The sequence below is a fragment of the Haemorhous mexicanus genome, chromosome 1 (genome assembly GCF_027477595.1).
Source record: "Haemorhous mexicanus isolate bHaeMex1 chromosome 1, bHaeMex1.pri, whole genome shotgun sequence".
NCBI lineage: Eukaryota > Metazoa > Chordata > Aves > Passeriformes > Fringillidae > Haemorhous > Haemorhous mexicanus.
This window is the reverse complement of record NC_082341.1, coordinates 2000707-2142874: the sequence shown is the minus strand read 5'-3', so window position 1 is coordinate 2142874 and position 142168 is coordinate 2000707. Positions and strand designations below refer to the sequence as shown.

Genomic DNA, 142168 nt, shown 5'->3' with positions numbered 1-142168 from the left:
CCATCATGAAATCCAGGCACTAACCCAGCCCCACTGTGTTCAGCTACAACCCATGTCTGTAGTATTGTCCACAAGGGTCCCAGGATGAGGGAAGAGACAAGAAAGTTCACTCCATGTATCAGAAGGCTTGATTTATTATTTTATGATATATAATATATTAAAACTATACTAAAAGAATAGAGAGAAAGGATTTCATCAGAAGGCTAAGATAAGAATAGAAAAGGAATGAATAACAAAGGCTTGTCTCTGACCGAGACAGTCTGCACAGGTGATCTGTGATTGGCCCTTAATTCCAAACAACCAGATGAGACCAATCCCAGATCCACCTGGTGCATTCCACAGCAGCAGATAAGAATTGTTTACAGTTTGTTCCTGAGGCCTCTCAGCTTCTCAGGAGGGAAAAATCCTAAGGAAAGGATTTTTCATAAAACACCATGTCCCCACATGGCTTGGAACACTTCCAGGGATGGTGACTCCACCAGTTCCTTGAGAAGTTTGTTCTGGTAGTTGACAACACTTTTGGTGAGGAAATTTTCCCTAATCTCCAATCCAAACCTGCCCTGGCCCAGCCTGAGCTGTTCCCTCTCCTCCTGTCCCTGTTCCCTGGAGCACAGCCCGACCCCTCCGGCTGTCCCCTCCTGCCAGGAGCTGTGCAGAGCCACAAGGACCCCCTGAGCCTCCTTTGCTCCAGGCTGAGCCCCTCCCCAGCTCCCTCAGCCCCTCCTGGGGCTCCAGACCTTTCCCCATCTCCATTCCCTTCCCTGGACACACTCCAGCCCCTCAATGTCCTTCTACTCATGGCAGGCCCAAGCTGACCCTGGGATTTGAGGTGTGGCTGAGAACAGGGGGAAAATAAGACCTGAACAGCTCCTGACTCTGGGCACTCCAATGACCTGCCCAAATTCCCAGGAAAAGCTGTCCTGTCATGGAAAAGGTGGTCTGGGGGATGGGATTTCTCCATCTCTATCTGTTTCAGCTGCTCTGGTCCTCCCTGTGGCTCCAGCTGGAGCTGAACCACCCAGCTGCAACAGTTTCAGTTATCAGAGCATTAATTAATTGATTAAATTGATTAAATTAAGTGATTAGAGTGATTAAATTAAAGATTGCCATCTGGGAGGAACCCACATCTCAAAGGAGGGAATTTCAGGGCTCTGCTTGCCAGCTAATCATCCTCACCTTCCCATGAGCTGAGTTACCTCAGGATGGCCCCAAGCCATGTCTCAGATCCCAGAATTTAGCCTCGCTCTCAGTGGATTGGGAATATGGGACTGGAATTAGAATGAGTCCTGTGTTGGAGCCCTGGCTGCTGAGAGTTTCAGATTTCTGTGCTGCCAGGCACTGACCCCCAAGAGAACACTGCACTGACCTGAGGCCCTGGAGAAGCTTCCAGAATGGAATGAGAGAACTGGGATTGTGGGTGTGGAGTTGGGATAGAAGTGTGTGATATCACAGGGTGGGAAACTCAGAGTTTGAGGGTTTAGAATACAGTGATGGATATAGAGCAAGATGGAGGTTTTAGGGTGGAGGCTGCTCCTTCTTCTCCTCCTCCTCCTCCTCCTCCTCCTTCTTCTTCTTCTCCTTCTCCTTCTCCATGGGTGTGGGTGGTGCCATTCATGCTGGGGGTTGAAGTGAGCCAATGTCACTGAGCTCCATCTTCCTCTGAGAAGCCCAAACTGAGCTTGCAGAACGTTTTACAATCACCCAATCCTGCCTGGACATGGAAAAGAGGTGGATTTCCAGCTCTCCCAGGGACATTATTTCATCCTCCACCTGCACACAGCCTTGAAAAACACAGCTGAGGGCTGAGTGTGAGGTAACACAACATCAGGGCATCCTTGGAAGAAATCCCTGTCCCAAAACGACCCTAAAACCTGGAGCTGTGCTGGGACAGGTCTCGTTTGCCAGAAGATGGCACTGGTTCTCCATGGAGCCGTCTGTGGAGCAGGTGCATCCCAACCCATCCCAGCTGCTTCTGCTCCTCTGCTTGCCTTAAAGCCCTTCCCAGGGATCCCACAGAGTTTGGGTTCCTCAGGAGCGCCAGGGCAGCTCTATCTGCACCCAGAATATCCTGGCATTCACAGCTCCTCCTGAACAACGAGCACAGAGCAGGCAGAGGGGAATTCCTCACTTGTAAATGTACAGAAAAGCCACTCTTTTTGAATTTATTTGTTTGCTTGTTTTGGTTATTTTTGTTTCCTGCAGTGTTTCACTCCCTCGACTCAAAGCCTTCTTTCCAAAGGAGAAAAAGCACCTGAAATAAAAGTCTTCAGCTTGGCAAGGATTATTTATTTAATTGCTGGTTATCTCTACGCTGGAGATGCTCATCTGCCCATTGCAGTTCCCAGAAGCCCAGGGAAACCACGGGAGAAGTGGGAAATGATGGGTTTTTATTCTGACATAGATGAACAATTGTGATTTTGAGGTGATTTGGAGCTCCCTGTGCTCCGGGCCAGGTTTGTGTCGGGTCCCTGTTGCTGATTCCCAGATTTCTGGGCCTCGGGCTGGGCCCTCCCAGGGGGGTTTCCTGTCAGGGGAGACCCTCCTGGAGTGGTTCTGTGTCAGGAAAGAGAGACCAACTGGATCTTTTGGGTCTTCAGGTTCTTGTTTATTGTTATCTTATCTAGAGTTTTGCAGGCTGTCTACACCAGGCTCATTGCACTGGAAAAGCACCACAAAATGGCCACAATCTCTTGTTCCAAGGGCTTTTAAGACTGAACTATCCAATGAAGAGCTGACACCTGGATTATTTTCCCTTTTACCCCAATAACTGATCCCACAGAGCCCCCAGTGCAGACTTGTCTGCCCAACTACAAAATGCCACCCAAACCCATGGAGAAGGAGGAAGAAGAAGGATGAAGAAGAAACCCAGGATGACACCCTGTGCCCTCCATCTTGCTTCCATCCACAACATTCTAAAAACCCCAAACCCTCAATTTCTCACCCAGTGACACACCTGCACTGCTCTCTATAATCTATTTCACACTTGTGTGGGTTCCAGTCTATCTTGGAGTCTGGGAAACTTTCTCCATGAGTGAGGGTCAGAGTCAGTGCTGCCCTGGGGGTCAGGGCACCCCAGAGCAGACACAGAAATATTCCCGGTGCCCTGGGTTTGCACAGGTTTGTGGCCAACAGATGGGGCCATTTCCACACGCTCCAGCTGCAGATCCCTCAGAGCAGCTTCTCCCAGTGCCCACAGCAAGGTGGCTCCGGAGTCCCTGGGATGAAGCTTCCACGGGATGTGCTGAGGAAAAGCTTTCAGGTCAGTGGGAAAGGTCTTGGAAAAGACCAGCAGGCAGGCAGGAGCAAGTCTCCAACAAATCCTGTTTCCCTACTTCTTTCCCGTGCTAAAAGCTGCCAGTTCTGCCAATAAAACCTGGAAAAACTCCCCGAGGGCAGTGGTGGTTCCTCAGAGGAGCAGCAGGGCTTTGCCAGCCTGGAGAGCAGCACAGATTTTCCCAACCTTTTCCACGGCCACCAGGAGCATCATCTCTGTTCCTGAGCTTTCCACGTGCAGGGATGCAGGATTTCTCTCTGCCCTGGGAAAATCCAGTTATTCATCATTTCCTGAGCCATGGCAGTTCAAGGAGGTCAGACACACACCAGGGAATCACAGGATTCCCAGGCTGGGGATCAGGGACCAGCAAAGAATCCATCAAAAAGGCAGAAAAAACATTTTTTTTTCCCAGCCCCACATCTGGAAAAGCAAAGAAACACTTGCTGCAGAAGCAAATAAGAGCCCCTCTTTTATTCCATTTTCAACACTTTTAATCCCTTGTGCGTTAAGACCTGTAAAAAAGCAAAATAAAGGCATTCAGCTTCTTATAGCAGGGATCTTCCTGCTGATTAAAAATATAAATAATAACAGATATTAATGAATAAAATAGAAATAATAATAACAAACAAAAATATAATTAAAATTATATTAAATAATAAATAAATAATAATAAATATTATTCAATTGCCAAGTGGAAGAGAGCAGTGCTGGGACTTGCTTTGGCCTGCCAGGTTCCATCCCGTGTGTGGATTTAATTGCCTGAACCACTGAGTTCTTACTCACAACCTGTGGGAAGGAAAGAAAGGCCCCAAACCAAAGAGAAAAACCCCAAACAGCAAAGGAAAGCCCAGCAAGGTGCAGTTTGGGCCCAGGAGAAGGCTGAGTCACCCAGGCATTATCCAGCAGCACAGGTAAGTGCTAGTCCTGGACTTTTACAAGGCTCCTGCCAATCACACTTGGATTCATGGAATATCCTGAGCCAGGAGGGATGCAGGAGCATCAACAGGTCCAAATCCTGGCCCTGCCCAGGATTTTGGTCTCACTGTGGTTTAACAAGGGGGAAAATGCAAACCCCAGCTTTGCACCTGAGAGAAGGCTGTGTTAGCCACTCCTCACATCCTTCACCTCCTCCCAAGGCCAACGGGCTCACCCAAAACCCTCTTCCTAAATTTTAGGCTCCTCCTGTTATAGGAATGTGTTTTTTGTTGACAGAGTGATAAAACTATTTTTTGGGTTTTTTTAAAAGTAAAGAAGTTTAGAAGTTGTTTTTTTTTTTTAATTAGGTGAAAAAGGCATTTTATAGGCTTAGAGGACTTCAAACTTAAGGGTAGCTAACTGGACAGGAGCTAAAAAGTTTCACTTGGGCAATTTACTAGAAAAAGAAGAGACCAAAGAAACTAATGGGTTTTGTGAGGTGTTTTACCAAGAGCAAGAACCTCTTGCACCTGGATTGGTTTTTCTCTGTAAAGAGTTTATTATTTTGCCTTTTATTAAACCTTTTTATTTCCAGCACTGCAACAGAAGCCATCCTGCTGATTTTATGTCTCCAAAAGGAGCTGAGCTATCTTGGGTGAAAAACAGACCTCCAAGAGCTGATGGGACCTGGCTGGAGGAGGCTCCTACTGCTTCAGGACAAGACTAGAAGCACTGACTTCCAGTAGCAAGGCCACCTTCAGCACCTAAACCTTCACTCACCACATAAAGCTGCTGCTGGAGATTTATCCCAGCCTTTTCCAGCTCGGCCTGCCAGTCCCAGGCTTTGCTGCAACTTGCAGGAGCCCTTAAACCTTCAGGGTGGCTTTGCTTCAAGACAGGACCTGAAGGAAGGGTGGACGAGGTCCAGCCTGTGCTGGAAGTGCCAACAAGCCTTGGCCCCCTCACACATACTTGGGAGGATTTAAAGTTAAATGGGATGGGAATTGCTTTTATCTGCCCAGCAGCCCAGGCCAGCAGGAACTCGTTCTTGGAAGCTGCACATCTTTTTTTTTGGTGTTCAAAAGCCTTTTTGGCTTTTCCAGTGGAGGAACCCAGGGCACAGGGGATCCTCCCTGCAGCAAACATGAGTGCTAGAGCCTTTCCTCCACGTGGAGCTGTCCCCATGGTATTTGATGAAAAATCCCTTTGCCAGGATTTTTCTCCTGAGAAGCCTCAGAAAAGAAATGTAAACAATAATTATCTGATTGCTTGGGACGTGGTCTGGAGGTTGCTCACCAACAGGTGCATCTTGGATTGGTTCCATGTGAACTGTTTTTAATTAGTGACCAATCCCAGTCCAGCTGTGTCCAGACTCTGGTCAGTCATGGGTTTTTATTGTTCATTCCTTTCTAGCCTTCTGTCTGTATCCTTTCTCTATACTTTAATATAGTTTTAATATACCATTTCTATGATGAGACATGAGATAATAATAGAATAGAATAGAATAGAATAGAATATATAATATAATATAACATAGTATTACATAATATAATATAATATAATATAATATAATATAATATAATATAATATAATATAATATAAAATATCATGTAATATAATATGATGTAATATAATGTAATATACCGTAATATACTATAATATAATATAACATAATATCATATCATATCATATCATATCATATCATATCATATATCATATTATAATATAATATAATATAATATAATATAATATAATATAATGTAATATAATATAATATAATATAATATAATATAATATAATGTAATGTAATGTAATATAATATAATATAATGTAATGTAATGTAATATAATATAATATAATGTAATGTAATGTAATATAATATAATGTAATATAATGTAATGTAATAGAATATAATGTAATATAATATAATGTAATATAATATAATATCATATCATATCAGCCTTTGGAGAACTTGGAGTCAAATCTCATCTCTCACCTCGTCCTGGGGACCCTCACAATTGGTGACAACTTGGGCTCACACAGAGCTGGGGACAGCCAGGGCAGCCCCTCCTGCCACCACCGTGGTGCTTGGAGGCCCTGCCTAGCCCTGGACTAACTAGGATGGGCTGGGGCTGAGATCAGTGTTAATTAATTCCATAATCATGGATTATCCTGAGTGGGACACGCAGGGATCATTGATCCAGATCCTGCTCCTGCACATCAATCCCACCCTGGGCATCCCTGGGAGTGTTGCACAAACCCTCCTGGAGCTCTGGCAGCCTCAAGGCTGTGCCCATTCCCTGGGGAGCCTGGGCACCCTCTGGGGAAGAGCCTTTCCCTGATTTCCACCCTAAAGCTCCCCTGGCACAGCCCCAGCCCTTCCCTGAGTCCTGCCAGGGTCACAGAGAGAAGAGATCCACACCTGCTCTCCCCTTCCCCTCGGGGGGAAGCTGCACCTGAACCGTTCAGGTTGGTGGGGACCTCAGGAGGGGTCTGGTTTGGGGGGTGGAGGTGAGACACTCCTTTGGCCCGGAGGTGGGTGCAGAAAAAATGTGGGAATGGGGGAAAGAAAGGACCTGGGTGATGAGAAGGTTCAGAAGGGCATTAAGAGCTGCAAGGAGATGGTGATGATTTTTGTGTTTTCCACCCTCGCTGCTGTTTGCCTGGCTCAGGCTCACATCAACAAGCAGCACTGTGCTGAAGAAGCACAAAATCTCCCAGCAGATCACCCAAAGGAGACCCCAGCACATGCTCTGGGGGTCCTGTACCCTGGCCATGCCTCACCCACACCCCTCACAGGACTGAGAGGTGCTCCTGCAGCAGCTGAATGGTCCAGGGGCTGCTCTGCAGGAGATCTGTGTCCTTTCCATCACTTCTTTCCATCACTTCTTTCCATCACTTCTTTCCATCACTTCTTTCCAGCACTTCCCACGTCTGAGGCATCTCAGCATGGCAAAGCTGCACCTCCTGCACCCACAGAAGCCCCTGAAAACGCCCTGAGCTCCCCAGAGCCTGGCACCCTGCTGCACTTGGGTGAGGAACCATCTCAGGAGGGCTGGGGCTGCTCGTAAATCAGGGCATGGTGGCAGGGGATGCTTCAGTGCTCAGCCCCCGACCTGTGGCCTGCTGTGTGTGAGTGCTGACAATGATTTACAGGCCAGGAGAGCTCTGCATGTCCACACACACTCCCAGGGGCCAAAACACCCTTGCAAAGTGCAGCTACAGCCTGCACTCCATCCCCTGGGAATAGGGCAGGGGATGGATTCTGCTTCTCAGCCCAGAGCCAGCAGAGAGAGGAGAGCAGATTGCTTCCCTCGTGCTCCTCGTGGAGGTTTAGGAACCACTAAAAACAAGAGAGAGGAGGGAAGGGTGATACCTCAGGTTTCAGCTTTTATATTTTCAGGTTCTGTGCTGCTTTAGTGTGTGGGGCTGGGTTCATATTATGGGATGGTGAGCTCTGTGCACAGAGCAGGGAGACAAAACAATTCCTGCTCCAGCTGGGCACCAAGGACAAATGAGCCAAATCTCAGCCCAGGAGCACAAACCCCGTGGGCTGGAGAGAGAAAAACAAGCAGGGTGGGAGTGCCTGGGCTAAAGCTGGGCTGGGACAATGAACTGCAAGGTGCAAATGGAGCAGAGCTGATCCCAGGGAGAGACCCCGGGAGCGCTCGTGCATTTTGGGGCCATTTTGGGTCATCTTGGGTGCAGCCCTGGCTGGGCTCTGGTGCTGCCCAAGGTCCATCCATGGATGAAATCCTTGGAATAAATCCCTGCTTTATTCTTTAGCTCTGTCCAGTCTCTGCTCTAGGGCAGCCTGCACAAGGCATCAAGGTCAATAATTCTGAGGGGTAAAAATGTGATCAAAACACTCCTGATCCTTTCAGCTGGAATGCTGAGAGCCAGGCTGAGATCATCCCTGCTCCCCCAGGGCTCTGGATCATGTAAAGCACTGGAATCAGGAGTAGCATGGCCCTGGTCCCCACTCCTGCCCCTTCCCAATTTGTAAGTGAAGAAAAGGCCATGGGCCAGTTGCAGGGTTATGGAAAACAAAATCACAGCAGTTTTCCCACTCTTTCCCTGCAGAGCAGAGCTGGATGGAGGGAAATGGGGGCATTGTAAGGCTGAGTGTGTCCCCTGCTGCAGAAGGTGTGGAGCCACCAGCTTTGCCCTCTGGGATCCGTCTGGGATCCCTCTGAGATCCATGGACTCAAAGCTGTGCTTATTGGGCTGCACATGTTCAACTTTCCCTCTGTAAATCCACCCCAAATGAGGCAATCTTGTGGGAAAAGAGTCAGCCAGGCCACCAAGGTGGTCCAAATGCAGCAGAGCCCCTCAAATCTCAACAAGGTGGAGGTTTCCCCACACCTCCCTCCCCTCAGATATCCCCTCCCTCACCTGATTACAGGACACACAATACAACACTTTGAAAGTGTCTCATGCAAGAAGAGAAAGGGAGGATTTTTCAGGATTTTTTTCCCCCTTTTCTTCTAATTTAGGAAGCTGTTGCTTCCAAGTTAAACAGAAGCAAGCACCAACTCTTCACCTCTTTAAATCTCTTCACCGAGTGACCTTGAGGTGCCTGCACAGACCTTCAGAGAATCATGGAAGTGTAAAAAGTTTGGAAGGGGCTTAAAGCTCATCCAGTGCCACCCCTGCCATGGCAGGGACACCTCCCACTATCCCAGGATGCTCCAAGCCCCATCCAACCTGTCCTTGGACACTCCCAGGATCCAGGGGCAGCCACAGCTGCTCTGGGAATTCCATCCCAGCCCCTCCCCACCCTCACAGCCAGGAATTCCCAATTCCCAACATCCCACCCATCCCAGCCCTCTGGCAGTGGGAGCCATTCCCTGGGTCCTGTCCCTCCATCCCTTGTCCCCAGTCCCTCTCCAGCTCTCCTGGAGCCCCTTCAGGCCCTGGCAGGGGCTCTGAGCTCTCCCTGGAGCCTTCTCCTCTCCAGGGGAACATTCCCAGCCTGGCTCCAGCCCCTCATGTCCCTCCTTCTGTTAATGTCCAATCCTTTTGTTCTGGCAGCAAAGCACATTTCCTTTCACTGATGCTTCCAAAAGCTGGCAAATTATTTTTTAAGTACCTAAAAACGGAATATTTTTTTCTTTTGCCTCCTGCTTCCATGCACATCCTTCCCAAGCTGTGCTCTGCTCTTGCAAAGCTTTTCCTTCCTTACATCCATGCCATCAAAACACCCCCTCTGAGCAAAGCCAGGCAGGAATTCCTCACATGGAAATCACCTTTTTGCTGATAATTTCGTGGAGAATGATGGACTTTATAGTCTGGACCAGAACACTTTTTAGTTCAGTTAATCCCAGTGCAAAATCAGGTCCCTTTTGTCTTTCTGGCATCAGGAATGAAGGGATTTTGTGAGGCAGAGCTGCAGGAGGGATTTTTGAGCTTGGAAAGAGCAGTGCCAAGGAAGCAGGGACTCTTCTCACCTGTGCTGTAAAACACAAGCATTCACCAGCCATTCTTTCAGTGATTGTGAGGACAACTGGAAAATTGTCATTTCCTTATGGAAGCCAGGGGTAAAAGGCAGACCTGGATTTGTGCACGGGCAGGGAGAAACCCCAGTGTGAGCTCAGCACCTCCTCTGAGCTGATTAATTCTGTTCTAGAATGGAATTCCTACTGAAACCCTGAGATATTGCTGAGCTGTGCCACTCCTGGGCTCACTGAGGGAGCAGCTGGGAGGGGAAATGAAGAAACTGAGGTTGTGGGGCAGGAATTGGGGGAGAAGAGGGAGAATCAAGGGTTACAGGGAGGGTAAATAGCCCAGTGCAGACCCTGCTCCTCCAGGACCTCTTGTTTACCTCACCCTGAGGGTGACAGGTGCCCTGGTGACCTGTCCCTCTGTCTTTAGGGTCACCCACCTCTGTCCCTCAGGGGCTGGTGGCAGTGGCCAGGGAGATGCCCCAGTCAAGGCTCTTGGACCTTGAACATACATTAAACCATTTAATGCAGGGTTCCTGAGAGGGGAGAGGAGAGATGAGACAGGGTGGGAGAAAAAGGAAAGGAAAAAAGGGGGGGAAAGAGGGAAAAAAGGAGAAAAAAAGGAGAAAAAAGGGAAAGGAAAAAAGGGGGGAAAAGAGGGAAAAAAGGAGAAAAAAAGGAAAAAAGGGAAAGGAAAAAAGGGGGGAAAAGAGGGAAAAAAGGAGAAAAAAAGGAAAAAAGGGAAAAAAAGAGTAGCAAGTGGGGAGTAGAAGCTGGAGTTCAGCTGTCCCTGGCTGTGGTCACTGCTGTCACCTTGGAGGGAGGTAACAGAAATCTCTTTAAATCTTTACAAATTCATTTCTGGTTGAAGTTTTGTAACAGTTTCCAACATCTCCATTGTCTGTGGGTGCTGCATTCCACCATGGGATTTTGGAAATTCTTCTAATTGATTACTGCTCTGATAAAATAATTCCAGTTAACAAATCCTCTCTCCATTGGATTCACTAGGAAGGGACATGGGATGTTTGATGAGCTTTTAACACAGCAAAGAACAAAAAAAATCATAAAAATAGAGGATGAGGAGCAGGTCTGGGCAGTTCTTTTTCTCTCTCTCTCTTTCTTTCTTTTTTATTTTTTTGTTTGTTTGGTTGGTTTTGGTTGGTTTGTTTGTTTGGTTGGTTTTTGGTTTTGTTTTGTTTTTTAAATGAATTTTCTGGGAATGGAGATTGTCAGGGATGAGAAGATAACTGAAAAATCCACGTTGAGGTTGTGTGGGTGGCACAAAAGGGGGGAGAAAATTTCTATGGGGAAGAAATGAAAGTATTCCCAAGGCAGGTCCAAAACATCAACAGATTTATTTGGATATTCCAAAATTTGACCTTTTTGCCTGCAAATTACAGGTGGCTTTAAAAAAAAATCCCAGTGTGCAAAGGAAAGGCTGGAAAGGGAGGAGTGAAATACCCTAGAAGGGAACAAAACTGAGCCCCACGGATGTCCTGGGCTGGGCTAAAAGGACATTTGCTGTTCTCTGGTTTCATTTTTTGCTGGAAAGCCTTGGAAAAAAAAAAAAAGGACTAAACTCCTTTGGTGTTTCCAAAGGACCTGAACATCCTCCTGAACCCAGGCTGGCTTTGGGTTCTGGGAGACCCATGTTGTCCACAGCCACTCCCCAGCAGCTCCTGGGTGGCAGGAGTGTCCCCAGGGACACAGTGTCCTCCTGGGCTTCTCCATCCTCTGGGCACCACACTTCCTCAACAAAAATGGGAAAACTGCTGCCCCTCAGTCCTGCTATTCTCCTGCTATTCCCAGCCTGAAATTCTGGAGAAAAATTACATTTTTGGGCCTTTTAAAATGAGTTTCTCTGAAGTTGTTGACAGTTGCTGTGGCTCAGAATGTTGGGATATTTCTAGGATATTTACCAGGGGAGTTATTCCCCGTGTCCACCATCCCTCCAAGCCTTTTTGGGATGAGCAATCCCATCTTCCCTGAAGGAAGAGGGATCCAGCCAAGAGATCTGGCAACCCTTCAGCTGCAGAACAGCCAGAACAAACTGAGCAGAAATATTTTTGTAGCCCCAACATCAAGCCCACCCATTGAAAGCGTGTCAGGGATTTTCCAGCCCTGCTGAAAATTCTCTCTCTTGGCTTTTATTTTTGGAGGACGGGTGATGCTGGTGGTGTCATTTCACTTTTTTGGATGCTCCCTGCTGATAAAAGTGTTTTATTTCACAGTGCTTTGCTTTCTTTGAAACTGGGCTTATGATTTCCTGCTGGAACTGAAATGTCATTGTCTTGAAGGCTGTCATCTGTCTGGTCCCCAGCCAGAGTCTCTGGGAGCTGGGTGTTGTCACCTGGCTTGGTTTGTGAGCACTGCCAGCTTTTGGCCAAGGTAGGAGCAGGTTCCTGGGAGTGAGTAAAATGAGCCTTTTGAAAGAAAACTCTAGTTCAAAATTCCTTTTAAAAAGGGTCTGGAGTGACAAGACAAGGGGGAATGGGTCCAAACTTACAGAGAGGAGATTTAGATGGGATATTGGGAAGGAATTCCTCCCTGGCTCAGGCTCCCAGAGCAGCTGTGGCTGCCCCTGGGTCCCTGGAAGTGTCCAAGGCCAGGTTGGACAGGGCTTGGAGCCCCCTGGGACAGTGGCAGGTGTCCCTGGTAGAACTGGATGATCTTTAAGGTCCCTTCCAACCCAAAATGTTCTGTAATTCTGGAGTTTCTGAGCACAGAGTATTTTTCTTGCTGCTCCACCTGTCTGCTGCCAGTGGTTTTGCCTCCCTGCCCAGCCAAAATACAGAAATAATTATTTTACAAGTTCCAGTTCCTGCTCAAGTTCTTGCAAACCTCATCCCAGCCTGCTACATCGCTGAAATCCTTTCCCAGGATTGTTCCCAGCACTGAACAGGTAACTCCCAGCTGGGGAGAATCTGAATATCACTGGGGCTTCTGGTTTTGCTGTCATCCATTTTTTTTTTCTGTCCAAATCTTTGATCAAATACAGTTTGGGAGACAACCAGAAGTCCTGGAATTTTGTAGCATCCCAATTTCTGTGCCCACAGGGCTGGGTGAGCTCAGAGTCCAGGGCTGTGTTGTCTGGTGGGTGTTTGGGATGTGACATCACCATGGCGGGGTGGGGATAGTTGGGAAGCAGGGCCATGGGGAGCAGGGCCCATTCCCAGTGGAAAGCTGGGATGGGTGTGCAGACTCCAGGGCAGGATATTCATCCTAAAGGGACTGGGTCACTCCAGATCTGGCCCAAAATCTCTCTTCTATCATATATTTGGTTCATCTGACCAGGAATTTGTCAAGGAATTTGGAGGGGGGAGCAGAGATGAAGCTCAATATGTAGGAAAGTTCATCCTTATTTGTTTCAAATAAATTGTTTTTTCACAGTTTCAATTTGGGAAATCACAGAGTCATCAAGGCTGGAAGGGACCTTCAGGATCATCCACTCTAACCATGAACCTAACACCAGTATAATGACCCCAAAACTGGATCTCCAAGTGCCACAAAAGCAGGATTTTCACCCGTTTTTTGCTCTTCTCCCAGCCCCAAAAGAAACCTTTTGTGTTCTGTTTGCATATGCACTGTACTAAAGAACCTTGGAAATCTGAGTCAAACAGACTCCAAGGATCTCTGCCTTTGGGGCACTTCCTGTTTCAGTATTCCTGGGAAGCCTGAGGTGCATTGAGGAATATTCCATGTGCCAAATGCACACATTGCAGAACATCCCCCCAGTCTGTGTCCATGTACTAACCTGGGAAGGGGCAAAAAAGGTGGGAATCTTCCCATCAGAGGATCCAGTTTTTGTGTCACATCCTCATTTTGATGACATCCAGATAGAAGAGTTCCCTCCTTGGTTTTATCACATCACCAGCTTTCCTTCTCTTTTGAAATCAAAGCATTGGGAAATTCTTTTCCCAGATTTTCCAGTGGCACCCACCAAGGAGAATGTCAGGGGATAAGTATGGGACAGCTGAGCAGCAATAGAGCCAAAATAAATCATGGAACTGGATGGTCTTTAAAACACAGGCATGATGGAATTAGATGGTCATTAAAACACATTAGATGGTCTTTAAAACACAAAAAGAGGAACTCTGAAACACACATCCAGGTGGAACTGGGAGGATTTTAAAACACAGGAGTGGTGGAACTGGGTGGTGTTCAAGGACCCTTCCAACCCAAGCTCTTCAGTGATTCTGGGATGGTTTGATTGAGGGTGAATGTGACAGACACAGCCAAGATGGGATGGAGCAACATAATTCCCAAAAAAAGATTTAATTAGTAGTTATTAGCTAGAGAAAAATGATTAATTCTGTCTCATGTGTTCAGCCAATGCCTCCAGATGAGTAAATCTGGCTGACTTAGTGATGCCTCAGGTTTCAGCTTTTATATATTTCAGACTCTGTGCTGCTTTAGTGTGTGGGGCTGAGCTTCACACCAGGGCATGGTGAGCTCTGTGCACAGAGCAGGGAGACAAAACAATTCCTGCTCCAGCTGGGCACCAAGGACAAATGAGCCAAATCTCAGCCCAGGAGCACAAACCCCGTGGGCTGGAGAGAGAAAAACAAGCAGGGTGGGAGTGCCTGGGCTAAAGCTGGGCTGGGACAATGAACTGCAAGGTGCAAATGGAGCAGAGCTGATCCCAGGGAGAGACCCCGGGAGCGCTCGTGCATTTTGGGGCCATTTTGGGTCATCTTGGGTGCAGCCCTGGCTGGGCTCTAGTGCTGCCCAAGGTGCATCCATGGAGGAGATCCTTGGAATCAATCCCTGCTTTATTCTTTAGCTCTGTCCAGCCTCTGCTCTAGGTCAGCCTAGTAGGATCTCCTCAATTCCCACTCAGCATTCCTGCAGCATGCAAAAGGGAGGCTGGAAAACCAGTGCCAGCTCCTAAACCTCCCAAAGTTTGATCCAAAGCCTAGATTTGGGCAAGATCATCTTCCAAGGTCAGCACAGGGCAGATGGAAAGGTGGGGAGCACGGGGCTGGGTGTGTGAGAGCCCAACCTGAGCCATTCCAAGGCAAAATTCACCTGGCTCTGTCAGAGAGGCACTTCCAGGATGGACAGGCTGGGCTGGTTTCTGTGTGGAGCCCATTGTTCAGCCCAGCACAGGCCTTCCTCTCTGGTTAATGGCTCAGCAAAGTGTGTTGCTTTAATGGTTAATCATCTACTCACAGTGTTCAGGAGGAAAGGCAGGCAGATAATGCCCCTGGCCTGCTGTTCATGTGACAGGCTGACTTCCCAGGCAGAGCAGGGAAAGGATTTCACACTGGGGCAAGGAGGGAGAGGGAAAATGCCAGGCTGGGAGGCTCTGGTGGTTACAAAATGAGCAAAAACACACAGAAATCCATATCTGGCTGTAGATACACACATTGTGTTCACAAACAAAAATGTGTGTAGAGCAGAAACACCCACAGATCCATGAAATAAAATTATGAAATTATTATTTCTACCTTTCACTTGCAAGGTTGGATATTTGGTCAGGGCAGTGAGATAATGATTGATGATTATGATGTGATGACTATGATAATAATGATGATGATATGATGACTATGATGATGATGATGATTTTATACTTTATTATTATCTATAGTTGTAGTTATTGGTATGACTCTTACAGTTCTGTATTTTATTATATATTATTCTCATTATTGGTGTGATTATGATTATTGATGATGATGATTATTGAAGATGATGATGATGATGATACCAGATTGTCATCACCATCTGCAGTACCTGTGCTGTGGGCACTGCCCCATAAGCTCCTCCAGGAATGCAGAACCTCTGGCACAAGGGCACATGGAGGAGTTCCTGTCTGGTCATTAAATTATTATTTCCACCCCAGATGATTTTCCAACAGTGAAATGAGCTGATGGTCAGATATCACAGAATCATAGAGGGGTTTGGTCAGAAGGGATCCTACAAATCATCTGTCCATGGGCAGGACACCTTCCCCTAGAGCAGGTGGAATTTCACACGAATAGTTGTGAGCTCACAGGCAAAATTCACTCCAAATTCTTTCAGCAGCAAGTCAGACTGAGAGCCATCACCATCCAGGGTTTCAGGGTCCCAGGAGTGTCTCCTCTTACTCTGAATGCAAGTCCTGAGCTTGCACATCCCACCCTGCACCCTTTGCTGTCTGAATAGACCCATCAGAGATGTCATGGAGCAGTCAGGGGGCTCAGTTCTACTCCCTGCTATCATTTTGGAGGTGTCTCTTGTTTGGACATATCTCACACCAATATTTCAATTCCTGGGAGAGCTTGGAATTGCTGAGGTTGGAAAGCCAAGATCATCATCATTAGCCTGGAGAAAAGGAGACTCAGGGGTGCCCCCATCACTCTCACAGCTCCTGAAAGGTGCCTGTGCTCAGCTGGGGCTGGGCTCTGTCTCCAGCAGCACTGACACAACCAGAGCTCACAGCCTCCAGCTGCACCCAGGGAAATACAGGTTGGATAGCAGGGAAAAGTTTTTCCAGAAAGAGTGATAAAGTTCTGGAATGGCTGCCCAGGGAGGTGGTGGAGTCCCCATCCCTGGGTGTGTTTGACAAAGCCTGGATGTGGCACTGGGTGCCAGGGGTGAGTTGAGGTGTTGGGGCTGGGTTGGACTCAATGACCTTGAAGGTCTCTTCCAACCTGGTCATTCTGGGAATTCTGGGAATCAAGTCCAACCATTCATCCTGCACTGCCAAATCCCCCTGAACCATGTCCCCAAGCACCTTCTTCTGTGCCCCTGGGGACATCTACCTGACCACCTGGACTCATCCACATGAGAAATCAGAGTTTGTCAGTGTCAAGGAAGGAGCCTCTGGGTCAAATTTTCTCCCTCAGTGTATTCAGCAAATATCAAACTTCGTGATTGCATCCTGACCTAAACATCTCTGTGTGACAGTGACAAATGTGCATTTTCACCCCAAGGTGAGGGGCAGGCACTGAGTTTTTCTCTCTGTGACAGTGACAGGACCCAGGGAATGGCATGGAGCTGTGCCAGGGGAGGATCAGGCTGGATATCAGGGAAAAGTTCTTCCTGCAGAGGGTGCTGGCACTGCCCAGGATCCCCAGGCAATGGGCACAGCCCCAAAGCTGCCAGAGCTCCAGGAGGGTTTGGACAGCACTGCCAGGGGTGCCCAGGGTGTTGGGGTGTCTCTGCAGGGTCAGGAGTTGGACTGGATGATCCTTGTGGATCTCTTCCAGCTCAGGATATTCCATGATTCTGTGATTCACCTTAATTTGACAGGAGTCTGATTCCACACAAAATCAAAATTAAGCATCCAATACCACTCCCTTGAGCTGGTCACTTCCAGAGCATCTGTCCCTTCCCACAGGGAACTGATAGGAGGAAATATCACCCCAATACACTGGGAACATGTCCTTTATTTATTTATTATTATTTATTTGTTATTTATGTCCTTTTTATTTTTAACTTAATAACTAATCACTCATGTTTCGTAATGTGGATTTTTTTTGTCTAATTACAAAATACTCCTGAAACCCTTAAATAAGAAGGTGAAGAAGAAGGACTAGTTACTGCTCCAAAACCTTTATATACCCATTACTGTATTCTAAACCCTTAAACTCTGAGTTTCCCACCCTGTGATATCACACACTTCTATCCCAACTCCACACCCACAATCCCAGTTCTGCCATTCCATTCTGGAAGCTTCTCCACGGCCTCAGGTCACTGCAGTGTTCTCTGGGGGGTCAGTGCCTGGCAGCACAGAAATCTGAAACTCTCAGCAGCCAGGGCTCCAACACTTAATAACTCCCTTGATCCATTCCCATCACCCTGAGCAGGATATAACCACTTCCCTATCTCCTAAAACACACAGCCCAGCCCCCCAACACCAGGAAACAACTCCCAGGAGGGGGAAAAAGAGACATCTGAGCCACTCAGGGCTGGCAGACCAGACACAGGACTACCCTCAGCAGCCTTGGGACCTGTGTGACTCAGCAAGGTCAACACACTCCAAGTCCACTCCAGGAACAGCAGCGTTGACTTTTTGTCATCATCCCAGGAGGAAAGAGGCAAGAGGGGAATGGTCTGCAAACACTTGGAGTGTTTGTTCCTCCCCAGAGGACACTTGGCACTTGGGAAGTACTTGCAGCCTTCCAGGGCAGGGATGAGTAACCTTTGAAGTGCAGGTTCCCTTCCCACCTGGAGAGCTCCACAGCCTGGCTGGATTCCTGGGTCATGAAGCTGATTTTGGTGTTGTTAAGCAGTGATGTCTCCCAGGATGATGGGGAGGGGTTGTGGCCAGCAGGCTGGAGAAGAGTGTTGGCAATAGGAATTAGTCCCTGTCTCCAGGGGGGAAATGTGCTGAGGGTTCTGAAATCAGGGGGAGTGGGACAGGCTTCTCCTCAAGGAAATTTAGGGTGAGGTAAACACAGCCAGCCTGAGCTGGCAGGGATTTTTTGGCTGGGTCCAGACAGGAACTCCTCCATGTACCCTTGTGCCAGAGGTTCTGCATTCCTGGAGGAGCTTATGGGGCAGTGCCCACAGCACAGGTACTGCAGATGGTGATAATCTGGTATCATCATCATCAATAATCATCAATCATAATCACAGCAATAATGAGACTAATATATGTGGCATTCACATTCTCTGAAAAATCCCTTTGCCCAGGAGTCTTCTCCTGGGAAGCTGAGGAGCCTCAGAGAAAAGGAAAACAATTCTTATCTCATTTGCTTCTCCTGTGTTGTGCTCATCTGGAATGTGCTTGGAGATTGTTCACCCACAGGTGATTGTTCCATTGCATTCTGCTGTGAGCTGTTTTCACTCTTTGGCCAATCAGGGCCAAGCTCTCTCTGGAGAGAGTCAGGAGTTTTCATTATTATCTTTTTAGCCTTCTGTCTGTATCCTTTCTGTATTCTTCAGTATAGTTTAGTATTGCAAAATTAATATAATATAATATAATATAATATAATATAATATAATATAATATAATATAATATAATATAATATAATATAATATAATATAATATAATATAATATCTTTCTGAGCACATGGAGTCAGATTCATCATTCCTCCCTTCATCAGGGGACCCGGCAAATACAATAAATATATAATAAAACCATAACCATAACAGTCATCCTAATAACTACAACTATAGATAATAATAAAACATAAAACCATCATAGTCATCACATCATAATCATCAGTGATAATCTCACTGCCCTGACCAAATATCCAACCTTGCAAGGGAAAGATAGCAATGCAAATCTGACATCAAAGGATCCCAGAGCTGGCTTTTCTTCTGCTCAGGGCCAAGGAGTCAGAGCCCTCACAGTCCTGGATCTGACCTGTCTCAGGACCCCATCCTCATGCCAGCACAGGAATCCACCTGTTCTTCCCAACAACAATCCTTTCTGCTGCTCCAGGGAAGGATGTGCCCCCCTGGAGAGGGTCAGAGCTGGAGAGCTGAGATGAAAAGAGCTCTCAGGAGATGCCCTGTGAAGGGCAGTGGAGGGACAGCCAGCCTTGTTTGGAGCAGGGGACACCGGGAGGGGGTCACTGCATCCACTGGGAATAAACTTGTGCAGAGGGGAGGGGAAAACACCCTCTGAATGCAGTGACACAGGCTGGAGTTAAACATTAGTGTGACCTGTCTGCAGGCCTGGCTGGCAGCAGCAGGGACAGGGCTGGGGGTGGAGGGGTCACTTGGAAATCACCAGCTTGGCTTCCAATCCCAGGAACCTCAGCACACCCAGGAAATTCACTCAGCAGCTAAAATTCACCCAGGCACACGGAGAGTAACAAAGAGTATCTTACTCAAAGGAGCAAAGAGAAAATATCTCCTCTTCCTCGAGGTGGAAATGCAAAGTAACTCACAGAAAAACCTCCCCTGCACAGAAAATGAAGCTGTTTAAAATAAACACAGCTCACCCCTGCCTGTTTGTCCCCTCTGTTTTGGCCCAGCTCCTCTCCATCCAATTCCAACAGACCCTCCAGCCTTTGGGATCTCATCCCTCTGGAAGACAGCTGTGCTCTGATTGCTTTGATTTTGAGCCTTTGCTACCAGGCTGATTTTTTTATTTTTTTACTGGGAACCGGGAAAAACCTGTCTGAGAAGGAGCGTAAAGGCACGTTCATGCCTGGTACAAAATCCCAGGATGGTCTGGGTTGGAAGAAGTCTTGCAGATCAGCCAGTTCCAACTCCCTGCCGTGGGCAGGGACACCTTCCACTACCCCAGGTTGCTCCAACCTGGCCTTGGACACTTCCAGGGATGGGGCAGCAGATGAAAATCGCAGGAACTGTCTCCAGTCTGATCAGTTACATCTTTTTGAGGCTGCTTTTCCCTTTCCTAAGGGCCATGAAATTCAGTTTCAATTCAGATCCCAACTCATTTTCTGCAGATGGCATCTACAAGCTACAGAAAATCAGTGTTTCAGCCATCCATCAGTCATTTCTACATCATCCCTCCCTGCAGATCACCCTCCTGCTTCCTGCAGCCACTCTCCCCTTTCCCCATCTCACTCTTTTAAAGCTTTTTTTTTGTCTCCTTTTGCACTCTGATAAGAAAGAAACTGAAATTCCTGGTTGTGCCAGGGAAGAGAAAGGCTGATAAATCCCCAAAAAAAGCCCAACACAGACCATTGCAAACCAATAAAAGCTCAACCAGAAGCTCTGTCCCCAGCCAAGTTTCTCTCTCCAGCAGGTCTGAATTGTTTGCCATGCTAATTTTCTGCTAAATAAAAACTTCAGGGTTTAAATTTCCAGTCCTTTATGAAGCCATGGCTCTTGGCCACGTGATCCCTGCAAAAACAGCTCGGGTAAAACTCTTGACATTGATCCTCGGGGATTCCCCTTCTGAATGTTCCTGCAGCAAATGGTTTTATTTTATCACTTCCCAACAACACCTGAGCTCTGGGGCTCTCAGCTCTATGGCCAAAGGAAAATCTGGCAGCAGCCCAGGGCAACTCGTGACTGTTTAGGAGACTCTTGGTGCCAGAGTTCATGCCCAAGAAAAGGATGCAGAGGGTGGAAAAGCACCCCCAGGTGCCAGTGACCAGAAATTCACCACTTTGGCTGCTTTCTTCTCCTTCCCCACTGCCCTTAAAGCTCTGCTGGCCATAGCAAGCCTTTGGATCAACCTCCAGACCTTGAAGAAGTGGGATTTGGATGCACATTGAAACATCTAAACCTTGGTGTCTGCACCTCGATGGGGCTTGACCACAGGCACTTCCTGCCACCTAAAATCCCCCATGGGCTGCCCCACCTGCGTGCAGACATCCAAAAGGTTTGATGTCCTGCAGGTGGATGTCCCAGGTGCCCCACAGTGTCTCAGACAACATTAAACACCTACATTGTGTCACATTCACATTTTCTGAAAAATCCCTTCACCCAGGGTTTTTCTCCTGGGAAGCTGAGAGGCCTCAGAGAAAAAGGAAAAAAATAATTATCTGATTTGCTTCTCCTGTGTTGTGCTCCTTTGGAATGTGTTTGGAGATTGTTCACCCACAGGTGATTGTTCCATTGCATTCTGCTGGGAGTTGTTTTCACTCTTTGGCCAATCAGGGCCAAGCTGTGTAAGGACTCTGGAGAGAGTCACAAGTTTCATTATTATCTTTTTAGCCTTCTGTAAGTATCCTTTCTGTATTCTATAGTTTAGTTTAGTATTCTTTAATATAATATAGAATCATAAAATAATAAATTAGCCTTCTGAGAATATGGAGTCAGATTCATCATTCCTGCCTTTGTTGGGGATCCCAGCAAATCCAATAGCAGGGTGTGATCCCAGTGGGACAAACACTGTCCCGTGGGCAGGGGGTGTTCCCAGTATTGTATTTGTGGGGTGCCCTGTGGCAGGAAGGAATGATGGATCTGACCCCATGTGCTCAGGAGGCTAATTTATTATTTTATGATACTAGATTATATTAAAGAATGCAATACTAAACTCTACTAAAGAATACAGAAAGGATACAGACAGAAGGCTAAAAAGGTAATAATAAAAACTCCTGACTCTCTCCAGAGGCCTGACACAGCTTGGCCCCGATTGGCCAAAGAGTGAAAACAACTCCCAGCAGAATGCAATGGAACAATCACCTGTGGGTGAACAATCTCCACACACATTCCACATGTGAACACAACACAGGAGAAGCAATGAGATAAGAATTGTTTTCCTTTTCTCTGAGGCTCCTCAGCTTCCCAGGAGAAAAACCTTGAGCAAAGGGATTTTTCAGAAAATGTGATTGTGCCACATTCCCGGCTCCTGCCTGTTATTTCAGCCTCCCTCCGGAGGGCACAGAAATGCCAGGCCCACTTCTAATTCAGGAACTGAGGAGGGGAAATGTGAGTGGCTCCTCTCGGGGGAAACACCACCAAAGGCTTCTCAGCTATCCTGGGCACGGCCTCGGCCACCCGGCCCAGCCCCAGCCCGGTGAGGTCCCCGCCCCTCCTGCCCTGCTTGGGTTACTCCAACCTGGGAGTGGCTGCCAAATATTTGGTGGGGAATCCATGCAGGGCTGGCAGTGAGGGATGAGCGAGATGAGCTCACGGGTATTTTCCTTGCCTCTCACCCTCCTGTGAGTCAGTCGCCCCACTGAGCTGGAGTGGCTGCCCTGGAGAGGTTGGGTTCCTCCAGAGGGACCTCCACGGGCAAAATCCCCTGCTCTCCAAAGGAAATGTTGGATGGTGTGTGGAACCTGCTGTTGCATTGCAGAGAAAAACACCTGGAGCAAAGCTTTAGGGAGGGAAGGGAAGCCCTGAAGAAATGATGAGCTGGGATTCCGGCAAAAAACACACGGATGGGAGTGAGGGCTCCTCTGGGATGAGGAAGCCTCAGGCAGGCTCTGCTCCAGAGCTGAGTCATGGAGCAGGAAAACTTGAAATCACCCTCCAGATCCCCCTGGAAAGAGCCTGCTGGGGTGGACACAGCAGTGCTGGCTGAGATCCTGGCACCGGAGCTGCCGTGGGATGGTGTCACCCACAGGACTGGGACACAGGGAATGGGGTATCAGAACCCTTTGTGGGATGCCAGGCTTGGATCCTCACAGGTCACTCCCACAGCTGCTCTGCCTGCAGGAGCACATTCCAGAAGCACAACGGTGGGATCGGGGTCATTTAAAAAATTCTCACCAATCCATTTCCCACAGGCTTGGGGTCAGGGTGAGGACACAGAGTTTGTGTTGCTGCCACACCAGAGGTGACAACAACTCTGGGGCTCCTTGTCCAGCATTATCCTTGCACCTGGCATCTTTTCCTCCCAAAGAAAACCATTATGACCCTTTGGAATTGCCACTTAACACCACCAAACTCCTTGGGTGCTTGGCTGCTTCCCCCTGGCTCTGCTGTGTCCGTTCCCTCCCGGACAGAAAAATTCCCTTTTCCAGAGCCGTGGCACTGCGCCGATGTGGCACTGCCCTCTGCTGTCGGTGGCTGCGGGGACAGAGCCCGAGGCCACTGCTCTGAGCAGAAACACCGAGATTTATGTCACCTGAAGGACCTGGAAGCCACAAAGCTGCCCCAGGAAGATGCTGCATGCATGGTCCCGGGCATGACAAGCAGCGAAGCCCCGGAGGAGCCCCTGCTTGCTTGAGCTTCCCTTTTTTTCCTGGCTGGAAGCAGAAGTGGGGACTATTTTTGGTGCTGCCTCGCTTTGGAAAGAGTCACACACACCCAGGGCATCACCCCGGATCTGGCACCTCGCGGTGGGCAGAGAAAATGAGTAACAGCAAGGGGCTCTCTGCCTTTCCATGACCCACAGCTCAGCCAGGGGCTGCCTGGAGGAACTGGAGTTTCCTTCCACGTGCTGGGATCACCAGCTTCTTGGGGATGTGCGTGGAAAATGACTCTTAAGCTGCTTTTTCCACCAGAGAAACGCTCAGGAAAAGCCTCCCAGTGATAACATTGCTTGTCCTGGCCTCCACCTACAACCCTGCCTTGCCTTTTCCCAAGCTGGAAGAGCTCGGGTGGCAGGATAAGGACACTCAGCATGACCCTGGCACTGGTCCTATCTCCCACATTCTCCTCCAGGAAAGGCCTCTAGATGGGGCTTTAATGAAATATTGCTCTGCCCTCTGCCAGACCGTGGTGGCCCATGGGGTTTCTGTCCCCCACACCTCTGGTGTGGGGGCTGACTCGGTGCTACTTCACTGGGAGAAGGAAGCTGAGATATTCCAAGATAATGGTGAATCACAGGGATTTGAGGAAGGTGGAGTGGATGTGACACCCACCCCAAGCCAGTTTCAGCCCCCACCCCAAGGGGTGCTGATGCAGAGCCACAGTGGGAGCCCCACATCCCATGCTCGGGTGGATGTGGGGAGCTTTGAACGGTGCTTTTCCACAAGGACAGTTTGTTTTGGCAAAAATGTGGTCAGGGACTGGGCTGAGATGTTTCAAACATTAAAAAAAAAAATCATTCTCCTTCTCACCCCAAAAATAAGCAGAATCCACAGTTTGCACAAGGCTGGGAAGGCTGGAAATGCTCAAGGGTTACAGTCAGAGGTGAAAATAAATTTACTGAGCTCCCAGTGTCACTCCAGGAGCTGTTCCAGGACAAAAGGTTCATCCCCATGAACTCTCCCCCTGTGTGGCTCCTGAACTGCTCTGTCCACAGATTCTGGGGGTCAGAAACACCAATGACCCCATTCTGAGCACCTTGCTGCTCATCGTGCACCAAAGCACCTGCTGGGCACAGCTCTGTGGGGCTGAGCTTAAACCCCCAGGGACAGTGGCTTTTGAGATGAGAGCCCAGTGCCAAGTGTCCTCCTGCCTCTGTCCCCACGGGGACACGGGCTGGCTCAGCAGTGTGACACACACATGTTCAGGAGGGGAACCTTTCCGTTCTCGGGGGCTGGAATTACCTCCAGGATGACGATGACAGTGACATCGACGGACCTGGAAAAACGCTGCCGGCCAAAAGGGTGACATTTAGGGCATTAACCGCTTCCTCCCCGGGCTGCTCGGTGTCCCTGCATTGCTCCCAGCGCTGTGGGTGTGCACACGAGTGTGCAACGCCTGTGTCTTCCCACATCCAACCCCTGCACGGCTGCCCAGATGTGCCAAACCTCCCCCTTGCCCAGCTGCCCACCCCTGGCACATCCAGCCCTTTCAGGACTGCTCCATTCTTGCACAGCTGCCCAGATGTGGCACACCTACCCCTTGCACACCTGCCCTGATCCTTGCACGACCACCCAGCCCGGGCACCTGCGACACCCACGCCTTGCACACCTGTCCCTGCTGCCCATGCCATACTCAGATGCCAATCCCTTGCACACCCACCCCTGGCACACTCACCCCTCTCCCGCCTGCCCATCTCGCTCACCCCCTGCCCTCTCCCCTTCCCCACCGCGTCCCACCACCCCGCGCTCCCCTCTCCCCGCTCCGCTCCCGTTCCCCCGCGCTCTCCCCGCCCCGCCGCTCCGTCCCTCCTCCCGGGGCGTGTCCCCCTGTCCCACCCCGCCTCTCCTCCGTGTCCCTCCCCCCCCGGCAGCCCCTCCCCGGCCCGCCCCGCCGCCGCTCGGGCTCTCGCCGCCGGCCGCGCTATAAGAAGCGGGGCGGGCGGCGGGGCCGCAGCGGGCGCGGCGGGGGAACGAGATGAGCAGCGCCGGCGCCGCTGCAAGATGCTGGATGGACACGTCCTGCTGGGATGGCTCTCCTCCTGCGCTCTCCTAGGGCTGCTCGCCTGCGCCCCGCGGCCCTCCGCCGCCTACTTCGGGTAGGTGCCCCGTGCCCTCCGCTCCTGCTCTTGAACTTTTGCCCGAGTTTGTTTTTTGATGCTGAAGGGGTTTTGCGCCTGGCGAGTCCCGCCCGAGGTGGGGATGCTGCCGTGTGCCTCGGGGGTGCGGGCATCCCCTCCCGCGGGCGCTGTCAGCCGGCCCGGGACAGGGGCAGCGACAGCGCCGTGCCCGCGGCTGTCCCGCGTCCCAGGGCTCGGAGCCGGAATCCCCTTGGATTTGCCAGTCGGGACCGGGAGCTGTGGGTGCTGCGGGTCGCAGTCCCCCGGGAGCTGGCGGGCAGGAGCTGCCGGGGGCGAGCGAGCGCTTCGTTCCCCCGTTCCCCGCGGGGGTTCCCCGCCCGGAGCGGACCTGCAGCGCACCAGCCGCGGGCTGTAACCCCTCCCAGCACGGGACAGCGCGGAGAAAACTCCTTTTTCCCCTCAATTAAAGCGCGGGTTTCAACACCGGGTACCGGCAGAGGGCTGCTGCCCGTTGTTTTTTCGGGGGGATCCGCGGGCGCTGCGCGGCCGCCGCATCCCCGGCGCTCACCTGTGCGCGGGGCGGGGCGCGGCCGGCAGGGGGCGCTCCCGGCCCGGCGCGCGCCGCGCAGGTGGATCCCGCTCCCTTCCCGACCCCCGATCCCGGGGATTTATCCCCATTATCCCGGGGGTTTATCCCCCTTATCCCCGGTAATTTATCCCCCCATTTTTATCCTCCTTATCCCGCTGTCCCGGCTCCGTGCGGTGAGCTGGACCAGCCAATTTAACCCGCTCCCCCGATCCTGTCCAACGCCCCCCGCAGCCGCGTCGCGGAGCCTCAGCTCCAGGCGGGTTTTCCTTGTGTGCTTTTTGGGGTGTCGCTGCCTCTCATCCTTAATTTTAAACCATTTGTCGCAAAATGTTGTCGGTTTGAGAGAGGAGTTTGACGCGAGCACCTGTGTAAGAGGTTTTGATGTAAGTTTACATAACAGCGGGGATTCTTGCTTCTTTTTTTTTTTTTTCCCCTTTTTTCGGGGGATGTTGTGTTGTGACCACTGGTAGGAGCCACTGGACCAGCCCTGGAGAATGTTTTAGCAGACTTGAGGTTTTTTCCCCCCTTCTTTCCAGTAAAACAAATCCTGGTGTTGAGGCTTGTCCATTGCTTGTGGTCTGGCAAAGTTTTCCAAACAGTGCTACTTACATCTTCTGTTTCCAACTCCAGAACAGCTTCACTTCCTGCTGCTGGGGCTGGTTTTCTAAGGAAACAGCCTGTCCTGTGTGTGCAGGTTTTTAGGAAAAGCCCTTTTCTCCCTCGGCAGTGTGCAGAGGGCTGTTCCCAGCCCGTTGGCTCGTGTGTCTGCCGAGGACCACCGGCACTGTGCAGCTGAATTGTGCCTTGGGGACTGACAGGCTTTGCAAGGAGCTTGGCTGTAACTCTCCTATTAATCCCTGCTGTGCTGCTATCTGCTCTAGAGCAGCAGGTAACTCATTCCAGTTCCTTCTGGGATTTCTCTCTTGGCTTGTAGAGGTTTTCACTTTAGAAGGGGCATTCTGAGCCAAGGGCAGTGTCCGCTGTCTGTCCTGACCGCTTTGGGTTTTTCTCTGTCTTGGGGCAGCTGATGTTTCTGGTTTGAGACTCCCTCCCTGGCAGAGAGGGGATGCTGCCAGATGTGCCCCCAGCCAGATGTGCACTCCACAGGGCTGCTGTGTGGTGTGCAGTGGAGTTTGCTTATGCGAAACCTCCTTGTCTCTGGTTAAAGTCTTAGCAAAGGAGCTGCTGATCCCCTCTTTGTTCTTCCAAGAGCAGAGGTTGCACTTGCAGAGCTGCTGGGGACACTGGGAATAGTCAGTGCTGAGATCCCAGCTCCTGGTAATCCACAAGTGTGTGTGGAAGAGCTGAGCCCTCCCTGCTGTGGGCTTCTGTCTGTTGGTAAGGAAAGAAATCCCACCTGGTAAAAGCTGGATGTTCCTGCACAACTCCCCAGTTCTCTCTGCAAGTGCCCTGGGAAGGCTGCTCTTGATCTTTTTCCTTCTGCCACGTGCATGAAGGAGCTGCTCCAGGTAAGGCAGCACATCTGTTCATTCTGATAAATCCTTGCTAACAGCTTGGCTGAATGACCTGAGCTGAAACACACCCTCCAGGCAGGGAGAGATGCTTCTTTTGAGTCCCAAACCACCTTTTGGTGGCCTGCTGGCCCCTCTGGGTGCTGGCATCCCTGTGCAGGAGGTGGTGGGGCACAGAGCAAGGCAGTGCTCAGCAGATGTCACGCTGTGGCTGCAGCTTGGCTGCTCCCTTCCTCAGTCTGGAGGGGGATAGAGACAGCTGTGGATGATCCCTCCCCCCCCAGCCCCAATGTCTTATTTCAGGGAAAGAATTCCATGTCTCCAAATGTGTGGCCTGGTGGGGAATGAGTGCCCAGGGACAGAAATGGGGCATGGTTACAGGATAATGAGATTGTGTCAGCATGGAGTTATGTCTGTGCCTGTCCTGGGGGGTGGCAGGAAGGGATGCTGGGCTGGGGGCTGCTGTGCTTCCCTGGAACTCTGGCTCTGGTGTTCCTGGAGGGATGCACAAGCAGCCAAGTAGGATAAATGCCCTCTGCAAGCAGAGTTTGGAGTGTGTGGGAGTTAAAGCTGTGGTGCAGGTGGGGCTCTTGCTGCTGTTTTGCCCCATTCCCAGGCTGTCTGACTGGGAGATGTGCTGAAAGTGATGGTCTGTGGAGGGAGAGACAGATTTTCCCTTTTTCTGAGGGGAATTCTGGCAGCTGGGTGTTGCTGCCCTCCTCCCTGGAGCAGGTGCCAGCAGGAGCAGCACCTGCAGTGATGCTGAGCAGAGCTGGGAGCCTGCAGGCACCTGCTCAGGAGGGGTTTTGAGGGCTTTGGCTCAGCCCTAACTCCTGGGAAGTAGCTGGAGGGCCTGGCTGCAGGGATCAGGGATGTGGTGATGCTACAGCTCCTACACCTTGGCTGATAAACTTTTGACAGAGAGAAAAAAGCATGCCTGCAAAACTGAGCACAGCCCTGCTGGCTCTTTGTGCATTTAGAGCTGTCCCTCAGGAGGAGGATGATGATGGGGGTGGCTGAATTTTTGGGGGAGCAGAGGGGGAGGCATTGCCTGGGGCTCAGTGTCAGCCTGCTGGGATGCACTGGCTGCCCCAGGAGTGAGGCTGCTTTTATGTCCAGCCACGGCCTCTGCAGCTGGGCTGTCTGAGCACTAATTTGCACCATATTCCAGCAGGCTGCTGGGGGGAGTTTGGAGCAGCCCCAGGCTGCCAGGATCCCTGAGAAAGCATTGCATTTCAGTTTTCCTCCCTGCTCTGTTTCCCGGTGCCTGACACGCTCTGGGTGTGGGTACCTCCCCTCCCTCCCTCCCTTTCCTCTCTCCAGTGTGGCTGGGGGTGGTGGAAATGCCAGAGCAGCATCTGGGAATTGTGTTGGGACTTGCACTTCTGGGCTTTGGAAGTGGCAGGTGACAAGATTAGCCATGCTGGGGTGACAGGGTGGCTGAGGAACTCCAATCCTGCTGTGCCCTGGGCTGGTGGGAAGGGAAACCAGCCCGTGGGAGCTTCTGCTTTCCTGATCTGTGGGTCTGAGGTGACCCAGGCCATAAATCAACTCCTCTATTTTCTGCTCTGATTTAGTGTCTGATTCAGTTTTGATGCACCTCTTAAAAAAAAAAAAAAATTTAAATTCTTGCTGGAAGAAGTGTTTTTCCTGCCTGGTGGGATTTGCTCTGCTCTCCCTCTGGGAGCAGAAGGATCCCAGCAGCTCTGCCCCCTCTGCAAACACTTGTCAAGACAGTAGTAATGTTACAAGTGGCTCATGCTTACATAGTGTTTATATTGACAGATTGCAATGTTCTGCATAAATGTAACTGATCTGTCCCCTGCACGCAGGCAACAGGAACCCTCAAATGCTCACGGGGGGAGAGTGAGGGAGGGAGGGGAAGCATAGCTTGCCCTAATTTACCAACACACCACTCTCTGCGGGCTTTGCAGTGTGGGAAGTGCTGTGTATTTTTATTCCCTTTGGCAGGTGCAGGATAGGTGCCCTGCTCTGCTGTGGGATAGAAACCTCGCTGCTCAGGGTGTGATTTTGTTAGGAGAGACTTGGAAAAGAGCAGGGTGTTGGGCTTGAAGGGGCTGTTCAGGGTGTGATTTTGTTAGGAGAGACTTGGAAAAGAGCAAAACATTGGACTTGAAGGGCTGTTCATGTGCTGTGAGTGTTCTGGGGCAGGTTCCTGAGCGGGGCACAAAGTCACCGTGAGTTCCAGCATCAGCTGTAAGATAGAAACCTCATCCTTCAGGGTGTGATTTTGTTAGGAGAGACTTGGAAAAGAGCAGGATGTTGGATTGAAGGGGCTGTACTCGTGCCTTCAGGGTTCCTGAGCGGGGCGTGAAGTCACTGCAAGTTCCAGAGTCAGCTGTAGGATAAAACCCTTGTCCTTCATGGTGTGATTTTGTTAGGAATGACTTAGAAAAGAGCAGGATGTTGGTTTGAGGAGGTTGTTCAGGCACCATGAGCACTCTGCGGCGGGTTCCTGAGCAGGGCGTGAAGTCACTGTGAGCTCCAGCATCAGCTGTAGGATGGAAACCTCACTGTTCAGGGTGTTTTGTTAGGAGAGACTTAGAAAAAAGGAGGATGTTGGGCTTGAAGGGGCTGTTCATGTGCTGTGAGCGCTCTGGGGTAGGTTCCTAAGTGGGGCACAAAGTCACCTTGAGCTCCAGCATCAGCTGGAGGATAGAAACCTTGTTCTTCAGCGTGTGATTTTGTTAGGAGAGACTTAGAGAAGAGCAGGATGTTGGGTTGAAGGGGCTGTTCTGGTGCCTTCAGGGCTCCTGAGCTGGGCACGAAGTCACCACGAGCTCCAGTGTCAGCTGTAGGATGGAAACCTCGCTGTTCAGGGTGTTTTGTTAGGAGAGACTTAGAAAAATGGAGGATGTTGGGCTTGAAGGGGCTGTTCAGGGTGTGATTTTGTTCTGAGAGACTTGGAAAAGAGTGGGGTGTTGGATTGAAGAGGCTGTTCATGTGCTGTGAGCGCTCTGGGGTGGGTTCCTGAGTGGGACGCAAGGTCACCATGAGTGTCAGCTGGAATGTCCCCTCCAGCAGAAGCAATCCCACAGGCTCTGTCAGCTGGAGTGTCCCCTCCAGCAGAAGCAATCCCACAGGTTCTGTTATCTGGAATGTCCCTTCCAGCAGAAGCAATCCCATGGGCTCTGTCAGCTGGAGTGTCCCCTCCAGCAGAAGCAATCCCACAGGCTCTGTCAGCTGGAGTGTCCCTTCCAGCAGAAGCAATCCCACAGGCTCTGTCAGTTGGAGTGTCCCTTCCAGCAGAAGCAATCCCACAGGCTCTGTCAGCTGGAGTGTCCCCTCCAGCAGAAGCAATCCCACAGGCTCTGTCAGCTGGGGTGTCCCCTCCAGCAGAAGCAATCCCACAGGCTCTGCCAGCTGGAGTGTCCCTTCCAGCAGAAGCAATCCCACGGGCTCTGTCAGCTGGAGTGTCCCCTCCAGCAGAAGCAATCCCACAGGTTCTGTCAGCTGGAGTGTCCCCTCCAGCAGGAGCAATCCCACAGGTTCTGTCAGCTGGGATGTCCCTTCCAGCAGAAGCAATCCCACAGGCTCTGTCAGCTGGGATGTCCCCTCCAGCAGAAGCAATCCCACAGGCTCTGTCAGCTGGAGTGTCCCCTCCAGCAGAAGCAATCCCACAGGCTCTGTCAGCTGGAGTGTCCCCTCCAGCAGAAGCAATCCCATGGGCTCTGTCAGCTGGAGTGTCCCTTCCAGCAGAAGCAATCCCACGGGCTCTGTCAGCTGGAGTGTCCCCTCCAGCAGAAGCAATCCCACGGGCTCTGTCAGCTGGAGTGTCCCTTCCAGCAGAAGCAATCCCACGGGCTCTGTCAGCTGGGATGTCCCCTCCAGCAGAAGCAATCCCACGGTCCCTGGCCCTGTTTTCCCAGCCTGTGGGCTGCTCTGGGCGATGGCAGAGCCCGTGTGTGTGTGGCTGTCACTGGAGGGTGGTGTGGGGCCACGCGCAGGCCGCTCCAGGCCGCGGTGCCTTCACGGGCCCGCCCGCCGGGCTCTGGCGTGTGTGAGATGGAGCAGCTGCTTCCCAGCACGACCCAAAAACACAAATCCCGGCCTGGGCTGGCGAGGCAGGAATGCAGCAGGCAGGCAAACACAGCTGGAGTGCCCGGAAAGGACGGCTCGGCCATCCCGCCCTGAGCCGCGCGCTCCGCCGCTCCCACGCGGCTCTGCGGGGTTTCAGCTGCTGCCTTTGGGGTTTTCCTTGGAAAACTGGAAGGGTTTGCCTGGTTTGGGTGGGTGGGTTGTTTTTATTTCCCCCCCCCCCCCCCTTTCTTTTTTGGAGCTGGGTGAGTTGTCAGTGCAGTGAGTGCTGCCTGGCTTGGCTCCCAAAGTTGGCCTCTCTGTCAACTCGAAGCAGTGTTTAACCTCCATTCCACTGGAGAGGGAACCCCGTGCCCAGAAGCAGCATTTGCTTTGGAGGTGCCTGGAAGTGCCACGAGTGAGGCGACAAAGCCAGAAATATTTGGAAAAATAACTGTACCAGACCTGCATCTTCATCCCTGGGGAGCAGGATTTGCCCCAGATTGGGCTGGGAAGTGCCTGGAAGCTCCTTCTGGATTGAGCAGCATTAACTCAGACAAGAATTAATAATTTTTTGGCTTAGGTAGTGGATTGATCACATTGCTTGACATTTTGGACCCCACCGCTTTGTGCCTCAGTTTCCTTCGCCTGGGGCTGCTCCTCTCTGAACTCAGGTTAATGATGAGCACTGCTGCAGCCTCCATGTCCAAATATTACATTTTTCTTTTTCCCAGTGCTGTAAATGACACCTTGGGGGGGTAAGATGGGTTGTTAGGAGAACATTGAGTGGATACCTGGCAAAGCAGGAGGCTGGTGACTTCCTTTAGCCTGACTGGTGATGCAGAACCAGAGACCAGGAATCCACAGGACTCTGGTCTCCTGCTGAAAGGCCTGGTCAATGATTAACTTGATTTCTGCAAGCTGCTGACAACAATAAAAGGGAGTCCAGCCCCACAACCCCAACACAAAGAACCCCAGAGTGTTTAATAATTAAAGGCCTTGTGCTTTATCGGGGTAATGAGAATGGCTTTAAGGCTTATTTGGTGGCAGGTAATTGAATTAGGCTGTGGGATTGGGAAGGGGGAGCAGGTTAAGTGGAAAGTCTGCAAGACTGCATGGAGAAGCCTCTGTGATGCAGCTGAGTCTGAATCTTTCTGACCAGAGCAAGTTTTGTCAGTTTTTGCTGCTTTCTTCATGTTTCTGTCGATTAATTCATTGTGCTGGCAGACTTGGTGTCGTTGCCTCTTGGAGAATCACAGAATGATTTGGGTTGGGAAAGATTTTCTAGTTCCACCTCCTGCCATGGGCAGGGACAACTTCCACTGTCCCAGGGTGCTCCAAGCCGTGTCCAGCCTGGCCTTGGACACTTCCAGGGATCCAGGGGCACCCTGTGCCAGGGCCTCCCCACTGTCACAGGGAAGGATTTTCTCCTATTACCTCAGCTAAACCTGTGTTCTTGCACTTTAAAACATTCCCACTCATCCTGTCACTGTCTGCCTCTGTATAAAGCTCTCCCCAGCTCTCTTGTGGATATTCCTGGCCCAGGGATGCTCCATTCCATTCCCCTCATTTAAGGACATGCTGACAGTGTTGTTATTTCTAATAAATGTTGGTATTTAAACATTCTTTAAGGTTTTTTTAGTGGAAAATCAGAGTCAGAAGAAACTGTGGAGGTGAAGCTATTGTGGGGGTGGCTGGGCAGCCAGAGGAGGTGCTGGAGCAGTGAACATCACTGGTGTTCCCACAGTGTGAGGCATTTGTGCTCCAGAGCTGCACGGGGTGGTGGCACATGGAAATCTTGGCTCAGGAGAGCTCAAGACTGGGTTTGCCTTCCCTGTCTCCTGTTTCATCCCTGTGCCTTGATGCCTTCTAAGAGGGAGTGAGGCTGGGAGGGGGTTTTGGAGATGTTGAATCAGAATACCCCCACTGTGGGGACCACCAGAGGTGGGAGGACTTCTGATGCCAGAAGCTCCACGTTGATCCCCTCTGCTCCAGTTCCATGGAATAATAAAATAATGTGGCCCTTTCAGGGCTTGGCTTCTGTGGCCACCTGAGTTCTGTAGAGGAGAAAGGGGTCAAAGCTTCCCCTGATGGTTGAGGAGAGGGCTTGATGAATTCAAAGTGTCTTTATCTGCTCCCCCTCATTTTCTGACCCTGTGGTTCCAGCTGCCTCCTGAGAGACCCCTCTGGGGTGGGATGGTGCTGAGTTCACACTGAAACCTTCTGTTAAACACAAACTTCCCAACTCCCAGGGCTGTGTTGGAGCATTCCAAGAGCTCTCCTGGACCTGTTTTTCCAACCTGAAACCTTCTGAGCTTCTGGCTTCCCTCCATGCTGGAGCAGCCCCTTCTCCCTGCAGCCAGAACAGCTCTCTGGTGGCTTCTGCTGTATTCCTACAATTGGTTCCTTGACCTGAGGAGCCCTGGAGCCCAGGAATTGGTGTTTTGGTCATGGGGGGCCACTGCTCCTCCTGCAGAACGTGGCTGCAGGTCCTGGACCAACATGAGCCAGCTAGGATTTGCTTTCCTGGCTTTTTTCAGAGCTCAGGAACCAGCTCAGGTCAAGTTGAGAGGGCCCAGAAATTATTAGGATTTTTATTATGGAAAGGGTTAACCCTTTAGAAGCTTTTTTTTTGACGTCAGGATGCAAATTTTTCTTCCTCTTCTCCTGTTTGTAACTGTGCTTTTTAAGGTTCCTTCAGATGGTGGCTGTAAGTGCTAATGAGCCTTATCTCTCCAGATACTGTCATAAAACACACTTATGAAGTTTATCAGCTCTGCAAGCTTTACATTTTATTGTAAAGAGTGTTTGCACTTCCCCAAGTGGAACAGGGAGTATTTTGATTCTGTGGATCAACAGAGCAGTTACAGGATTTGCTGGAGCTGATAGAAAAATCTATCCTGATTTTTTTTTTCTTTTTATTCCCTCAGCTCTTACCAAGAACTCTTGTTTCAAATGAACCAAGCAGCTCCTGATTGTGTACTGTAGCATTCCAGTCTGTTATTAGAAACCATTCTCTAAGGTGTGGGGAGCATTTTGTTAATTCAATTGCTGGAGGATTTTGGGGGAAGGGGAAATAACAGGTTAAAAAAAATACACTCCTTTTTTGGGGAAGGACACAGAGGAAAACCTCTTTTCTCTCTATCCACCACAGAAAATGCAAACTCAACAGTGTCTGACAGAAATGCTGAGTCTGGGATACAGCATGGAACACCCAATTCCTCTTGATTCCCAACAGCCTGGATGGCAGCTGGCAGGAATTTAATCAGCAGGTCCATTTGGCCTGGCTGATTAAAACAGCATTAATTGCTCATGGAGTTTGGGGCACACTTGCTCTGATTTCTGCATTTGCCACGCACTGGATGGAGGAATTTCCCAACTGGAGCAAATCTTTCCTTCCTTGGAAAAACTTCTTGGGGTCTTCCAGAGAGTGCAGCAGCAAAATTGGCCATGGAGCAGAGCTGGAGGTGCCTTTTGTGGTGTGCAGCAGCAGATGATTTCCCCTAGACATGAGTGAAGCACTGAAAGAGACCCACAGGGACATCTGGGCTTGGCTGAAAACCCTCCCTGCTTATTGAATTTGTGGGGTGCCCCTGGCAGGGAGGGATGATGAATCTGACTCCATGTGCTCAGAAGGCTAATTTATTATTTTATGACACTATATTATATTAAAGAATGCTATACTAAACTATACTAAAGAATACAGAAAGAATACAGACAGAAGGGTAAAAAAATAATAATGAAAAATCCTGACTCTTTCCAGAGGCCTGACACAGCTTGGCCCTGATTGGCCATTAAAGAAAAACAATTCACATGAATCCAATGGAACAATCACCTGTGGGTAAACAATCTCCAAACACATTCCATATGAACACAACACAGGAGAAGCAAATGAGATAAGAATAGTTTTCTTTTGTCTCTGAGGCTTCTCAGCTTCCCAGGAGAAGAAGCCTGGGCCAAGGGATTTTTCCAGAGAATGGGATTGCCACACCTGCTGGCTGGCTGAGGCAGTCCTGGCAGGAATGGGCAGAAGTTTCACCAGCATCTTGGTGTGCTCTTAAAATCTCTGAATTTCTGTGGAGCAGCCTCCCAGCACAAAGAGGGTCAAGCCACTGCTGTTTCCCAGGCCAAATCCTTTTGGGTGCCTCAGGAGGCACGATGGACTGCTTTTCCAGAGAAATCAGCACACACTGAGCCCAAAGCAAAATCTGGGGGAAGCAAAATTGTTTCCCCCTGCAGGAATCTGTCAGAGCTCCTGCAAACAAGACAGGGACCCATCCAGCAGGCAGTGAGGAGCTCAGCAGGGTAAACCCAGCCCAAAAACCTCACCCCAAGGGCAGCCAGCAGCCAAGGAGCTCCCAAGTGTGGCACTGCAAGGTCACCAGGGCAAGTTGAAGCCACCCCAATGCCAGCTTCAGCCACAGGCAAGGAGAATTAGCCAACATCCAGAAAATTTAACTTCACTCCTTGGAGAGTGAGGTGTTTGCTGACAGTGAGCCTAAAACATTTGGAAAACCCCAAAGGGTGCTCTGGACAGAGCCACCTTCACCTGAAAGCTTCAGCTGCCCTCACTAAAAAAAAGTACAGTTACACCACCAGGGCTGCCTGGCTTTGTTTTGGTGGAATACCAAACATCTGGTCACAAATCTTAAAAAAAAAAAAAAATTATTAATCTGAAGATATGATCATGAGAAATTATATTAATTTAATTATATTAATTATATTATTATTTATATTTTCTATGTTTTAATATTTATTATGTCTATATTATTGTATTTATATTGTTTTATTGATATTGGTTATATTAATAATTGTATTTAATTATATTAAGATTGATAGTAATTATATAATTATGTAAATAGTTATAGTAAAATAGTGAAGCAACAATGCCCCAGCTCAGCAGGGGTTAACAACAGGGGTTCCCAGTGAGGTCGACATTGGGAATTAGCTGTAGGAAAGCCATGAGGAGCAGGGCACAATCCCTCTGTGCTGTTCCTTTTAGCATCAGGTAAGGGAAGGCGACAAAAATCCCAGTGAGTCATGAGAAGAACCTGCCATGGGACACCTCCCACTGTCCCAGGGTGCTCCAACCCCATCCAGCCTGGCCTTGGACACTGCCAGGGATCCAGGGCCTGCCCACCCCCACAGGGAGCAATTCCCTCCCAATATCCAATTTTTTCCGGCCCTCTGGCAGTGGGAGCCATTCCCTGTGTCCTGTCCCTCCACCCCTTGTCCAAGTCCCTCTCCAGCTCTCCTGTTGCCCCTTTAAGCACTGAAGGAGCTCTGAGGTCTCTCCATGGCCGGAGTTAAAAGCTGCTGAAGATCCAGAAGCAGAAATCCCTGTGCCAAGCTGTGGGCTCTGAGGCAGAACAATTCATCTCTGCCACCTGTGTCCCCTCCTGGGGGTCACACTCAACACACTCCCCTGGGTACTACAAATTAAGCTGGTAATTTTTGATATTATTTCTTTAGCTCGTCCCTTGACCTCTTCCAAAGGGATTTGGTCTTGGAAACAGCAGTGGCTTGACCCTCTTTGTGCTGGGATGCTGCTCCACAGAAATCCAGAGAATTTCAACAGCACACCAAGGTTCTGGTGAAACTTCTGCCCGTTCCTGCCAGGACTGCCTCAGCCAGCCAGCAGGTGTGGCAATCCCATTTTCTGGAAAAATCCATTTGCCCAGGATTCTTCTCCTGGGAAGCTGTGAAGTCTCAGAGAAAAAGGAAAACAATTCTTATCTCATTTGCTTCTCCTGTGCTGTGCTGATGTGGAATGTGTTTGGAGATTGTTCACCCACAGGTGATTGTTCCATTGCATTCTGCTGGGAGTTGTTTTCACTCTTTGGCCAATCAGGGCCAAGCTGTGTCAGGGCTCTGGAGAGAGTCAGGAGTTTTCATTATTATCTTTTTAGCCTTCTGTCTGTATCCTTTCTGTATTCTTTAGTATAGTTTAGTATTCTTTAATATAATATAGTGTCATAAAATAATAAATCAGCCTTCTGAGAACATGGAGTCAGATTCATCATTCCTCCCTGCACAATAAGCAGGGAAGGTTTTCAGCCAAGCCCAGATGTCCCTGTGGGTCTCTTTCAGTGCTTCACTCATGTCTAGGGGAAATCATCTGCTGCTGCACACCACAAAAGGCACCTCCTCCTCTGCTCCATGGCCAGTTTTGCTGCTGCACTCTCTGGAAGACCCCAAGAAGTTTTTCCAAGGAAGGAAAGATTTGCTCCAGTTGGGAAATTCCTCCATCCAGTGCGTGGCAAATGCAGAAATCAGAGCAAGTGTGCCCCAAACTCCATGAGCAATTAATGCTGTTTTAATCAGCCAGGCCAAATGGACCTGCTGATTAAATTCCTGCCAGCTGCCATCCAGGCTGTTGGGAATCAAGAGGAATTGGGTGTTCCATGCTGTATCCCAGACTCAGCATTTCTGTCAGCCTCTCCTGGGGCAGTGGGGAATGCTGGCTGAGGGTTCATCAGACAAGGCTTTGAAAATCACCCAGATAATCAAAGAAAATGTGTTTCCACTTGAGTTGAACATGGAAAGGCTGCTGGATTTTGGTGTTTCTCAGCTCTTTTACATCCTGGATTGGGAAGCTGGGAGCCAGCTCAGTGACTGCACTGGGGATGAGTGTCCACCTTGGACTGGATCCACTGGTGTTGGCTGCAGAGCCTCTCCCAGGACAATCCATGATTTCAGGGGACCTTTCCCAGCTCAGGAACATGGAGTTCAGCTGCTCCCCAGTGCTGCCCATCTCTGACAAGAAACCCAATCCTGCAGCCCAAACCCCTCTGGGGACAGCTCACCAGAACTGATACTTGGTTTAAAAGAACTGACTTGTTTGGCTTAATCTTGACAAAATTCTTTTCTAGCCCTAATCCTCTCCCAGTGTAAGGTGAGATCTTGAAATACCTGGCAAACCTGGAGCTCAGCTCTCTCTGCATCTCTGGGCCTCTCTGCAATCCCAGGTGAGGGGGGTAGGGGTGTTTTCAGCCCCTGCCAAAGATCAGTCTCCTGCTGGGATCAAGCAGGGAGCTCTTTCCCAGTCTGTGGTTAACAAGTTGATCTGAGAGGCCAGAGGTGAAGCAGCCACTTGAGCTGAATTACAGGGTCTGACCAAAGATCCAACACTTCCTCTGGCTCGTTAGCACAGCTGTGCTGCATCCCTGGGGACTGTTTCTATCTTCTGGCTTGTCCCATGTTGACTCTGGAAATCCAGAGGCTTAGCATGAGTTTGGAGAGAGGACTGGAGCTGAAGAGCTGCCCTTGGGAGGGTGTGAGCTGGGCTGAGGAAGGCTTTGAGCAGTCCCTGTGGTCAGTGTTACGAGCTGTAGTGTCCAGACTGGTTTGTGGAGCTGAGGAAAACGTGTTCTCAGGCAGATCTGCCTCTCTGCAAGGTGCAGGGCAGGCACTGGGCTGAAGGGATGGTGCTTGCAGAGCAGTGGGACCAGGCATAATCCTGCACTTGCAGGATCAGCTGAGCTTGCAGAGGGATCCCCAACCATGAAGAAACAAATCTGGTGTTGTGGAGATGCCTTAAGGAGTAGCTGCAGTGCCTGTGGGATTTTGTGTCCCCAGAGCACAGGCTGGGTTCGGCAGGGCTGTCCCAGCCAGGGCAGGGTGGGAGGTACCAGGGCAGGAGAAGGTCATCCTCCCTCAGCCCTGCATCCCTGGGGCTACTCCAGGCTCATGGAAAATCTGAGAGCTGGTGCTGGGAGGTGGCAGCTGAGCTGACAGCCTGGCCTGGGCTGACTCACAGTGACAAAAATGCCTCAGTTTGGGGCTGACCCTGTGACACCATGGCTCTGGGGGTGTTTCTGCCCAGGGCTGGATGTGCCCCCTCACAGGCATATGATGAGCAGTGGGGGGTGACTCCTCTGCTCCCAGAGCCTGCAGAGAGCCAGGACTGAGCTGAGCTGGTCCCAGGGATGCTCTGCTGCTCCTGGCCACATCAGGGGCAGGTCAGTGGCCTTGTCCAAATAGCTGCTCCTCCCTGCCTGGAGGCTCCTGCCAAGTGCTTGGGATTGAAGTGGCTCTGGAGCAGCTGTCTGACCTGTCTGGATGTTCAGTCTTACCCCATTGTGGGTGAAGGGAGCAGAGATTGCTCAGGGTCTGCGTGGCTTTGGGTGCTTCAGCGTCACAATCACATTTCCTGAAAAATCCCTTTGCCCAGGATTTTTCTCCTGGGAAGCTGAGGAGCCTCAGAGAAAAGGAAAACAATTCTGATCTCATTTGCTTCTCCTGTGTTGTGCTCCTGTGGAATGTGTGTGGAGATTGTTCACCCACATGTGATTGTTCCATTGGATTCTGCTGGGAGTTGTTTTCACTCTTTGGCCAATCAGGGCTAAGCTGTGTCAGGACTCCGGAGAGAGTCAGGAGTTTTCATTATTATCTTTTTAGCCTTCTGTCTGTATTCTTTCTGTATCCTTTAGTATAGTTTAGTTTAGTATTCTTTAATATATTACAGAATCATAAAATGATAAATCAGCCTCCTGAGCACATGGAGTCAGATCCATCATCCCTCCCTGCCACGAGGGTCCCAGCAAATAGAATAGCTTCAGCTGTGGCACAGGACTTCTCACAGGGAGCAGCTCTGAGCTGAGTCAGGGATTTGGTGCACATCCTTTAAAGCCCCAAACTGCTGTTGGGCTATGAATTTTATTGGAAAATGCCTTCAGTGTGTGCCTGACAAAGCAGAACCCGCTGGGTTGGAGTTTCTCCTCCTATTGCAGCAATAGAGGGAGTCCAAAGACAAATTTGTAGGGGATCCAGTCTTCCTGCTGAATTGGTGAGGTCTGAAGTGTTCAAAAGCAGAAAACACCAAGGTTCAGCCCACGAGGCCTGGCTGCAGAACAAGATGAGTGGTGCAGGCTTCATTTTGGGGGCGCAGCGCTGCACCTGCTCTCCTTTCCCAGAGCCTGGCTGGGAGATGTGTGGCTGGATTTCCAGGGCAGCTGCTGCCCTTGCTTCAAGCAGCAGCCACACGTTGCTCCTGCTCCTGTCAGCTGCCTGAGCTCCTCTGTTTGTGTGTCTAAAACTTGAAGGCTGGGAGAAGGAGGAAACCTGACCAGTGCAATGGAAACCTTCAATTCCCCGCGGTCCCGGGAGGAGCAGAGCAGCTCCAGGCTGGAGCTAGCAATGAACTCCGTTTGTACACTGCCTCGCCTCTCCAGGAGGAGCAGCAGCCAGGAAAAATATCAACAGTTCCATTAAAAAGTCTGCTGCTTTGCTAAAGTAGTGGAATAAACATACCTGGAGGTAAAGCAGCCCGAACCGCACAGGAAACATTAACGGCAGCGAACACACGCAGCCTCTCCCTGTGGATGTCCCCGAGAAAAAACACTGCATCCATGGCGATGGGGACATCAAACAGCAGCTGGGGGGAGTATTCTTAGCTGGGGAAGAAGTGGCTTGCGTGAAACAGGGGCTCTGTGGTTTCCTAGAAAGGCAAAACCTGGGCTGAGCCTGCCCTGTGCTGCTGGCGGCTCTTGGGAGGGGGTCCTGGAGTAGAAATCGAGGCAGGATGTGGTTTGGGGTGGCTGGTAGCCCTTTGTTTGGTTTTATTGCCCTTCTTAGCCTTCTGATTGCTGTTTCTGTGGGAATTGTGTGGGGCTGACCTGCTTTTGCTCTAAGCAGTGGAAAAGCTGGGATGAAAACCAGTGGGAAGTAGGGAATCCCCTGGGAGCTCGCAGAAGAGCGAGGTGGGTGTGGTAGCACTAAACGGGGGATCCAGCCACTCCCAGCCATCAGTGTGGGGTGGAGTTGGCCCCTTCCCACCTGCACAGACCCCCAGATCCATCCTCTGACCCCTTTGGGATGGGGAGAATGGAGGGAGAACTGTATTTGACATTTCAGTGAGGGGATGTGAGCCTTGAGCATGGCTCAAGTGGGAGATGCTGCCAGTGCTTGTTGGACCAGGGAGCTGCCCATAAAACCCAACTTCCCCTTGGCCATGGCCAGCAAATATGGTCTGCCCAGAAAATCCATGTGGAAAATGCCTTTGGTTGCAACCAGGTGGCACCTGTCAGGCACAAGGAGACATTTCTATCAGTGCTCTTATTGGAGTGGTTTGGATCCCTCCCAGGCTCTAGCTGTCCTCCCTGGGGCAGATTGATGGGATTATTGCATGCTAGAGACAGTCCCTGTGCTCCCAGGCCTCATCTGCACAGCCACTTAGCACAACTAATCTGAAGTGACTTTTAAAGGGGATTAGTTCAATTACTCTTAACTAGCCCTGGTGGAAACACTCTCCTTGGGGATTAAAGGTCCTTAATTCACTTTAACAGACTTGATTTCAATGCAAAGCAGGCTACACTGAATTAAGGGCACTTTAGAGCCTTGTTTGGAGGAGGCACTCCAAAACTGATGTGGTTTAACCACCCCACTTTGCATTCCTGGGCTCCGTTCCTTCCAGTTGAGCATTGCTGGAGTGTCCCCTTACCGGTGACTAATGCAGGCAGCCTCTCACACAGAGAGCTGCACACTTCACCTCAGCTCCTGTGTGAACCAGCTCCTCTGAGCACCTCCTGCATCTGCTGAGCCACTGCTTAAAATTGCTGTTTTACAGGTGTTTACTCTCCTTAATTTTTTTTAACTTTTGTTTTCTTTTCCAAATCTTGCTTCATTTTATTTTTTTTCTCCCCTTTAACTCTTCAACCCAAGCTCTTTGCTTTTTCACTTAAAAATGCAGGGCAGTGAGTCACACATCAGCTTTCCCCTGCTGTCCTGAAGTCTCTGGGTGAACTGGGAATTCTTGACCAACAGCACACTCCTCCTTTAGCTGGGGAGTTTCTCTCCAGTTGAGGGTGAGCTGTGGTTGTGAAAGACTTTTTGGCCTCAGTTTTCCTGAAGTTTTTGTGAAAAACAGTCATTCCATGTGGTGCCCTGGATAATTTGGAGGGAGCTGGGTGGGACAGGGCTTTTCCTCTGCATTTGAAGTGTTGGCTGATGTGGGTGTGGAGGAGAAGAGGGCAATCCTGCCAGTGCCAGGGAAGATCCCTGAGGGGAAAAATATAATGACTTTTTATTTCCTTCATGCTGATCCTAAACATTTTGACTCTGAAGGGAAGAAGAGGTAGCACTGACCCTTCTGCAGATGGGGCTCTCCACCCTTTGTCCTCATCCTACACCCCATTCTCTGACCTGATACCATCCTGCCCCCTGTCAGATCCCTGCTTTGCATCCAAATTTAATCCCTGGGGAGCAGCTTCCAGCAGATTGTGGAGGGCATGGCTGCTTGGCACAGCTCTGCCACCTTTCCTTTCCAAGGGAAGGAAGGGTTAAACCCAGTGGCTGCAGTGAGTGCCAGCATTGCTCTGGGTAAGGCTTCTCCAGCGTGCCAGAGCAAGGTTTATTTTACTAATAGCCCTGTGTAACTTCACCCTCCCCTCCTGCTCCTCCTGCTCAGGATATTTCAGCTCCTCTCCTTAGTTCAGCATCACTTCAGAACTGGGGGAGCAGTTTGGGTGGCCACAGCAGCAGCTGGCAGCCGTGTAAGGATTTTTTTTTTTTTTTTTTTGGGGGGGTGGTGAACAAACCCTAAGTTTCTTTAGGTTGGGTTGTTCATGGCTCTCCTGAAGGGTCCCTGCAGGCTGTGGAGAAGGGAACAGACGCTGCACACAGGCAGGACATGGACGCTGCTGCTGCCCTGATGTGCTGGGGCTGTGAGACCTCTCTGTGCTGCAGCTCAGAAATCCCTCAAAGGCCCCTCTGTGCTGCCCTGCAAAGGCTGTGTCTCGCTTACAGCTCTGCCTGAGCCCTAAGCTGATTTAATCTCATTTTCTTGCCACCAAGGAGCTCCTCCTTCCCTGGCCACAGCAGCTGAAGGACATCACCAATCTGCTCCTCAGGCCCTGGTGGCCTTCAGGCTTGGCTGGAGCTTGGCACAGAGAGTGACAGTGTGGCTGCTGTGGTTCTGCTCCAAGCCCAGTTTCTCTGGTGAAGTTTTCTGGAGCGGTGATGGAAATCAATGGCCAGATTTGGGGAACTTATTCTCTATTCTTTATTCTTTATTCCTTATTCTTGTTGTCATGGAATGGGTTGGCTTGGGTTGGCAGGAGCCTTGAAGATCATCCAGTTCCACTCTCTGCCATGGGCAGGGACACCTTCCACTGTCCCAGGGTGCTCCAAGCCCAGCCTGGCCCTGGACACTTCCAGGGATCCAGGGGCAGCCACAGCTTCTCTGGGCACCCTGTGCCAGGGCCTCCCCACCTCACAGGGAACAGTTTCTAACATCTAATCTAAATCTCTATTCTTGCTCAAAAAGTACCCTCAAGAATAAATATTTTTTTTTAAATTTAAATTTTTAGTTATATGACGTTGTTTTTAATTACCTGGGCCAAGAGCTCTTTCTCCCTCCATTTTGGTGGCAGTGCCTGGTGAGTTTAGCCCCATGAGGTGCTGTTCTTTTCTTCTTTATGACACAAAGCCATTAACTTCATCTTTAGCATCTCTTATGACTTTTGGGGACAGTTGCTCTGGGAAATACTGAAAGACTACTGAGTACTCATCAATTCTGTGTAAGTGTCCAACTGAGAAACTCCTGAAAGACACCAAGGTGTTGCTGAGGACTCTTTCACCTCAGGACACCTTTGTATTTGGGAATGATGTTGGTTTTAAACCTCAGGGTCTAGAAAGAGGTGCATTAATACATCCTTCAAAACCTTCTCTTTTCTTAGGGATACCTGGCATACCCCCATGCCTGGAAGTGTCCACGGCCAGGCTGGACAGGGCTTGGAGCACCCTGGGATAGGGGGAGGTGTCCCTGCCATGGCAGAGGGTGGAGCTGGATGATCTTTACGGTCTTTTCCAACTCAAACAATTCCATGATTCTCTGTCTGTTCTAGGATAGCTTTTTGAAGGCCTCTCTGAGGTCAGACTCATGAAGTTTGAGTTTGTGACCATCATCCAAAGAGGGAGTCCAACAAGCTGCCTTGGAGGTGGGACTGCTCACATCCAAGAGCAGCCCAGTGTTGTTTTCCATCCCTTGTGGCTTCCTGGGGGCATTGCAGAGCTCCAGAGCTGCTCTTGTAAGTAGTCAGGAGTGCTGGAAACCTAAATGCAAGACCTGCTGAGTCCTGGGAGGTTTTCATTTTAGACCCAAATTAAATTATTTCTCTTGCGGCGCCACTTCTTTCATTGTATGTTGCTGTGACCATTGGGTTGGGGGGATAAAGGATCTGCTGGAGTGGCCCTAAAAAGGGGCTTTCAGTAGGTAGAAGATACCTGGCAACACCTAAACTGAGTTTTGCCTCCTGTAAAATTTCATTCTGAGTGATGTTGACCTGTGGCTTTCGTGGGGTTGGTGAGATTTTCTGTGTGAGTTGCCCCCTGATTTCTACTCCTGCAGCTTTTCCACAGGGATGGAAACTCTGTTTGAGGAGATCCTCAGCTTCCATCTACCAAAATGAACTAATCAGTGTCAAAATTGGGAGTAATTGAGTGAAATGTTAGTTGTATGGATTTTATGGCTTTTTGTGGTTTCATTTTGGGAAGAACAAACCTAGGAAGGTTTGAAGAACCTAAGAACTTCATGAGTTCCTGCTGTGGTCAGGTGGTGGTTGGGTGGAGGAGCTGAGCAGCCAAATCCTGTCCCTTTGAGGATCCAAAGGGGAAGTTTCTTTGTCCACCAAGCTCTTGTCCAGTTAGATGAAGCCAACCTCTTCCCCAGTAGTTCCAAAGAGAAAGATGATGTTCTCAAAATCGCTGAAAACTCTTAAAATCACTCAAAATCTCTGCTGTGGGATTTGTATACATCCTGCTTAATGGGTTCACACTGGAACACTTCTTGATCTCTTGCTGCCCTGTTTTCAGCAGCCTCTGGACAACCTGAGGGCTGTTGCAGTTAGGTGCCAGGATAATTTGGTAAGGATTTGTCCTTTTTAATGGTTTCTTTCCCACCTCACTCTTAAAGCTGCTCTAATTCCATGTTGCCCTAATTGTGATATGCAAACTTTAAAAGGAAAATCGCAGCCAATGTATTTTAAGATCCTTTTGGGCAAGCAGCCCCCTACTTAACGTGATAAATTTGGACAGCTTTTCTCACTAAGGAAAATAAAAAGCTTTCCAAATCAAGAAAATTATGTAAGCAAATCCGATGAGTGTGCTCTAAAATTAAACCTGCCTCGCAAGCTTTGGGACCTTTAGTGTGGAGCTAGTGTTGGGGTTTTTTGGGGATTTTTTGGTTGGGTTTTTTCTTTCTGGAAGCTGTAAAACCTTGCTGGGGAATGTCCAGTGGTTTCTCTCTGATTCACCCATCCATTTATGACCAAATGTGGAAGAACATAGAACTATCAGGGACCATCCTTGCCCAGGACCCACTTCCCATCATCCTAAATGAGCCACAGTAGGTATTGGGCTGGAAATTTTCTGGAAGCAGTGGTTGCCTTGTCCTGCTCCTTCATGGATCTCCTGCCATGCAGCATCCAAAGACATGACTTTGCAGCATTCCAGAATGGTTTGGATTGGAAGGGGTCCTCAAAGCCCATCTCATTCCAGCTCCCTGCCATAGACAGGGACTCCTTCCACTATCCCAGGTTGCTCCAAGCCCCATCCAACCTGGCCTTGGACACCTCCAGGGATGGGGAATCCACAACCTCTCTAGGAACTGCAGTGCTGTTGTAGCTCAGTGTGGATTTTCTGTGCTGGAGCCAAGTTGTGCTGTCTCCTCATCTGTGACCCAAACTGTCTTGTGTGAGGTTCCTAAACCTGGAGTTTGCAAACTGCTATGGACACTCTACAAATGATAATTATTCCAGGATGAAGGTGGGATAGAAAGGTTTTTACTGATCACTTTTCCATAAATCCCTGTCTCCTCATTCCATGTGCATTGGGGAAGTCTTTTCTTGCTGCTGTCTTCATCCTCCCTCCCACTGTATCACCAAAACTCTCCTCCACTTTGTCCAAGGTGTGTTTTTTTGTGCCACGTGGCCAAAGTTGTTTTGGGAACCTTCATTACCTTGCTGCAAACTTGGAAGGGTTCAGCATTATCCTCCAGGGATAGCAATCAACAGCTTCCTCCTGAGGGAATTGGAGGTGCAGGCACTGATCTCCTCTCTGTAGTTGATCTTTTGTGCAGGCTGACCTAGAGCAGAGGCTGGACAGAGCTAAAGAATAAAGCAGGGATTGAGTCCAAGGATCTCCTCCATGGATGCACCTTGGGCAGCACCAGAGCCCAGCCAGGGCTGCACCCAAGATGACCCAAAATGGCCCCAAAATGCACGAGCGCTCCCAGGGTCTCTCCCTGGGATCAGCTCTGCTCCATTTGCACCTTGCAGTTCATTGTCCCAGCCCAGCTTTAGCCCAGGCACTCCCACCCTGCTTGTTTTTCTCTCTCCAGCCCACGGGGTTTGTGCTCCTGGGCTGAGATTTGGCTCATTTGTCCTTGGTGCCCAGCTGGAGCAGGAATTGTTTTGTCTCCCTGCTCTGTGCACAGAGCTCACCATGCCCTGATGTGAAGCTCAGACCCACACACTGAAGCAGCACAGAATCTGAAAACATAAAAGCTAAACCTGAGGCGTCATAGTGACCAGCGACAGGATCCAGAAGAGCAGCATGAAGCTGTTAAGGGCTTTAGGTTGGATATCTTCTTCCCCCAGAGGGTGGTGGGGCACAGCCCTGAGGCTGCCAGAGCTCCAGGAGCGTTTGCACAATGCTCTCAGGGACAGGCTGGGATTGTTGGAGTATCTTTGCAGGGCTGGAGTTGGACTTGATGATCCCTGTAGGTCCCTTCCCTCTCAGGATATTCTGTGATTTGAGTGTCCTTATGAGGTTTCCCTGTTGGGACTCTGGTGCCAAATGCCCTTCCGGTCTGGAATGGGAGGCAGACCCTCAGCTCTGCATACAGTTGGTTTCTCCAGGCAGAGCAGGAGTGAATTGACCTTAACATTTGTTCAGAGTCCTCTTTGGGCTGTTGATAGCCTGGGGTGACCTTTAGGGGCTCATGGCACCTTTCCTGGCCAAAGCCAGATATAAACATCTGTAAAACTTAAGCATTTCACCCTACAGAGTCTCACACTGTGCTCTTCACTTGTTGGCCCCAACAGCTGTGTCAGCTCAGCCTCCCAAGGTGTTTCCATGTGGGGAAAATCTCCCCTGATCCAGTTTTACTCCTTTGTCTGCAGCCTGGGGACAGGTTTCCAGCAAACACTCGGAGCAGTTGTTAGCGTTGCTATCCCTCCCCTCTCTCGTTCTTGGCCCTTGGTCCTCCCGAGCTCGTGCAGCCAGGAGAGACTGAAATCCCAACTGTGCAGGACACAGGATGGATAAACATCTTAATCTCACGGATCCTTCAATCTAAATGTTTTCTGGGGCCCTCCTTCAGGCAGGATTAGCCGGGAACGGCGTCCCAAAGGTCGCAGCCTTGCTCTGACTCGCGCCGCTGCTCAGGATGCTGAACGTGTGTGAAAGCCTCAGCAGAAAGCCTGAGATGCCATCCCTGTTCTCCGAGGAGCATCTGTGTGTCCTCTTGGGCTTTGGACTCAGGTCTTGGAGCTCTGCCTGCCCCTGTTAGCCATTGTGATAGCGTTGCCTGGAGCGCCCAAATGTGACATGTAGCAACTGGCATTTTGGCTACACTTAAGTGCAAGATTTTTCCAGCGTAGGTTTATATCTGGTTTGTTTTTTTTCTTCCCCTCTTCTCTCAAGTGTGTGCATATTACTATTATGATTTATTTTCAGGCTCTAACTTGGGTTTTATCACTTGAAATGCTTTGGAAACTTGGAGGGTTTTTTTTTTTTTAATTAGTGGCATGGCCCTCTTTACCTTAGAGGAAAATTCCAGGGTGAAGAATGCTTTTGATTCACAAAGAAATTATGTTAGAAAGGCTTTTCTCTTATCTTTGTGTTCTTTGGGCATTACTTTCCTCCTTAGAGCTGCCATTTGCTTTGCTAAACTTCTCTTTGCTTCTTGACAGCTCTAGAATGGATTAGGGTTTATTACTGGAATGTCAAAGCCCTCAATGTGGATATATCCTTCAGTGGAAAGTTGGGTGGGAAGTCATGATCCTGGGAAAACAGTCTTGAGTTCTTGCTTAAAGTGACACAGGGTGGAAGAAATAATTACAAAGAGTATTTTGATGATTAATAGCAATATTTTCGTGCTAGGATGGGTTATTCTTGCTCCCTTCATCCCAAGACCTGTACCGACAAAGTGAACATCTCCCAGTCGTTCCCTCCCTATACCTCCGTGATTTTGGTTTCATTTCTCATTGCTCCAGCTGCCTGTGAGCAATACATTTTTGGGGCACTTTCAACCACTGCTGTTTTGGGGCTGGACAGGGGTAAACTGGAGGGATTCCTTTCTCCAGCACCAGGAAAAGAAATGGCAAACAAACGGCACCCTGTGGAGCACAAAGCTCCTGCCGCTCTCGTTCCCGCGGTTCAGGCCGCGGCTTCGCTTGTGGGGTTCCAGGGCAGCGAGCTGTGGGACATGCAGGTTGGTGTCCCTGGGATATGAGGGTCAGGGGTGGATGTTGGATGTCTCCCCAGCCTCAGGGGAGGTCTGGCAGGAGGCTCTGGCAGCGGGGAGCCACCGAGGCTGGGAGTGGGACAGGGCTCTTGACATGGGGCCAGCGGGAAAGTCTCGGGCTCAGACGGAGAGAGGGGCTGGGGAATGTGATCCCGGCTCCCAGGGAAGGACGTGGCCAAGTTTTGTCACAGAGCTCTTGGGTTTCAGCTGCTGCTTCAGCAACGTGGTTGTGTAGGATTTGCTGAAAGAGCTGGGAATTCTGGTTTGGTTTGTCCAAGAAACCAAAGGCAGATCTCACCCTGGGGTCCGTGTCTGCTTAAACTCCAAGTTTCCTTGAATCCCCTTAATTTCCCTTCAATTTACATTCATACCCTTCCTTTTAAATATGTTTTGCCACAGGATTCAGGGAAAAAATAATGACTCAGGCTAAATTGGAGTGCAAGCAGGGCTCAGACAGATTTTAACTTCTTTTGCCCTGAATTGTCTTCATGTATTGAGTGGGCAGCTCTGGTTCTGCTTATCCTCCCTGCTGAGGAAATTCATTCATGAGCAAGTTTTTATTTTGATTTTTAATTGGGAATAGAAGTCTACTCTTCCTCCAGTATCATTATTAATATATTTTTTGAGATTTTACTCTATAGCTGATCACCTTTGTGACACTTGGAAATTAATTGAGATCCTTCTGGTTTTATTTTTTTAATATTTTTAGCTTGTTAACTCTAATTCTGATAGGCTCCGTGTAGCTGTGCCCTGTATCCTCCTGGGAATAATGACTCAGTGTCCAGATCCACAGAAGTAGGTGGGATGTGGGATTTGTACAGCTAAGCCCACGTGCATTTTGGAGACAGATGGAAACTCCATTTCAGGCTGGGGCTGCTCTGGTTGTGATTAGCTCTAATGAGCATCTGTTGATGGAGTAGTTCAAGAGGGGTTCTCAGTGTTCTTTAGCCCTGCTCATGTTGGAATATCAAGAGCTGAACTGAAAAGGAAGATTCAGGTTGTTTGTGAAGACTTCCAGCAAAGCTGTCTTGCTTATAGAATATACCCAATGTAGGGGTTTTAATCCGTATTTAATTTTTATTTCCCTTTTTATTGTGCTTCCATACTGGACAAATTCCACCTGAGTTGTCAAAAAATTCACTTTTTATTTATTCACACCCCAGGACTTCCCTGGTGTGTCTGTACCCTCAGGTACAGGCTGGACTCCCTGGAATTTGCTTGTCCCTTGTAGTGCTGGACACAATTCCTGGCAAATCCATGAAAACTGAGCATAACCACCAAAGTGCATCGGCAGGTGAATCCAGCTGTGATCTGTGATTCAATGCCAGGGAGACACTTTTACTGCACAATTACTGCTAATTAAGAGCTCAGAGTTTAATTTGGGAAGCTCCAGAGGAGTTACCTCAGTCATCCCGTCCGTGCCTGCACCCTGCCATGGAATTTTGTCCCGTGATTCCATGCGAGGTTTGCTCTGCAGTTCCTCTCCTCTTGCAGTGAATGGGCAATTACTGAATATTTCTTTTCTGTTCTCATTAACTGCCTGGCCCCAGGGCTGATTTAGAACACATTATCCATGTTCTCCATTCCATGGAAAACACATTTGGGTCCTCGTGGGTGTTTTTAAGGTGCTGTCTGACACTGAGCTCAGAGAAAGCTGTCAAGAGTCCACTTACTCCAGCATTGCTCGAGATGCTGAAAATCAGATTTCTTTTCATTACTTTGGAGTACTTGGAATTATTATAAGTCATCCTATATTTGGTTGTCACACCAGGGAAACCTAAAGCCTGGAAAATGAGGAATGCTGATGACTTGGGAACAACTGTGAATGTTCTTTCCCTGAATTTGCCTTTTATTGTGACACTATGAGAATGAATTTTAATTCTCAAAGATGAGTTTGCTCCTCCCATTGCCCACTGCCTCCTTTCCCTTTAGTTGTCCTTTGGGATTTAAGACAAGATGGGAATGTGGAAAGGGATTCTGCTGCCTTGCAGAGTATGGCCATTTTTCTATTATTTTTAGTAGAATTGATTTCCTACTGCATACATAGAATTATGCTGATGTTTCCTGGCCCTTGAGTGGCTCAAATCCAGGTAATTTCTCTGTAATGATTTTGTTCCTTTTGCTTCTTCCACTCCTAGATCCCAAAGGCATTCACAAGGAATAATTTAGACCCCAAACTTTCAAATCTCTTCATCTCTTTCACAGATGGATTCTGTAGCTGGGTGTTTCAGAGGAATTTAGGGATGCAGATGATTATTTCAAATGAGATGTCAGCTCTGAATATTTAGAAAACTGATTGTCCAGGCCTGGATTGGGAATGGATCCGGTTTTTTCAGCACAAGGAATTTACATTGTGAGGCAGAACATCCTCCTGGGTCCATGCTCTGTGCTGAGAGCAGAAATTGCACCAGTTGGCTTTTCCCAAATGTGTAAATCATTGGGATCCATCTCAGCTGGGACTTCTGGTCTCTCTGTAGCTTCTCAGAGATGAAACCCAACGCCTTCCATTCAGCTGAAACTCAGCAATCTTGCTAAAGGGAAATAAAATCAAACCCTCTGTTGGAGATTGGCTGGGGAATAGACCCCCCCAGATCTCCCATTTCTGAGGTCTAAAGAGTGAAACTTTTTAGACTCAAAGGGAAATCATAGAATCACTCAATAGTTTGGATTAGAAGGGTGAAGGATAAAGCATCTCGTGCTGTTGGAACCCTGGTTACTGAAAATTTCAGACTTTCTGTGCTGACAAGCACTGACCCCCCAAGAGAACACTGCATTGACCTGAGGCTGTAGAGAAAGCTTCCAAAATTAAATGATAAAACTAAGATTATGAGTGTATAGTTTGAATTAATGTGTATAATATCACACAGTGGGAAACAGAGTTAAAAATTTTAGAATGTAGTAATAAATGCATAACAAAATAGAAGTTTTAAAACAGAAACTAATCCCTCTTCTTCACCTTCTTCTTCGTGAGTTCAAGTAGCATTACATGATTAGATAAAAAAATCCACATTGTGAAACACGACTAGTTAGTTAAGTTAAAAGTGAAAATAATTTAAGTATCATTTCTTAATTAGACAATTTGTCCTTAAAAAGCCTTATAGAGAAAAAAATACAGCTCAATTTTGTAATTGGTTAGTGAAGGACTGTAAAACTCAGAGTTTGTGAGACTGTAATATAAATAAAAACGAATAAACATCTGAACTAGCATCTCACACTTTTTATCCCAACCCTAACAAAACAAAGATAAAAACTCAACATCATGCCACTATCCTGCTGTGGGCAGGGACACCTTCCACTGTCCCAGGGTGCTCCAAGCCCCTTCCAACCTGGCCTTGGACATTTCCTGTGCCAGCCCCTCCCCACCCTCCCAGCCAGGAATTCCCAGTTCCCAATCTCCCATCCATCCCTGCCCTCTGGCAGTGGGAGCCATTCCCTGTGTCCTGTCCCTCCATGCCTTGTCCCCAGTCCCTCTCCAGCTCTCCTGGAGGGTACTAGGAGCACTTCCCTTTTCCCTCAAGTTCTTTGGGACTTGGAAGTGCCCAGTGTGGGATATTGAAAGGACCCAGTGCTAGACCATGGCAGCTTTACTGATCTCAGTCCTGTTCAGCTGGTGAAGATGCAACCTCATTTTTCTGGGTAGCCCATGATTTAGGAGCTGCCTTTCTGCTCTGCTGCTTTTCTGAGCTTTTGAGGGCTGTTTTAGGAAATGGGAGCTCACACAGATTGATTGAAGGTGTTGTGGGTGATGTTTACCTGCTGGGATAACTCTAAACATGTGGACACTCTTCCCATGAGAGTTTTTCCTCAGAATACTTCCTATCATGCTTTTTTGCACTTTTTGATTAGAATTGAAAATGTTTTTCCCTTTAACTGCAGTGATGCAGAGGATTGGAAGAGGAATAACATTTTCTTGCACTTTTTAATTAGAATATAAAATGTTTTTCCTTTAAGTGCAGGAGGGCAGAAGAATAACACAGTGCAGCTCTGCTTTTGTTGGGACTTCCTTCTCAAACACCCCCAGCCTGCAAATCAAATGGTTTCTTTACCTGCTCTGCTGCTCCTGAGGTCACCTTTTTTAGGCAGTGGTTGTAACTCGAGGCTTGCTCCGAGCTGCTTCTTGGAATTGCAGTGGAACAGCCCCAGTTTGATGAAGGATGAGTCTCACAGAGCTGGGCAGCAGCTCTCAGCTCCATGAATATGGATGCAGCTGTGGCATCCCACAACTTCACATCCAGCCCTAAAGCCAGGCTCTGCCCCCCCCAAAAGTAACCCGAAATCTCCCAAAAACCCAGTGAGGAACAGCTGCCACATTCAGTGGGGATTGGGCTAGGGTGGCACTCGGTGACATAATGTGTCTTTGCCCTCTGTAATCTTTCACCCCTGCCACCATCCAGGCACACAAGAGCCGATTCAATTCCTAATCTTGGTGTAACAAAACCACCTCGTGGTTTGTGTGTTTGAGTTGATCTAAATTGGGATGGCAGGGGCTCTTGAATCCGACAGCTTTAGGCTATTTTAGGTGGTGAAAATCTGCCACTGGCACTATGGGAGGCATTTATAAGCAACAAGCTAATTATGTAAAATGCACACTGTCCACTTGTTAAGATCTTCTTAAAGTTTCATAATCTAATCAGAATTTGCTATGTATAACACTTGGCTTGTTGTCCTCCCCCCTGCCTTTTTAATGCCACTTTGTGGGCTGGGTGGGTGATCAATACAGGAAGGAAATGCTTTCCTTAATACTGGTTGGTGGAGTGTGCCCCACGTGCTGCTTTAATGCACAGAGGATTTGCCTTTCAATCACTGAGCACAAACGCATTGCTTTGAAGTGGATCAGAAAATCAGAGGTTGGGTTGGAAGGGACTTCTAAATTCCACCCCCTGCCATGGGCAGGGACACCTCCTGCTGTCCCAGGTTGCTCCCAGCCTCATCCAGCCTGGCCTTGGACACTTCCAGGTGTGTGGTGCCTTACAGGGAAGAATTTCTTCCTTATATCTAGTCAAAATATCTCTTCTTTTAGTTAAAAACTCTTTCTGCTTATCCTATCACTGTATTAGAAAAGAAAATGGCTCTCCCTCTTTTTCCCATTTTTTATGGATGCTCTGCAGTCCACTGAAGAAAACTGTGGCTTTCTCTGGCCTGGGGTATTTTGGTTAATGGGGCTCTTTGTTCAGACAGACTTTATGTAGTATTAAAAAAACCAAACAGGTATGTGCTGAACTCAGCAAGGATCCTGAGGGTGTTCACCTGAAGTGTTGGCCAGGGTAGGTCTGGCTGAGGTCCTTGCCAGTGTTCTGTAGTCAGGTCACATTGGAAAGGGAGCTGGGGGTCTGTTAAAAACACCAATATTGATCTGTTTGTCCCCTCTGATTAACCCCTCTGATGTCCCCTCTGTTTGACCCCAGCCCCAGCATCTGCTTCCCTTCCCCAAAACTGGGCCTGGATGCAGCCCTTGGAGGAAGGTGGTGAAGGAACATCAGGAGGCTGAGGGCAGATGTTTGCCCTGTTTGTTCTTTCCCTTTTCCTCTTGCTGGGACAGGTTGAGGTGTGGAGGAGCAGGGCTTTGGGGGCTGGGGGAGCCCCGGGGCAAGAGCCGTGCTCGGGGGGTGGTGGGGAAGGAAGGACCACGCAGTGCCCCTGAGTCTGGAGCAGAACTTGGTTTGTGGTGGTGGGGATTTCCTGGGAACCTGTTCCAGGATGGAGCAGCAAGAACTGATTCCCCTGCACTGGTTGCTTCTCCTTACCTGAGCTTGAAACCTTGGCCAGGGATGCTTTGTTTAGCTGAGGTTTGACCATTGAAGTCCTGTTTGAGGCTGGTGAAGCCTCAGGAGTGCAAGGCTCCTCCAGGAGGTCATTCACAAGGCACCTTTGGTCATGGGATGAGTTTCCTGCGAGAGCCTTTGAGTGGCTTCCTGTTGAGTTTTGTAAGGAGTCAACCTCTGTGCCCTCAAGGGGTTCCCACAAACTGTGTTGGGGCTCAGGATGAGGATGAACTTCCACCACCCCATCACCCCAAAGCCTCTGGTGCATCCTGCTCTGTGCAGTGCCCTGAATGTTTGTTTTTTCACCTGTTTAGTTTTGAAACCTGCCACGAGGATAATGTGACATTAGAGTGGAAAAGCTATCGGGGCTGTGCAGGGGAGGAATTGCAGACCCGTAAACTGCTCCCAAAATAGCTGAGATGATGTGTCAAACCGCCCAACCATCCCAATCCTCCATGAGCTGACCTCCCAGGGATATCTAATAGGGGCTGGTAACGTTGGGAGGGGAGGGGGAGCTGACACCCCTCCTCCCTGAATCCACATGCTTGTTTCTAGAAGTTGTCCTTTATCCAGAAGTTGACCAAGAGCCAGTCTCTGCTTCCAGCTGGGACCTCCAGGTCCTAGATGTAAAACTAGGGCTGGGGAAGGAGGAAGAAGCTCATTCTCCAGTTTTTTTTCTGTCCAAATGAACTCAACAAGCTCTTTGCACTCGCTGTGCTTCCCTCAAAGGTTCAATTTCATTTGTGCTGTCTGCAGAGTAAACTTGATTTTCTCTTTAGCTGCAGTGCTGCTGGAGCGTGTGTGTGTGCACAGGGATATCTCCAGGCAGCCAGGGAAGCTGCAGCCTTGGCTCCAAGGAGTTTCTTGCCTGGCTGCCAGGCTCTGTGGTCTGGGCAAGGGCAGCTCTGTGGCTGTTCCCAGCCGGGAACAGACCGGGCAGTGTTGGGGATGGACAGATGGGATAAGGCAGGGACAGAGCCTGCTGCTGCAGAGCCGGGCAGCCTTCACCCCCAAAGTGGACAAAAGGGCTGGCTGAGGTGTGAGGGAGACAAGCAGGAATTCAGTGGGAAGTCAGATGCATTCCCTGGCAGGGGGAGACTGACACTGACACATGGCCACGGGAGCCGTGCCCGCAGCCCGGCGTGCCCGTGGGTGGGAGCCCTGCTGGGCACCTGGGAGCCTGGCCTGGGATTGCTCCCAGCCCCGTCCAGCCTGGCCTGGGATTGCTCCCAGCCCCGTCCAGCCTGGCCTGGGATTGCTCCCAGCCCCATCCAGCCTGGCCTTGGACACTTCCAAGGATTCAGGGGCAGCCACAGCTTCTCTGGACAACCTGTTTTTCACCAAATGAGAATGTTTTTGTAGCACCTCATCTAAATCTCTTTATTTCAACCCATTCCCCCTTGTCCTGTTCCTGTTGGAGCCCTGGCTGCTGAGAACTTCAGATTTCTGTGCTGCCAGGCACTGACCCCCAGGAGAACACTGCACTGACCTGAGGCCCTGGAGAAGCTTCTAGAATGGAATGGCAGAACTGGGATTGTGGGTGTGGAGTTGGGATAGAAGTGTGTGATATCACAGGGTGGGAAACTCAGAGTTTGAGGGTTTAGAATACAGTGATGGATATAAAGCAAGGTGGAGGTTTTGGGGTGGAGGCTGCTCCTTCTTCTTCACCTCCTCCCTCTCCATGGGTTTGAGTGGTTTTGTGTCATTGGATAAAAAGTCCCCATTGCAGCCATGGGTGGTTGGTTATTGGGTTAAAAGTGAAAATAATTGAGGTGTCATTTCTTAATTGGGCAGTTGATCCTTCAAAGGCCTTGCAGAGAGAGAGATGGGGCTCCATTTTTAGTTTGTGGGAGTGAAGTGCTGCAGAGCTCAGGGTTTGTGAGACTGTGACAGAGATAAGAACTGATAAACACCTGAGTCCCAACAAGAAATCCATCTCACACATTTAATCCTGACCTTGGCAAAAAAGAAGAAAAGATTTGACTTATTCCTTTCTTATTATCTGTAAAAAGTTTCTCTCTCTCTCTCTCTCTCTCTCAATCTCTCTCTCTCTCTCTCTTTTATAAGGCTCCTTTAAGCCCTGGAAGGCCCCAGTTGGTTAAATATCAGTGTGCTGCGTGCTTGACACCTCTGGGGCCGTTCCTGCTGCCATCCAAAGGGCTCTAGAGTGCAGAGGGTTCAATGTTAAATGTCCAAATGCTGTGGAGTGGAGCAAGAAGCATCTTGCAGGTGGTTGGGAACCCAGCAGCTGCCATTTGGGGTGAAATCAAAGGTTCCTCTGGACACTCATGGATCTCTGGGGGTCCAAGGAGAGCTGGGAGCAGTGACGTGGCTCCTGAGGTGTCCTGCTGGCAGCCTGTGGTTTAAAGGCTTCCTGAGCCCTCGTGTTTCATCACCCAGCTGGCTGAACCTCCCTTTCCTCAGTTTGTTTAATCCATTTTGGAGTCTGTTCATCATTCTGGGCTTCACAACATCTGGTGGCAGCGAGTCTTGACGTTTGATGATGTGCACTTTGGAAAGATGGCTCCCTCCTCAATGGCTGCATTTTATTTTATTTTATTTTATTTTATTTTATTTTATTTTATTTTATTTTATTTTATTTTATTTTATTTTACTTTATTTTATTTTATTTTGTTTATTTTGTTTATTTTATTTTATTTTATTTTATTTTATTTTATTTTATTTTATTTTATTTTATTTTATTTTATTTTATTTTATTTTATTTTTATTTTTATTTTTATTTTTTTAATGCTTTGCCTGGTCTGAGTCTGATCCCTGCACTGCCCTGAGCAGAGCCCTCCCTGTGGAGCTTCCAGCCCTGGCTGGATCTCCAGGATTTGGTCAGGCCTTGTGTCAGGAGCCTGAGCTGGAGAGAGCCAGAAGGATGGGCAGGAGGTGTTTTGGGAGCTGGAATTACCCTTTGGAAGGAATGTCCGTATCCTCTGGGTGGTGCTTTCTGATTCCTTCTTGGTAAACCTGCTGGAATAAATAAAGAGCAGCATCAGTGCAAGAAGCACAGGGAACAAACATTTATGGGGCTTTTGGGCCTCTTTGTTTGGATTTCAAATGCCTAATATCATTTATTCTGTGCAACTCTTCCCAGAGAAGGGAAGCTGGTGAGAAAGATCATGAACTTGGATTTTCTTTGCTTGGAGCAGAAAATCAAAGCTATTTCTGCAGGTTTATAGATGGCATTTTGGCTTCTAGGAATTTGGGATTTGTGGTAGGAGCAGATGGGTTTCCATGGGGCTCAAGTTTGGACAATAAACTCAGGCCACTGAGCCCCTGGGCCTTGCACAGCTGAACCACTGACCTCCTTTGGTCTTTTGTCTTTAAAATCTTGTAAAAACTCTTTTGCTGTGTTCTGTCATGTGATCCATGACATTTGTGGTCCTTTCCTGGTCCTGAATCCCACCAAAAACTGCTCAAAAGCAAGGCAGGGTGATGATGCATACCTTCTATAAGAGCCATCCAGAAATGTCCTTTGTTTTCTGTGTCATTTTAGACCCAACTTTAGAATAAAAATCATGGAATATCCTGAGTAGGAAGGGACCTGCAGGGATTGAGCTCCACTCCTGCACGGGACACCTCAACAATCTCACCCTGTGCCTGAGAGCATGAATTTCTCTAACCCTATGCTGTGGATGGAGCTGAGATCCTGGGATGAAAGGATATTCAGCAGTGTAAAAAAACCCAAAACCCACAAACTATTCCCCCCTCCCGCCAAAAAACCCAAACAAAAGCCCCAATATTTTAAAAATCTGTCCCTTTTTGGGCTTTTTTTTTTTTTTCCTCCCCTCTAGACCACGTGGAGTTAATGTGTTAAACCTTTTATTTTCCTCCTTGGGTTAATTCTTCATCTCCCATTGCACTTTTCCTGCTTCCCTGCATCAAAAATTCCCAACTCCTCCTTCCCTATGCTGCAGCAGGCTCCAGGCCAAAAGAAATGATGTTAGGCTTAAAATTTGAAATAAATAAATAAAAATAAATTAAATAAAAACAAGCAGTGGCTGGACAAGGAGCAGGGGTTTGGACTGGGGGTCCAGGAGCTGTCCAGCCGAGGAGGGGATGGTGTGGGGGGATAATTCCTGGCACAGGCTGCCAGGGGCACAGCTAATGCCTCTTAAATCAGCACTGAAAGCCCCTGTTGCCGCCTGGCCCGCGCATTCCACTGGCACCGTTGGGTTGAAAATCCTCTGTAAATCTCCCTGATTGCTGTTTCATTCTTGAGAGGATGAAGGGGAGAGGAAACAACCTTTCCCTCCCCGCCCTCTTTCTCTGCTCCTGCTTGTTCGTGGACAGAGTGGGTCGTTCCAGGGGAATTGCTCTTGGGGCTGAGGTGTTTACCGAAAATCAAATTGTCTTCTGCTCTGATGGGCTGGAAACCTCCTGAATAAGGTTTGAGAGGAGAGGGGAAGGAGGAGAAATTCTTCAGCCTTGTGGTTCGGGTGCACCACCAAAGACCCAAAATTGATTCTTTCCTGTGCTGAGTTTGCTCCCCCTCAGTGGGGCAGGGAAGGCAAGTCCTTCCTTCAGTGAGTTGTAATTCATCTCCTGTGCAGGCCTCCTGCTTTGCAGGGCAGGGCAATGCTGCAGCAGCTTGGAGGAGTTCCTTGTGGTGCTCCTGGTGGCCACGGTGCCAGAAGAGCTGTTCCTCATGGCACCTCCATCCCATAAAGTCCTCTGCAGGAATGGGAACATCTCCAGCCCTCCGCAGCTGAACTGAGTCACATCTTCCCTGCTCATCCACTGAGAGATTTTTTTCCTTTATATGTCACATGCCAAACTTTTTGGTAATTTGTCCAGGGGAAGGTGAGGAAATTGGATGGAAGTTTATTTATACATGCAGCACCCATCCTGTATCTGGGAGAAAACCATCCATGTTTTGTCCCATTCCCAGAAAAACCTGCTGGTGGTTGGAGTCCCCCAGTGCAGGGCTGGGGGAATTCCTCTGTGTTCAGCAACCTGGAGAAACCTCCCAACTCCCATGTGAGCTTCATCTCCATCTAAAATGGGAAACTCTGGGGTAGCATCCAAAAAGAACTGTAGGGTCAGAGTGGTTGCTGAGTGCTGGAGGCACTCAGGAAAGCTCTGCTGGAAAGGGCCAAGCTGGAGGTTTGCACCATTGGTTTATTTTGTCCAGAAGCAGCCGTTGTTTTCCCTCTTTTTTTGCTGGATGCTGGAATAACTCTGGGTAGGAGCCGGGGTTGTGGGTCCTTCCATGTCCGTGTGTCCATCCTGAGATGGCTCAGGATGCCACTGTATGGATCTATCCAGGCATGGTTGAAGAGAGCTTGAATGATTGAAACCTACCAGAATCTGCACCTTTTTTTCTCTAAACCCCCCCCAAAATCTGTTTGAGCAGATTCCATAAGGAGACTGGTGCTTCCTTCCCTGGTAAGTGGGATCTGCTGGCTTGGAAGTTCCCCTGTGCTGTTTTTATCCTCTCTCCTCCTCCTTCCCATTGCTCAGAAGCTGATCCAAGGACCTTGGAGGATTTCCCTCTGTCCTAAAATCCCAGAATCTTCCACTAGAAAATCCCATCAAGCACCTGCTCTCCTTTGGAGCAGGGCTGTGGGGTTTGGCTGCTTCCCACCTGCATGCTGTGAGCTTGGAAGGCCCTCTCACCCCTACTTGGTGTTTTTGGGAGTGTGTAACGTTGTAGTAAGCCCTGAGAGGAGCCCCTGAGGGAGCTGGGGGTGCTCAGCCTGGAGAAAAGGAGACCCAGGGGTGCCCCCATCACTCTCACAGCTCCTGAAAGGTGCCTGTGCTCAGCTGGGGCTGGGCTCTGTCTCCAGCAGCACTGACACACCCAGAGCTCACAGCCTCCAGCTGCACCCAGGGAAATACAGGTTGGATAGCAGGGAAAAGTTTTTCCAGAAAGGGTGATAAAGTTCTGGAATGTTCTGCCCGGGGAGGTGGTGGAGTCCCCATCCCTGGGTGAGTTTGACAAAGCCTGGATGTGGCACTGGGTGCCAGGGTTGAGTTGAGCTGTTGGGGCTGGGTTGGACTCGATGACCTTGAAGGTCTCTGCCAACCTGGTCATTCTGAGAATTCTGGGGAATTCTGTGTGTGTAGTAGCCTCTGTGTTGGGGGCTGTAACTCCTCTAGAAGCTGCACCTGAGATTTGGGCACTGCTGACTGAGGAGGAAGTGACATTTGAGAGGTTGTCACCTAAAGAAAGCTCTGGCCACGCTATTGAGAGGAAGATAAGGATCAAAACAGCCATTGGGGCATAATTGTGGTGGGAATTGCTGAGCTCTTTGCTGGAGTTTCCAATTGCTTTGTTTCGTGGTCTCCCACAGCCAGGCCCCATTGTTTGGGGACAATGACAGGGAGAGGTGAGCCCAGGGCAGAGCTGGTTGGGAATGGACCTGAGGGAAGAGAGCTGGCACGGCCCCGAGGGATGGTGGAACTTGCAAAGATGGGTTTTGGCAAAGCTGGGTTTGATTCCTAGCAGGGGTTCAGCTCTGTCTTGTAAAGGCCTGGGTGGTTTGGATTCCCTCAGGCTGGGAAAAACACTTTTTCTCCTGTCACCTTCCTTGACCCTCACAATGTCACAGCATCCTGCCAGGGGATCACTGGGAAAATTACACCGGGAAAGGGGTGAGGTGGAAGTGGAGAATTCCAGCAGAACAACCTTTGTGAGCGCTTGCTGAGATTTCATTTTGGAAGCCTGAGGTTTGGAGAATCCACAGCCTTATTTTTATGTAATATAAGGAGATCTGGGATATTTTTCAGTTCATGTGGGCACTTAAAACTGTAAGCACTTAAAACCCAAACAAGACAATGCAGAATGGGGTGGTTGAGCCTTCCATGTCCAGCTCTTCTTCCAAATATCAAATCTTCGTCACTCACCTCGAAATTCAGATTTTTTTTCTTGGACTTTTGGGTTTTATACTTCAAATGTTAATGTTTTCTGGGAGGAGGAGTGTGATAAATCAATTTAGGAAATATTCACGGAGTGGGAATGTGATGATAGGAGAGAGATAGAGAGCAACTGGAGGTTACTGGGTGCAAAATAAAATAATATAGGCCTGGTGTCCAGCATAACTCAGACTCCTTGAGCTGTGCAATCATTAATTTAGGTGTTGTGGTGAAGACTCGTGGTCAAGTTGTCAATTTTCCAGAAGCTTTTTTAATTATTAAAGGAAAAGTGGTGGAAAGAGAAGGAAAAGGGCTGAAAGTGAGGCAATTCCGCAGGAAAAAATTATTGAGGAAAGAGGAACTAGAATTAATCCAGTCATTGTACAGATGGACCAAAGAGAAATTTCCTAACAGAGGAGGAAGTGGGATAGGAATAGAGAATTTCAGCAGCCCTGTCATTCCAGATGGGAGCAGCAGAGGAGACAGCTCACCTTGGATCCCAGCTCCAGTGGCACTTGCAAAGGAAACTCTGGAGCACCTCAAAACTGAGGGTGCCCTCACAGGTCTGTGTGGGTGCCTTAAATCTGCCTCATCCTGCTCAAATCCCCACCAGGAAAGTCCCCACTTCAGCAAGGGAAAATCCAGGGGCACTGATGGAAGTGTGAGCTGATGAGGCCATAAAAACTCTTGACCCCTGAGATGAGTGGGAAGCAGGATCTGTCTTGAATTGCCTCTTGGAAGGGCAATAATTCCATGATGTCACTGATAAAACTTGGCCTGTGTAGTGGCCAGGGCTCTGCTCGGGATCTCTCCCAAATCCTTGGGTGATTGAACTCCAGGAAATCAAAAAAAAAAAAAAAATGTAATTAGCCCTGTTGGAGATGAAGTTCACGACCAAGGAAGTGACAGCAGTAGAGTGTGTGCAAACCAGATGGGTCTTGCTTTTTACATCAATTAATGATAAACCTTCTGATTTCCTGGCTTCAGGCTGGTGGAACTGGAATGGGAATGGCACAAATGATGCTGCAAAGGTCCCTCTCAGCGTGGTGGGTGTGGCACAGGGCAGCCAGGTCCTTCCTGAGGTTTGGATGTTGCACTCGGAGCAGAAATTGGGCAAGATTAAAACCACAGAATATCCTGAGTTGGAAGGGACCCATGAGATGCAAAATTCTGAAGCAGAAATTGAAAATCCTGAATTCTATGAGCAATCTCTCGACTCTGGAGGTTGATGTTGCTCTCAGAGTTAACTCCAGAGAGATAAAGCTTCCTGGGTTGTGGCAGTGAGCTGTTTGCTCTCTCTCCAGGTTCCTGGTGGACACACACACAGCCCTTTGGAATCTTTGAATCTGGCTTAAAACAGTTGGGCTTAGAACAGCTGGATCTTAGCTTAGAACCAGCAAAGTTTGGCTTAGATGGTCTTGGCTTTAGGACCATCCAGTTTCAACCTTTTTCCACTTAGAGGTGTCCACTCCATCTGCCGCTCAGCCCCTTCTTGGAGCAAAATAACACAACCACAGGGTTCTGGCTGGCAGTTCCATCGTAACAACTGTGGCTTGGGTGTGTAAAAAACAAAAACACACACACACACACACAGCCCCTGAAACATTTCCTTGGCAAATACAGCTTGGCCTTTGTGAGGAGCTGAGAAAGCGTCCGACTGACACCGTTGCCTTACAGGACCTCGCTCAGCTGAGGTTGCATAAAAGGGCTTTATGGGATTAGAAGGGCTCCATGCAGCAGCGTGTCAGGTGGGGCAGCTCTCCCTGGCTCTGCCTGGGCTTTGTTATTGATGCCACGCTCTGGAAAGTGCCACCTCACCGCTGTCCCCAGGGCCTCTGGAATGTGCGTGCGGAGCCGAGGGCCCCCGAAGGGAAAACGTGTGTGTGGGTCTGTGTGTGTGGTTGTGCTCTTCACCTGGCAGGGTCTCTGTGTGCTGGGGAGGGAAAACCCCTTTCCTCCTCAATTCACTCCTTGGCTTGTCCCAGGGATGTTCTGAGCAGTAAGGCAGGCAGTGATGGGTGGATCTCTGTTCACTGTGGTGTTACCCAGGTTGTTCTTCCACCAGCCATGGGAGAGTTGTGGCTCTGTCAAGCACCATGAATCCCATTTCCTGCCATCTGCTGGTCCCTGGATCTTTGTTTTGTGTGTGTTTAAGTGACTTTTGTCACCTAAACACCATTGCTATCAGCCAGTTTTGGAAGGCTGATCTGTGGGAAAGTGTAGTTTGAATATCCCAAAGCCAAGCACCTGAGGGAGAAAGGTGGGAAGAGGGTGAAGATCACCAATTGCTCTGCAGAAATCTTGGCTGTAGGATCAGTTCCCATCTCCCTCCTCACTCCAAGAGCCATCTGCTACAGCATCCTTGGAGCTTCTTTCCAGACCATATAGGTGAACAATCCCTGCTCAGCTGAAAGAAAAAATGGGGAGAGGGAGCTTAGGAAATGCTTGGATGCCTCCCTCCCTCCCTCTCTCCCTCCCTCCCACCCTCTCCTTTGCCAGCTGAGGGACTCTGGTGCCAGCCATGAAAGTTTGCAGGAATGAATCTTTAGAGTACCAGGAAAGCCATGAATGAACCTCCTGGAGATTTTGTTACAGATCTTTGCTCCAGTGAAGCTCAGACTGAGGCACCTCTCTCCAGAATGAGCCTCCTGGGAGCTTTGGCTGAGTTTTGGGAGGCCCCAGGGCTGGGTGATGTCCCCTTCTCCTGGGGGAGCAGCTGGGACAGACCAGAAATGAAAGGGTTAAAATATGCTTCAAACAGACCTTGCTGTTTGGCCTTTCAGATTTTTTTAAAATTATTATTATTTTGAGGGGAGCAAAACTAGAGAGGAGATATTTTTCCATGTTTCCCACAAATCCCTGTGTGCTTTTATCACAGCAGGGTTTTTCTGGAGATATCAATACCTTTGAGTGCAACTGAAGGAGAACATTTGCCTGCCCATCTTTGTTCTAAAAACCCCACCTCAGCCATTTTTGCTCCCTCCCTGAGATACCTGATATTAAATCACCTCATCAGTGCCTCAGTAATGTCTGGATCTGCACTGGATGTGCCTGGCTGGGACTCAGGGCAGGGTTTTATGCCCATTGTGCACCAAGGTTTGGGAGTTAAAGCATCCTGAGTGCCTGTGCTGCTGGCAGGATTAATCATCCCATTAATTAGAGAGAAATACTCATTAAAACCAGCAAATCACTGCTCCTGTCTTGGGTTTTTAGTGGTTGAAATGGCTTTTGAGGTATTAAAGAGTTTTTTTCCTAGCCCTGCGACTGAAGAAGTTGAGATGGTTTGGGTTTTAAAGTTGTTTATTTTTTTTTAACTATTACATTTTTTTTCTGACTCGCTGAGGTTTGTTGGGTAGGTCAGGTTGTGGCACACTGACTGTCTTTGGGGTGGTGTTGGTTTTTTATACTAAGAACTACGTGTACTTTATTTACAATAATTTTTAATACTTATCACTTATGTTAGACAGTCTGTCTCTAAACTAATTTAGAAGTGTCACTATCACAGCAGGAGATGGAGGACAAGAATAAGAAGAACAGGACATGCTTAGATCTCTCCATCTTGCTTTTTGAACTTTTATTCTAAATCTTTAAAATTCTACTTTTTCCACTTTGTGACAAATTCACTATCATTTACTCAAGCTCTTGTGGCTTGTAAATCTTCACACAGAGTTGGCATTTTCTCTGTGGGCTAAAATCCAAGGCACAGGTGGTTTTGACTCTGTGCCAAGGTCTCTGAGCTCTTTGCTAGGGTCTTGAGTCTTCTAGGGCAGTCAGAGGAATGTCCTGGGTTCCCACACTCCTGCAGGACAGGTGGGGCTTTGAGGGTTTCCAGCATCCCATTCCCATCATCCCACTTTTCCCAGTGCCATTAGTTAGAGAGAAATACTCATTAAAACAGGCCAACCACTGCTCCTGCAGGACAGGTGGGGCTTTAAGGGGTTTCCATCATCTCAGCAAAGGGGGGTGAGGTACTCCCCTCCCATTGCCATCACCCCATTTTCCCAGTGCTCCCTCAGCACTGGAGATGTCCAAGCCTCCCAGCCTTCCCCAGACTGCAACATTCCAGCTTGTTCCCAGCTCTGGATTTCCAGGTTTTTCAGCCACTCTTCCTTTCTGGCTGTGGAATGTGTCTGCAGGTGCTGTGTGAGCCCGGGGGGTGACTCCCAGTGATGGTGGGAGCTGGCACCTGGCCGGAGCAGGGCACAGCCAGCACAGTGGGGCACAGCAGCCTGGCCAGCAAAGCTCTCCTGAGCCCAGCAGATGTTCCTGCAGCCTCCCTGCTCCTGGGGACCATGCCAGCCTGGTCCTTTGCCAGCAGCTGTCACTTGACACCAGGAACAGTCCGCTGGCATCTTTTGTTGCCCACTGTAGAGTCAAGGACCTTGTGCTGGGGAAGGCGGGGCAGGGAGGGGACAAAGGGACATGAATTTCTTTGGGTTATGGGGGTTTTTTTTTAGGTTTTGAGCCTGTTCTGTCTTGTCAAAGCTTTTGGCAGCATCTCCTGGAAAGTGTGTCCTGCTCTCCAGCCTCGGGCTGTGGCTCGCTGGGTTTTATGTCAGGATCTCTTCTGCTGAGGGCAGGGTGGCTTTCTGTGCCTTCTCAGGATGTCTCTTGGGCTCTGATGGGACAAATCATCCTCTGTGCCCCCCCCAGCTGGGTTCTGGCTCTGCTTGGTGTGCTAAAATGATTTTTTGTTTATGCCCAGGACAGTGACAGTGGTGCTCGTGTATTTTTGCCAGTTGCCCAAGTTCATGCACCTGAAATGATTTCTGTCCACTTTCAGTTTTAAACACAGTCCTGTGGTGGAGGTGGCCAAGTGTTTATGCCCAAACAAGCTCTGTGAGAGCTGGTAGGGAGCATAAATCCAAATATTTCCTCTTCCCTTTTTCCTGCTGCCGCCTTGCACACACACTGTGCGGAGCCTCACTGTAAAATCAAGTCCACAGGGATGCTGAGCCAGGAGATCCTGGTCCCACCAGTGACCCCATTTCCATCACAGGCTGGATTTCATGGAATCCCAGAATGGTTTGGGTGGGAAGGACCTTAAAGTCCATCTAAATCCAAGCCCCTGCCCTGGGTGGGGATGCCACTCACTAGATCAGTTTCCAGTGTCCAGCCTGGCCTTGGACACTTCCAGGGATGGTGCAACCACAGCCTCTCTCAGCAACCTGTGACAAAGCCTCACCACCCTCACAGGAGAGAACTTCTGAGCCGGGGGTGCTCAGCCTGGAGAAAAGGAGACTCAGGGGTGCCCCCATCACTCTCACAGCTCCTGAAAGGTGCCTGTGCTCAGCTGGGGCTGGGCTCTGTCTCCAGCAGCACTGACACAACCAGAGCACACAGCCTCCAGCTGCACCAAGGGAAATACAGGTTGGATATTGGGGAAAAGTTTTTCCAGAAAGAGTGATAAAGTTCTGGAATGGCTGCCCAGGGAGGTGGTGGAGTCCCCATCCCTGGGTGTGTTTAACAAAGCCTGGATGTGGCACTGGGTGCCAGGGTTGGGTTGAGGTGTTGGGGCTGGGTTGGACTGGATGGCCTTGAAGGTCTCTTCCAACCTGGTCATTCTGGGAATTCTGTGATTCCATGAAAGGAAGGGGAAATGGCAGGGCAGAAGCACTGGCCAGAGCACACAGATCTCCTCCACCTGCCCAGCCAAGGCTGCATCAGGAACGTCCCCAACCCACAAAGTCTCTCTAAACCCATCTCTGCTTTGCTGTCTCTGCCAGCCTTGTGATTCTGTGCATCCCTGCAGTAATTTTTTGTTTCCCTCACCTTGGTGTCCCTGTGTTTCTCGGCAGGCTGACGGGGAACGAACCCCTGACCATCCTCCCTCTGACCTCAGAAATGGAGGAGGCGGCCGTCAAGGCCCACTACAAGGTGTGTGACCGCCTGAAGCTGGAGAAGAAGCAGCGGCGGATGTGCCGGCGCGACCCCGGCGTGGCCGAGACGCTGATGGAGGCCATCAGCATGAGCGCCCTGGAGTGCCAGTACCAGTTCCGCTTCGAGCGCTGGAACTGCACCCTGGAGGGCCGCTACCGCGCCAGCCTCCTCAAGAGAGGTGGGTCTGGGGGCTTCGGGGGCTCCTCAAGAGAGGTGGGTCTGGGGGCTTCAGGGGCTCCTCAAGAGAGGTGGGTCTGGGGGCTTCAGGGGCTCCTCAAGAGAGGTGGGTCTGGGGGCTTCGGGGGCTCCTCAAGAGAGGGGAGGCTGGGGGCTTCGGGGGCTCCTCCAGAGAGGTGGGTCTGGGGGCTTCGGGGGCTCCTCCAGAGAGGGGAGGCTGGGGGCTTCGGGGGGTCCTCAAGAGAGGTGGGTCTGGGGGCTTCGGGGGCTCCTCAAGAGAGGTGGGTCTGGGGGCTTCGGGGGCTCCTCAAGAGAGGTGGGTCTGGGGGCTTCGGGGGCTCCTCAAGAGAGGGGAGGCTGGGGGATTCGGGGGGTCCTCAAGGGAGGGAAGTCTGGGGGCTTTGGGGGGTCCTCAAGAGAGGTGGGTCTGGGGGCTTCAGGGGGTCCTCAAGAGAGGTGGGTCTGGGGGCTTCAGGGGGTCCTCAAGAGAGGAGTTTCTGGGGGCTTCAGGGGGTCCTCAAGAGAGGAGTTTCTGGGGGCTTCAGGGGGTCCTCAAGAGAGGGGAGGCTGGGGGCTTTGGGGGCTCCTCAAGAGAGGTGGGTCTGGGGGCTTTGGGGGCTCCTCAAGAGAGCGGAGGCTGGGGGCTTCAGGGGGTCCTCAAGAGAGGTGGGTCTGGGGGCTTCGGGGGCTTCTCAAGAGAGGTGGGTCTGGGGGCTTCGGGGGCTCCTCAAGAGAGCGGAGGCTGGGGGCTTTGGGGGCTCCTCAAGAGAGGTGGGTCTGGGGGCTTTGGGGGGTCCTCAAGAGAGGTGGGTCTGGGGGCTTCGGGGGGTCCTCAAGAGAGGGAAGTCTGGGGGCTTTGGGGGGTCCTCAAGAGAGGTGGGTCTGGGGGCTTCGGGGGCTCCTCAAGAGAGGGAAGTCTGGGGGCTTTGGGGGCTCCTCAAGAGAGGGGAGGCTGGGGGCTTCGGGGGGTCCTCAAGAGAGGTGGGTCTGGGGGCTTCGGGGGCTCCTCAAGAGAGGGGAGGCTGGGGGCTTCGGGGGCTCCTCTAGAGAGGGGAGGCTGGGGGCTTCGGGAGGTCCTCAAGGGACGTGAGCCTGGGGTATAGGGGGTCCTCAAAGGAGGTGAGTCTGGGGGCTTTGGGGGGTCCTCAAGAGAGGAGAGGCTGGGGGGCTTCTCAAGGGAGGTGAGTCTGGGGTCTGGGGGGCTCCACCTCAAGAGAGGAGAGTCTGGGGGGCTGGGGGGTTCCTCAAGGGACGTGAGTCTGAGGTCTGGGGGGCTCCTCAAGAGAGGGGGGTCTGGGGGGCTTCAGGGGGCTCCTCAAGGAACGTGATTCTGGGGTCTGGGGGTCTCCTCAAGAGAAGGGAGTCTGGGGGGCTCCTCAAGAGAGGGGGGTCTGGGGGCCTTCAGGGGGCTCCTCAAGAGAAATTAGTCAGGGGGGCCTCCTCAAGGGAGGTGAGTCTGGGGGGCTTCTCAAGAGAGGGGAGTCTGGGGGGCTCCTCAAGAGAGGGGAGGCTGGGGGGCTCCTCAAGAGAGGTGGGTCTGGGGGCTTCGGGGGCTCCTCAAGAGAGGGGAGTCTGGGGGCTTTGGGGGGTCCTCAAGGGACGTGAGTCTGGGGTCTGGGGGGCTCCTCAAGAGAGGTGGGTCTGGGGGCTTCAGGGGGTCCTCAAGAGAGGAGTTTCTGGGGGCTTCAGGGGGTCCTCAAGAGAGGGGAGGCTGGGGGGCTCCTCAAGGGAGGTGAGTCTGGGGTCTGGGGGGCTCCTCAAGAGAGAGGGGTCTGGGGTCTGGGGGGTCCTCAAGGGAGGTGAGTCTGGGGGTCTGGGGGGGTCCTCAGGGGAGGGAAGTCTGGGGGGCTTGGGGGGGCTCCTCAAGAGAAATTAGTCTGGGGGGCCTCCTCAAGGGAGATGAGTCTGGGGGGCTCCTCAAGAGAGGGGAGTCTGGGGGGACTCAAGGGACGGGGGTCTGGGGGGTCTTGGGGTGTCTCTTCAAGAGAGGTGAGTCTGGGGGTCTGGGGGGCTCCTCAAGAGATGGGGTATGGGGGGCTCCTCAGGGGAGGTGAGTCTGGGGGCTCCTCAAGAGAGGTGAGTCTGGGGGCTCCTCAAGGGGGGTGAGTCTGGGGGGTCCTCAAGGGAGGTGAGTTTAGGGGGTCTCAGGGGGCTCCTCAAGAGAGGTGAGTCTGGGGGGTCAAGACAGGTGAGTCTGGGGGGGTCTTGGGGGTCTCCTCAAGACAGGTGAGTCTGGGGGGGTCTTGGGGGTCTCTGCACTCATCTCCTGCCCTAATGGTCAGTCTGGGCCATCCTTCACTGGTGGTGCTTCCCCCGAGGTCCACCAAGAGCTCTGTGCGAGGCCTGAGCTCATCCCTGGGAGTGCAGGGCAGGCAGAGAATGTGCTAATGGGGGTAATTTATGGGCTTGCCCTGCCTGCTTCCCCCTGCTGGCCCTGGCTGCTCTCCTTGGAGGCTGGAGGTGTCTGTGCAGGTCTCTGCAGCCAGGAGTTAAATTTTCTGCCCATTTCTGCTGAAAGCTGAGCTGCTGCTGGAGGAGAGGGTTGGGAAGCCCTCAGAGCTGTCCCCTCTTTCTTTATTATTTCTCCTGTTCATTTCTCCTATTTATTTCTCCTATTTTTTATGCCAGTCTCTCAGGAAAGAAGTTGAGACAATGCCTTTTTTAAGGAAATAAGGCAAACCAGAGTGCTCTGTGCTGTCCTGTTCGAGGGGGCAAGGGGAGCCCTGTCACAGCACAGGGCAAAACCTGCAGATGGCTGTGTGCTGTTACTGCCATGGGTGTGAGCAGTGGGTAATTCCCACACCTCCTCCCAGCAGCTCAGGTGGAGATGGCCAGAAGTCAGGAGTATTGGAGGAGAAGGTGATATTTTTAGTGCTTTTCTTTGTACCACCACCTATAATCCAGTTTCTTCCACCCTCCCAGTAAAATCCAGATCTTATTTCCAGGCTGCAGCACCATTTTACAGACAGCTTTTGAGGGTCTCCGGGGCTTTAGTGACTTCCAGAAAGTCCCACACTCAGCAATGGGCCTGGCCCTGGAAAAGCCAGGGTGTGAAGGCTTTAAAGATAAGAGCAGAGGTTTGCAGGGCTAATTAGTGAGGAGGAGTAATTCAGAAGCACCGGGGCTTAACTAATGCACTGTCACTGACTGGTGGAAACAAGGAAAGTCCTTATGAAACCCAAGAGGTCCGGCCAGAGCTGCAAGACATTTAAAAATATCCCTGCATGCCAGAGGAGTCCCTGGATTAGTGGTGCCTTGGGGAAGCCAAGCACTTTCTCATGCTGACACCTGGAGGCCACAGCTCGTTCCTTCAGACCTGCCTGTCCCCTGGGCAGCCCGGCCGAGGGGCACTGCGGGGCAGCCTGGAGTTAAAACCCCACAGAGACCCCCCCATCGCAGCCCGTGTCAGGGCCTGGGTGATAAATGAGAGCTCTGAGGGCTGCAGGGCTCTGCTGCTGTCTCATTCTGCCGTGGTTTATGTCCCTGCAGCATCTCTGCCCTGCCCCGGTGCTGTAAATCCTTCAGGTGGTGTTCCTGAGCAGTAACACAGTGCTCTGTAAATCTTCCTCCTCCTCCTCTGCAGGAGCTGCTGGTTCCTGGCTCAGCATTGCAGCGAGTGGTACCTCAGGGCAAAGGCTGGCTTGTGTCACCCACCAGGACACAGCTTTCCAAATCCATCGCTGAGGGCTTGTTTCTCCTCCTCCTCCAGGGAGAAAGGAAAAAAGGGGGGAAAACACCCCTTTTTTCACTGAAAGACCCCACTTTTTTCACTTAAAAACCCCACTTTTTTACACTTTGGTCGCCAGACCAGCCCTGGCTGCTGTTTTGCAGCTTGGGCTGATGCAGCCCCGTTTCTTAAAATAACAGGGGATTGTTTGAGGGACTCGTTATCCTCTTTGGATACTCGTGCACAATTTTGGAAATGGCTGAAACTGGATAGCCAGGCCCGGCAGACTGTCAATGCACCGGGGCTTAGAATGCCTGCATTGATTTAAAGCTCATTATCTTGTTACAAAATATCTTGGTGCAATCAAATAGTGCGTGGTGGAGATGGCTTCAAAACCTGGCCAGAGCCAAATGTCACATGGAGCTCGTTGGGAGCTGTGAGATGATCCCCGTGCTGATGGGCGCAGGGAATTTGGGAAGCTCTCCGTGGTGGAGAAGGGGAGGAGTGGAGACAAAGCTGGTGCAAAGGGAGAGAAGCTGGCAGATGAGCTGCTCCTGCTGGCTTTCTGTCAGCTCTGGAATGCCTTGTGGTCGCACGGCGCTGACTTTCTGCTGGGATTCCACACCCGCTCCGGATTCAGCAGGGTGGAGAGCTGGGCTGCCCAATTCATCAATGCAGGCTGGTGGCTGGGAGCTGAGTGTGCAAGGCCAGCTTGGATGTGGGCTTTGGAACCATCTAGCATAGTGGAAGGTGTCCCTGCCCAGGACAGGATGGATCTCAGGGTCCCTTCCAACCCAAACCACGCCTCGGACCTCCAGGGCAGGGTTTGCAGACCCCATCCCAGTGAGGATTCTGTGTTTGGCACTGGTGCCTCTTCATTGTGTGTAGCTGTGGCAAGAATTCTCCAATCCAGGAGCACAGCTGTCTTTGGTCATGGCATCCCCCTGGTGGGCATGTGGGCAGTCTGACCTGGGGTGTAACTGAGAAAAAACAAAGGATTTTAGTGAAAAAAAAATTGTTTACAAATAATGAGAGATGCTTGGAAGGCTGATGGCTGGGAGTCAAGTGTGCAAGGCCAGCTTGGATGGGGTTTGGAGTGAGCTGGGATAGTGGAAGGTGTCCCTGCCCAGGACAGGATGGATCTCAGGGTCCCTTCCAACCCAAACCATGCCATGACTGCAGGCTCAAACCTCCAGGGCAGGGTTTGCAGACCCCATCCCAGTGAGGATTCTGTGTTTGGCACTGGTGCCTCTTCATTCTGTGTGGCTGTGGCAAGGATTCTCCAATCCAGGAGCACAGCTGTCTTTGGTAGTGGCATCCCTCTGGCAGGCATGTGGGCAGTCTGACCTGGGATGTAGCCTAGAAAAATGAAGGATTTTAGTGAAAAAACATAGTTTACAAAGGATGAGAGATGCCTAGAAGGCATTTTCTACCCAGAGGAGTAATCTGGGTACCCATGAGTTTTTGTTGTGTGAATTAAGAATTCTCTCACCACCTCCAGTGGAGTATTTGCAGTACTGAAGGTGTTTCCAGGCTGTCAGAGGACATGGTCTGACTTCAGGGAGAAAACAAAACTTGTTATTTTAACTCTCACCACTCTTTGCAGTGTCCTTGGGGAGTGTAGAGTTGAACTTTTTTTATTTTAATGTTGTTTCTAGCGAGGAAGAAGTTCCTGTTCTCCTTTTCCAGGTGAGCAGTAGAATGATTGGATAATTCCTACCACAATCTGGGAGGAAGTAGAACCTCAGAACCCTTGGGAGGACCAAGCCTCAGTCTCCTGGGGTGGATTTTCATCCGTCTTCCTGCTCCTGGGAGTGTTTTGGGAAGGCAGACTCTGGGAATGGCCACATGAGTTTGCTTGGACTGTCCTGAACCTCCCAAGGAACAGTTCCAAAAATGACCTGGCAGTGTCTCTGCATGTCCTTGGTTGACACACCAGCTCACAGATATATCCACTACTGTCACCATCCACTTGTGTTATTTTTGAGTGGGGGATTTCTTGAGTCCCATCCAAAGCTGTTCTGGAATTGCATCTCAAATATGCAGTCGTTTACAGCTTCCATAGCTGGGGAATGGGCGGCTATAAATACTGCCATGTTTGCTTTTTATTTCTGGCTTTTATAATTTGGATTGAAACCGTGGGTCCCTCTGGGTGTCGTTTGCCTGTTGGGGGTGTGGATGCTGTCACATCCCTGCAGGTGAGTGTGGGGGTGTAAAGAAAGGCTGTGCATGGGAGGTTTGAGGTGGGAACTGGGGTTTTTTTGAGTGAGGTGCTGTGTTGGGTGACACATCTCCTGCTTGCCAGCCCTCAGGTGTCATCTGTCAACAATTCTGCCACTCTGGAGCAGGACCCAGTGATTTGATTCAGGAGGAGAGGGAAGAGTGAGGAGGATTGGAAGCCTGTGCTGGGTTCCTGCAGTTTGGTGTCCCCTTGGTAGCAGCAGTGGTACCTCCATGTCCCATCCAACACTTCATGGAGTCAAAGCTTTGGCTTTGAGGGGACCTTAAAGCTCATCCAGTTCCACCCCCTGCCATGGGGGGGACACATTCCAGTAGACCAAGTTGCTCCGAGCCCTGCCCAGCCTGGTCTTGGACACTTCCAGGGATGGGGCAACTCTTGCTCAACTCTTTCCATTTTCAGGCAGAGCACAGAGTGACAGCCACCGAGCTGGCCAGATTCCACGTGCATTCCTGAATCCTAGCTTGTGCCACCTCTGACCATCATTCCTTGCCCTCCCCCGTGCCCTCTTCACCATCAGTGATGCACATAGAGCTTGCCATGCTGTGAGGGTGTCAGGAGGGCATAGCCCAGGCTTTTCCCAGAGGGGCCCAGCAGTGCCACGGAGGATCAGGCAGGAACTGGTGCCCAGGAAATTCTACCTGAACTTGAGGAAGAACTTCTTTCCTGGGCAGCGACTGAGCACTGGTGTGGAGTCTCCCTCACTGGGGATATTCCAAAGCAGTCTGGGTGTAATCCTGAGCCCTGTGCTGTGGGATGACCCTGCTGGAGCATGGAGGTGCCACCAGATGCCCCACTGTGGTCCCTTCCAACCTTACCACTCTTATTCTGTGACTTAACTCCCGCTCTTCTCCTGATAGCTTTTACCTCCATTTCCTGTGGTTTTTTTTCCTTTCTTTAAGCTGCAATTAGAGCCTGTCCCTGCTGTCCCTGCAGGTTTCAAGGAGACAGCCTTCCTGTACGCCATCTCCTCGGCGGGGCTGACCCACGCCATGGCCAAGGCGTGCAGCGCGGGGCGCATGGAGCGCTGCACCTGCGACGAGGCCCCCGACCTGGAGAACAGGGAGGCCTGGCAGTGGGGAGGCTGCGGGGACAACCTCAAGTACAGCAACAAGTTCGTCAAGGAGTTCCTGGGGAGGAAGCCCAACAAGGACCTGCGAGCCAGGGTGGACTTCCACAACAACCTGGTGGGCATGAAGGTGCGTTGGAGGCGCCGCGGGGTGGTGGTGGTGGGGGGGGGCGGTCAGGTTTTGGGGGGAATAATGCTGTTCTTGGGTGTGGAATAGGAGTGGTGGATGTGAAGTGGATGGAGTGGTGCTCCTTCTGGAGGGGAGAAGGCTGAGTTGTGGGATTATGCCGTGGTTTTTACTGTGCAAAACCATCAGAGAGAGACCAGAGGGAAAGAAATGGGACTGGCCAGGTTTAGGAAATACAAGGTGGAGACGAAGATTCTGGTTTCCCACAGGGAGGAGGGTGTTTCACACCACAAAGGGATGGAAAAGCTTACATGAGGTAGGACACACAGGAAGGATTTTATGCTGCCACAACAGGTCCTTGAGGGACGCTTCTCTTGCAGCAGTTCAGTAGAGCATGGACAGCTTAGCAAGCATCTCCTTGGCCAGGTTTCTTTAAAACTGACTGGAGAAACAGCTGGCAGGCAACCAGGGTAGAGAGATTAATTTCTGGCTGACCTCAGTCCTAATAGTCCCTTCAGTTTTGTCTTCTGGCAGGAACCTTCTGTGACATCTAGAGCACAGAAACCTCCTGTGTCACCTAGAGCAGGAGACGGTGCTTGGTTGTAGAGTCCCTTTTTTCTTTTCCCATCTTTATCCTCTCTTCCTGCTCTTTACACCTCCTCTGAGGCTGCCTAGGGGCCTCCCTGCAGGACTGCCAGAATTCAGGAAGCATTTGGACGATGCTCTAGGGCACATGGTGTGATCTTTGGGTTTGTCCTGTGCAGGGCCAGGATTTGGACTCGATGATCCCTGTGGGTCCCTTCCAGCTCAGCATTTTCCGTGACAGATGTAAAGGACAAAGTGTCTGCAAGTGCTGGGTCATCCCAGCAAGGGGAAAAGGAAGAGGCTTTCCACCTTCTCCCAAATTATGCTTGGCTGTACCTAGCCTAGAGTTGCTCCAACACGAAAATCCCTCAGATTGGCCAGCACAGGTGCTTAGGATCAGTGTTTCATTGCACCAACCTCCAAGGGGGACATACTGCAAGGCCAGAAATAGCCCTCGAGCCTTGTTATTGTCTGTGTGATTGGATGCAGGCTTGGGGCTGGGATGGGGGACCTGGGTCTCCAGTTTCCCAGGCGAATGCAGCCCAGCCAGTTGTGCATTCTAGGAATGGCCACCCCAGCTCAGTTGTTGCTGTGTCTATGTATAAAATGTCATTCCTTACGACGGAATTGGGGCATCGGGGAATGCCACCAGCCAGGGCTGGCCAGCAAAGTGTCTCCCCCTCTCCCCACTACCAGATGCTCCTAGACAGAGCTGAGATCAGGATTAGAAATATCCTGGATTTAGCTGGTGTCTGGTTTTGGCTGACAGCTTTCCTGCTCTGGATTAAAGGGCTCAGTGTCTCTGAACTCCTGTGGCAGCTCTTTGACGTGTCAAACAGGCTTTGCAGGAGGATGGAACTCGTCTCAACCCTGGTGTTGGTTGCTCTGTCCCATCTTTTGGAGTTGAGTGTGTAGCAGATGGGATGGCAGTGGAGAAGGTGGCCCATGGTGGATGTTTCCATGCTGGGTGTTTCTATGAGATGTCCTGGCTCTCCTCTCATTCCAGAGTCACACAATACAGTCTCATCAAAACCTCCAAGGATGTGACTCTGGCTGCCACTGGCAAGTCCTTGTAGCTCCAGGGATATCCACCAACAGTGGCAGTGCTAAAAACCTCCCAGATGGGTTTGGCCCAACTCCCAGTGTTCCCAGTCCCAGGAGCTGCAGTCAGGATGTCCATATGGCTGAGGCCACTCTTGGATTTAGGATTTGTGTCCTTAATTATCATCTGTGCTCTACACTGCATGACTCTGAGCTAAATGAACCCCAAGGATGAGCGGGAGAGGTTGAACCTTCCCTTCTGTGTCCTGATCCTTGTGAGTTAGCTCCCAGGGGAAGATGCAGGACTCTCCAGCATCCTCTGCCTCCACTTCCCTTGGCACAGTGGGACTGTGGCCACTGGCAGTGGTTTCACAGTGTGATATCTGCAGCTGAACAGCTGAGTAACAGTTGTGACGGTTGTCCAGACACCGAGAGCCCTCCTGGCAACCCAAGTCACAGACCTCTGCTGCAGGTCAGTGATCCACTGTTCCTATTTTCGTCCACCCACAACGTGTCTGTCGAGTTGGGATTGCTGTGTGCAGCTCTCCTTTGCCTGTTTGCAGCAGCAGTTGGAACAATTTCTCTGTTTGTGCTGCTGGATGTAATAATTCATTGAGCCATGGCGTGGTTGAAAGCCAAGCCAGGCAGCCCACCAGGCTCACAGCTCCACCATGGAGCCAGGCAGGGAAGAAGGGAATGCTGAGGAGGAAGCTTTCAGGAGGGTGGTGGTAGAAGATCAGGAGAACACATCTGTAGGATTGGGATATGTGGCCCTAAACCCCTGGCACAATTTGGTGTCACTAAGATGATGATGAGAGATGAGGACCCAGGCTGGCTTTGTGACTGCAAAGTCAAAACATGCAGTGCTTGCTTCGGATTCCAGAATATTGAAACCAGTTTGACCCTCTTGATGTGGTGAATGGATCCACACTTTTGGCACTGCTTGCTCTCAGGTGTGGATTAATACCAGGTTTGTTCTCTGTTCTTCCTCCTGTTCCCACTGCAAGTGCAGGGATGAGAGGGTGGAGGCTGAGAGCTCTACTGCATCCTTTGCTGAGTTTGTGGATATTTTCCTTGAGGAAGGTAGTGAGTTAAAGATGATTCTCAGCACGTTTTCTGTGTCTTCAAAGCTGCTCACCAACCAACTCCTGCCATAAAGACTTTGCCACTAGCAAGCAGGGTTTGCTCACCCAGTGACTGCAGTAGCCTGAAACCACTTTGGACTCTCCTAACGTGGTTATTGGAACAATAACTCATCTGGATTTGATTTGGGGTGGATCAGAGGCAGTACAGGGGTGCAGACAGCCTTGATTTGTGCCATTTTGGAGCTGAGCAGTTTGGAGCTGGAGTTCTTGCAGAGTGTGGATGTGTGTGTTCATTGAGGGAGTGGAGAAGTCTCTACGAATGATACAGCACAAGCTTGGTGGTCTCTCACTGATTCTTTACGTGTCATTTTCCCCATCTAATTACTCCCAGCCATGGCAAAACATACAAATAGTCCCTTGAGACCCAGCAAAAAAAAAAGGACCTGTGCTGGACTGACTAATTTGGCAAGCAACCCTCTCCCCTCCTGGTCACCACACCAGTTTCTCCATGGTGTCACACCAGCAAACAATCCCTGTATTTCTGCAAGGGTGACATGATCCTATCCCGCCTAGTTTTAGTGTCTCTTGGTAGACGTTCTCATTTAATTATGATTTTACTTCTGCTTTTTACAACCTTGATGGGCTGCCTGTAATTTTGCTGCCACCAGTGAAATAATCACTGAACATGTTGTGCCCGTGGTGGCTCACCAAGTTATATGATATGACCTCAGTGGTTAATGAAAGGGTGAGCTTGTCTGGTGTGAGGATGAGGTAATTAGACCAGGACTTCTCCAGCCTTCTCTTTATTGAAAAGCAGGAGCTCTGAATAGACCACTTATTAAAAAAGCAATTTCCCTTCCTTTGCCAGATCTACTCTCCCTCATTCAGCCATTCTTTCTGAGGGGTCTTGGGTGGAGAGGGTGTTTTGGGGGGAGATCTGTGTGTGGAGGGGATGGGGGAGAAGTCAACTGTATTAAAGCTCCATTGCCAGCAGTGAAGTTTCTGAGTTATATTAAATGAAGCCCAGGCAGCCTTGCTAAAGCTCTCATCTTCTCTCTGTGCTCCCCCCTTTTCCCCCTTGTACACACAAGTGCAGCCCTCTTTTGTAACCCATTAATGAAAAGGCAGAATATTAGAGCGCTCAATTAGTTCCACTGGGCTTGAGTAAGTGATGTTTTAATTAAATTTGCCCAGTTTCTCAGCCAAGTATCATTAAACATGACTTTCCAACTCCCTCTCTGGAGCGTTGCTAAGTTTCTTAATCCCAGGAGTGCTGACCTCTTCCAGAGGTATGTCTGGTCAAGCATGTCTTACAGATCCAAGGGGCACAATTAAAAGGGGCTGCTGTTAGCCTAGGAAGAAAAATTATCATGTTCTCACTGCCTTTTTCCTTCATCCTTCCACAAACCTTTGCCCGAAGTCCTTGTGTGACCACAGTTATCTTGAGTGTCTAATACAAAATTACGGGGAGGCAGAGATGGAGAAGAAGAAAAGATCTCTCTTTGAGCAGTTTCCTGCTTTGAGACTGGTTCCTTTCGTGAGGCTTTGTTGTTTTTTGCACGAGATGCTTTGGTCTGTGCAGAGCAAGTGTTTCTGAAGGATGACAGAATCCTGGAATGGCTTGAGTTGGAAGGGACCCTAAAGGTCGCCTTGTCCCAAGCCCCTGTCATGGTCCTTGTCACCCTTGTAGGCTTCAAGTCCAGACCCACCCTGAGGCAGCTACACCTGCAACCATCTGGGATGCTCTGGAGAGGATAGTGGGAGGTGCCTGGACTTTCCCTTGCTGTTGACTTGCTTATTTTGGAATTCCATCTGAGGAATGGCTTTTCCCCCCCAGGCAGTGCTGGCAGGGATCTCTCTGGAGGGCTGGAGATGCACTCTCCATATCAGGGAGATGTTTGCCCAGCTATCATCTGTCTGAGGAACTTCATGAGCTATCACATAACACGTTATCAGAGCATGCCACCCTCTTCATTTCTGGAGCTCCGTTGGGCAGAGGGGGGAAACTGAGACCCAGAAAGATTAAGTGACTCACTAAAGGTCACACACAGGCAGAGGGAGGCACAACTCTCCTGTTGCAGAGACAGTGTTTACAAGCACTGACCATCCAGTCTCACACAGTTCCTGCTCATTAACACAGTTCCAATCCAACTCCAGGTTTTGCTGCACCCTCACGGTGTGTAATAATTGCTATTTTGGAGCTTAATCCACTTGGTGCATGCAAAAAACCAAAAGACATGAAGCATCCTTCTTGGCAGTTTCTTGGGGATGTGTTTGCAGTGAGAAATGGGGCATCACATGTTTACCAAGGTACAAATCAAACCCAGCAAATAACAGCCTGAGAAGAGCTCTTAATGTACAGATCAGTTTTCAGGGCCACCACTGGTATTAATTGCTGCAGGTTATGACAGGTAGGAATGCCCAGGCGTGCTCTCTGGATTTTCTTCTCCTTTCAGGCTGAGAATGGCTCAGCCAAAGCCTTTCTTAGGCCTGGAAATCAATACTCTGGAAAAAAAATTGCTTGCTGTGTCCCATAAGTGATTGCAGTTGGTTGTTTATGTGGAGCTTTTTTAGCATGGGAAGCATGCTAGGAATACTGAGCATGGGGAAAATACTTCTGAAGTTCTCAGTTTTAAGTAGGGCTATGTTGTTCTATGCTTAAATGTTTGTGTTTTAATACCTATGTCACTAAAATATGAATGTTCCTATTTTTTAAAGAGGGAAGGGTGGTGGGAGGGGAAAACTTCTGAAAAAGCAGGTTGAGAACAGGCTGAAAAGAAGGGTTTTTTTAACAAGGTAGAAGAAAAAAGAAAGGACAACTTCTAACAATCTGTGAAACTTTTATAGTTCAGCCAGTGGCATTGGCCAGTGTGAAGGGACAAGCCTGGTCCATGGTTGTGTGTGGGGACCGTGGCTGCTGTCCAAACAAACATTAATACTTGAGCTGAGAGAATGACTAAGCCTATTTAAATTGGAGAGGGCTTCGTGTACGGGGCACGGAGGGGATTGGATTTGTGGGGAAGCATCCCAAAGCCCTTCCCAAAGCCAGGCAAGGCTTTTCCCTGGATGAGCTGCCTGCGAGGAGGGTTTGCTGCCTGCTCTCCCCCAAACCATAGCGAATGGTTTGAAGCCTTGGAGCCGCAGCCCAGCCATGACGACAGCGGAGCAATAAGCGAGGAATTCCCACGGCCGGGTGTCCGCCCTGGGCTGCTGCTGCCCAGACAAGAGCTGTCTGAAAAATAAAAAAAAAAAAACCCACTGCCAGAACCCCGTGACCCAGCTGGGAATGAATGGGAATCCTGTCCTCGGCGTTTCAGCTAAAACACTGAGAAATTGTGTGTTGCAGCATGTCTGAGACTGATCATGACGGGGGCACTTAGTCTGAGCTTCGCGGCGCACCATTGTTGGGAGGAAGGATTACATGTTGCATAGCAATGCTCTGCTGTGATCCCTTTTCCCCATGTAAAGCCAGTTGGGAAGGCAGTCCAGCAGAGCTATCTGGTTTCTTCCGAGCAGGAAAACCCCAGGAAAAACGGTTCTGCTTGCTTTGTGTTTCCCTCATTCTGTGTTTGTCAGTATTGGGTGTTCTCATGGCAAGGTCAGTGGGAATTTGTGTTCCTAAGTCAAGCTAAAAATCTTTATTTTCCTCCCAAACTGTTCTGTTTGATACTGCCAGACCAGGTGGTTGTTCAGAGGAGAGTGGGAGGACAGAATTTCCATGTGTGATGCCATCCCTGACCCACCACTTGTCTTTGTTTGGCTGTGTTTTCATGGTAGGAGCTCTCTACAGCACACAATACAAAAAGGATGCTCCTTGTTGCTGCTCCTTCTGAGTTACTACAACCCTGCTGCTGTGTGGTAGCTGTGGAGTTGGGGCCATGGGGAGCATGAAATATTTTGTGCCTTGGATGGAAGCTGAGCCATTCTGCTTGACATCTGTGACAAAGGTGCAGGTGGCCACATCCTTGGTGTGGAAGAAGTGATTATTCAGTGGTGTGTTCAGAGCAGGTTCAGGTCCGTGTAGGATGGAGGTAAATCAGGCTCTGAACTGTGATGAGCCTTGGAAAAGAAAGCAGGAGCTACTACAGCTCTTGAAATATGATTTTATATGGTAAAACCTTACTCTTCCTCATCTAACCAAGAGTTTTTTGGGAATAAAAACGGTGTTTTTCTATCCTGGAAGAAGGGTAGACCTTCAGGTTTGAAAGTGTGATCCAGACATTTGTCCCAGGATCCAGCCAGCGAAGCTTTCTCCAAGCAACCTGCTGACTTGGATCAGTCTTGCTCTGCTTCCTGAAGAAATGAGGTGGATTTAAGTGTCTCTGACAGGAGCTTGCAACAAGAGGAGGAAAGGTCGTTGTGGAAGCTGGGGAGCGGGACGGGAACCAGAAGGGCTTTGCCAAGATTCATTTTGGCTCGTGGGTGGCTGGGGCTGGAAGCAGCAGTTCCCCATCACGCAGCGCCTCGAGGAGCTGCAGCGTGACTGACAGCAGCAGGGGAAGCTGCCTGGGCAGGGAATTTTTCTAGGATTTTCACTCTTGCTGCCCCGTAACATTCTTGAGCCCTTCCCAGTCCTTCCAGGAGAAGCTTTACGGGGCGGTCGGGATGCACCGCGCTTGCACGGCGGCCACAGGAAAATCCACGCGCTGGATTTCATGAACTGCTGCATTCATGGGGATGGGGACAATGGAAACCTTTGATGCTTTGGTCCACCAGAGCTGTCCCAGCCACTGCTTAACAAGGAGCTGGAAGGGAGTCAGGAAAATCCAGACTGGGGTTCATGTGGAACTTTGTTTGAGCCCAGATGAGGAGAACAGAATTAATCTACCCAAATGCACTTATTAGTACCCCTTGAGGGACCTTTATGCTGCTGGAGGGACAGCTGGTGTGAGGAGAATATTTTAAAGCACCTCAATTAGTGCTAGGTGGAGATGTTTAAACACCTGAGTGTGGCCCAGAGGGTGGGATTCTGCTCACAGAATCCCCTAAAGTGAGGTGCCTCTGTGTGGGCTGGGTCCCCAGGCTCCTGTTGGTGATAGAGATGTGCTCAGGTGTCAGTGGGAGCCTGGAGGGCTGTTCAGTGGAGCAGGTGTTTGCCTCACTGCAGGGTCCTCCTCTGCCTTGGCTGCCCTGACTGTGATGAGAGTTCTGAGGTGTTTCTCAAACTGAGGTGTTTAAACTCAAGTGTTTGCCTCGGTGAGGTCAACCCTGGCTGGCTGATGTGATTCAAGTGCCTAAACCTACATGCTTACACCTGACTGAAGGTCCTGCTCCATCAGCCAGCTGCCAATCCATCAGGATCAGGTTTTCCAACACGTGTTGGGCTGTATCCACCAGCCCCACGTGGACGCCTTGGCTGCAGCGCTCCTGCAACGTCAGCACTCCCACAGAGCTCCAGAGAGGTGGCTCCTGACAAGAACAGCCCCGACTCCAGGTTCCCTTCCTGAGTTTCATGACCCTGTCTTGTTCAATCAGCTCCAAGCCCAGGAGCAGGACGACAAGCTGAGCCAGTTCCTGTTGGTTTTCTTGCTGTCCCAGCTCCTGTGCAATGGGGGTTGTCTCCTTTTCCAGGTGGAGCAGATGCAAATGCACTGGGGGAGCAGGAAAGGTTGAGGAAAGCCTGGACTGATGAATGACTGTAGTGTGCAGCCCTTTCCCAAGTATCCCAGCAATTTCTGCCCGCTTTGCTGATGGTGTGGGCGTGAAATCAGGTGGAGGAGCTTTGTTTCACATGAACTCAGCTCTCACTTCTGGACAAGCAGTGAAACGGGACTGTACACGAGGGAGGGGGGACGGGTGAGGGTTGGGGTTTTCCCCCCTCCCCCTCGGTGTTGAAATGTGTTCTGCACGCTCTTGTCTAACATTGTGGGATTTCTTGTGGACTTGGCGAGACACTTTGGCACACAAAGCGTGACAGCCCTTACCCAAGCCATCCCAGCTGAGCGCTATAACCAGCAGCACATCTCGCCCTGTAACCCGTCACCGCTCTGAATGCTACTGTGTATTATTGGATTGCACTTGCAAAGGTCTTTGGCTGTCACAGGAATGAAGTGTGACCATTGGACAGGCTCTGCTGAAGGCTGCATTATGCATATTGTCTTTCTAAAAATGTTTCTGGAATATCACAATTGGGCCAGGCCCCAATTCCGAGTCCATGACCTATTGCGCGGTTGCACATGGGGCTCAGCAGGATTTGTGCAGCCAAATAATTAAGAACCGGATGGTCAGGAAATGGACTGCAGCCAGTCCTCTGCTGTCAGGAGGCCACAGCGTAGCCAGATGCCATCATGGGCACGGGGGGAGGTTGTTTTCTTCTTTTTTAGGTACCGTAGATGCCCAAAGGAAGGGCACTTTCAACAGTGCTTTGGTACCTTGTCAGGACCCAGCTCTGTAAAACAAGCTCTGTCCTCCCCTGCTGTTTTAAGGGGTGGTTGTACCTTACCCATTTAAAGTCAACAGAACCTAATTTTGGAGAAGGGGCAGGGTGGGAGAATTAGAAATACAAATTTATGTTTATAATCTGTGGGAAAAATGTGGGGTATCTGTGGGTGTCCAAATAACATCTCCGCTCATATATTGCCCATGGAGGTACCCCAGGTGTAAATCTCTCTCTGGAGAAGCAGAGCTGGAACATTCCAATGCTGTTTCTGAGTAAATGGATGTGGTTCTGTGCCGTGGAACTTCTTTATTGCAGTTGATTTGAAAAGGATGGGATCCTTTGTTCAGCATCAGTCAGTTGATGGTGCTAAACTAAGATTGCTTCTGTTTGTACTTGGGTTTGGGGTCCTGTGGGTTGGAGAAGGTTCCTATTGTCCACACTTCTGTTCTGGAGCACGTGCCACCCCACCTCTTTCCATTTCTTCCACTTTTATATCTTATTATTATTGACAAATCTCCTTATTATTGACAAATAGGTGTTAAAATATGTATTAATCTCTTAGTTGTATCACAGTTTCAGATCTCTGGCTACATGATGAGTGGCAGCACTGGACAATCTTTGTGCATCTTTTCAATGTCTTTAATTAACCAGTTAAGCAAAGTTCTTGCAGGTGAATGTCATACTCTGGGAACTGAGATCCTTTTGAAGTATTTCCTGTAGGATGTGTTTTCTGTCTGCTTCCAACAGATACTTTTTGTATTGTCATCAACTTGGTGTCTCTGAAGCCTCTTCTAGAAAATATCATGTTTTGCTTGATGCTTTGATTTCCTCCGCCATGACTGATTCTCTTTGGGGCCGTGTGTGTGTCTGCAGGTCATCAAAGCTGGCGTGGAGACCACCTGCAAATGCCACGGCGTGTCCGGCTCCTGCACCGTCCGAACGTGCTGGAGGCAGCTCTCCCCCTTCCACGAGATCGGCAAGCAGCTGAAGCAGAAGTACGAGACCTCGCTCAAGGTGGGCAGCACCACCAACGAGGCCACGGGGGAAGGCGACATTTCCCCCCCTAAAAAATCCATCCCCGGCCACAGCGATCAAATCCCAAGGACTACGGATCTCGTCTACATTGACGACTCCCCGAGCTTCTGCCTGATGAGTCGCTATTCCCCCGGCACCTCGGGACGGAAGTGTTACAAGGACAAGAACTGCGACAGCATCTGCTGCGGCCGGGGCCACAACACGCAGAGCCGGGTGGTGACGCGCCCGTGCCAGTGCCAGGTGCGTTGGTGCTGCTACGTGGAGTGCAAGCAGTGCACCCAGAGAGAGGAGGTTTACACCTGCAAGGACTGACGCGACCCGCGGCTTCTGCCGCACGGGCCAGCTTGGAGAACTGCCTATGGAGACAAACAGGGTTTGATTGACCTTCTGGCATCTGGAAGCTATGTTGAGACATAAGCACTTTGTAGGGTACAGGTGACCCAGCTGTGTTGCTGTTTTGTTTTGGGGTTTTTTCTTTTGGTTTTTTGTTTTGTTTTGTTTTGTTTATCCTGTAGACTGAATTTTCATGAGGTCCAACCATGTGGAAATAAGTGCCTGTCACACTGGGGTTAGACACCAGTTGACCTTCACCTTCGTCGTCTACGTAGTTTGACGGATCATTTCTCCTTGGAACCTTGTTTCAGCCATCCTCCATGAACTCCTGGGCTAAGAGATTCCCTTTGGCATGAATATCCTGTGCTTCTTTATTCCTGGAGCTCACCCAGCTGCTCAGAGAGCTGAGCAGATACAAAAAATCTTTCCGCTTTGAGTGCCGTGGTGCCGGAAGCGGACATTCATTTCTCCTAAAACTGGAGAGGGATTTGTAGGGAATGATGGGTTCTTCCAGTGGAGTTTCTGCACATGGAGCAAACCAGGCTCTGACAAAGAGACCCGCTGGGAGCATCAGCTCTTTAATGACCGCTCCGTGTCCGCGTGCATCGTCACCATGTACAGCTCGGAAACGCTGGGTCCACCAGGCTGCAGACAGAAATAGATCCAAGAAAGAGGTTGGGAAGACAGCAGAACACCAGACGTGCCTGTCCCCTTCGGTCCAATCCCACGTTCTTTATTTAAAAAAATTCACCCAAATGCAGGCTCTTTAGCACTATCGCTGTCTTAAATTTAATTTTTTTTTTTTTTTTTAACCACTAGATACTTTTGTTTCATTTTCACTTCACGCGTGATTTATTTTCCTCTCCTCTTCCCACCTCTTGCTGATGGAGGTCTACCTGTGGTAACTGCTTCAGGAATCCCAACTGGAACTGGTTGAGTCTCATGCCAGCTGAATGTGGACGCGTTTCTCTTGAGAAGGACAAGAGGAATCCGAGTGCCTCTTCGATCCCGGGGCTGTCTTGCCTTGTGGAGCAGCCATTCTGGCCTGGATCAGACCTCTGGAGGAGCTGACTTTCCTTTCCTAGGTCATCATTCCATTTACTCTAAACCATGGCAGTGGTACATGACACAAGCTGTATGTAAACCCTATGACCTTAAGGTGATTTTTTTTTTTTTTTTAACCACTAGATCGAGAACTGTACTTTAAAAACACACCTGATAAATCCTAGCAAACTCATGGACTTGGAATAACCAATCGACACAGAGACAACCTGAGAGAAGCCAGAAATTTGACTGCAGGGGTTGATCACTCCAACGCTGTGAAACACATGACAACCTCCAGCATTTCTTTTTTGCTTGGAAGAGGAGATTTACAATCCAGGACTTGGCATGCCAATATTCTTCATGTAAAAGTGGATTTGAGGCAGCCAGCAAATGCCTGAACGAAGCTTTCTAAGGAAAAATTGGGGAGCAGAGGGTGTTTTGTTTGATTTTTGGTAGCAATTTTTTATTGTCCAGTAGTAGCAATTTCCACCGAGTTGCTATAAGCCATTGATCTGGTGTTCCAAAGAGGAGATTTTCAAGCATTAGTAAAAATCAGAAAAAAAAAGAGAGCAATTTCCCAAGACAAACCATTATTTTTCAAAGTCTTTTTTCCCTTATTTAATTTTTCTCCCCCTAATTGTAGCCACTAATATTTAAGCTGTTCATATGCATCTACTGGGAAGAGAAAAGATAGATTTGGGGTTTTCTTAGTAACAAATACCTGCAGTCCAGCCTGGCTCGTTGGCATCAAATCTTGAGGAGGGGGCAGGGGGAGGGACAGGGTGTTACTGTTTTATAGCACCATGGCTCTGCAGAGTGAAGCAAAATGTCTCTGTTTTTGGTGTTTCCTTATTTGCTGTACAATTCTGGAGGTTGGGATAATGCTGGAGGAGTGAAGGTGGAATCCACACGTGGAATTCCCACCTTCCACTCCAGCAAAGCACCAGGAAAGTTTCAGCTTTTGGGAAAGTCACCCCCGGGCAGTTTATCTAATGGTTTAAAAAATAAATCGCCTAGAAACCTATTATTCAGTGTGTATATATGCACACCTTGACACATAAATTTATATATATATAAATATTGAACATTTATTTATTGTAAAGCCCTTCAGAAGGACCTTCTTATGGTTTCAATGTGGTATTATGTTAAATTCTCTTTCTCCCTCTGTCTCTCTCTCTCAGACATGTGCAAACTCACTGTTACATTTTTGTGTGCTCTAGAATAGCTCTTCCCCTTCAAAGTAAAGCCAGATCCAAACCTGCTCAAAACAGGAACTTTGGGGTCTGAATTACTATTTCTGGCTCCATTCTTTCTTTCTTTTTTTTTTTTTTTTTTTTTTTAATCTGTTCTTAATTAAAGGATGGGCCGCAATTTATGTGCATTATTATTATTATTATTAATTATTATTATTATTATTATTATTGCTATATTTAAACCATGGGCCTCATTTTCCTCCTTTTCACTGGTGTCTCTGTCTCTGTTGACCTCGCTGGAGTAACTCCACATTGCACTGGTGTGAGAGGAGAATGAGTCCCTAGAAGCAGAAGAGAGGGGAGTGTTGGCATGGATATCCTGGCCAAAAAAAAATGCTGGGACGGGCTGGGATGGGGTAGGGAAGCTTGGTGTGTTCAGCAGAGTGGGGGAGAGAGAGATGGGTGGGAAATAAGGCAGATTGTCCAAGCTGGTCTAGAAGAAAGCAGCAAAGAGTGAATGAACTACTGAGTGAAAGAGCTCTTCTGTGTATTATAACTCACGCACTGAAGCCTGGATGCTTTCTGTAAGTATTTAAAAAAAAAAAAAAAAGACAAAAAAGAAAAAAAAAAGAGACAAAAAAAAAAAAAAGAATTACAAAAAAATGAATAACAAGAAAAAAAACCACCACAAATTGTATTTATGTTCATGTGGATATAGTACTTGCCTGTTATATATTGTAAATAGCAAGGTTTATTCTCCTGTGGTTAAAAAAAAAATTATAAATAACTAAATAGTAGCGAGGCACATGTGTTAAATGTATAGGCAGTGTATAAAATATACTAACACTCTGAAATCAGGAGAACTTGTCTTCTTGGCCTTTTGACCTAGGGTGGTAAAACAAATGTGGGTTATTTTTCTTCTCCCCCTCGCACCACGCTGTGGGTGTGTTTTGGGTGGGGTTCTTTAGTTCCAGTGTTTTCCAATGTTTGCCTTATTGTTGAAGAAGGAATTGGGGCAAAAGCCTCCTTCTGGAAAAATCCAGTGGAGCTTTAGTAGGAGCTGGGAGAGAATCTGTCAAACCATCTCAAAACCCTTTGGAGTGCTAGGAGTGGGTTTTCTGATGGTGAGAGATGTGTTGGAGTTGAATTAACTCATGGAGTACGAGTGCTACTCCAACCACAAGTCTGGAAAACCCTAAACAAGAGACTGGGAACTCCTGTATGAAACCCTGGGGAGTGTCCTGTAAAACCTTTTTGTCCCAGCTGGATCAAACTGGGTTTTTCCAGAGAGGCTGGTTCTGCCACCCCACCATTGGATCTGCAGTGCAATTCAGTGAAATTGCTCGGTTTTGTAAAACTACTTCAACGGTGGATTTGGGTCCCTGAACTTTTTCATGGTGTCCTTTCATATATATATATATAAATATAAATATTAAAAAAAAGTGCAAAGCAACTTTCCCCCTTTTTCTTATCCCCAGAGAAACAGGATTTTGCTCAGATGTAACTGGAGAAGGACAGATGGGTGGAGGGGAGATCTCTGGTTCCAGACCCCCTTTCAGCCCCTGTCCCCCCAAAAGTGTCAAAGTGTTGGTTCTCCTAAGCTGATCCAGCCCAATCAGTTTTGGGGTGGGGGGGTGCAACCATTATTTATATAACTTTTTTATTAATTTTTTAAAAAGAGAAGTTAGCTGATGGAAGAATATTTTTATTGAATAGTGCATTTTAGTTATGTCAGAAATATAAAAAAAAATATATATAATATTTTTGTAAACAAGGCAAACTGAAAACGTTTGCTGTTTTATATTAGAATTTTCTATTAAAAGAAATAAAAACCCACAGAAATAATTGTTGCACCCGTCATCTGTTTTATAACAAGCTTCTTTTCTGTGTGACTGACTCATTTTTGCCGGATGTGGAGAAATGCAAAACAAGTCCTAAACATTACATTCTCCTTATCTTCCCCTTATCAAAAAACTCCAGTTGGTGAAACAAGCAGTGTTTAATCAAAGGGGACTTTTAATTATTATCATTATTAATGCTAAAAATGAAGAATGAGTAGCTTGTAATGGAAATATAAATAAATCTACCCTAAAATTTCAAGTTCACCCTTTTTTAGCTGAACTTCCTGGTTTTGAGATGGGTCTGGATGGAGGAAATCCCAAATCTATTTGCAATTATCAGGGATTTGCCATTGAGCTCAGTTGGCAGGGGAAGAATGGCTCTTAAAAAGGTGGTTGGGTAAAATAAAATCATAATCTGAGTACCTTGGAAGGTTAAATGAAGAGGACCAAATTCCAGGCTTGATCCAACACAAGCAACTTTTATCTATTTGAATGGGGCAGTATAAAACTGGGGAGCTGGGGATTTGATGTGCTGTGATTCAGAAGTTTGTCCATCACCTTGGGAAGCAGGGAATGATTTATGGACCCCCTGTTTTCTAAAGAACTTTTGGGATTGCTGGTCTGGAGACCTGAGCAGGGGCTAAAATAATTTCTGAGGAGATTTTGTTGTCAAGCAGCTCGTTGACATTTGCCTTCCTTCAGGCCAGGTCTGGAATTCCTTTGTCCGTGGTTTTTCAGCTGCCCTGTTTTAGGGAACATACAGTCGGGTGTTTTGGCTGGAGTAGGGTTGGATGAGACCCCAGATGAAGGGACGGATTTATCAAGGGTACTTTCATGGAGTAGATGCTGCTTAAGGTGATTTTCTGGTGGATTATGGTGCCTGTGAAAAATTCCTCAGTTGATGCTGCAGTAAAATCCGGTCTGTTCTGTACCCTGTGGAACAGGTGCAGTAAAGCTCCTCATTCCTGGTTTATCCAGCTCTGCGGGCACATCTGTTGGGTTGAGTCTGGCTTCCGTGGCCAGCTCATCCTGGATTTCAGTTTTTAGGGTGCTAATTAGGTGATGACTTTTAGAAAGTGACGTTTTCCCACAAGAAATACAAGATGTGGCCTTTCTGGACCGCATCGCTCAGTATGGCACAGGATCAGGTCCAGAGGAATCATAGGAATCATGCAGTGTTTGGAGTTGGAAGGGGTCTTTAGGATCCATCTCATTCCAACCTCCTGGTTGAATCTGCTCAACCCCCCTGAAGAAGAAGAGTATTGCCACTGAATAGCTTTTAGATCTATTTTTCACCAACTGACATTGGATTTGACCAAATTATTCACAAACAGAATATTTCTGAATAGAGCAAATAAAAGAAAAAAAGGGATCTTGAGGCTTTGTGGGTGGGGAGGAAAGGAAAATGGATTTGGCAGCACAGTGTTACTTTGGCTTCCTGTAACTACAATTCCTCAGGTGCAGGGAGGGAGTGGGGAGTGAGGCCAGGAATTACGCAGACACATCGAGTTCACCTGTCAGGGGAAACATCGGAATTTTGCCTTTCTCTCAGTTGTTGCTGAGTGTTTTCAGAAATGGGAAAAAGCCCTTCTTAGCACTGGGCAAGATGTCCCAAAGGGCCAGGAGATGACTTCCCTCGGGAGTGTTGGGAGAGGTGTTGGCACTGATGTGGAACGGGTTTGGAATCATCCCCTTGGGAAAGGAGCCCCTGGTCTGCAGGGCTGGGGCACCTCTGGAAGCTGCTTGGCCCATGTGGAGGTGCCAGTTTTCCCTGCTGACAGTAGAAGGGGATAAAGACATCCAGATTAGTAGAGGTGAGGTTGAATTCAGGAAAATCAGGAGATGTGTGGATAATCCTTCCAGCTCCCCTTGAGCATGGATCCATCTGAAACACCAATCACCAAACCAGCCCAGGAATTTCCCTTGGACCACCCCATCTTTAATAATTTGAAGCAGGAATGTAAAGTCTAGGATTTGTTTTGCACACCTGGGATGGCATTTCCTTTTAAAGGGAGGTGGGAATACTAACATGAAGGATTAGTATTTTTCTTGTTTTTCTTTTTGTTTTGTTTTGTTTATTTTCCAATGTCTTATGGGAGCCTAAGTTATTTTTCTCTACCTCATATGTACAGCTTGTAGGTATAAATCTGATTCTGAGTGACTGTTGAGAATGTATTTAAGTTATTTAACATCTTTGTATAACAAAAAAAAAGAAAAAAAAGCAAGAACAAATGAAACAATAAATGTATTTTAAATTATACTTGAAGTGTGCTCCTCTTTCTTCACATCTGTTGAAAAACTCTTTGTACAGTGGTTGTGGGAGATCCTTCCTTCAGCCTTACTCATGAACATAAGCCCGGCCTTGGGGCTAATTTAAGCCCCAAAAGTGGTACCCTGAGCTGGAGAAATGCCTCTCCTTCCATTGCAAGTGACATCATCAAACAAGCTCAGGAGGCTGAGGGACTCCATCGGCTTCCCATGGGATTCCATGGTCATCATACTTTGCTGGAGAAGTCAGGATACCTTGGCAGAGTGTCACTGCCAGGATGTGATTCCAAAATAACCGGCTGGAGCTCAGAATAGGTTGGACGTGGCCAAATTTAGTCTGGGGGAATGACAACAATTAAAAAAACTGTTTTTATCCCAGGCTTTGACTTGCTTGACCCGTTGATGTCAATGTGTCCTTGCCTGGCACATTGTCATGCTTGATCAAATGTCCTTTTCTGCACAGTGGACCTCTGGAGCTGTTCAGTTCCTCATTGCAGCTGAGCTTTAAATACCCAGAGCTGGGAGGGACCCACGAGGATCATCCAGTCCAACAATCCCACCCTGGGCATCCCTGAGAGCGTTGTTCAAACCCTCCTGGAGTTCTGGCAGCCTTGGGAATGTGTCCATTCCCTGGGGAGCCTGGGCAGTGCTCCAGCACCCTCTGGGTGAAGAAGGTTTCCCTGACATCCAACCTAAACCTTGGAACAAGACCATCTTTAGGGTCCCCTCCAACCCAGAGCATTGTGTGATTCTGTTACTTTGAAAACTCTCACTTGTGTCTCCAAAGGGTTTCCAAAGTCCCTTTGGTTTTCCAACTCTCTCCTTCCCATGTACACAACATTCTTGCATTTATTCATTTATTTTACCTTCCAGTCCCATTTCCTGCTGTGGGAAAAGCACCCAGGCTTTTAATCCACCCCTTCAGAGCTGGTTCCCTTACACAGAGTCAGCGCTGCCATCCTCAGACAGAAATGCTGGAGCTTTACCCAGGATTGTGCTGGTGCTGGGATGTATCCCACTGCTGTTCTCCTCACAGATTGTCATTCACCCAAGGAATTGTTTGCTCATTCAGTGAAAAGTCTGCTCAACCAATGCTTCTCCTGCTTCTGCTTTGCTTTGTCCATTCTTGTGGTGAGAAACATCAGCTCAAAGTTCTGAGGAACCAGGCAGACACTTTGATCCACGTATTTTTCATGGAATGGGAAAAAAAAAATACAATCATGGAATGGGTTGGGTTGGGAGGGAGCTCAAGGATTACCTAATTCCCATCCCCCTGCCATGGGCACCTTCCACTAAACCAGGCTGCTCAGCTTTTAAACCAGGACAACTGGAGATGATGGGATGGGAGTGGATCTACCTCAGCTTTGCTTCCCACCAAACCCTGCAGGGCAACCCCCTGCCTTCAGCTTCCCAACCGACCTCCCATCTGCACTTCCTGGCAGTTGGGTAGTGGGAACTGGCAGGTTTGGAACCTCACAGGCAGCCCCTTAAGGAGCTGCTAATGGGAGCCGTAAAGCCGCAGGAGCCGAGGATGTGGCGGGGTTTTGACAGCTGTTCCCGCAGAGGAAGTGGGTGACTCAGAATGCATTGTAAGAATCTGGGATTAAAACAAGGATCAGACCAGAGATTTCACCTCCAGAAAAATAAAATAGGTTTCTTCCCCCCTTCTCTCACGTTGTTTTCCTCAGCGTCACTGAGATGCCTTGAAGGTGGTGTCAGGCTGCAGCTGGGGATGTGCTGAGCAGGAGGGGAGCATGAGAAGTAAAACAATGTAAAAGCAGAGTTGGCTTTAGCTTAGAAAGAAATGATCACTTGCCTGAATCCCTTACAAGCTTGCAGGTACACTGAGGGATGAGTTTTGTGTGGAACTGTGTGCAACTCAGCTGGGGAGCCAGTGATGGAGCACAGATGAGTGGAGAAGAGCAGGTGAGGAAAAACAGACTGAGGAGAAAGAGAGAAAAACAATGAGAGGAAAAGCTTTATACCAAGCTTCCTCTTCAATGGGCATGAAAGACTAAAATCAGACTATTATTTGAACACAAACAGTCACCAAGAGATGAGATGAAAGAGTTGGGTTCTATAATCACAGAATGGTTTGGGTTGGAAGGGACTTTAAAGCTCCTCTCATTCCACCCCACTGCCAAGGGCATGGACACTTTCCACCAGACCAGGTTGATCCAGCCTGGCCTTAAACACTTGATATTGATTCATCATCATCATCATCATCATCATCATAATCATCATTAACATCATTAGCATGATTAACATAGCTCAAGCTGTGAAGTGGTTTTGAACATCTCCTTTTAGAGGCTCTAATTGAGCTGCTTAAGGGACAGAAGTGGTGCCTGAACTTTTCTAGTCTGAGTGACAAACACAGAGCCAGAATGACAGTCAAAGAGGGCCAGAAATGAGACATGACTTGGCCAAACTCATCCCTTAATCCCCCTGAGAGCTGAGGCCAGGTAGTGGGAAGAGCCCTCTATGCTGTGTGAGATGTGGGGGCAGCACAGGTGAACAGGGCACAGCCCCAGGTCCTGCCACATTTCAGAGCTCACACCCTGCTCTGTGCTGTGGGATGTGGGGGGGAGAGCAGCAGGATTTTCCTGCTTCCCAAGGGATTTGCTTCCAGCTGTGTCCTCCCCTTCTGCAGTGGGAACCAAAGCTGGAGGGGATGGTGAAGGTGTGACTCCCTCGTGTGCTGGTGGCTCCAGGGTGTAACTGCTGCCAAATGCAAAAAGGGGAATTTCCCTCGGGATCTGGGGTATCCAGGTGGTGGGGAGCTGCTTGGAAAAGAGGAGGAGCTATCCAACCTTCCTCATCCTCTCCCAGGCCATCTCTGCCCCTGCTTCCAGGAGTTATTGTGGATACAGGGAGTGGATTGGACTTTTTGGCTCCAGCTCCATGAATTAATAAAACACAGCTCCCCTGCTGATGCCACCTGGCCTAAAACAGCCCACATCCAACCTATGAAATGTCCTGGCCTTCCAGAACAAGGTGGCTCCATCCAAAATGTCTCCTGGGAATGCTCCTTGGCCCGTGCCAGCTCCTGAGCCATGCCAATGAATTACTTGGGAGCGTGCTTCTACCTGAGCCAGCAGCACGACAGGGATTTTCTAATATTTTAGCAATATATTTGAGCGAGTTCCACTGCCCAGGAATGTTCCTTGCCACTCTTTGAGTAGGCTAAAATCAGTGCAGAAATTCAAATGTACTGCAAATAACCCTCACAAGCCAAGCCTGAAGTGTTTTGGGCTGGTTCTTTGATTCTGCTGGCGGAGAAATCACATTTCTGCAAGGCTGGCCTTCCTAGTTGGACTTAGAGAATTAACTGAAGGAATTAAAGCAAGGAACAAGTCCATGGAGCTGCTCCAGCACATCAGCTTCTAGCTACCCCTGAAGGGATGGTGAGTAGATATAATTGGACCTTACAAAACTCATAATTTTTTGTATTAAACGTGGCCAGACCTTGAAAAAAGCCTGATATCAAGTGACAAAGTGGGGGTGATGCATTTGGGGGATTACCAGTGTTTGTAGGGCCTTAAAACCCTTCCATGGCTTTATTCCACATTCTCAAGGACTGAACAGCCACAGCTTCCCTCAGTTATTTACACGAGGTCCTGTCCAAGGGATGCAGGGGGTGCTGCCTCCACCTGGGGTTAATGGGGGGCAATCTGTGGGATTTAGAGGGAAGTGGTGCCTTTCATCCTCCTCTTCCTCCAGTGGTGCCTTTCATCCTCCTCTTCCTCCACCCTTCGTGCCTTGGGTTGTTGGTGTCTCTGGCCTCGCACTCATTTATTTATTTCTTGTTTGAATTCCCTGAAAATGGTCAAAAAATGTGAGGCTGTGGCACTTGGGGAATGGTTAAATGGTGAATATGGTGGTTCAGCTGCACTTGGTGATCTTAAAGGTCTTTTCCAGCCTTAATGATTCCCATTAATGCTTTACATTCCCATATCCTATAAAGTTAAAGGCTGGCAGCATTCCCTGCAGAATTCAAAACTCAGGGACTGGCACAAAATCTTCTTGAGTCAACAGAGAGACCCTGATGGCCTCTGACCAGACCAGAATCCCAGATCCACACAACCAACACCAGAATATCAATTATAAACACCAGAATATCAATTATAAACATCAGAATATCAATTATAAACATCAGAATATCAATTATAAATACCAGAATATCAATTATAAATATTAGAATATCAATTATAAATATTAGAATATCAAGTATAAATATTGGAATTCAAGTCCAGAGCCTGCTTTTTAATTCATTTCCCACCTCTCCTTCGATGATGAACTCCCCAGAACAACATTCCTGTCCTGGCTGCTCTTTCATTCCTGCCCTTCTCAGCTTCCCAGGGCAGTGTTAATTTGCAAGGTGCTAATTACAAGGGCACTCAGCCTAAATTAACACTCATTTCTCCCTCTCACTTGCAGGGAAGAATCTCTCAAAGGATTAGGACAGGTTGGATGGGGCTGGGAGCAACTAGGTCTGGTGGGAAGTGTCCCTGCCCATGGGACAGGGGTGATCTTTAAGGTCCTTTCCAACCCAAACCAGTCTGGGATTCTACTTTTAAAAGCAAATTCTTCTTTAAAGCTTTTCAGGCTCTCCCTGAGTGATGTCCCAGGAGAACTGGGCAGCCTTTTGGGAGGGGTGAGGGAATAAAATGAAAATAAAGTGGTTGGGCACTGAGGTGTTGACTAAAGGGATCTCCAGGCTAAATAAATCTCCAAAACCTGCTGGGAAATTCTACCAGTTAACCCTGCTTGGTGAAGTCCCTGTGTGTCTGAAATTTCACTTATTTCGATAAGAATTAAGGATGAAAAAAATGGGGTTTGTTACTTCTAACAAGGTAGCACTAAAATTACCATGGTCAGAGCTTAAAAACAAGGAATAAAGAAGATATTTGAGACACTTTGTCTGATTTGGTGTCTTGGCTATGAATGGCCAAATGTCCCAAGCATCAAGGCTGGTGTGGAATCATGTTTTCCACGAGCCACCCCTCTCTTGTTCCTCTATTTGTTGTCTCCTGAGGCAAGGAAACTCCAATAAAACCCAAGTTTTCCCCTCCTCAGGTGGGAATGACCTCACTTATGCCTGTTTTCCTTTGCAATTCCTTGTGACAGTCACTGGGACACCAACCCAGCTCCAAAACTACAAGGCCACAGTGAGGAGGGGCTTTGTTTGTGACTCGCTTTTATTTCTGGACTGCATTTTTGCCTTTAACTTTGAATTTTCCCTCTTACAAACCCTACTTTGAATTTTCCCTCTTACAAACCCTACTTTGAATTTTCCCTCTTACAAACCCTACTTCTATCAGCTGCCATTTGGGAAAAAAAAAACCACCAGGAAGCCATCCCTGCCTTTTTTTGGATGCTCTGGGCTGCTGGTGGCCTTGCCCAAACCATGTTTGGTTGAGTCTTCCTTGGTTTATTGTGGCAGTAAATTGGATTTTGAGTAAAAAGTGGGATCTGTGGTGGGAAGGCTTTGCTGGGGAGAAGCTGAGCTGAAGGTTTCCACTTTCAGTCACAATTTGGGGCTGCAAAGGTGGGAGAAGCTGGCACGGGTGAGTTTTTCTGAAGCTTTGGCAAGGTTTGGTGACAGAAAATGAGCTGGAGCAGGTTATTTCAACAGCATAAAGAGGAGCCTGCCATGGATTGGACAATGTTTTGGGTAATTTCCTTTTTATTTGTGCAAAAAGCAATTTTTTTTGTTGAAAAACTGAAAAAAAAAATCGAAATTTCAGCTCTGATGCCTCAAAAAACAGAGTCCAGTGATTTCCATTCCCACTTTCCCCAGTGGATCGGTCTCCTGGGCACACCAGAATTTCCTGATGCATGAAATGTCCCCTCCATGGGACATTAATTGGCCAGGAAGTGTGGGCTGTGTCTCAGAGCGGTGACAGGAGAGCCACTGTGAGTTTTAATTCTCATTAAAGAAATTAAAATAACACTTTCAGTGCATGGAAGTACAAAGGAAAGGATAGCAGGGAGGAAATCTGATGAAAAAAGCAATATTTTTCATGAAAATCAGAATATATTTTATTTAAAAAGGTAGCTCCACTGCGAGAATTTATGGGAATTTTTAGGTTTTCTGCAGAAATGAGGATCCTCAGAGATCACCAGGATAATCCTGAAGATTCCTGATCCATTTTCTTGGCTCCTGATGCCAAGATCATCCCGAGGCCAAACTCACCCAAACCACCTCAGTTTTACCTCTCACTCACCCAAAATCACATCTGAGATGTGCTGCAGCCCTCGCAGAGGGGGAAGGTTGTTTACCTAAATCCATATTTCATTTTTATTTTTGGATTCTGTATTGTGAATTTCTGAGAAATCCAGAGCCAGTTCTAGCAGGCTAAACACACTCAAAATGCAAAACAAGCAGCTGTGTGGGAGGCCTGATAATTTAAGTATTCATGAGTTATAGAACTGAAAATATGGTTCATAATTTAATTATTATCCATTTTAAATTAGTTATTTTTAAAATTCCTGTTATTTTCTGTGCAATGTTCATTCTGGAATAATCTTGCTTTACACAGGGCCTTTAATTCCCTATTTAAATGATCTGTGTGGAACATTTGCTGTAGGAATCACCAACGGAAGGAATGTGATAGAGTTATTCCTGATTATTTTGAGGAAAGAAAAGCATAAAATGGGAGTAGTATCTAAATTATTTATTTGTTTAAAACCAGTTCTCTGTCCAGCCTGGCTCCCACTGAACACCCACCTCAACTGGAATTGGAATTATCATGACAACTGCCAAATACCCTTGGGAATCAACCAGCAATTCCTGACTTTCCTGTGGTTATTCCCAACATTTTACTTTATTCTGGAGTTGGGGGAGAAAGTCTGGCTCCAACAATTCCATTTTTCAGGGTGGAATTCTCTCCATGCTCTCCTCTGCCCCAGGGAAGAGCCAACTGCACATTTGTCTTGGTTTGTAAAGCCAGGGTTCTGCTGAGGGAGGCAGGAGCCTTCTTTGAAATTGAAAATGCAAACCTCCTCCCTCTAAATGATTATAATTTTGAAATTAAAAGGCTCTCAGACAAGGATGTGGGAATAGGAATAACAGTTCTTTAATAGGAATATTAAAAATACAAATGCAATAGTACAAACAAGCAACAACAACAAAAAAAAAAACCCACACAAAGAAAAAGAAACAAAAATTAAAACAAAACAAAACAAAACAAAAAAAAAAAACCAAAAACCAAAGCAGAAACCAACCAACCAACCAAAATTAAAAACAAACAAACAAACAAAAAAAAAAACCTGCCAGAGTCAGAGCATGCCCTGTCCCGCTGTGTGTCAGGGTGGTGGCACAGTCCCATCCCAGGGGGGCTCAGGGTGGTGGCACAGTCCCATCCCAGGGGGGCTCAGGGTGGTGGCACAGTCCCATCCCAGGGGGCTCAGGGTGGTGGCACAGTCCCATCCCAGGGGGACTCAGCCCTCCTGCAGTGCCAGCTGTGCTTCTGCTGGAGCAGGGATCCTGCACAAGGGGGGAGTTTTCCTCTGCAGCTCCAGAGCTGCTGGAGATGGGCCTGCTCTCCCTCTGGGAATGCAGGGCAGGAGAAAGCTCCTCCTCTGGGAATGCAGTGGGCAAAGGCTGCTGGGCTGTTCCCAGGGCAGGTTGGATCCAGGTAGGAATGCTTGGCTCCTCCCCTGGGTGGAGCATCTCCCATGGGATGGTGGAATTTGATCAGCCCTGCAGGGACACGCACTGGCCATGGACAAAACATAATGAATAATTAATGGCCCACGAACAGAAGAAATTTCCTGGAGGGAGGATTGGCTGTGGGAGAGATAAAGAAAACTGCCCAATGAACAGAGAGAACTGCCCCAGCTCTGACAGGTGGTGATAGAACACACACACATCTTACAGCCCAGGACAACATTCCGTGTTCCATCCTGCCATGGGCACCTCTCCCTTCCCGCAGAGTGGGTGGAGGACATGGAGCAGCAGAAGTCACCCCTGGAGATCCCCATGGGTGGGGAGTGGATTGGGACATCTGCTCTGCTGGTCTCCACATGGCCTTAGCTCACACTGGGGTGATTTACAGAATAAATGGGATTCCGTAGGTGCAGGCTTGTTGGAAGTGTTGCCATGGCTCCGCCCCCATTCCCCACCATTCCTGATTCCATATTGTCTCTCCACAGCTTCACCAGTGCTTCCAAACCTGGAATCAGCCCCTATAGCTCTCATAACTCCCTAGAAAGGCTTCACTTCCCACACCCTGATGTTTTCCACACCAGTGACCTCAGCTCCTGGCATGTGGAAGCCAGGGGAAGATCCCAAATGGATGCACCCAGCATTCCCAAGCCACTTCCAGCAGCCATAAATAACAGTGTTTGGAATCAGCTTGATGATAGAAGTCAGAGCATTGCATGTTTGGGGCTGTGACATCTTAATTAGCCATGAGCCAGGCCCAGGAATTTTTTGTCAGCTGGCAATTTTTGTTAATTTATGATGTTTAGAAATTAGAGATTTAATATTTAGGAAAAAGTTGGGACTTTTTCATTATTCCTTTTTTTTTTTTCCTCTTGTCATTTTCTCAGGAATATATTCTGTTGTGCATTTTAAAATATCAAATTTCTAGTATGCAAAAAAAAAAAAAAAAAAAGAGCCATTATTAATTCTTGCTTTTAGAGAACTTTTTGCATTTCTGCAGCTACCTGGATTTTCTTTGCAATCTTCTTTCTTCTTTCTGGTTCCTTTGTCTCCCTTTCTCTTTTTTATTCTTTCTCTCTTCCCTTCTATCAGTTGGTAACAGCAAAAACCAGACAATGATGTTGCTGCTGCTGTTCTAATTGTGTCTGGAGAAATTTGTGTTATGGCTTGGTCTGAGCTGTATTTTGGACCAGGAACTGACCTGATCCTGCAGATATTTTATTCAGGATTTATTTTTTTAGTCATTCTAAGAGCTGTGAAGGGTCCCGCACTGATCCAGTGTTATCTCATGGTGTCTATATCTGTATCTTATCTTTTTACAACCCCTTATCATTACTGTCATGTGATAAAGCTGAAGTTATCTGCACCAGCGTGAGGCAGAGGTGCAACCTCCACTCCTTCATCTGGGAAGCAAAGCAGGACAGGTGAGACCCTTCAGGTAATCTCAGAGGACACGAGATGCCCAGTTCTGGGCAGCTGAGTCCAGCCTTGGACATCCCAAAGGCCACTCTGGGAGATTTCCCTGCTCTGATCCCACTTGGAGAAGCCTTCATGGAATCAAGGGTTATCCCAAGTTGGAAGGGACCCATCAGGATCAGCCAGTCCAGCTCCTGGCCCTGCACAGACCATCCCCAACACCTTGCACCCAAGGGTGTTGTCCAAACTCTTCTTGATGGTCTTTCAGGTCAAGAAAAATTCCACCCCAAGGAAAATGCTGGGAACAGCTGCCAGCCCCATGCTCCCTCTTCTTTCTTCCCAAGTTCCTTCCTCCCAGCTGTGGCTTCCCCATGGGGCTCACCCCGGGCAGGGGATGGGCACTGTGTTTGCTTCCCTGTGCAGGGAAGGGCTGTGCCCACCCCAGAGGAGGAGTCACACCAGTGCCACCCAGAACGAGGCACTCAGCAGAAACAATCCCTGTCCCCTTGGAGCCCAGCCTGATGACCACAGCAATGGCCCAAATGTCCTTTTTGCCACCAGGTGGAGCTGGGAGAGAATTCCTTGGAAGGGGCCAGCAGACAGCACCCCAGGATGAAGGCACAAACAAAAGGTGGAATTTTGGTTTGCTCTTCTGGTTGTTTCCAGTGCTTCTCCCAAAAAATTCTTGTCTTTCTCACAGGGAAATTTCCTCATGAAAAGCAAAAAAAGGGGAAATCACAGACTGTTTAATTTGCAATAAATAAACTGGACCCTCAGCTTGGGAAGGACCTTGGGACACTGAGCACATCCAGAGGGGACAGCGAGGCTGGAGAGGGGCTGGGAACACAAACCCTGAGAGGAGCCCCTGAGGGAGCTGGGGGTGCTCAGCCTGGAGAAAAGGAGACTCAGGGGTGCCCCCATCACTCTCACAGCTCCTGAAAGGTGCCTGTGCTCAGCTGGGGCTGGGCTCTGTCTCCAGCAGCACTGACACAACCAGAGCTCACAGCCTCCAGCTGCACCCAGGGAAATACAGGTTGGATAGCAGGGAAAGGTTTTTCCAGAAAGAGTGATAAAGTTCTGGAATGGCTGCCCAGGGAGGTGGTGGAGTCCCCATCCCTGGGTGTGTTTAACAAAGCCTGGATGTGGCACTGGGTGCCAGGGTTGAGTTCAGGTGTTGGGGCTGGGCTGGACTCAATGACCTTGAAGGCCTCTTCCAACCTGGTCATTCTGGGAATTCTGTGAATTTTGTGAACTCCTGCATGGCTGGTTGGAACTTGATGACATTTAGGATCTCTAAACCCAAACCTCTGTGGGATTCTGGGATTCTCTGCCTTCAGAGGAGCAGCGGGTACAGCACTATCATTGTTCACCTCCTGTGTGACTGCTTGGTCAGTGTTTACTCCCACCTGTGGTCCCCTCACAGCCCAGGACTGTCCAGGCTTGGTGGCAACACGGCTGTCTTCAAGCTATTCCCATGGAACTTCTGTCCCCACCCCTTGGTAACTGCTCAGGGAATGGCAGCAGCATTCCTGAGCACCCTGTTTGTTCAGCCCTGGGCCAGTGGGTGTGGAAATGCTCTGCCCTTGTTCTTCTCCCATTCATGGGAGGCTCTCAGCCACAGGAGACACTGGGACAGCTTCTCCCACCCAACAGCTCATGGGAGCCCTTCTGTAGACAGGTGGGGTTGGTCTTTTTTCCTGGGCAACAAGGAGAAACCTCCCCACCACCAGCTCAACATCCCTCACTGGGCAGAGCCGAGCAATGTTTTCCCAGAGTTCTCACCAGATCGTAGAAACCCAGAATGGTTTGGGTTGAAGGGACCTTAAAACTCATCTCATTCCACCCCTGTGACCTTCCCTTGCTCCAAGCCCACCCAGCCTGCCCTTGATCACTTCCAGGGCCATACACGATTTCCCCGGGCAGCCACCACCTTCACAGTGAAGGGTTTTTCTCTCTCAGTTTTACTTGCACCCAACCAGGGTGTTTCTAGCCTCTCTTTTTTTGTTTCCCCCAGCTGTGCCATTCCTTCCTCAAGCTGGTTTATGTCTTTTCCATACACTCGGCATCTTTCACAGGGCTGCTGGAAAGGCTTTGCAAGCTCCCATGGAGGTACCCTAGGTAATAAAATTCATGTTACTGAATGCTGTGCAAACAAGTGAGGTCACCCTGTTTAGTAAATCTGTTTTTCCCCCGACTGAGGATAAAACCTTGTTCTCTCAGAATGCTGGAAAGTCTTAACACCTTCCTTTTTTCCCTCTCTTTTTTTTTTTTTTTTTTTTTTTTTTTTTTTTTTTTTTTTGCTTCTTTTGCTCATTTTCAATTCCCTCCGTCGGTTCCCCTTGTGAGTATCCCACCTATTTATCCAAAGCTGTTATTGTTGTTGGATGGCTGGAAAAGATCTGCCTTTGGTGAGCAGTCTCCCAGCCCACAATGCTGCCTTTTTCTCAGCAAAGACGCTGAGGATCACTAATACCAGCTTTATTTTCCTTGGCACTTCCCAGAGCTGGAGCCACCCAGCCTTTCCTTGCCGAGTGCTTCTTAATCAATATTAAAGGGCTGAGAGTGCAGGCAGCTTCCCTCTGCAAATAATTGTTAATCAATGGTGTGGGGCTTTGGTGGGGAAGGGAGTTCAAGAAGCCTTTGGGATGGGAGGGTTCCTGAATGGGGTTTTGGCTGAGGGGATGGGTGTTTATGTCAGGTATTGCTGTTTAGATTAGATAGAAAAAAGGACATTTTTTTACAGTGAGGGTGGTAAAACGCTGGCACGGAGAGGTGGTGGAAGCCCCATCCCTGGAAACATTTAAGGACAAGTTGAACAGAGCTCGATTTAGTTGAAGATGTCGCTGCTCATGTCAGGGAGGTTGGAGTAAATGACCTTTAAAGGTCCCTTCCAACCCAAACCATTCCGTGATTCAAGAATCCATCTCAAGCCCAGACTTAATTTGAAATTCTGGAGCAGCTCAAGTTGTATATTGACATTTCTTTAATTTAAGGAACATTTAGGTTCTTAATTGAATCAATATATTTTGAAAACCAAGGGTATAAGAATTTAAATTCTGAGAAAATAAAGAATTGGCTCAACGTAAACACTGTTTGAATTGAGTCATTGGTCCTGCACTGCTCCTGAATGCACTGATTAAAATATTTAAATTCCTTCTATTTAATTCAATTCCAATATAATAATTTTCTGTGAAATGCATCTTCTGGGAAAGCAATAGCTGGGCAGTTGAAATTCTTGGAGAGCAGAAACAAAACCCACTCTTTGTGACCTTGATATTGCAGAGCCCTGCTTGCGAGCCAGTGGGAAATTTTCTGCAGGAATGTTTTCCCGTTGGAAAAAGCCAATTTGATAAAACTGATATGGTTTGTAAACAGCAAGTCTGACAAGCTTTCTCTAAAAAGAAAAGTCTTGGTTTTCCCTTTCAGGAAGTGTTTTTATTCCTATATTTTTTTAGATGCTGCAGCATGTTGTTTATATAAAAACAATAACCCTCAACTCAGTCCCGAATTTTGTCTTTATTGACATTTATACCAACTGCAAGTGTCCTTTTCCCTCAGAGCCCTGTTTAGTAGGAAATCTTGAAAATATTTTGCTTTCCCTTGCATCCAGACTGGAAAGATATTTGAAAGCATGGGATTTACCACAGAATGGAAAGTCGGATTCCTCTCCAGCTCCAGCACTCACAGGTAACGGGTGCTTCGTGGTGCTTTTGAAAAGGACACGGGACCAGATTGTGGAAAAGCCTTTCCAGGAACGTGGTAGAACCCCCTGTTGCTTGAGGAATGTTGAAGCTGATTTGACAAAGCCCCGGAGAATATGTTCTTGAGGGCAGTTTGGGATTGGCAGGCAAGTGGACGGGTTGCCTTGAGACATTCTTTATGCTTCCATGAAGGGAGGACAAAATGTTTATTTTGGTTTCAGGGTTTAATAGGTTTGGAGATATTTCAAGCTACTGGAGGCTTCAAAATTATTCAGCACAGAGATTCTCCTTCGTTTTCTAAATTTTTTTTTTTTTTTTTTCAGTACTAAGAGCAATCTGGGCAGTAACAAAACTCCAGCTATTGACACAAAAACTCTCTCGTGTCACAGCTGGGGTCAAAAAGCACTTTTCCACCTGAAAAATGAGATTTTCGAGGGCAAAGTTTTCTCCCTCTGTCAATGCACTACTAAATTTCCTGGAACCTTCAGTCAAGTGGACTTGGGAAAAGTTCAATCTGAGAAATAAAATGCCTGAAATGAATATTAATTCCTCAAATGAACATTGCCAGTTGTTTTCTGCAGGAGGGTGAGTGTCTCACGGCCTCCTCGTCTCCGTTTCCGTTGGCTGTTGACGTTTCCGTGAGGCTCTGCAAAGCAGCAGAGTTTTTTCTGTTTTCTCCAGAACGTGGAGACTTTCTTGCCTTTCAGTTTTCCAACTGCACGTCAGGGAGCCAAAGCTCCCTTGGAAATGTCAACTCCGAGGGGAAACAGGTGATGTGAACTCGCCATGAGTAAGGCTGGAGGGTGGCTGCAGGAATATGACATTCCAAGAGTTTTACATAAAAATGCCGATCTGCTGGAGCATGAAATGACCCCGCTGGTCTTTTTTTTTTTTTTTTTCCCTTTTCCCTTCTTTTCCTGCCTCTTTTAATTGTGTGTGTCCTTTTCGCTGCGCCGTGGGTTGTGTGTTTTGGATGAGGAGGAACCTCCTGCTCTCTCTCTCTCGTGTGCCAGGATCCAAGGACAGGCCCACCAAGAGCAGATAAAACCTCGGGAAATCTCCGAATCCAAGTGTGAGTCACCAGAAGAGTTGATTTGAAAGGACAGCTGTACTAACATTGACTAAGATGCCTATTAAAAATATTGGCAGCCATGGAGGGATCACTCAGTATTTGATCATCCATTTTGGAAATTAGTAAAACAATCCACAGAGATTCTGAATAATATTTTCATGTCAAGATAAGAAGTTTTAATTTGTGGGCGTTTTTTAGCATTTTACGATTTCCTCCCAATTTTACTCAGGAAATCATAGAAACACAAAATACTCCTACTTTGGTGGAACTGATATTTGAAACAAAAACAGAAGCCTAGGCTACGTTTGGTGAACCTAATTATGATTTTCCCCCATGATCCATTATTCTCTTTATTTGCCTGTGACAAACTGCCTGAGGTTTCTGGGAAATGAGCAATTAATTCCATGTCCTCGGGGGCTCAGTTTGTGTGTGGTTTAATGCCTGGGTAATGCACAAGGTTTTGGGGGCACTTGGAGCCTTTCTGGGAAAATCCTCAGCCATGAAGATCCCTTTCCCATGGGACCATTGCAAGATCTGCTCCATCCCCCAAAGCCCTGTGTTCAGGTGTGGCTTTGGGACCACATCACAAGGTTTGTCCCTGTACCTGGCAGTCCTATCCCTCCATCAGGAGGGCTTAATCCATCAGGATTGGCTTGATAAGGCCAGGAATGTGTCCATTCATTCACAGAGCCTCTGCAGCCAAGGTTGACCCTCAAATCCTTGGGAATAAGGAGCTGGTTGTTCTTCTGTGTGAATCCCATGGTGGGATGAACCTGGCTCCTCCCAAAGTGAGGCAGGAACACAGGGAGAGGGTTAGGATGACTTCGGTGAGGAAGGACCCACAGCCAGATTCCTGGAATCCCCAGAAGGGATTTTCCTTGAGTTTCCTTCCAGGGAATCCCAACCTTCAACCTCTGTCTGTCAGTCCTTCCTTCTTTTCCCCTTGGCTCCTTATCCCTTGCCAGAGTGGGTGCAGCAGTGTAGGGGCTTTGCTGTTTGCTCTCTCCAGAGGCTGGGATAAATGGCAGCCCTGGATTCAGTGTGGAGACCTCTTGGGGACTAGGGAATTGTGGAATATCCTGAATTGGAAGGGAACCACAAGGATCAGCAGAGACCAGCTCTGTAGATGGAGCATTTCTATTTTGGCTCACATTTCCTCAGCTCTCTGCTGTGCTGGGGGCTTGGGGGACATCAGGGCTGCTCCTTCTGCTTGTTGCAATAGAAATTATTATTTTGATGAGACCAAAATTATTTTTTAATATGGAAATCGTCTTTAACTGAAATTTTAACTGAAAATTGTAATTCTTGGGGTTTTGTTTTCAGGTTTTTTTGGCACTTTCTTTTTGATTTGGTTTGGTTTTTGTATGTTTGCTTGAGGTTTTGTTTTGGTGGGGTTTTTTTTTCTCCCAAAGGGGAGAGGGGCAAAACCTCTTTGCTTTTGTCACGGTTAACAGTTGGACTTTATAATCTCAAAGACCTTTTCCAACCCAAATGATTCTGTGATTCTGTGACTCTACATTTGTGTGAGCCTGTGTGCAAATGAAAGTAGAAGATATAAATAATATGAGTAGGAAAACACATTTTTTTTCCAAGTGCCGTAAATATGCTCCTTTTTTAAGAGCCTTCACACACTTTTCTTACCTCAAGACAAAACTGAGCTCCCTGAGCCCTTGTTAAAAAATATCAGAGGCATGAGGCCTGTGGGAGAACAGCCCAAGAACTGCTACCAAGAAAAGTGACCAAGGAGATGCTGAAATTGGAATTTGGACCTCCCATGTCCAAGATGATTTGCAGCCTCACACAGGCCAGTGCTGGAGGGAGAGTGATGGGTTGGTGGTGCTCATGCCATGACAGCAAAGCCTGGATTTGCTGTCTCCTCTCCTCTCCTCTCCTCTCCTCTCCTCTCCTCTCCTCTCCTCTCCTCTCCTCTCCTCTCCTCTCCTCTCCTCTCCTCTCCTCTCCTCTCCTCTCCTCTCCCTCTCCCTCTCCCTCTCCCTCTCCCTCTCCCTCTCCCTCTCCCTCTCCCTCTCCCTCTCCCTCTCCCTCTCCCTCTCCCTCTCCCTCTCCCTCTACCTCTACCTCTACCTCTCCCTCTCCCTCTCCTCTCTCTTCTCATCTTCCAATAACTGTTATTTTCCATAACTGTTATTTTCCAATAACTGTTTTTTTCCACTCAAGCCCTCAGTGTCTGTACATAAATTCTGCCATGCAGTGATCCTGGTGTTGTCCTCCCTATTCCAGAGGAGAGGATCAAGGGACAGGAGAGATTTCCACCCATTCCTTGTCCTTACCTGTGCTAACACTCAAGGAAAGTCCCTCTTTCACCAGAGGTGATTTGCACTGCTCTGACTCGAGCCGGGCTGGCAAAACCTCTCTCCGTAAATCCATGTTGCAAAAAGTGGGGGAATCTTCTGCCTTTCCAGCCTTTGAAGAAAATGGGAATGACTGGTGAAGGAAACCATTCAAAGAGAAGCAGAACTTCATCCCTCTCCCCAAAGTCATCCTCCCTCTTGCCACCATGGTGCCAGATAAAATTCGGGTTTGTGCTACTCCCTGATGAAAATCCATTTCCCCCCGTGCTCCTGTTGACCACCTGCCAGGAAAAGTTATTGATACCATCCCCAAAGCCTGTGCACACTGACCTGTTCTGAGGGAATCAAATAAAAGCTATTCCTGCCCCAGCCTGGGCCCACCCAGGGAGAAGCAGGCTGGTGGCTTGACAAAACTCGGATTATTCTGTCCAGAAAGCTGCGCTTTTAATGGATTAAACATCTCTGTCTTTTGTGGTTGCCTGCTTAAGAAAGAAAATCATTACAAGAAGAAAATGTTGAACTGGTGTATATTTTCATCTTTTGATTCAGAGTCATTTTTCTTTCCTCCCTGCCTTCCTCCTCTCCTGCTTTTCTCTGCGCAGAGGAGTAAATTTTGCCTCCGTGATGTTTCTTTGGCTGAACATGATTCAACACCGCTGGTGCTCTAAATCAAGGTAATCAAAATAATCCTGTTCTTTTAATCCAGCCACTGGACCCAACCCTGTGTACTACATATATATTTTTTTCTGAAGGTTTGGCTCTGACATCACTGAAATATTGCAGCAAAACATCAGGAATAAACCAGCATTGTTCGTTCCTGCTTTCATCCCCAGCCAAACACCCGCTGCTCTCCACAGGCCTCAAAGAAGCCCTGGCTGCCTAGAAATGCCCAAGCAGGATTCATTCTCCAGGGCTGGGCTGCTGCACGAAGAGGATTCACTAAGGGGAAAAGCTGGAATTAAAGATTCCAGGAGAATTTTACTGTCTTAGGTTGGAAATGCAAGATGTGCCTGGGGCTGTGAGTTCTATCACCATCTGTCAGAGCTGGGGCAGTTCTCTCTGTTCATGGGGCAGTTTTCTTTATCTCTCCCACAGCCCATCCTCCCTCCAGGAGATCTCTTCTGTCCATGGCCACTGAGTGTCCCTGCAGGGCTGATCAAATTCCACCATCCCATGGGGAGATGCTCCACCCAGGGGAGGAGCCAAGCATTCCTACCTGGATCCAATCTGCCCTGGGAACAGCCCAGCAGCCTTTGCCCACTGCATTCCCAGAGGAGCAGCTTTCTCCTGCCCTGCATTCCCAGAGGGAGAGCAGGCCCATCTCCAGCAGCCCTGGAGCTGCAGAGGAAAACTCCCCCCTTGTGCAGGATCCCTGCTCCAGCAGAAGCACAGCTGGCACTGCAGGAGGGCTGAGCCCCCCTGGGATGGGACTGTGCCACCACCCTGAGCCCCCCTGGGATGGGACTGTGCCACCAGCCTGAGCCCCCCTGGGATGGGACTGTGCCACCACCCTGAGCCCCCCTGGGATGGGACTGTGCCACCACCCTGAGCCCCCCTGGGATGGGACTGTGCCACCACCCTGACATGCAGGGGGACAGGGCATGCTCTGACTCTGGCAGTGGGGTTTTGTATGACTGCATTTTTATTTATTTTTTGTTTTTCCTTCTTCCCTAATAAAGAACTGTTATTCCTGCTCCCATATCTTTGCCTGAAAGCCCCTTAATTTCAAAATTATAATTTAAAATAAGATATATTTATTTATTAAATTGGAATTAAACTATAATTATAATTACTTAATAAATGATCATATTAATAGTATTAATTAAATCATAATGATAATAAAATAATTTCAAAATTATAATTTGGAGGGAAGGAGTTTACATTTTCCATTTCAAAGGAGGCTCCTTCCTTCCTTAGCAGACACCTGTTTTTTCAAGCCAAGACAGGTACAGAGGAAAAAAACCCCACAAAAACAACAAAACAAACATCAAGAGGATCCTGGGCCAGCCCCTGGCTGATATCAACCAGCAGAGCTCTGACAATGTCCAAAGCTATCCCTGCTTAATCCAGGTGGAGATTTGACCCAGGATATTCCACCTGAGGCTCCTGTTTGCCGTGCAAGGATGTGCAGTCAGTGGTGGTTTTGAAGCCCTAAAAACGAGCTCCTGGGCTCATTTTCTCCTGGGTTCATTTCCTCCTGGGTTCATTTTCTCCTGGGTTCATTTTCTCCTGGGTTCATTTTCTCCTGGGTTCATTTCCTCCACCTCCACCGAGCTCTGCTGGTGCACCCCAAGGTCTGCTGTGCTCTCTCTCCCCTCTCCAGCCCCCCCAGGCTGCTGGAGGTCACTTCCACCAGTGGGAATGGTGTTGGTGGAATGGATTTGCCTCTTGAGGGACAGAGAGGCTGATAAAGAATTTGGGAATTCCACCAACAAGGCGGGTCATATCTGATATCCCAGTTTTTGGTCTTTGCTTGTGCTCCAGATCTCTTCTTTGCTGCATGAGTGGGTTTCTCCTCTTGTTTCCACATCTAAACCTCCTGGAAAGCAGAAGTTTTCAGCTCAGATACAACATTTAATCCCAGCCATGTTGTTTAAAGGATTAAGCTGATATCTTATGTCGTGCCTGAATGGATTATAGGAGGAAATTGGACAAAAGTAAATATCAGTGTAAGACTCCATTGCTCACTGGAGGTGTTCCCAAGTTTTGGACCCTTTTTTAGGAAAGGAAACACTTGCTGCCTTCCATGTGACCACTACAGGTGATTACCACTGTTAAAAATAAAAGTTTGGTGCCTAAATCTTAAACTGCAGAACATTACAGTATAGATTTACCTAAATCCACAGCTTCTGAAAATTTTGTCTGTGCTCTTCCTGATTTTTTTTTTTTCTTTCTGAGAATGTGAGGTCTGGAAATCAGCATGAACAGTTACATTTTACACCCAGTCCCTCTCCACTGATATCACGGAGGCTGCATCAATTCCTCGTTTGAAACCTTGGCTCTGGGAAGTTGCTAAAAGTTCCTGGGGAGGAACCAGCTCAAAGTTTCAAGGAATCTCATGGAGAAGTTATGAGTAACAGGAAAAAAACCAAAGGCCAGAGCTGGCTTTCCAGCTAACCATTTATTTTCCCAGAGAAGTCCCTTATTAATTTTTATGGTGCATAAATACCAGAAAACGAGACACCATTAATTAGTGACTGGTTTTGGGCTTTGTACTCAACTCGGTTCAGTCCAAGCCAAACTGGGATTTTTTCCTTTAATTTTTTTAAGAGTAAAAGAAAAGTTCATATGTGGATTGATAAATAGATTTTGGCGTCTATTTGATTTTCTGAGCAAGTCTGATCCTAATTTAAATTAGTGCAGTTTTCTTTTTGTTCCAATCACTGGGACCCTCTCTCAAAAAACATTTTTCTTCCCCTCCACCCCAGATGTTCCAGGATGTGCATCATGGTGCTTTAGGGATGGCTACAGTACCTGGAAGAGCAAATTCCATTTGGTTTAGATCTTGATTCAAAATCTGTTGGCTCGACACAGATATCCATGGGCATCCTTCGGGTGGTGAGAGAGCCCTTTGGGAAGTGCCTTGCTGAGATGGGGGAGTGTTGGATCTGCAGTCCCTCCCAGACAACATTCCCACTCCAAAAATAGGACAAAAAGGGCAGAAGATGATCCCCAGCAGATCCCTGCACAGCCTAAGAAACATTTTGGCTGCCAGAGTGGCACCAACAACATTTTCCTCCTCTGAGAGAGGAATCCTTGGAGCTGACCTTCATCCCTCATTTCTCACAAGGGCTGTCACCCAGAGGATTGGGATGGGCCCCTCACTGGAATCCAGGGAGACAGATATTCCCTTGATCCTGATTAGCTGGAGTTTGGAGAAGACATCCCTGACAGACCTGGCCAATCTGCAGTTTCTCTTTGCTTTCAGCTCCTGGCAGGTGTTTTCCTCACGTGGAGCTTGTTTTTAGGCTTCTGTGAAAGACCCATCTTCAAAAAACTGCAGATAATCACACCAAGAACCTGCTCCATGAAATTCCTGAGCCTGAGAGGATTTGATGATGCCTCAGGTTTCAGCTTTTATATTTTCAGACTCTGTGCTGCTTTAGGGTGAGGGTCTGAGCTTCACATCAGGGGATGGTGAGCTCTGTGCACAGAGCAGGGAGACAAAACAATTCCTGCTCCAGCTGGGCACCAAGGACAAATGATCCAAATCTCAGCCCAGGAGCACAAACCCCGTGGGCTGGAGAGAGAAAAACAAGCAGGGTGGGAGTGCCTGGGCTAAAGCTGGGCTGGGACAATGAACTGCAAGGTGCAAATGGAGCAGAGCTGATCCCAGGGAGAGACCCCGGGAGTGCTCGTGCATTTTGGGGCCATTTTGGGTCATCTTGGGTGCAGCCCTGGCTGGGCTCTGGTGCTGCCCAAGGTGCATCCATGGAGGAGATCCTTGGAATCAATCCCTGCTTTATTCTTTAGCTCTGCCCAGGCTCTGCTCTAGGGCAGCCTCTCAAGGCATCATTGAGCGCAATGAGTTATGGGCCACTGGCACTGGTAAAGGATGATGTTCCTCTGAGCCTGCATCTGCCAGTAAATAACACAGAAATCTGACTTTTAATCCATTTGCATTTTGGAGATGTGCCTCAGGTGCTGTGTTAACCCTTCTCTTGCCAGGCTGTGTTTCAGGGCTGGCTGCAGAGCTGGTTCCAGCACGACTTCCAGAAGTCCGCAAGAGGTTTAGAAAGAGCACTCACTGAGTCTTCAGCACCACAACTCACTTAGATACCAAGGAAAAACTAAGTAAAATCTAAATATCTAAACCCGTTTTGGTTTGAAAGCCTCGGAGATTGGATTCACTGGCAAGATCCCACACTGCTGTGTCTGAACAATACATCCTCAGCCCAAAGCAACAAGATCCTCCTGCAGAGACCAAGCTTTGGCTTTTGTGTCAAGGTCTCATTGCAGATCCAACACTTCTGCTCCAACTCCCACCAAGTCAGGAAAATAATTCCACCTTACGAGGTGTTTTTCTGTATCCTCTGCTGTCCCACTGGATGAAAGATTAGATTGGTTACACCTCATGCTGGTTTGAGGTGTAAAATTCTTTGGAAATCTCTCCATCTGGAAGAGATTTGCTTCATTTAGGGTGAGGGTATTGCTGGAATGTGACTGGGTCCAGCTGAGAGATGAGTTACGTTGGTCACTGCACTGATGGTCCAACAGCCAATCTACAAATTTACCTTCCAAGTAAAGAATTTCTCCTTCCTTCCCCCCCTCCTTTTTAAAATTTTGATTACACAAATGACCTCTCTACCTCTATCAGCTGGAGGAGTGTGCAAGTTTAGCTTGAAAATATGAGAAAGGACTGAAAGTTTCAAAGATTTCTTCACCCGCCCCCACAAAAAGAGGAGGTGGAAAGGAGGTAGAAAGGTAGAATGGACTTTTTCTGCCTCACTCCACTGTGGTTTCCTCTCCAGCTCTCAGGTGTCCCACCTCACTCAGAGCTGTTGTGTGGTAAAACCACCGTGGAACATCCATCAGCCCATCCATGTCACTGCTTGGGTATTTTCACCACTTTTTGCTTAATGAGATAATTATTAAACAGAAGAATTAATTCCAGAAGCCAATATAAATCCGAGCAAGAAGCACAGCACGCTGAAAGCACTTTGCCTCTGGGCTCTGCCAACCCTTTGGAGTGAGAAGACAATGTAAAAATTGGAGATCTGGGTGTTCAGACCGCAGAGCTGGGAAAACAGGGTTGTCTGAATGTAGGGTGGTGAGAAATGGTGTGAAAATTACAGGTCTTCGGCTGGAGCACAGCTGTAGAGCACCCAGGGGTATGTGCTGCTCTGGCTTTCTGCTATTCTTGGCTCTCTTAGTCCCTCTGAAGTGGCAGATGACATCTTGAGAGTCTCCATGATCCGTGTGCTCCGGGAAAACTCCGTGCAGGATTTGCTGTTTGCTCAGGAGGAAACCTGGAGGTGCTGGGGGAGCCAAAACTTGGTGTCGTCCATGGGAATTCATTCCAGGAGCTGCCTGAGTGGAGCAGCAGGGATTTGGGAGCCTTGGGAAAGGCTTATGGGTGTTCAGAGGGGTAAATGCTCTCTCTGGGCTCTTCCTGCCTTCTCTGCTGTTCCACCCCAGGGCTGAGGAACGTGTGTGGGCAAGGAGAGCTCTTCCAGAGGCTGGTTTAGAGCCTGGCGCCTTTACCAGTAAAACTGGACTCATTTTTCAATATTTGCCTGAAATCACTGTTGATGTTGCAGTTTAACTGAAGACAGACTCACTTGTGGCTTAGGAGATGTAGGTGCAAGTCCCAAGTGGGATTCTGGACAAGCCACTTGAACCTCCCCCGTGCCTTGGCTTTTTTTTTTTTTTTTTTTCTCAGAAATGAAATGTTTTGGTTTTAAGCAAAACTGTTTTCCCCTCTTTAAAATGTTTCTCCCTCCCATTTCTATATTTTAGATGGAAAATTTCTGAAAGTTGGGGTTTGTTTTGTTTTGTTTTCCCGGTTCCAGTTCCTGTTGGAGAACATTTTTTTGTGGAAAACACAACTTTTCCCATAAAGTGTTCTGAACTCTAGCAGAGGAAAGCACAATATGAGTTCTATTATTCTTGTGGTGCAGCTGGGGTCAGGACACATTCACTGGTCACGTAGCCTTACCCAGTGTGCTCTCCTGGAATGGGAATGCTGATGGGAGAGGAGCCCTCAAGGACATGGTTTGGGGTTTTTTGGGTCTATTTGCTCTTTAAACATTTCTAACCTCTTCTTAAATGCAGCCTTCTGCTCCCTTTTTTCAACTGTTTCCAAAGGGAGGCATCCCAAATCCGTTCCTCAGGAGGTTTTTTTTCTGTGTGGAAGTACCACACACAGCTCTTATTACCTTCCTTTGCCTCTCCCCATCCCCACTCCTCATCCTCTTCCCTCCCAAACACTTGGGCTTGGCTCATTCCCGAATCCAGCTTGGTTTTCCCTCAAGGAGCCTTCCCGCAGCTCCTGTTGCAAACCACACATTAGCAAAGCAACGAGCTCCTCCAAGCCTCTGTGCTGTGGTGAATCCAGGAAAAAATAATAAAATTCCTCAAGAATAACAAACATCCCTCCCCCCTCTGCAGACCTGGTGAAAAATCAGGATGTTCCCATCCCGAAGCAAGAGTTCATGGGGTCGGCATCCCTGAAATCCACGGAGCGAGGGGGATCTTCAGGGAGCTGTGCCACAACACTGAACTCTTTCACCGAGCCCTTGGTGGATTCACTGTCTGGTTTGGAGCAGAACCCACGACCTGGAAGGGAATGTTTAATTTAAAAGGGAACCTGGAGTTTAATTGTCCTTTGGTTTTGGCCGTGCTGCGAGCAGAGCCCTGGTGTGCGTCTTGCGGAAAGGGAGCGAGCCCAGAGCTAGTCAGGGCTGATGGGCTTCGGTTTGTTTTGTTTAATTCACATGAACATAAACCAAAAAATGGTTTAAAAGTGGGGTGTCTGAGCAGAGGAGCCGGGATGGGATCAAGGGAAGGGACCAAGGGGTGATTTTCCAGCAGCGTGTTCATCCCCAGCTCTCAGATCTGCAGCCACAACCTCTGCTTTCTCACTTGCCCCCAGAGCAGATGGGGAGTCAGGGCTCTAAGAAAGACACCAGGAGCCTTCCTGAGGCTGCAGTAATGAGCTCTAATTATTAGTTGGATGTCTGGGTTTCTACGTGGGGATGTATCAGCACAGAGAGGCAGACTGGAAGGCACACAAAATGTGTGGGATCTGCCCCTGGCTTTGAAGAGAATTCTGTAACCTAAAAAACACTGTAAACTTTCCCAAGAAGTTAATCCCCTCCCTTACCCTCTCTCTCCCCCAGATTGCTTGAATAACATGAATCATTCCACCCTGCACATGGCAGACGAGGAAATTTTATTCTTAAAGCATCAATTTTCTATTGGGTATATTTTCCTAGGATAAAGTGTTATCAAAATCAATTTGTGTTCACATGATATTTCCATCTTTTTACAGGAAAAACAAACTTCCAGATTAAAACCTCTCAGGAGCTCCACAGCCACCAAGATTCTGACAAATTGTGTCACTGCTCCTTTCTTTGTCACTGCTGCTGGTAAAAAAGCCCTGTAAGAAATACCCAGCCCATGGTCAGACAGTTGTAATGTCCCAGTCAGCACCAGTGGGAAAGGCTGTGCTGGAAACACCCCTGGCTCTTTTTTGGATACAAACCAAACTTTTCAGGTGTTCTTTCGGTCACAGGTATCAGTGTTGACTTTCAAATTTATAAATTCCTGCCTTTTTTTTTTTTTTTTTTTTTTTTAATTCTTTTTTGGCTGATGTCTTATTGGTTATTTAGGGTTGCTCTGCCCAAATCCCTCTTTTTCCCACCTCCCTGTTCATGTGTGTAACAGTGCCTTGAAGGAAGACTTTCAGTGATGTTTTGCTCAGACGTGCATGGACTGACAATCAGAATTTAACACCCATACAATGTACAAGGAGGGAAATATTTGGGGGAGATAAGGGGGACAGAGCTGGCTTGTCCTGGACACTGTCACCCTTTGGGATGGATTGCTGGGGTGAGCCTGTTTGCCCCCTGGACTCAGGGGGAGGTTTACTTCTCTTCCTGCATTATTGGTTTTCCCACAGGGAAGAACAAATGGGGTTTTCCCACTCATCATCCAGAGGGAAGGGCTGTTCATACAATGCTAGGTGGTTTGGGGTGGAAGGGACCTTACAGATCCTCCAGTTCCTCCCCCTGTCATGGCAGGGACACCTCCCACTGTCCCAGGCTGCTCCAAGCCATGTCCAACCTGGCCTTGAACAATTCCAGGGGTCCAGGGGCAGCCACAGCTTCTCTGGGCACCCTGTGCCAGGTTTCTTCACTATTATAGTGAAGACCTTAATATTTAATCTAAACCCATCCATCTCCAGCTTAAAGTCATTCCCCCTTTTCCTGTCACTCCAAGCCCTTGTCCAAAGTCCCTCTCCAGCTCTCTTGGAATCTCCCTCTAGGCTGGAAGAGACTCTAAGGTCTCCTGGGAGCTTTCCCTTCTCCAGGATGAGCAGCTCCAGCTTTCCCAGCCTGCATTTATCCTTACCCACCTCCTGTCCAGCTCTTCCCTGGCTCTGGTTGGGGCAGCTCTGCCCTGCCCTCACCTCCTGGGTGATAAATGCTTGATAGGAGTCATAGGCAGATGAATTTTGGGAGGGTGTGGGGAGTGATGTGAAGTCAAGGAGAGGAAATTAAATTCTCATTATGGTAAATCGTTCCAGAGCTCCTCTGTGCCTTGGAAATATCTGTACATCCCCAGAAAACATCCACCCAAATCTAATTTTGTTCCTTTTTTTTTTTTTTTTTTTTTGGCCACGTCTCTGCCCCTCCCTTGCAATGACCTCTGTTTCCTTCAGAGCACTTTGCACAATGAGTGACATTTTCTCTTCTGCCCATCCTTTCCCCATTTTCCAGCCTGGAATGTGGGATTAGATGTTGTAACGTGGCATTAGGAGCCATAAAGGTCAATATCCTGCCTTCCAAAGTCACTCTTGGGCTCACAAGGCTTTGTTAATGAAAACCCCACAACCCTCCCCTGCTTCCCTCTCCCTCCTGAGAAAAAGGATTTAGGAAACAGCTCAGGGTGAGAAAGGGGGAGGAAAATAATAATGACCAATAAATTAAATAAAGACCAAGCCTTGTCCTGCCATGCACAGGAGTCAGGAGCCCTTCTGCATTGAGACACCCAGCAATTACCAACTAATCCATGGGGCAAATGCAAGATGGTGCCTCCAGCCATTCTTCCCAGCCCAGCTGTGTTGTGCAGGGAATGTTTGCCGACAGAATTAAGGGACAAGCAGACGAAATACCTTTCTTGTTCCCCTCAGGGCAGCAGAGTGGCTGCACAAAGCCTCAGGCTCTTTGGGCAGCAGCTTTGGGAGGTGGAGGATGTAGAGGTGTCTGGGAAGGCTGGAGGAGTCCTGGAGCTGTCGGGGGAAATTCCTGGGTGCACCTTGGCCCCCTCCCTGCTGGGGGAATTCATCCTCTGCAATTCCATCTGCTGCTGGCCACGGTGCAAGGCAGGCTTGGGCACAAGCTGTGCTGGGAAAGAGGAGAGTTGGGAAGCCCAAGGTGCCACAGTCATGGAAGAACTTTGCTCCATAACTCAGGGATTCAGCTCTGGAAGCGCTGGCAAGGACAGGTGTTGGCATGGGGAGGGGTCTCCATGGTGAGCTTCATTTACCTGCCTGTCCTGGTTTGAACAGACAGGTTCTGCTGAGGGAGGCAGGAGCCTCCCCTGAAATGGAAAATGCAAACCCTCCTTCCAAACTGTTCTAATTTTGAAATTAAGGGGCTTTCAGGCAAAGATATGGGAGCAGGAATAACAGTTCTTTAATAGGAAAACTGAAAATACAAATGCAATAGTACAAACAAAAAAACCCAAAAAAAACAAAACCCCAAAACTACTGCCAGAGTCAGAGCATGCCCTGTCCCCCTGTGGCTCAGGGTGGTGGCACAGTCCCAACCGAGGGGGGCTCAGGGTGGTGGCACAGTCCCATCCCAGGGGGCTCAGGGTGGTGGCACAGTCCCATCCCAGGGGGCTCAGGGTGGTGGCACAGTCCCATCCCAGGGGGCTCAGGGTGGTGGCACAGTCCCATCCCAGGGGGGCTCAGCCCTCCTGCAGTGCCAGCTGTGCTTCTGCTGGAGCAGGGATCCTGCACAAGGGGGGAGTTTTCCTCTGCAGCTCCAGGGCTGCTGGAGATGGGCCTGCTCTCCCTCTGGGAATGCAGGGCAGGAGAAAGCTGCTCCTCTGGGAATGCAGTGGGCAAAGGCTGCTGGGCTGTTCCCAGGGCAGATTGGATCCAGGTAGGAATGCTTGGCTCCTCCCCTGGGCGGAGCATCTCCCCATGAGATGGTGGAATTTGATCAGCCCTGCAGGGACACTCACTGGCCATGGAGAGAAGATAATTAATAATTAATAGCCCATTAACAGAAGAGATCTCCTGGAGGGAGGGTTGGCTGTGGGAGAGATAAAGAAAACTGCCCCATGAACAGAGAGAACTGCCCCAGCTCTGACAGGTGGAAATAGAATGCACACACATCTTACAGCCCAGGGCACTTCCTCCTGGGTATTTTGGGAAGACTAAGGCTCCTGAGCACCCAGGAGGGGTGTGTGGTGTCATCCTGACTGCATCCAAGTTTGGAATGGCTCCATAGCCTTCCTCTGCTTGTCCCTCCTCACTCTGCCAAAGGAACCCTCTGCTAGGACTGAGACCTTCCACTGCTGTTTGGAAAAGTGTCCTTCACACCTGTGTCTGAGAATGAAACAGGCTGAATTTGGGATTACCACCGAGGGTCTGAACTGCAGGAAATGGAACGCAGGGCCGAGTTCAGCTTCTCTCTTAAAATCCATGGCTGTCAGACAGATGCTGCCAGTATTGTTTGTGTTCTACCTGGATAACTGAGAAATTTGATATTTCTTTGTCTGAAGTCAGCAGAACTTTTCAGGAAACCAAGGAGCTCCAAAGGCAAAGAGATAGGAAGGAAGGCGCCTACAGAATAAAATTCCTGCATCATCAAAAATCCCAGAAATTGGTCACTGACTCTGGTTTGCTCATCCAATCTCTTTTCCCAAGCTTGGGAATATTTTTCAGGCTCTGATGGGAAATTTTGCCCTGAACCTGACAGGGTCTAAGGTAGGATCTTCCTGAAAGAACACGTTTTTCTGAGATGAAATGACATTTTTCCATTAGAAAATTTCCCATCACGAACAATAGTCCAGGAGCCCTTTGGAACCAAGCAAATTTCCAAGCAATCTCATCTGAGTGGCATTTGCAGGTTAATTGAGCAGGATTCTCATGCTCTAAATAAGAGGTTATAATTTTGCTAGGTCAGAAATATTTTGAAGGGAAAATCCCAAGAAACGACAATATCTCCAAAGCATTAGGAGATAATAACTTCATCTGTTCTGGTTATTTCTTGAGTAATTCCATCAAATAGGAGCAGTCCTTACTCCTGCTCTGGACTAGGCAGCTTTGTGCCTGTTGTTATTTGAATTCCTATAAACTTCTAATTTCTAATATCCAAAGATGACAAGTAAAGTGTGAGAATGAGTAATTCTAGGGAATTTAACTAGTATTTCAGGCATTTTACTTGTTTCTTTTCTTGGTTATGGTATTTGAAAATGGAGACCATCCCCTGAGATTATAATTAACAATAACTAATAATTATAATCAGCAATCCCAGCATTGATGTCTAGAGCTGTTCAAGTGATAGATAAAAGAGTAGATAAATTAATCAATATATTGATTTATATTGAATAAATCAATAAATTAGAAATACCTTGGATATTAGAACCATGTCCCTCAGATTCCCATCTCTTACTGCCCTGGCTTTTTTGGGAATATCTGCAGAACTTTTCCATGAGAAACCCTCCACCCTAACACTAAGTTACACAAATCCTGTTTTACACCAAGTTTGGATTGAGCTGGAATATTTGAGAGGTCTTTTTTCATGCTCAGATTTCCAAAATCCTCATCAGGAATCTGCTGGAGGCTCCACTCCGAGCATTAGAAATAAGTTTAGCACCCAGCCCAGGAACTCCAGTGACCTGCAGGGGTCTGCTGGGAGTGACAGCATTTCTCCTGCCCAGCCATGGGAAGGAAGTGCCATAAAAAGCAGGGAGGGTTGGAAATGAAAATCCCTGATTGAAGGTGCTCGCCAGGGCCGTAGCCCCAGAATTGCTCCAGGGCTCATAAACCCAGGACATTCCACTCAGCAGCTCCCAGGGAAGGGGACCCTGGCTGTCCTCCAGCCTCAGCTCCAGCAGGACCTCACACAGGGCGTGGAGAAGCTGAAGGAACATGGAATAACCTGAGCCTGAGGCCGTGGCATGGCAGGACCCAGAGGAGTGAGGAATGGGGATTATTCTGGGACAATGACTCGTTTCCACCAGCCCTGGCACCGAGCAGGTTTGGATGCTGTTAGGAATGTGAGAATAAAGTGGAGACCTTAAAGGCTCTGGTGAAGCCCAGCACCAACAGACCACAGCAACAGTGGAGGAATCTCCTCCAGCCTCCCCCGCTGGGGTTGGTTCAGTGCTGAACTGAAGGAAAAAACCCAAAATGATGTTTTTCTTAATTTATTCTGCCATTGCCTGTCTCGGATCCACTGGCAAGGACAGAAATCTTTTCAGGGGTACTCATTGAGATGATAATAACTAAAAAGTTACTGCTCATCAGAGAGCAGAACTTCCCCCCAGATCTTTCACCTATTCCAAATCCTGGATTCTACATAAAACCTGATGTGGGTTATTGGCTGTTTTTCCCCTGGGAATTTCCTCGGGACAACTAAAACCACACAAATAATTCCAGCTGTGATGGACCAGGGGGAGTGGTGAAAAGGAAGGAAACAGGACACACCATATTTGGTCTTTGCAGAAGATTTTGTGGAGGGGCTTCTTTTCTTTTCTTTTCTTTTCTTTTCTTTTCTTTTCTTTTCTTTTCTTTTCTTTTCTTTTCTTTTCTTTTCTTTTCTTTTCTTTTCTTTTCTTTTCTTTTCTTTTCTTTTCTTTTCTTTTCTTTTCTTTTCTTTTCTTTTCTTTTCTTTTCTTTTCTTTTCTTTTCTTTTCTTTCCTTTTCCTTTTCCTTTTCCTTTTCTCTTCTTTTCCCTTTCCTTCCCTTTCCTTTTATTTTCTTCTTTTTTCCTAAACATGGCTCATGTATTTTAAGGAAACATTTGTGAATCTGGACTTGATCTGCCTAAAGCTGCAGGATGTAGGAACTGTACCAAAGTGTAAAGGAGATCAGAGGGTGCAGTGAGTGTGTCATGGTCTCACCAGCACCAGGAGATCTCAGGAAAAGGTGATTTTGTGTGGCACAGCCTGGTCATGGTGGGTGCACTTTGTCAGAGGTGACTTTAGGAAGGGAATCGTAGAACAGTTTGAGTTGGAAGGGATCTTAAAAGTCACTCAGTGTTGTATTTGTACTTTTGGATGTTTGTGTTTGAAGGGGAAGGGTGGGAAAGATCCTGGAAGAAGTCCAAGGATCTGAGCAGGAACGGCTCCTGAGGCACAGCTGCCATCAAGGGCCTCTTCTGCTTCTCCGCTGTCCAGACTGGCTCCAAACTTCTCCTGCCTTTGATCCCACTGCAATTCCCAGGTACATCCTCACCCCAAGAGAGCACAAAGCACTTTAATGAAGTAATTAACGTCCTCCTCTGATCACTTTACATGCAGCTCAGCACAGGCTCAGCAGTGTTACTGTGGACAATGGGAAGAGTGAGGTGTAACCTTTGCTTTAATCGCAATTGATCCCACACTTCCCATAAAACGTGGAATTTAAGAAATTACTCTCAAGAACCAGCTCTAAGTCTAGTCTTAGCCTTTCTTTCAGATTTCTTGCTTTGCTGCTTTGTTATATTTGTGTTGCTGATCACATCCAGTGTCATTGAGCTGGGATCCAGCTGGGAATCCCAGGGTGGGATCTGGCCCTTTAGAGAATTCCCTCTGACTTGCATTTGCCTTGGAAAGATGGCTGTGAAAGCAATTCATGAAGTCCACCAGATAAACACATGCTGTAATTTGGATTGCACCTGGCCAGAAAAGAAATGCCAGTGTTGGTTTTTATTCCATCTGTGGAGATTCTAAGAAAGGGTCCCAGTATTGACAACCAAGCAGCGCCACCGAAGGAGTTGGATCCACTTTTATTGTGAAAAATAGAAAATATCCCTCTGCTGTTTTTCTCCTAGTTTGGAGCAGCCTGTTTTGGTCGCAGTGGCCAAAGGCTCTGGAGTGTTGGTGGTGACTGACGTGAAACAAATTTGTGGTCTCAGCCCATTTCCCAGTACACTCAGGGGCTGTGTCATCCTTAACATCTTTAATTGTCCAGGGATTCAGAGAGCAGCCAAACCCTGCTCTGGTGCAGGGGTTAATTAATGGTGTTCTGCAGAGCAGACGCAGTGGTTGGGAAGTGGGAAGAGGCACGGTGCTCTGACCCTGATTAAGTGTGGATTTTGGAGAAAGCCATCCCCATTTCTGAACCTCGAGGAAAACCAAAGCAAACCAAATAAAGGAAAGCAAAGAGAATCACGGAATCATTCTCAGCTGGAAAAGAGCTCCAAGATCATCGAGTCCAACCATTCCCCTAGCACTGCCAAGGCCATGACTAAACCCTGTCCCCAAGTGCCGAATCCACACATATTTTAAATACCTCCAGGAATGGCTGCTCAACCACTTCCCTGGGCAGCCTGTTCCAGTGCCTGACAACCCCTTCAGGGAAAACATTTTCCCTAATCTCCAATCTAAACCTCCTCTAGCCCAGCCTGAGCTGTTCCCTCTCCTCCTGTCCCTGTTCCCTGGAGCACAGCCTGACCCCCCTGGCTGTCCCCCCCTGTCAGGAGCTGTGCAGAGCCACAAGGTCCTTCTGAGCCTCCTTTGCTCCAGGCTGAGCCCCTTCCCAGCTCCCTCAGCCCCTCCGTGTGCTCCTGCCCCTTCCCAGCTCTGTTCCCTTCTCTGGACATGCTCCAGCCCTTCAATGTCCTAAATCACTTCCTTTTCCCCTTCTCCCATCCCAAGGCTGGGAAAAGGTGGAATGTAGCTGTTCAAGCCTGATTTTGGTTTTCACCCCAGTCTGGGGTGGTTTATCCTCAGCCAGATTTGCCCTAGATTTGCCTCCCGGGACAGCTGGGTTGGATTTTATCCCCTGGTTCTTTGGATGGGTGGTGTAGTTAATGGCTTATGTCCTCAGGCCCCTCATGGATTGTTGTTGGGTTTTAGGGAAACCATAGTGCCAGTTTTGGGCCTCTTTTTTCTACCTCTGTCAGAGCAGGGATTGAAGCTCTCAAGACAGGATTTCACATTCAGGCTTAGATGTTTATTTTTTCTTATCTATGTTACAGTCTCACAGCAGCAAGTTCTGCAGCCTTTCACTAACAAGGCACAAAATGGCAAACCAGCTCTAGCTACAAGGTTGTTTAAGGATAAACTATCCAATTAAGAAATGACACCTAAATTATTTTCACTTTTAATGGAATAATTAGTCACCTAAAGTGTGAAATACGGACTTTTCTGTCCAATTACACAAAACCACCCAATCCCATACAGAAAAAGGTGAAGACGAAGAAGAAGAAGGTGAAGAAGAAGAAGAAGAAGAAGAAGAAGAAGAAGAAGAAGAAGAAGAAGAAGAAGAACAACAAGAACAAGAACAAGAACAAGAACAAGAACAAGGACCAGCCTCCACCCCAAAACCCCCACCTTGCTCTATACCCATCACTGTATTCTAAACCCTCAAACTCTGAGTTTCCCACCCTGTGATATCACACACTTCTATCCCAACTCCACACCCACAATCCCAGTTCTGTCATTCCATTCTGGAAGCTTCTCCAGGGCCTCAGGTCACTGCAGTGTTCTCTTGGGGGTCAGTGCCTGGCAGCACAGAAATCTGGAATTCTCAGCAGCCAGGGCTCCAACAGCATAGGATTTAGATGACAGAATCAATGGATCTTTGAGGGTTGGAAAGGACATTAGAGGTTATCTTCTTCCATCCCCTGCCATGGCCAGAGACCTCCCACTATCCCAGGCTGCTCCAAGCTCTCTGCAACCTTGGACACTTCCAGGGATGGGCAGACACAACCTCTGTTCCAGGTGCAGATGATGTTTGCATTGCATTCATCTTGGAAGGCTTTGCACCCCTCAGCCTTCAGCCTTGTGAAAACAGAGGTTGGGACCACCTTTCTTTTGGCCCAGATTTTCCCAGGAGCTTTTCCAAACAATTAAATTAGAAGTCAATGTTAGCAATATTCCTGCTCACCCATTTATCATTTGAGTTACATCAAAGATAAAGGATTTAGTGCATTGAAGAGAGTTTAATCTTCCTTCTGACAAGTCAGTTGTCTTGCCTCAGTTTCCCCAATGTGAATTAAAAAAATCTGCCATTCCTGGCTTTCTAACATCCATGGTTTTAAGGGCCTTTGCTTTATTGTCCTTAGCAGCTTGCCTGCTGTGCCAGAAGTGTTTCAGGCCCTCAGCACTGCACACTTTGTGGTGACAAATACATTGTGGGCAAGAGCACTAAAACTCCAGCAATTTAGCTGACTCCTGTGTCCTGTCCCATTATTTCAGGAATTATTTCTCTGCTGTTTAGCACTTTTATAATAAGTTGATTCCACTGGGGGCCAAAGGCTCCCAGCCAGTGGAAGAGAAGGAGACAGTTTGACCAGGACAAAATCAAACCCAGGACTCAGCCCAAAATAGAGTCGTATCTATTTTGAGAATTTGATTTCTAGTTTTAATTAAAGAAACCTTCAGATGGTCAGAGAGCCCTGTGGCTTTGCAGCAAGTACAGGAGGTTCTTGGTTCAGGGCTTGGAGAGCTGAGCCCTCCTCTGTGGCACCGTGGTGGGATGGGGATGCTTGCAGGGAGAGGTCATCCACACATCCCGAGGGTTTGTGGGCTGGCTCTGACCACCAGAGGCTGGCCAGGAGGGGGAGGAGGGGTTTTGGGATGGAGTCACCAAGGGAGGGTGACAAGCCCTTTGTGACACGCACGAGGAGGGCAAAGTAATTTGTCAGGGCTCTGGGACGAGGGGGAGTTGAGAGGGATCCTTTGTGTGGTTGAACACAAAGGTTATTCCAGCCGGGAGGGTATTCCACTTGGGAGGGAGCCCAGTGGCTTTAGGAACGTTCTGTGACAGAGCCCACGGGTCATTGCTGCTCCTGGAGTGGCCCTGGCACCCCTGGCTGCAGCTGGCTGCTGGGTTTGGAACTGCCTGAGGTCATTCCCGAGGGATGGACAGGACACAATCCCTGGATCCCAGTCTTTCCTGTGGGATGGACACAATCCCTGGCTCCTGGTCATTCCCCTGGGATGGACACAATCCCTGGCTCCTGCTCATTCCCCTGGGATGGACTGGACACAATCTCTGGATCCTGGTCATTCCCATGGGATGGACACAATCCCTGGCTCCCTGGGATGGACTGGACACAATCCTTGGCTCCTGGTCATTCCTATGGGATAGATGGGACATAATCCCTGGCTCCTGGTCATTCCCACAGCATGGACAGGACACAATCCCTGGCTCCTGGTCATTCCACAATCCCTGGATGGACAGGACACAATCCCTGGCTCCTGGTCATTCCACAATCCCTGGATCCTGGTCATTCCCATGGGATGGGCACCACCCCTGGCTCCCACTCATTCCCACAGCATGGACAGGACACAATCCCTGGCTCCTGGTCATTCCACAATCCCTGGATCCTGGTCATTCCCATGGAATGGACACCATCCCTGGCTCCCACTCATTCCCACAGCATGGACAGGACACAATCCCTGGCTCCCAGTCATTCCCATGGGATGGATGGGACACAATCCCTGGCTCCTGGTCACCCTGCCAGAGACTGGGGCTGTGTTGTGTCACTGCCTGAGGGGACGCTTGGGGTGACAAGCAGCCCTGGAAAAGAGGAGCCTGAGGGTTTGATGGGAGGGAAATAACCCATGGAAGCAGCACTGGAATGAGGAGCCTGAGGATTTTTTGGGAGGGAAATAACCCATGGAAGCAGCACTGGAATGAGGAGCCTGAGGATTTTTTGGGAGGGAAATAACCTAAGGAAGCAGCACTGGAATGAGGAGTCTGAGGATTTTTTGGGAGGGAAATAACCCAAGGAAGCAGCACTGGAATGAGGAGCCTGAGGATTTTTTGGGAAATAACCCATGGAAGCAGCACTGAAAAGAGGAGCCTGAGGATTTTCTGGGAGGGAAATAGCCCAAGGAAGCAGTGTTGGAAAAGGGAGCCTGGGGATTTTTTGGGAAATAACCCATGGAAGCAGCACTGGAATGAGGAGCCTGAGGATTTTTTGGGAAATAACCCATGGAAGCAGCCCTGAAAAGAGGAGCCTGAGGATTTTCTGGGAGGGAAATAGCCCAAGGAAGCAGTGCTGGAAAAGGGAGCCTGGGGATTTTTTGGGAAATAACTCATGGAAGCAGCGGTGGAAATGGGGGGCAGAGGATTTTTTGGGAAATAACTCATGGAAGCAGCCCTGGAATGGGGAGCCTGAGGAGCTGTGGCGGCACTGCTGTGCCTGTGCCAGATGTGGCTGGGATGGATGCAGGGGCATCCAGCTGTTGCTCTGCTGGGGAATGCTCCCTCCAGCTGTTCCTCCTCACCAGCACGGACAAGCCCAGCCCTCACGCTCCAGATGGATCAATAATCCCAGCCTCCAACTCCCATTCCTCAGAGCCCCTTGACCAAGGTGGCAGTGGGGAAATCAGCAGGGTGGATGTTTTGTTTAATGGTGAGGATCTATTTGTGTAATGACACGTTCAGGTCTCAAAGAATGAGCTCAGATTTTTCTCCCCCCCCCCTCCTCTCCCTGTTCTCCTTGCTTTCCAGGGAATGCTGGCAGGTTTGGCTCTGTGCATCATACCACAAAAATCTCACTCCTCCAGAAGAAGCCTAATACACCAAGGAGCTTTCTACCAGGCTGATGTATCCCACATGCTTTCTATCTCAGCTTGGATTTCTTCAGGCCAGACAAAAGGATCAAAGACAGGGAGGGGCAGGGCTGGGGGGAGCTTTAATCCTTGCAGACGTGGAGAGCAGGGCAGCAGAGCAGGGCTAGAAAGGCTCAGACGTAGCCAAATTTAAGGGCTGGTATTTATGAGCTGTGCCTAGAAATTGCCTCTGAGGATTGCAGAGCAGCTGGTGTCCCTTTCAGCTGACATTTGTACGGCTGGAGCACAGCACGGGCATGAGCAGGGAAGACAAATCACGGATGGAATTGGGGGATGCAGGAGCAGGAAATCAGTGTTGTGTGGTCCAGGTTGCCTTTTCATGGGTTTATGTCACGTTATCTGCACGGAGCTAAGGCAGGTATTGATCCCCAGGCTGAAATGCTGCTGGCTTGGGAGGAAATTTAAATGTCTTCAGCTGAATCAATCTTCAAGGGACACCAGAGAGGATCTGCTAAGGGTGTTCACCGTTCAGCAGGTGAATATCTGAGATTCTGCCATTCTTCTCCAGCTCTGAGGGTGTCCTGCAGTCAGCTCTCCATTTGGATGAGTTACCTGGGAAGGAGCATGGGTGGAATTCCAGCAAGGGAAAGAAGGATGTCTGCAGGAGGAGCTCCCCAAGAGCAGTAATTTAAAATATATTCCAACTCACAAATATTTGAAGGATTTTTCCAAACATAACTTGCAAGGGTTGCTGTGCTTATGAAATGCTTGTTAAGAAACTGCACAGTGTTTCTTACACAGCGTCTCTGAGTTTTGACTGGGAATCATTAACACCCACTCAGTAACATTTCACATTCCAGGCTCTGGATTTTAAGGCAGTTTAATGTATTCAGGAGACTCCAGGAAAGAAGAGAAGCTGGTGACAAATGAACATCATCCTGGTGACACACATGCCCATCTCCCATAACTTCCCCCAGTGAAGAAATTCTTTTTCCTGGCCTCTCAGAAAACAAAAAAAACCCAGGTTTTATGCTGAGGTGCCATGTGAGGGTGAAGGATTCAGCAAGGCACTGTTGTCCCCAAGTGAGCAATGAGGTGACATGGCCAGCAAGGGCTGGGAAATGACATTATTTCCTTTAAATGTGGTGGATCAGGAGTGTCACTGCCCACAAATGGCCAGTAGCTCTTAGACTGCAGTCTGTGTCTTTGAATATTTTTATGTGACAAAGGATTGTACCCCATGGATGCACTGGGTCAGCTCCATGTTAGGATATTATTCCTGAGTCAGTAAAGGCACCCCAATCCCCAAAACTGCCACCAAACATCAAAATGGATTCCCAAAGGTGGGAAAGCTGGGTCATGTCATGGCCAGCCTTTGGTGGGGTTCTGTCCTGCCTGGACAGCTCTGGAGGACACTGAGCAGATCCATGGGGGGTGTGTTGTGGCCTTTGGGCTCAGGACCTCCTCATTCCCTGGCCCTGAGAGTGATGATCCCTTTCCATGGCCAATGGCCACATTCCCCTTGCTGGGACACCCTGGATCCAGACAGGGTAAGAAATGACAGCACACCTGTGGAAAAGTCCTGCAGATCTCCTGAGCTCTGGGCTGCCTCCTCCTTCCCCATCCCCTCACACAACAGGCATCCCTCCACCCCTAGTTATTTATATTTATATTTATATTTATATTTATATTTATATTTATATTTATATTTATATTTATATTTATATTTATATTTATATTTATTTTTATTTTTATTTTTATTTTTATTTTATTTTTATTTTTATTTTTATATTTAAAAATTATTTTATTTTTATTTTTATTCTTATTTTTATCTTTATTTTTATATGTATTTATATTTATATATTTATATTTATATTTATATTTATATTTACATGTATGGTTACATTTACATTTATATTAGGTACAGCTATAGTTATAGTTATAGTTATAGTTATAGTTATAGTTATAGTCATGGTTAGTTGTAGTTATAGTTATAGTTATAGTTATTTGCATTTATAATTTTTATATTTGCATTTGAATTTAGTTTTAGTTTTAGTTTATGTTTATTTCTATTTCTATTTCTATTTCTATTTCTATTTCTATTTCTATTTCTATTTCTATTTCTATTTCTATTTCTATTTCTATTTCTATTTCTATTTCTATTTCTATTTCTATTTCTATTTCTATTTCTATTTCTATTTATTTATATTTCATTTATGCCACCTTTACTGAGGACAGAGGTTCTCTGGACCCCAAATCAGACTTGCTAAGTCCAAGACAAAGCCAGGCTTATGTTCACAGCATGGAAAGAGGGAGAGAGGGAGAGAGGGAATGAGGGAGAGAGGGAAAGAGGGAAAGAGGGAGAGAGGGAGAGAAGGAAAGAGGGAGAGAGGGAAAGAGGGAGAGTGGGAGAGAGGGAAAGAGGGAGAGAAGGAGAGAGGTAATGAGGGAGAGACGGAGAGAGGGAGAGGAGAGAGGGAAAGAGGGAGGGAAAGATGGAGAGAGGGAAAGGGAGAAAGAGGGAGAGAGGGAAAGAGGGAAAGGGAGAGAGAAGGAAAGAGGGAGGGAGGGAGGGAGGGAAAGAGGGAGAGAGGGAGAAGAGGTCCTGCTGCACCTCCTCGCCGTCAGCCCAGCCCAGGTTTTACCGTTCCTTGCCGCTTTATTTTCCTTGCAGGAAGAGCTGGAGAGCTCCCCACACATTTTTGTTCCCTCTGCCCCTGCCTGGGCTGGCAGGAGGGGTTGCTAAGCGCTCATTGTGAGTGTTTGTACACACTCGCACCAGGTTACCGCGAAAATTTGGGAAGGACTCACCCTGGAGGTGACGTTTTCATGGATACAAGGTGACTCCCTGAGCAGTTTTCCAGGGGTGCAGGGAAATTCTCACTCTTTGCAAACACCAATAGGATTTTGTTTAATTTTTTTTTTTTTTTCAGATAATGCCAGTGTTTTTGTTGTTCTTACAGCCCACCCTATGACAATACATCAGCAGGGATGGGGAAAATTCCTGCTTGGAGTGAAAGTGGGAAGAGGCTGTGCTTTCAAGGGCTGCACATCATTAAATAAATTCATTTGCATCACCCAGGGACAGGGAGGGGGCACGGAGCAAGTTTATCCCTGCCATTTGTTTGGAAATTGGGAGCGGATGCAAACCAAGCCCCTCTCTCGGGTGCTCTCAGCCTGGAAGAAACCAAAACCCCCACCCACCCAAACCTGACCCCAGTGCTGCTTTCCAGGGGTGTCTCACCAGCTCTGGAAAATCCTGATCCCAGTGTCTTTAAAGGCTGGACTGGGAGATGGGAAGGGATTCTCAAAACACAGGCTCCTGGAGCCACGACAGGACCGAGTGTGAGAGAGGTTCAGGGGAAGTCTTAAGCAGCAGGAGGGCAGAACAACAGCCCTGGTGCTGTATCCTGATCTTGCTCCAGTGGATTTACAGCTGGTTCCTTTCCTGGAATGAGAAGATTAGGATCGCTGGAGCTGCGTGTGCGTCTTCCAGCGAGGAGAAGTAGGTATGCAGCAGCTGTAAAAATAAAGAGCCCTCTCAGGCCGTCGTAGTAAAAAGGTTTGGAAGCTGTTGAAAGTGGGGTGGGGTGGGAAAATCCTCAAATTTCCTACTTTTTCTTTTTTTTTTTTCCCCCTTTTTTTTTTTTTTTTGGGTATTGTGAATTTCAGCCTGAGAGTTTTGAACTTGGTTTGAAAGAACAGAAAGAGATTTACATGAAATTGGGAGGGAAAGGCTTAAAATTACAAAAAGGCTTCTGAACTTCCTTGAACACTCACAAAAATTGGGGTTTTTTTGTCTTTTTTGTCTCATTTTGTTGCCTTTCCCAAGAGCCCTGCTGGGGTTGGAGGGCCTGGCCGTGAGGAATCAAGGCCACAAACCCTGATGAGAGGAATTCCAGAGCAAATTGATAAGGCTGGGCTGTGTGCTTGGTTATGTGGTTGGTTCAGCTCATATCCATGATTTGGGAGCTGAAAACCCCTGGGAGTCATGGAGGGACAATGCAGGTGAGCAGGGATTATCCACCTGTGGCTGAACTTGTGATTCCCACCAAAGGAAGCAGAGTGGGATCATGGAATCATTGAGGTTGGCAGAACCCTCCAAGGTCATCACCCAGCAGTGCCAAGCCCACCAATAATCCGTGTCCCCAAGGGCCACATCCACAGACCTTTGGGACACTTCCAGGGCTGGATTTTATCTCCCAATGGTGAGACATGACACTGGGATAAGTGTGACCCCTTTTTTTCTGGATCTGGATGACTTCCACCACCACGAACTTTCCTCCCGGTCCAGATCCAGAATCAGAGGATTCCTCCTACCTGGGGAGGTGCCCAGCCCGTGAGCTCCAAGGAATGGGATGGTGCCTCCAAAGCTGCCAAGCAATGCAGGTTTTATCGGGATAACCAACCCATGATGCTGTCCATCATTAATTTGGTGATTTATCTGGTGGAATTAGGCTTTTCTGGAAATGAAACCTCCCCCATCTAAATGCAAATTCTTAATTCCAAACCCCTGAATTTCCTCATTCGATACCAAAACCAGGGAGGAGCGACAGGGAAAACAGAGTGGGCTGAAATGGTTTCTTCTCAGAGAAGAAAAATTTCATAATTTTTTTCATAAAAAATTGTCATTGAAAATGACATAAATTTTCACAAAATTTTCATTTTATGGAAATACCCCTCTTGCCTATCAGTAAGTGAAATGTGTCAATGTCTCTACACACTGAGATGAAATTATTAATTGCCAACTTACTGGCTTGCTCATTCTGCTTAATTTTGAGTCCCCTGGGCCTCTTCTACCTCTCTGGTTACCTCTGGATGTGCTCCCTTGCTCAGGTGGATGTGGTAACTCCTTCCAGGACGGTGCCCCTGGGTTCTCAGCTCCACGAGGCTCCACGTGGGCAGAAGGAGCAGCACGTGGTTTGCTTCCTCTCATCTTGGTTCCATTTATTTCCTGGGAATGGAGGCTGACATCCTGACTCAAAGAAACATCCAGAACCTCTCCTGACTCCCAAAGTGCCATCTTCTACAGGAAAAGTATTCATAATAACACTTAGGGAAAGCTGCCCTGGCAAAGTTTCTTCCTGACTTGTGTCAGCAAGAAATCAGTTTATTTTGGGAATTTCCATGCTATCCCAGAAGTCCATGTTAAAATTCCTTATTAATCTTCTTACAACGTTATTATCAACATTTATTTTAAATACACAAGGACAATACTGGAGTTTGCAGAATTATTTGTTGTGCAAAGACTTTATTCCCCCCCTGCTTTGTAACTTTTCACAGCCCCTCGCAGAATTTGTTGAGCAACCCCTGAGATTCGAGGCTGGTTTGGACTGGGTCCTAGAAAACAAGCCAAGTAGGATAAATAAAATAAAACATCTGGAAGTCTAGCCATCAGAATATCATCAGATATCCTCTGATTCCGAGGGTATCTTGTGTATGGAAGGTAATAATCTGAGCCATTGGGCTGTTCATAACACATAACTCTCTGAAAGAATGTGGAATGAGACACGAAATAATGTTGATCTGTGTTGATTGTCTCGAAAATTTACTGTGGAAAATCATGAGGTCTGTAATGAATAGTTGGATCGCTCAAACAAATGTCTGTGCCAATAAAACCTAAACATATATTTAAAAAACAAAGATAACAGAAGTCAGTCTCGCTGAGCAGAGATGGAGGGAACAATGTGAAGGATAAACACTGTTGAAAGGGGGGAAAAGGCAAATAAGGTTCTAATTAGGGGGAGGGACTGAATAGATTACACAGAAAAAGATAAAAGCAAAGAAACCTAATTGGAAACACAGCAGTGTGGTATCAAACAATCCAAAATATGTTATCTGGGACAAATGGGGGTTTGGATCTTTCCACAGCGAGGAAAAAGGTTGATGCTCTGGAGTTTAGGAGACAGGAAGCAGAGAGAAGAAAAAAATATTAGTCAGGACTAAAATCCCATTTCCCAAATTGAGAAAGGCCATGCAACCCTTCCTCCATGTGGAAAACTGCAATTTCTTCCCCAGTCCTCATGGAAATACAAGGGCACGGAGTGATGTTCAATGTCCAAGGTGTTCAACAAGGACCTGCTGTTTCTTTGAGTGCTGCTGGAAGCAGAACCCAGAGTTCATCCTGGCCACTGCTCCCCCACCATCTCTCCCTGAGTTTATTTCCCTGAATTTATTAACTCTGATATTAACTGTGGACTTCATGGTGTGGCAGCAGGAATGGTCAGTGGGGCATTGGTTGGACACAGTGAAGGAGATGGAGAAAGGATGAGAGAAAAATGGAGAAAGGATGAGAGAAAAATGGAGAAAGGATGGAGAAGAGATGGTGAAGGGATGGAGAAAGACTTCTTGTTCAGTTTGGGATGGTGCTTGAACAGACACCTTATCAAGGGCTTTGAGGGTCCTTTTGGGACCCAACCCTAAATCCAGATTCTGAGGAAGGATGGACAACTGAAGGAACAGGAAATTGCTCTCTGAGATTATGGAATCCATGTTGATCTTATGTGCTGCACCTGGAGGCTAGAATATGTTTGTTCTCTGGAATATGTGGAAGGGAGAAAGACGGAGAGAGGGAAAGAGGGAGGGAGGGAGAGAGGGAAAAGGGGAATGGAATTTGTGGAATTTTCCTTTGTGGTGTCCTCGTTGTCAGCTCCAGAATCAAAAGCACAAAAAAAGGGGTCAATTTTCCCCCAGATTCCTTATATTTAAAGAGAAGGGAAGACACCAGATCTTGGAAAACTCTCTGGTTAATATTGACTGCCTTTCCTCACTTTCTGTCTCCCAGGTTGTGATTTCCTTGAATTAAGGCTCCAACTTTGGGTTTTGATCCACTGAGAGTGAGCAGAGAAGTTCATGAGACCCTGCAGGTGCCCACAGCAGTGGGTTCCTCCTTTGGAGGGATATGCACAGATTGGGAAGTTGGTTTGCAAAAAAGGAAAATCCCTTTTCCAAACAGCTCCAGGCAGGATTGATCTGGACCCGCGGTGGCACTCAGCAAATTCCCCCCTTGCTGAGGATGCTCCTGGTGGATTTGGCTGCTCCCTTTCCAACCAGCACTGCCAGCAGTGCCAGCTCCTCAGGAATTTCCAGCACAGGCATTTTTGTGGTCATTGCTCCTCGTTTCACAGGGCCTTGCTCAGCAGTACTTGGAACACGTCGGCCTCGTGGATTTCTGGCAGGAGGCTGGAGAGCTGTGATCCCCCTAGGAACCGTCTGTCTGTCTGTCAGTCAGTTCTATCTGTACTTTGAGCAAGCTCAGCTGTGCCTGGGGTGGGCCTTTCCTTCTCAGGGATACCCATCCAAAGACTAATCCCCTCTCTGAGAAGCAGCTGCCCTGGTTTTCCCGATTTTACTTTTGTTTTAGTAAACAGGACCTTGGGATCATCTTTGCCATGAGTCCCCTTCAACCTGCTCCACAGATAACTTAGCTTGCTCCTGGAGAGAAGCTGCATTTTTAATCTTTTAGAAAGGAAATATATTCAAAATTTTGAATGTAGCCTTCTCTTCTCTGCTATTCATAGCAGAAGTGTCACAGATGCTTTTCACTCCTTCCCCCCTCTTCCTTTTTTCCTCCTAAATTTTGATGAATAAACAAGAAGAAGAGGACAATTTTAGCCTTCCCTGCTGTGTTTTGAGGGTCAGTGAATAATTAAAACTTCCCAGCGCAGTTCACAGCACCTTTGGGGTTGTAAAAAGATCTGATTAATAATGTGGAAATAAAAGTTCACTGTTCTGTTCATCCCATGATGCCACCAAGTGACCCAACCACCCCAGACCTGACAAAAAACCCCAACGAGCCAATGGTGAAACATCTCTAAATAAGGAGAGAAAAGACGGATTCTAAAAATGAACGATGTCTCATCTCAGCATGTGGGAAAATTCTGAGGTTATTGCTGGGGGCCAAATATAAAAAGCAGCTCTCCATATGTTCTCTTGATGGATTTGAAGCCGGGGACCGAGCTGTGGTTGAGGTTTGCAGCTCAGATACGGAGTGATACAGTCACAGAAAAATTTGGCACGGCAGCCGAAGGTCGGGAGCGGCGGCGCAGACACAAATGGAAAGCTGGGAGGCAGGACAAAGGTTGGGAAGTAGCAAAGGGATCAAACAGCCTCAGGAGCAAGACCCGAAAGCAGCCTTGGGAGTGACTCATCTGTGTGCTGTTCCCGGCAGGAGATGGGATGGAGTTTGTTTTTTAGACTGGATTAATTTGGAAAAATTTATCCACGGATCAAGCATTGGATGAGGCTGCCCAAGGAAGCGGTGGAATCACTGTCCTTGGAAGTGCTGAAAGATTGATGGACAAGGTTCTTGTCCATGTCTGGACAAGAAATGATCTATTGGTGGACGTGGCAGCGCTGAGGCAGTGCTTGGGCTGGATGATCCGAGTGGTCCTGTCCAGCCTTCCTGATTCCATGGTTGTCCCCTCGTGGTTCAGCCCCTCCAAGCTGAGTTTTCCTGGATTCCTGGTGGGAGCCTGGATTCCTGGTGGGAATCCATCTTTTCTCTCCTTATTTTTAGCATTGGATGAGGCTGCCCAGGGAAGTGGTGGAATCACAGTCCTTGGAAGTGTTAAAAGATTTCTGGACAAGAAATGATTCATTGGTGGACGTGGTTGGGCTGGATGATCTGAGTGGTCCTGTCCAGCCTTCTTGATTCCATGGTTGTCCCCTCATGGTTCAGCCCCTCCAAGCTGAGTTTTCCTGGATTCCTGGTGGGAATCTGTCTTTTCTGTCCTCATTTTGGTTTGCCAGGCTCCCTCCAAGTCCCTGCACGTGGGAACCTCAATCACCTGCACTGATTGTCTCCCTTCCAAGACAATTTTCCCTGGAAGTTAGACCATAAGATGGGGAAATTCAGGTCAGAGGAGGATTCAGCTCACCTTGTCCAACCTCGTGGCCAAAGCAGGGTCAGAGATGAGGAGAACTCAAGGCTGAGGGGATGAGCTCTCACCCTGCAGCCAGTTCTTGTGAAAGAATGATGGAAAAGGACACAGAAAAGATTTCTCGTCTGACATTGAGGGATGGCCTTTCATGAGCCAAGCAGGGTGGCATGCCACTGGTCACCCCAGCCCTGGGACAAGCAATGATGTCAGGCTGGCAGAATTCCTTTGAGCCTCTGGAAAAGCCACTGGTTTCAAAATGACCCAAAGCTGTGAAGAAGGGCCCTTGTTTCTCGTGTTCCAGGGATTCTGAGTTCAGCATTGCTCATCATTGACAGGGAATGGAATCAATAATGGAGTTCTGGGAGAAGAGTGACTGATCCACAGCTAAATTAAAGAACAGAGCTGGTGCTGAAGACAGCACTGGGTAAGTCTGGCTGCTCTAGGCCGTGGTTTCAAGGTCTCCACTGCTACAAAATTACTTTTTTTTTGTGGCCTATTGCACCATCTGAAGAGTGCAATGGCACCATCCTCATTCTCCAAGTGAAAACTGGGGTTGGTATAAAGGAAAGAGGAGGTGGAATGTTCATTTCAGTCAATATTACCCATCTAAATGTAGATATCTTATATAAAGTATTTTAAAATATATTTTATGTTTTCCTTTAGAGGGCAAATTATCTGATTCCACAGGATCCTGTCATGAATGAATCTGTGCCAGAGGATCCTTCTGAAGATTAGGAATGGAAGAGGGGTGAATCAAAGTGAGCTAAATACTTCATTTAAGAATATTACCTCTGATCTGCCAACCTGTTCTGCTGAGAATTCTTTTCCCAACATTAAAGCAGTAATTTACTCAGCAATAACAACAACAGAAACCTCCAAATTAGTTAATTATTAGGCCTTGGACACTCCAGACTCAGATATAAACTAATTTTCCCCTTTGAAGCCTGTAATTTTTATTCCCTGCTCTTGATCACAGGCTTCTCACTGGGAGCAGATGAGGCTTCAGGATTAGTTACCAGGCTTAGTGTGATGGGTGCCCTTAATGATTCCTGCTCAGTGATTTTTCCAACTCTCTTAACTCCCCTTGACGTCCTGACCTGCTTCTCCCAGACCCACGAAGCTGCCACGTCTCCTTGGATGTCTGACTTTGCAGAGATCCCTAAGAATTCCCTGAGGCTGAGTTATCAGCTGGTTTTCATCTCATTTCGATCTTTTTGTTATTATATTTTTTGGGTTTTTTTGTTTTGTTTTCCCGCTGCCCTGCTTTCCTGGGCTTTTGTTTAGATCCAGAAAAATCAATAAATATCCCAGCAAAGGCATTCCTGGAAGGTTGGGGTGCATGGAGCCACAGGAGCCATTAAAAGTGTCTGCAGGGCACAGCTCCCAGGCCGTGCTTGTGGGGGTGGGATTTCTCTCATTTTAATATCAGATGTCTGCAAATTATTGAAGTCTGTGCAAGTCACTCAGTTCTGCCTTTACAGCCTCCAGACACCCCTTCCCTCCCTGGCCTCCAGGTTCAATTTCATTCAAGGCCTCTAGAAACCTGTTTGAAAGAAAAATAAAAAGCAAAGCCAACCAACCAAAACACCCCAAAAGGGTTTTCCTTCGCAGCAGGTAGAATTTGAAGGCTGTCAGACAGGGCTGTCTCTGAGCATCTCGGGGATTTTTAAAATCCATTTTGCTTCCAGCTGCTCTCTCCTCTCCAAATTTTCCTCACCAGAGACTCTCTTAACCCCAGCCCATCACAGCTGACTTAAAGCCCTGCAAGTCAAATCAAGAGCAGCCACATTTTCAGCAAAGTAGGGTCAGTTCTGGTTTAATTCAAAATGGAAAGCCAGGTGCTTTAAGTGCACTTTGCAAGAGGGGGTTAAGTTACAAAAATAAACTTCCTCGCACTGGCACAAGCTCGTGGAGAAGGAGCAAAAGAAAAATTATGCTCATCCAATTCTATAGAGCTTGGCAGGAGATGGGAAAAGCAGAGCAGGGTTTCTAGGAAAGCTCAGGGAAAGTCACTGCTTAGAAAGCTGATCTGGTGAATTTTGCTTTTTACCTTTTTTTTTCTTTTATTTTTTTTTTTTCCTGGATTCTCACAAAACCACACAGGCCAGGAGGGATTGACTTCAGTGTCTGCCACAGTGCACTGGTCCAGAAAGAAGCTTTGTGCAGATGATTCTGTGTGTGCTGAGTGTTTCTGTGGCCCTGGTTGAAGAGATAAAATGAAAGCCCCGAAGTGCAAAGAGCACCTAAATCCTCTTAGATGTTCCAGCCATGTGGAAAGCCAGACACAGCTGATGTCTTTATCTATATTTGATTTAAAAATCATTTCAGGTATGACCTTAAAATGAGATTTATTAGCTCCAGACCCCTGGGAAAGACAAGGATTGATCTGGAGGTGTGAAACTCATCCCGTTCCACCTTTCTCTCAAGCCATTCTCATCCTGCAAAGCATCTGGACCTTCTCCAGGAGTCCATGGTCCTGGTTATCCAGGAGCACTCATCCAGGTCTCTGCTCCTGCTTTTCCAAGGGATTTGGTGCAATCCCAAGAGGGTTGGGATCCTTGTGGGGTTTTGCTTCACATCCCTGAGTGCTGGATGATGGGGCTGGGACTTTTCCTCCAGTACAGACATTAACTGTGATCCTCTGGAAGGGATGACATCAAGGAGGACAAGCATTCCTTGAGCATTTTTTCCTTCGTGACCCCATCGGCAGAATGGAAACTCACAGAGAATTAATTAATGGATATTTGAAATTCAGAAAAAAGCACAATGTGCATAAATCAGGAAATGCTGATGTTTAAAGATGGCTCTGCACAGAAATGAAACTGTTGGTGTTTTGGTTTTCAGGAGCATCTCAGGTGCTGTTGGACACCTTTGTTTGGGAAAGGGAATAAAGGCCTTCAATCACCCATGACTAGTTTGGAGAAAAGGAAAATGACTCTCCCTTTAAAAAAGCTGGAAGGTTTAAAATTGTTCCAACACTTTGAAGGTCTGACGGCACCCTCAGTCCCACTGGGAAGATGGAGCAGTAATCAGATGATTTTTTCACTTGCATATTCCACATAATGAAGGAAAAATCAAGGTAAGAGCACATGGGTACAACCAAAATGGGGAAATCCAGGGGTTGTAGGAGTTGTTGTCCCAGTCTTTGCCTGGGGAGATTTTTAGGCATCCCTCACTCTGGAAGACAAGTAAATAGGAGGAAACATCAGGCTTCTTTTAAAAAGAAAATAAAATCCTGCTCCTCAGAGGTGCAGAAGAAACCTTAAAGAGGCAAAATGGAAAATTTTCCAGTACAAGAAGGCAAATAAAGAGCCTACATTTATTTTTGCAGAAGTCTGATGAAGTTTAAGTCCATAATAAGCCCGGGGTGGGAGGGGGGAAGGCAGTGAGAGGGGCTGACTCATGTTTTTTGAATGTTTGGGGTTAGCACCAGTGTGTTTGGCGAATTCTTCTGTGTACTTAATATGTGCGAAGGAAATTATAATTGGTCCATAGATGATTTGTTAGCTAAAAATAGGGGCTAAAGCTGTAAAAATATTTGTAACATAAAATTTCAGCAGCTCTTCATCATTCTTTAGTGCTTTTCCCCAAGCACATTGCGAGCTATGGGGTCTCTAAACACCTCTCCAGGGTAATTTATTGGAGAGCTGATGGCAAAGCTGAAGATGAATTTCAGCACTTGGGGTGAGATCTGCAAAGGCAGCTGAACCAGACAAGGACCTACCAAGGAAATGGAGCAACTGCTTCTCCATCACAAGGTGGAATTCCCTCGCTGACCTCGGTGTTGTCACCCTGCCAGCACCTTTTGGGCTGCTGGGGATTTGTATTTCTGAGTGAGGGTGCAGCAGCTGAGGTTTGCCTGTCTGAACAACCTCCCCTTGGTGGTCGAAAATGCCCCAAAAAACTCATCCCAGGATTTGCCCATCATTTGCTGTCGTCTTCCCAGTCCTAATTTTTCAAGTTCTTTCCATATTTTGAACAACTTTCTGCCTGTGTTCAGCCATTTGTTCCTTTGGAAAAACAGCAAAACACCTTTTTGGACACCCCTTTTTCGTGCAGCCCAAACAGAACGTTCCCAGATGTCCTCAGCAAACTTTGCATGAGAGAGGAGCCCTGGGTGAGTCAGCCCTGTGTGGTCTCACTCGTTACGTGGCACGTCACCTCATTTTTTTGGGTACACGTAGGGAAAGTCACAGGGTGAAGCTGGAATTGATTGAAAGTCCAGTTGAACTTGGTGGAAAAATTCCTCTCTTGACCTTCCCAAGCTTTGGCTGCTTTCCAGGCTCATGATGTTCACACCTCCTTAATGCAACCCCCGGCGCTTGAGTCATGTCGAGCTGGGGCGGGGGAAATGTCAGGTAATGTGGCCTCAGCAGCCACCCTGGAGGGGACTCAGCCTTTCCCAGCTCTGCCCCTCTCCAGCCTGGAGTTTATGACGTGCTCCTTGTCCCGGTGCATCCCAACCCAGCAGCAGATTTGGTCTCCGTGCGACGGGAGCTGCCCCAAACACCTCAGCCTTGACCTCAGCCTTGCTCCCGCTCCTCTCCATGAGCTCTGCCCCCTCCCCAGCCACCCCCCTCCTCCTCTTCCTCTCCCCAGTCCCATGACAGTGCCATGGCTGGCTCCAAAAATCTGTCAGCTGGAGTTCCTGCTCCCTGAAATTATGGGGGATGTTTAGCAGGATGGCTGAGGCCTGCTCAGTGTTACTTCCCTGTCACTTCTGGTTTGCCCTTTATTAATAAGTGGATGAAGTTGAGCAAATCCCACAAATTCCTTTGCTTTCCTCTTTTTGCCTTCCCAGCTCATCTCTTTTGTTGCTCTGCAAGTCTCAACCAACCCCTTCTCTGTGGCATTCACATTCTCTGATAAAATCCCTTTGCCCAGGATTTTTCTCCTGGGAAGCTGAGAAGCCTCAGAGGAAAAGGAAAACAATTCTGATCTCATTTGCTTCTCCTGTGTTTTGCTGCTTTGGAATGTGTTTGGAGATTGTTTACCCACAGGTGACTGTTCCATTGCATTCTGCTGGGAGTTGTTTTCACTCTTTGGCCAATCAGGGCCAAGCTGTGTCAGGGCTCTGGAGAGAGTCACAAGTTTCATTATTATCTTTTTAGCATTCTGTCTGTATCCTTTCTGTATTCTTTAGTATAGTTTAGTTTAGTATTCTTTACTATAATATAGAATCATAAAATAATAACTTATCCTTCTGAGACCATGGAGTTGGATTCAGCATTCCTTCCTTTGTAAATACTTCTCTCCTATCAAACCCAAGTCAAAAATCATGATTAAAACCACTATCCCTTAACCAGTTTTCACGGGTGTAAAAAAAACCTCAACCTCAAGGTTATTCCCTGTTGCAGAAGGAGTGGAGACCTTGAGAGGGAATTCATCTGGCAATGGGAGCACCCTGCTAACAGTCAGTAAATTTTATTTTTAATTTCGAGCTGCACAATGGGGTCACGAAAGCAAAACCAAGAAATCCTTGTCCCCCTTGCTGTCACCTATCCCATAGGTCCAGAGCAGCTGCCTGCACCAGACAGAGGCACAGCCTCCTCACCCCTTCAGAAATATTTTTTTTTCCCGTTAGGGGAATTCTGCTGCTTGAAGGCACTGGATTGAATTACGGGTCACATTTTATTTGGGATGAAATCAGCAGTTACACGGATCCCCATGACCTGACAAGCCAATTTTCATTGATCCAGGTCATTATCCATCCATTCCCTCCCCGCTTTACCAGCGTGGTCTGGTTTGAGTAGAACATGACTGATGTCAAAACATGGGGGGATAATTTGGAGGAGAGAAGTTGGGATCATGGATGAATCACAAGCTGGTTGCCCATGGATGGAATACCTCAGCAGTGTGGGAAGCCAGTGTCCAGCAGTGCTGCAGTCAATAGTTTCCTGAAGTCAAAAATCACAATAAAATTTTATTTTTTATTTTTATTTTAAAAAAATTAAAAATAAAAAAATTAATTTTTATTTAATTTTTTTAAATTGTTGTCCCAGATTGATCCAGTAAATGGTTTGTTGTGACCCTCAGGCTTTAGACTGTGAAGAAATTGATGTTTTATTAAGTAAGAAATAATGAAAAAAAATAAATATTTTATTAAATAAAAAAATATTAAATAAAAAATCCCTCACATTACAATTTTATGTTCGGCCCAATTTTTCAAGAAGCAAGGTCACCATTATCCACCTTCTTTGCATTGACCTAAAACAAAAACCAACCAAAAACTACTTTATTGTTTTCTTTAGAAAAGAAACATCACCCAGTCAT

The 142168-nt window shown here is 48.3% G+C and overlaps 1 protein-coding gene across 1 annotated transcript; it reads left to right on the top strand.

The window, feature by feature from the left end:
• The first annotated feature begins 25149 nt into the window (after positions 1-25149).
• Positions 25150-91398, top strand: WNT9A (Wnt family member 9A). The gene is made up of 4 exons (XM_059838067.1): positions 25150-25287; positions 67263-67522; positions 74364-74626; positions 84587-91398. Exons 1-4 carry the CDS (start codon positions 25193-25195, stop codon positions 85058-85060), a joined length of 1092 nt encoding a protein of 363 aa, XP_059694050.1. The 5' UTR covers positions 25150-25192; the 3' UTR covers positions 85061-91398.
• The last annotated feature ends 50770 nt before the right edge of the window (positions 91399-142168 follow it).

What these genes read in the sequence shown, in the direction of transcription:
- WNT9A (XM_059838067.1), top strand. Translation starts at nt 25,193, where the DNA reads ATGCTGGATGGACACGTCCTGCTGGGATGGCTCTCCTCCTGCGCTCTC. An exon ending in CCCTCCGCCGCCTACTTCGG is followed by an intron (nt 25,288 to 67,262) that starts GTAGGTGCCCCG and finishes GTTTCTCGGCAG; the next exon opens with GCTGACGGGGAACGAACCCC. An exon ending in CGCCAGCCTCCTCAAGAGAG is followed by an intron (nt 67,523 to 74,363) that starts GTGGGTCTGGGG and finishes CTGTCCCTGCAG; the next exon opens with GTTTCAAGGAGACAGCCTTC.